The sequence below is a fragment of the Erinaceus europaeus genome, chromosome 2, assembly GCF_950295315.1.
Source record: "Erinaceus europaeus chromosome 2, mEriEur2.1, whole genome shotgun sequence".
Taxonomy (NCBI): domain Eukaryota; kingdom Metazoa; phylum Chordata; class Mammalia; order Eulipotyphla; family Erinaceidae; genus Erinaceus; species Erinaceus europaeus.
In genome coordinates this window covers 134502592-134627077 of record NC_080163.1, presented here as the reverse complement: position 1 = coordinate 134627077, position 124486 = coordinate 134502592, and the positions used below count along the sequence as shown (strand labels likewise).

The 124486-nt window shown below is 40.4% G+C and overlaps 2 protein-coding genes and 1 non-coding gene across 5 annotated transcripts in view; 1 reads left to right on the top strand and 2 right to left on the bottom strand.

The window, feature by feature from the left end:
* Nucleotides 1–4628: 4628 nt before the first annotated feature.
* Nucleotides 4629–109969, top strand: PHLPP2 (PH domain and leucine rich repeat protein phosphatase 2). Of its 2 annotated transcripts, XM_007526654.3 has the most exons (19): nucleotides 4630–4845; nucleotides 22043–22311; nucleotides 40257–40390; nucleotides 59245–59435; nucleotides 61533–61658; nucleotides 63840–63994; nucleotides 70001–70147; nucleotides 71396–71626; nucleotides 73873–74075; nucleotides 81368–81428; nucleotides 89149–89244; nucleotides 91175–91330; nucleotides 94379–94579; nucleotides 96666–96828; nucleotides 97049–97179; nucleotides 98046–98156; nucleotides 98711–98905; nucleotides 102596–102827; nucleotides 105136–109969. In XM_007526654.3, the coding sequence occupies exons 1-19, from the start codon at nucleotides 4747–4749 to the stop codon at nucleotides 106288–106290; spliced, it is 4056 nt and encodes a 1351-aa protein (XP_007526716.2). In that variant the 5' UTR covers nucleotides 4630–4746; the 3' UTR covers nucleotides 106291–109969. The 2 variants fall into 2 exon arrangements, with proteins under 2 accessions (XP_060041197.1, XP_007526716.2); XM_060185214.1 differs by lacking the exon at nucleotides 94379–94579 and having other exon boundaries at nucleotides 4629–4845.
* LOC132537315 (U6 spliceosomal RNA) lies at nucleotides 49587–49694 on the bottom strand. Its single transcript, XR_009548766.1, has one exon. It is a non-coding gene; the product is annotated as a U6 spliceosomal RNA (small nuclear RNA).
* A 3152-nt stretch (nucleotides 109970–113121) lies between the features above and the next one.
* The window catches only part of MARVELD3 (MARVEL domain containing 3), a 16698-nt gene continuing 5333 nt past the window's right edge, over nucleotides 113122–124486 (bottom strand). Inside the window, exon 3 of one of the 2 annotated variants that reach the window (XM_016189797.2) lies at nucleotides 113122–114757. In XM_016189797.2, coding sequence (XP_016045283.1) covers nucleotides 114120–114757 — 638 coding nt within the window. In that variant the 3' untranslated portion in view covers nucleotides 113122–114119. Of the gene's footprint in view, nucleotides 114758–118271; nucleotides 119911–124486 lie in introns of those variants that run through there. The other variant, XM_007526680.3, reaches the window with a different exon arrangement.

Below are 124486 nucleotides of genomic sequence, written 5' to 3'. Positions count from 1 at the left end.
GAGTTAAAATCACCGTAAGAGTCAAATTTGTCTCGAGTTAAAATTATCTCCCAAATTCTTTAATATAAGAATAATTAGTGGTCCGGGAGGTGGCGCAGTGGCTAAGGCACTGGACTTTCAAGCATGAGGTCCTGAGTTCAATCCCCGGCAGCACATGTACCAGAGTGATGGCTGGTTCTTTCCTCCTATCTTTCTTATGAATAAATAAATAAATTCTTAAAAAAAAAAAAAGATTAAGAGCAGGGGAGTGGTCTGGGAGGTGACGTAGTGGGTAAAGCATCGGACTCTCAAGCATGAAGTCCTGAGTTCAATCCCCAGCAGCACATGTACCAGAGTGATGTCTGGTTCTTTCTCTCCTCCTATCTTTCTCATTAATAAATAAAAAAAATATTTTTTAAAAAGAGCAGGGGAAATAACTTAATGGTTATGCAAACAGACTCAACCCTGAGGCTTTGAAGCCCTAGGTTCAATCCCCTCTACCACCATAAGCCAGAGCTGAGCAGTGGTCTGTAAAAAAAATTAAGTAATAGATTTAAATATTTTAGACACATTGTTGATCCGAACTAGCTAAGTGGAAGCACTGATTAACAGGCACCATCTTTACCTCTATTTAAATCTTAGTTTATTTTGCTATTTAAGTCCTTCTAAGTTGCTTAAAGAGTCATCAACACCTATGTTAGAGGGAATACTCTAAAAAATAAAAAAAGTTGGGAGTCGGGCGGTGGCGCAGTGGGTTAAGCGCAGGTGGCACAAAGCGCAAGGACCGGCGTAAGGATCCGGGTTCCAGCCCCCAGCTCCCCACCTGCAGGGGAGTCGCTTCACAGGCGGTGAAGCAGGTCTACAGGTGTCTATCTTTCTCTCCCCCCTCTGTCTTCCCCTCCTCTCTCCATTTCTCTCTGTCCTATCCAATAACAACCACATCAACAACAACAATTACAACAACAATAAAAAAAGACAAGGGCAACAAAAGGGAAAATAAAATTTTTAAAAAATCTTTAAAAAAAAAAGTGTGGTCTGGGAGGTGGCGTAGTGAATAAAGCATAGAACTCTCAAGCATGAAGTCTTGAGTTCAATCCCCGGCAACACATAATACTGGAGTGATGTGTGGTTTGTTCTCTCTCTCTCCTGTCTTTCTCACTAATAAATAAATAAAATCTTTAAAAAAAAATCAAAAAGTTTAAAAGTTTTCCCAGTCAAACTTAGAATGTAATTAAGCAGAGTAGGCTGAGGAATTAAATCAAATTTGGAAATAAAGAATTATAATCATGGTTATTATGAACTGCTGTTATGTGCTAGATACTTTATATTCATGGCAAAGGCACTCTACTAATTGAGCTATTTCATTTGGCCATACTATGTAGGTGTGTGCGTGTGTGTGTGTGTGTGTGTGTGTGTATTTTTTTAATTGAGGTAAAATTGCTTTCCAAGACTGCACATATCTTAGGTAGAAAGCTTCGCTTCTCATTAGCTTGTGTATTATCACACCACATGTTTAACACCAAGGTTGCAATGTTCCTCTCTCACTACTCAAACATAATTATAAAGGGGAGATGTGAGGGCGAGCTGGCTGCGACAGCTGTCACCCCATTGATCGCCAGGGTTGATTCGGCTGATCTGGCTGACTAGGCAGGTGACCCCCCCCTTCCTCCCTCACCGCTTCATGTGCGTTCCTCCCGAAGCTGCGCGCTTGGTCGAAGAGGACGGCCTTCCCCGAATAAGACAGACCGGTCTTTGGTCGAGGGTATATGAGTAGCTGCGCTCCCCTGCTAGAACCTCCAAACAAGCTCTCAAGGTCCATAATTATAAAGGGGGCTGGTTGATGGTGCTCCGGGTTGAGCACACATATTATAATGCGCAAGGAACCTGGTACCCACCTGAAGGGGGAAAACTTCACAAGTGCTGAAGCAGGGCTGCAGGTGTCTCTCCTACTCTTATCTCCCCCAACCCTCTCAATTTCTGGCTGTCTCTATTCAATAAATAAGAGGTAATAAATTTAAAAAACACAGTATTTCAGTGTTTTCTCTTGTGGACTGTCTGTCCATTTTGAGTCATAAATTTTCTCTGCGGTTATAAAGTACAGATCCTTATAAGTAAAAAAGAAAAGAAAATTGTTGCGGAGCTTCACTGTTCCTGTTGAATTTGGGCTTTTTTCCAACAGAGTTAAGAGGGAGTCGGGCAGTAGCGCAGCGGGTTAAGCACACGTGGCGCCAAGCGCAAGGATCGGAATAAGGATCTCGGTTCGAGCCCCTGGCTCCCCACCTGCAGGGGAGTCGCTTCACAGACGATGAAGCAGGTCTGCAGGTGTCTTTCTCTCTTCCTCTCTGTCTTCCCCTCCTGTCTCCATTTCTCTCTGTCCTATCCAACAACGATGATAACAACAACAGCAATAATAACTACAACAATAAAAAACAAGGGCAACAAAAGGAAAAATAAATAAATATAAAAAAAAATTAAAAACCCCAAATAGAGTTAAGAGTGGCCTGATGGTGGCACACCTGGTTGACTGAGTGCACATGTTACAATGCACAAGGACCCAGGTTCAAGCCTCTGGTACCCACCTGGAAGGAGGAAAACTTCACAAGCGGTAAAGCAAGACTGCAGGTGTCTGTTTTTTTCCCTCTCCCCCCACCTCAAATTTTCTCTGTCTGTATTCATTAATAAATTAAATTAAATAAGGGGCTGGGTGTGAACCTGGTTGAGCACACGTTACAGTCAGTGTACAAGGACCCAGGTTCGAGTCCCCGGCCCCCACCTGCAGGGGTAAAGCTTTCACGAGTGATGAAGTAGTGCTGCAGGTGTCTCTCTGTCTTTCTCCCTCTCTGTCATCCCCATTCCTCTCAATTTCTGGCTGTGTCTGTCAATAAATAAATAAATTTTTTTAATGTTTTTTTTATTTTTTTTACATTTTATTTATTTATTTTCTCTTTTGTTGTCCTTGTTTTTCATTGTCGCTGTAGTTATTATTGTTATTGATGTTGTCGTTGTTAGATAGTACAGAGAGAAATGGAGAGAGGAGGGGAAGACAGAGAGGGGGAGAGAAAAGACACCTGCAGACCTGCTTCACCGCTTGTGAAGCAACTCCCCTGCAGGTGGGGAGCCTGGGACTTGGACCAGGATCCATATGCCGACCTTGTGCTTTGCGCCACCTGCGCTTAGCCCGCTGAGCTACAGCCCGACTCCCAAATAAATATTTTTTTTAAAGTAAAATAAAATAGACTTAAGGGAGAATTGATATTGAAGCTTCCTCAACTGCTGTTAGTGTTCCTATATAGTTAGTGAGTTGGAAACTCGAATTTAGGTCACATTCATAGCGAAGCCGTCACCCTCCCAGGTGAGGAAATCACCAGTTTCTCCGAATAGTTATTAGGCAAATGTCAGCTTTGATTTTAGGGTGAGGAAAACAGAATAATCTTTATGCAAAGAGACTCTCTTGCCTGAGGTTCCAAGGTCTCAGATTCAATCCCCCCACACCACCATAAACCAAAGCTGAGCAGTTCACTTATAAAATAAAAGAAAAAAAGCAAAAGAACCAAAGGCTAACTCAAGCAACTTGCACAGGCTATAGATATACTAAGAAGTAGAACTGAAATCTGGAATCATTCTGGCTGACTGGCCTACTGGCTGGTTACAAAACTACCACCCCTGCAGGAACTAAAAATGTTATTAGCTTTTAAAAAGATTTTCCAAATTAGCCTTGCAAATAATAGAATAGCTTGACCACATTACTGCTTTGAAGTCAGAACAATCTTTTGGTAATTCTACTATGTAATGGGGGGATTGGAACTGATATGTGTTCTGAGATTCTGAGAGCTGAGCTCATTTTTTTTTTTTTTTTTTACACGAGGCTGGGTTGTATTTGTTGAACAAGGTTGTGAACACTGTTTATAAGAGAAAAGGGCCTGGGCTGTGAAGATAGCATAGTGGTTATGCAAAAATACTTTCATGCCTGTTCTTAGCACCAACATCAGCCAGAGCTGAGCAATGATCTGGTGGTCTCGCTCGCTCTGTGTCTCTCATTAAATAAGTAAAATATTAAAAAGAGAGGTAGAGAAAAGGGGCTTTGTTAGGGTACTGTTTTTCTGTTTTATTGGTGAGTAGTATTTCAATAGTTCTTTATATATATATATATGTTATTTTATTTTAATGAGTGAGATACCAGAGGGCACTGGTCAGCTCTGGCTTATGGTGGTACCGGGGATTGAACCCGAGGCCTTGGAGTCTTAAGCATGAAAGTCTTTTGCACAAACATTATGCTGTCTTCCCAGCCCTCAACAGTTTTTAAAATGCCCAGTTTTGAAGCAGACAGGAAACATGTCGGAGAGGTTTACCAGAACCTCCTTCTGCAGAGGGCAGCATTCCGTGTGACAGGTGCAGGCCCCACCTGGCCCTTCTCCAGCCCTTGCTAAGGCGGCAAGGGGCGGGCATCACAGTCAATTGCCTCCCTGATCCTCTGTCCTCTAAACCAAGCATGGCCGGCGACGAAGGCCCAACCCTGCGGTGGCGCCAAACTCCGCCTGCGGGATCCGCTACCTCCAGCGGGTAGCGACGCGGCTCAGTGGCGCCGGGCCGTGCCCGGCGAGTCCGCGCACAACCCGCAGCTACGCAGGTCTGGCGGGGCTGCGGAGGGGCGGGGCCCGGGGCGGGGCCGGCGGCCGCGGGGGGCGGGGCCGTAGTTGTTCTCGCGCGCGCCGCCGAGGCTCCGCGCGCCGTCGCGCCGGCCGGTCGTCCTGAGCAGCTCGGCCGCCGATGGGGGAAGTGGAGCAGGGCCCCACGGGCCCGCTCGAGCCCCTCGAGACGCCAGGAGCGCCCTCGAGTCGCCGGCAGGGCGGGATCCGGGTTCTGAAGGTGAGGCGCCCGCGCTGGGGAGGCGGCGAGACCGGGAAGGGGCCGCCCCCAGCTCCGCGCAGTGGCCCAGGCGGTCGGCGACCCCCAGCCCGGAGTCCGTCGGCCCGCGAGTCTGCTCGGCGGCGCCCGGCCGCCCGGGCCTCCGCGCCGGAGCCCCCAGCCTTGGCCGCCTCGGTGCCCACCGCTGCCCATCCCCGGCCGCGCGCCGCCCGCCTCGCAGGCCCGCGCCTTCTGCCCTCCCGGCCGCCGACGCCCACCCTGCTCCGTCGGGACTCCGGGGCCTCCCTCCCGGGCCCGCTCGCTGGCAGCGCGAGCGCGGGGCTGCAAGTCCGCGGGGCTTGCTCCCCGGACACCTGAAGACATCACCGCGGCGGCGGTGGCGGGGATGGGCCGGGCCGGGCGCCGCGGTGCGTGCGGGGCTGTGCCCGGGGGGCGGCGGGGCTGCCCACCCGAGTTAGCGCCGGGCTCGCCGCTCCCGGGAGCCGGCCTGGAAAGACATACAACCTGACGCGTCTGCAGGGAGAATCCCCGGCGGAGCGTAATCGCTGGGAATCGCTGGGCGTGATGCGCAGGGAGGGAGGGGGAGGGGTTGCGCCCAAAGGGGACATTCCTGCTTGCGGGAGCGGGGCTCGCCACCCCGAGAGAGACAGTAATGGGGGAGCAGTTATGCAACAGGCAGCTAGTGGGGCTTTGGGGGCAGGAATTGGGCCGAGGTTGGGGGAGGAAGGAAGTGGGAGTAGGGGGAAATGGAAGCAGATGCTGGCAGAGGAGGGATTGGAGCCTCGGAGGTGATGGCTGGAAGTTTAAATGGATTGAGAATGTTGGGTGGGGAAGAGTTGGTGAAGAGGAAACAGACTGGGTGGTTTTTCGACCAGCCTTTCAAATAGTTGGAGGCAGATTCCCCCCCCCCCCCCTCTGCCGGGGGTCAAATCGGTAAAGCAGTTGTCCTGCTGGAGGTGGAATGGAACGTTTCCTGAAGAGCGATCTATATTTCAGCTTGTCAGGGAGAGGGAAGAAAGAAAATATGATTTAGAGATTTTGGTGTTTCAAAGTATTTTACTAAACAGTGTATATACATTTTATTACAAATACATAAAGAAAAAGTGTGTTGGGAGTTGGGCGGTAGCGCGGCGGGTTAAGCGCACATGGCGCAAAGCACAAGGACTGGCATAAGGATCCCGGTTCGAGCCCCCGGATCCCCACCTGCGGGGGAGTTGCTTCACAAGTGGTGAAGCCAGTCTGCAGGTGTCTGTCTTTCTCTCCCCCTCCTCTCTCCATTTCTCTCTGTTGTATTCAACAACGACGACATCAATAATGACTACAACAATAAAAACTGCAAGGGCAACAAAAGGGAATAAATAAATATTTAAAAACAGAAAAAGTGAAAAAGTGTTAACAATTGTAAATTGGAATTCAGGGTGTGCACTGTATACTTGCACTTATGATTATTCATAGGATATCAGGTAGCTATAGATGGGAACACTATGGGGGAATGATTTGAAGCATTTGATGAATTCGTGAAAAAAAAAAAGTAAAACTAATGCAGTTCAATTACTGTATTTATTTGTCTTTACCAGAGCTCAGCTCTGACTTCTGATGGTGTTGGGGATTGAACCTGGGGCCTCGGAACATCTGGCATGATTGTTTGCATAGCCATTGTGCTATCTTTCTCCACCCCCATCACCTTGTCATTGTTTATATTTTACAAGAGCAACTTAAGGTTCCTAGGTTCAGTGCTGAGCACCACTCAACTATGGCATATGGTGGTACTCGGCACTGAACCTAGGACCTTTAGTGCCTCAGGCATGAAAATCTTTTTACTTAGCAATTATGTTATCTCCCTTGCCTTACACACATACACTCCCCATCTCTTTCTCTCCTCCCTTTAGTACAGTGTTGTGTATTTTATTTTTTTTTTAGTATTATTATTTATTGGACAAAGAAAAATTGACAGGTTAGCGTGAGTGAAGGAGAGACACTTGCAGCATCGTTTCACCAACTGGTGAAATTTTCTCCCTGCAGGTGGGGGAGGGGGGACCCGCCTGGTCCTTGCACATTGTAAGGTGTACTAAACTGGGTGTGCCATCCCTTGGCCCTCCAGCCTTACTCTAGTCTTAATGTAGTGACTAAAAGACTTTTCAGTAGTTTGCCTCCATTTCTGTATAAACCTTGTATATATTTCTTAGAGCTCATGTAAGCATAAATTGCAAATGTAGTTACCATGAAGTTTTTGAATGTTTATTTAAAGTTTAGATGATGGGAGTCGGGTGGTAGCACAGTGGGTTAAGCGCAGATGGCACAAAGCGCAAGAACCAGCGTAAGGATCCCAGTTTGAGCCCCCGGTTCCCCATCTGCAGGGGAGTCGCTTCACAGGCGGTAAAGCAGGTCTGCAGGTATCTATCTTTCTCTCCCCCTCTCTGTCTTCCCCTCCTCTCTCCATTTCTCTCTGTCCTATCCAATAACAATGACAGCAGTAAAAACAATAATAATAACTACAACAACTATAAAAAAAACAACCAGGGCAACAAAAGAGGAAAAAAAGAGCCTCCAGGAGCAGTGGATTCATGCTGCAGGCACTGAGCCCCAGTAATAACCTTAGAGGTAAAAATGAAATAAAAATAAAGTTTAGATGATAAGAAATTGTGAATGAGCTGAAAGAAAAAAAAGTTCCTTGGCTTATCAGAAGGCAGGCCTGAGAGATAGATGATACATCCTTTTAAGAAGTAGACAAATTTGGCTTCACGCCACCACTTCTTTTGATGGGGAAGGAAGGAAGTCATTGAGAAATAAGGGTCCCTTTTTTTAAAAAATTTTTATTGGGTGGGAAAATGTATGGTTTACAGTAAATACAATTATTGATACATGTATACAATTTCTTAGATTTCTGCACAACACAGTCACTCCCAGGCTAGGTCCTCCTCCAAAGGACCTGCCTTCTGACACTTCCAACCTATCACTGGTTCCCTAAGATTTCAGTCTGAAAGATTCCATAAATTGATCTTGAAGCAAGACAGCTCAGCTAGGTAATGTGCCTCTTTTGTCATGTGTGTGATCCAGATTAGAACCTTGTTCCCACTATATTGAAGGAATCTTTGGTGTTGTGGTGTTTTTTTCCTTCTTCTGTCTCATATCTGAAACAGTCCACCCACATTAGTGAAGTCCTGTCAAAAAAAAAAAAAAATTTGATCTTGCTTATAGCATTGAGTTGATGGTGTGGTAGACCGATTATGCCCAAGACACCTTGCATACCTTGCTTTCTTATGTATGATCAACACTTTAAATAAACCTTGCAAATAAATGGGATTGACTTTGGCAAATAGTGTGTTCTATATACAGAAATTCCGTTAAATAACTGAGTTAAATTTTGTACCATATGAAACTGGAAAAGGATATATAAATTGTTCTTAGTTGGGAATAAAGTCATAATCTCCTACATGTTCTTCTCTGAAGACCCTTTGAAAAAAGTCTTTTATAATTTTTATATTTATTACCAAGCCATAAAATTTACCATTTTCAAATAAAAGATCTTTGTAAAAAGGCTAATATAATTGAGCCAATATAATTTGACCAAATTAGATTTCCATTTTATGGACTATTAGAAAATTCAAGATTCAAAATCTGCTGCTAGATTATTTAGTAAGTTGCTATTTAGAATGTGCCCATATTAATAGTTGTAATGTAACTGTGACCTCAACCATATCATATGCACAATTCCAATGCTCCCAGATTGAGTTTTTCATTTAAATTTCATGAATACATACAGATAGGAGGAGAGATACCACAGCTCCAATCACCACGGAGTTTCCCCATTTGTGCTATCCAGGGTCCTCTCATGGTGTAGGGGCTCTAACTCGTGTGGTACAGCATGCACTCCACTGTATGAGCTATCTCCTGGTCATAACTAACATATATATATATATATATTTTTTTTTTTTTTTTTGCCTCCAAGGATAGCGGTGGGGCTCAGTGCCTGCACTGCTAATTCACTGCTCCTGGTGGCCATCTTTTTTCCATTGTTGTTGTTGCTGGATAGAACAGAGAGAAATTGAGAAAGGAGGGGGGGAAGATAGGTGGAGAGAAAGACACCTTCAGACATGCTTCAAGCGACTCCCTTACAGGCGGGCGGGGGGGGGGGGGGCGCTCAAACCTGGATCCTTGTGCTGGTCCTAGCCTTCGCACTATCTGCTCGTAATCCAGCGTGCTACTGCATCCCCCCCTTCCCCCCCCCCCCCCCCGCCCCAGTTTCAAATTTTTATCAACATAATGTGAGGCCTGGAAAACGTGCTTGCTCAGCCAAGTGTACCACTCTGGTTTGAGCCTGGCTGTTACAGTATTGAGGGAAGCTTCAATGCTGTGCTGTCTCCCCCTTACCCCATCTTTGTTTCCATTTTTTTTTTAACCAGAGCACTGCTCAGCTCTGGCTTATGGTGGTATGGGGAATTGAACCTGGGACTATGGAGCTTCAGGCATGAGAGCTATTTGCATAACTATTATGCTACCTACCCTGACCCACTGTCTCCATTTCTATCTGGAAAAAAGTTGACTCAGAGTGGTGAATCTATGGCAATGACCAAAAAGAAAAAAAAAAAGTATATGCTTAAAATAATAACTCCATTCCCAAGGTTGCTAATGAGATAACTACTCACTAGGTAGAGTGATTGCCATGCCATGTTGCCTAGGTATCACCATCTGGGGAATACTACTTTGGTACTAGGGAAAGGTCTGGTACTATGGTATCTTTGCTTGTTTGTCTGTATCTGAAGGAAAAAGTTGCCCCTTAGTGGTGAAATCATGTCTGCATGAGGTCCCTGTAACACCAGTAAGGAATAAATAGTAAATGTTAAAAATATCACTGCCAATTAAAAAAAAGCCAGATTGGGGCCAGGTGGTGGCACACCTGGTTGGGCGCACATATTACAGTGTACAAGGACCCAGGTTCGAGCCCCTGGCCCCCACCTGCAGGAAGAAAGCTTCACGAATGGTGAAGCAGGGCTGCAAGGTTTCTCCTCTATCTCCTCCTTCCCTCTCAATTTTTGACTGCCTCTATCCAATAAATAAATATAATTAAAAAAAAAAAAGCCAAATAACTGCTCAGCTATGGCTGACCTGGGACTATAGTGTCAAGCGTGAGAGTGTTTTTTTGCATGACCATTACGCTATCTCCCTAGCCCAAATTCAAAAAGCATTTTAGTTCATTACCCCCACCTCATCCAGAATGTTCCTTGACATGTATATTCCTAGGGATGAGCTAATATTATTTTAGTTTTGAATATATTACCTACCTTAAAGTATTTCACATTCTTTTTATTATTTATTCCCTTTTGTTGTCCTTTTTTATTGTTGTTATTATTGTTGTTGTTATTGATGTCATTGTTGGATTAGGACAGAGAGAAATGGAGAGAGGAAGGGCAGACGGGGAGAGAAAGACACCTGCAGACCTGCTTCACTGCTTGTGAAGCGATTCCCCTGCAGGTGGGGAGCTGGGAGCCGGGGGTAGGGGGTGTGGGGGGGGTGGAACAGCGATCCTTACTCATGTCCTTGCATTTTGCACCTTGTGCTTAGTCTGCTGCGCTACCGCTACCGCCAGCCTCCCAGTATTTCACATTCTAATAGAGCTCACATTGAGTGTGAAGAGTTACTTGGGGTGGGGCGGTAGTGCAGCAAGTTAAGGGCACATGGTGCGAAGCACTAGGGCCAGCTTAAGAATCTGCTTCTAGGGCAGGGGTAGATAGCATAATGGTTATGCTAACAGACTTTCATGCCTGAGGCTCCCTCAAGTCCCAGGTTCAATCCCCTGCACCACCATAAGCCAGAGCTGAGCAGTGCTCTGGTTAAAAAAAAAATAAAAAAAAATCTGCTTCTAGCCTACAGGTGTCTATCTTTCTTTCCCCCTTTTTGTCTTCCCCTCTCTCGATTTCTCTCTGTCCTATCCAACAGCAACAACAACGATAAACAACAAGGGCAACAAAAGGGAAAAAATGGCTTCCTGGAGCGGTGGATTCACAGTGCAGGCACAGAGCTGCAGCAATAACCCTAGAGACAAAAAAAAAAAAAATTTACTTTACCAGACCTTGTTTTTACTGTGCATACCATTGAGTTAGTTATATATGGTCAGTTAACATCACTTTTGAACTAGTCACAGTCCTCATTTATTGTCTTAAGTTTTACAGAGTTAAAGCGTAAAAAAAAAAAAAAAAAACTTAATTCATCTCTTTCTCTAAAGAATTTAGCTTCCTACATATGTCTTAAAAATCTTAAATGTGTGGTCCTGGAGGTGGCGCAGTGGATAAGGCATTGGACTCTCAAGCAAGAGGTCCTGAGTTCAGTCCCCGGCAGCACATGTACCAGAGTGATGTCTAGTTCTTTCTCCTATCATTCATTTCTCATGAATAAATAAATAAAATCTTTTAAAAAAAATCTTAAATGTTGTGGTCCAGGAGGTGGCACAGTGGATAAAGCAGTGGACTTTCAGGCGTGAGGTCCTGAGTTTAGTCTCCGGAAGTTTAGTCTTCTCTCTCTCCTATCTTTCTCATAAATAAAATCTTTAAAAAAAATCTTGGGAGTCCGGTGGTAGCGCAGTGGATTAAATGCACGTGGCGTAAAGTGCAAGGACCGGCGTTAGGATCCGGGTTTGAGCCCCTGGCTCCCCACCTGCAGGAAAGTCACCACAGGCGGTGAGACAGGTCTGCAGGTATCTATCTTTCTCTACCCCCTCTGTCTTCCCCTTATCTCTCCATTTCTCTCTGTCCTATCCAACAACGATGACATCAATAACTAACTACAGCAATGAAACAACAAGGGCAACAAAAAGGAAAATAAAAAAAAATAACTTAAAAAAAGAATCTTAAGAGAGTCGGGCGGTAGCGCAGCGGGTTAAGCGCACGTAGCGCAAAGCACAAGGACCGGCGTAAGCATCCTGGTTGGAGCCCCCGGCTCCCCACCTGCAGGGGAGTCGCTTCACAAGTGGTGAAGCAGGTCTGCAGGTATCTTTATCTCCCCTCTCTGTCTTCCCCTCCTCTCTCCACTTCTATCCAACAACGATGACATCAATAACAATAATAATAACTACAACAATAAAAAAACAAGGGCAACAAAAGGGAATAAATTAATATAAAAAAGATATAAAAAACTTAAAAAATCTTAAATGTTACTCTTCATATACTTGTTTCATGTTAATGGAGCATGTGTAGCATGAGACACGGAGAAGCCAGGACACTACTCTGGTACATGCAGTGCTGCGGATTGAGAAATGTAAGTCCAATGCTCTCCCAGTTGAGCAATATATTTCCCCAGCTCCCCTGTCTAGTTTTTTTTTTTATCTTTATTTGCTTATTGTATAGAGAGCGCCAGAAATTGAGAGGAAGAGGAAATAGAGTGGGAAGGAGACAGAGACACCTTCAGCCCTGCTTCAGCACTTATGAAGCTTTCCCCCTGCAGGTGAGGCCTGGAGGCTTGAACCTAGGTCCTTGTGCACTCAATGATGTGTGCCACCACATAGCCCCCCGTCTAGTTTTTATGTAAGAGTAAGGGGGGCAATAAAATATTCTGACTCTAGGAACTAATCAGTGGATTAGTGATTCTAAAGACTAAAAAAGCCTGTGGTGACTGCAAAGACAGCAGTTTCCTGATGCTTTAGGCAAAAAAGGGAGCACTAGATAAATAATTCATTTATTTATACCACTGGGATTTTGCACCTGCATTATTCCACTGTTCCTGATAGGTTCTATCTTTTCTTTTTAAAAAAGATTTTATTTATTTATTAATGAGAAAGGTAGGAGGAGAAAGAACCAGCCATCACTCTGGTACATGTGCTGCTAGGGATTGAACTCAGGCCCTCATGCTTGAGAGTCCAGTGCCATATCCACTGCACTACATCTTGGACCACAATTCTATTTTTCTTTCTTTTTTTCAGCTAGAGGGTAAGAGGCAGAGAGGGAACTGAACAATGATGATATGAACTCAAGCTCAGTGCTTAGTCTTCATAGGATGTAACAATTAGAGTGAAATACATTGAGTGGTGGCCAACCTCACATATGTTTGATTCATATAAAGTTCCTTATTTCTTAAGTGTTTAGTTTTTCCCTGATTGGGGTCTTACCCATTCACAAATCCCACTGCTCCCAGCAGAATAATTTCCTTTTTAATTTCAGAGGTGGAGGGAGGGAGGGAAAGGGAGAGAGGGCCTGGACACCACAGCACTGCTCAATCTTTCATGGATCTTTTCCTGATGCCGTACATGGTGCTCACATGTGGCCCTAAGGGCTTGATCCCAGGCCCTTGAGCATAGCAAGGTGTGCATTCTGTTGAGTAAGCTATCTTCTCCATTTTAAAGAGTTGAAGGTATAGTCTTCAGGAAAATACACATATGCATTTTAAAAATCCGTAAGTGAGAAAAATGAACTAATATAATACTTCCCGTGATCTTTCCTCTTCATGATTGTGAGGACCAATGAATCATTATTTGACCTTAAAAGTATTTTTAGATGGGGCCAGACCATAGTGCAGCGGGTTAGGAGCACATGGTGCGGGAGTCGGGCTTAGCGCAGTGGGTTAAGCACATGTGGTGTAAAGTGCAAGGACCAGCTGAAGGATCCTGGTTCGTGCCCCCAGCTCCCCACCTGCAGGGGAGTCGCTTCACAGGCAGTGAAGTATGTCTGCAGGTGTCTGTCTTTCTCTCCCCTCTGTCTTCCCCTCCTCTCTCTATTTCCTATCCAACAACGATGACAACAGTAATAACTACAACAATAAAACAACAAAGGTAACAAAAGATAATAGAAAAATAAATATCAAAGAAGAAAAAAGAGCACATGGCACAAAGCAAAGTACAAGGACTGTCTCACCACCTGCACGGGTGGGGGGGAGGGGTCACTTCACGGTGGTGAAGCAGGTCTGCAGGTGTCTTTCTCTCCCCCCTCTGTCTTCCCCATCTCTCGATTTTTCTCTGTCCTATCCAGCAACAACAGCTATTAACTACAATAACAATAACAGCAACAAGGGCAACAAAATGGGAAAAATGGCCTCCAGGAGCAGTGGATTCATAGTGCAGACACAGAGCCCCAGCGATAACCTTAGAGGCAAAAAAGTATTTTTAAATAAGTTTAAAATTTTCCCCTAGTGCAGTGTCAGGGAATGAACCTAGTAGGGCTTCACATGTGCATGATACTGCTGAGCTGGCTCGTGACCCACCCCTCCCCTCCCCTCTAAAGAGAGACAGAGCCTCCCCTCCCCTCTAAAGAGAGACAGAGAGACAGACAGACCATAGCACTACTCCACTATCCATGGAGTTTTCCTCCTGGTGCTGTCATGTTGTTCCCATGTAGTCATGGGGAAGGAACCTAGATCCTGAGTAAGGTGTGAGCTCTGCCTGCTGAACCACCTTCTGAACTCTAAAGAATCTTTTTAGTGATTGTGTAGATTAGTGTCTGCTTGGTCTTGTAGCAGTGAGTAGAGTTCTCACTGAAGATAGAATGCAGAACTTCTTTGTACCATATATAAGACTGTTTTCATATGGACAAATTGATTTTTTTCCCAGAAATAAAAAAAATACTCATTTAGCTAGTGGTTAATTATTCACTAGCTAAAATTTAATGACACATGTATGGCTCCTCTGTTCATAAAATAAGCATCTGAATACCTTTGTTAATTTTTAGAAAAAATGTTCTTGAATAGTCCAGGAGTAGCACAGTGGATAAATATTGAACTCTTAAGCATGAGGTCTTGAGTTCAGTCTTGTGCAGCACATGTACCAGAGTGATGCCTAGTTCTTTCCCTCTCTATCTTTCTCATAAATAAATAAATAAATAGATAAATAAAATCTTAACAAAAAAGAAAAATGTTCTTGATGAGAAGAAGAGAGCTAGTTGATACATATAGCAGACTTAAAAAAAGATTTATTTGGGCTGGGGAGATAGCATAATAGTTATGTGAAAAGATTTTCATGCTTGAGGTATCAAAGGTTCCACATTCATTCCCTAACACTATCGTAGCCAGAGATGAGCAGTATATCACGTGAACACATGCAGTGATATACATCAAACTCAGGACCTCATATTTGTAAGTCCTTCTCTTTTTTTACTCTGCCACTTCTAGGCTGCATGCAGTCCTATTTATCTAATGGTCAAATAAGTAATAATTCTCATGACTGAATAGATATATTCAAATCCGTACCATCTGTAAAGTGATCCGATTACCTAAATTTGAATTGTGAAGTCTAAATTTAAATTGTGCTATCCTAAATTTAAATAGTGAAGCCATTCTCATTCTTATTTTTCTTCCCTATAGAATAACTTCTATTTTATTGCCACCAGGGTTATTGCTGGGGCTTGGTATAAATGCACTGCTCCCAGCAGCCTTCTTTTTCTTTTCTTTTTTTCCTATACATTTTTTAAAATAATTTTTTATATTTATTTTCCCTTTTGTTGCCCCCCCCCTTTTTTTTTTTTTTTTACCAGAGCACTGCTCAACTCTGGCTTATGGTGGTGCAGGGGATTGAACCTGGGACTTTGGAGCCTCAGGCATGAGAGTCTGTTTGCATAACCATTATGCTATCTACCCTTCGCCCTTGTTGCCCTTTTTTTATTGTTGTAGTTACTGTTGTTATTGATGTCGTTGTTGTTGGATAGGACAGACAGAAATGGAGAGAGGAGGGAAAGACAGAGGGGGAGAGAAAGATAGACACCTGCAGACCTGCTTCACTGTCTGTGAAGCGACTCCCCTGCAGGCGTGGAGCCAGGGACATGAACCGGGATCCTTACCCCTCTCCTTGTGCTTCACACCATATGAGCTTAACCCACTGCGCTACTGCCTGACCCCCTTTCCTGTCTATTTATATTGAATAGAATGATGAGAAATTGAGAGGGGAGAGGGAGTTACAGGGAGAGAGAAAAAGAAAGAGTAAAAAAGAGGACTTGCAAATATTAGGTCCTGAGTTTGATCCCTGGCACTGCATGTGTCCACATGATATACTGCTCAGCTCTGGCTACGATAGTGTTAGGGACTGAATGTGGAACCTTTGATGCCTCAAGTATGAAAATCTTTTCACATAACTATTATGCTATCTCCCCAGACCTGCTTTCACCACTTGTGAAGTGTCCCCCCTGCAAGAGGGTATATTGGATTGAACTCAGGATCTCAGTTTGATGCTCCAGCACTTTATTAACTTCATCACCTCGTGGAGCCACCCCAATTTAAAAAAAATTCTGACCTTAAAAGTGTATAAAGGCAGTGGGGCTGGGTGGTGGTGCCCCTGGTTGAGCCCACATTTTACAGTGTGCAAAGACCAAGGTTCAAGCCCCTGGTCCCCACCTGCAGGGGGAAAGTTTTGTGAGTGGTGAAGCAGTGCTGCGGGTGTCTCTTTCTCTCTTGTCTCCCCCGGCTGTGTCTATCCAATAAATAAAGATAAAAAAAAAAGTGTATAAAGGGAGAGACATCACTTCACAACTCCACCCTCCATAGGATTTCATGGTTACTGTTGGTGCTCACACATGCTGGGAATGAAACTCAAGGTCTCAGGCATGATAGGCATGTATGTTTTATCTGCTGAGTTATATTCTGGTTCCAAATGTACATCTATCTTCCAAATTAATCACGCTTCTTACGAGAGCAAACTGAGTAAAATACAGGGAATAAATTTCTGTGATATCAGCTGAGTTATGGACCCAGGTATTAATATACTTTAAGAGGCTTTCAGTCCTGGGATCAGGTGGTAGCACATCTGGCTGGCCACATATGATACAGTAAGGACCCAGGTTCAAACCCCCAGTCCCTACCTGCAGGGGGAAGCTTCTTGAATGAGGAAGCAGTGCTGCAGCTGCCCCTTTGTCTCTTTCTGCCTCCCTCCCTTTCCTTTCCTTTCTCAATTTTTCTGTCTATCCAAATGAGTAATTATTTTTTTAAAGAGACTTTCAGTACAGAAGGAGTACACATCAAAAAATTAAAACCCATTAATTTATCTGTAGTAATAGAATATGTTCAAGATGGGACTGGTGAAATAGTTCATGTGAGAAGGTGCTGGCTTTGCCAATGCACACGACCCAGCTTTAATCCCCGTGTTACCACAGAGAGTACTGTGGCACTGGGGTGTTGTGGTGTTTCTCCCTTTTTCTCTTTGTTTGAGGTTTCTACTTTTTTCTTTATCTGGATGTTGGCCCAGTATGGTGAATCCCTGCCTATAGTAACAAAAAGTATGCATAAAGTGGAGAAATTCTGTTGAGAGAACAAAGTAATTTTAAATAGGAGAGGAAATGGGGGTCAGAGCCTTGGAAGGCTCCATAGAGCACACAGAAAGGCTTACATCTGAGTAGAGTTTTAAAGAATAAACTAGTGAGCAGGATAAAATGTGAAAGAAGTTATAGAATTGTAGAATATTTGTTGTTTTGGGGGAGCTGTAAGTAGTTGGGTATGACTGAAACAGCTGAATGGCAGTAGGAAATGACAGTGTAGCTGTTAATGGAAGTGTTAATTAAGTACACAATTGGCCCTCATAAAAACAGGCAGGTAAATATTGATCTTTGGGAACTTATCTCACTGTAGCATTTGTTTTTGCTTTGCAATGGTGTGCAATATGTGGATGTCTCATAACTAAGCTATCAAGTGAAACAGTAATTTTCTTGAAACAGAGAATGCAGAGAATTTGTGCAGTATTGTGTTGATACCATACTAGCTCATTTGGAATGTGAGATAAAATCAGGACCCTAGAGAAATTTTAAATTTTCATATAGAGACATATATAAAAATGTTTATTGCTGAATTATTTCCAACAGTGAATAATTAGAGCCCAAGTAAATGCTATCAGGAAGAGAATAGATAAGTTGCAGTGTGTCCATATATTAGAATATTATTCAAATGAGTGGACTGGGTGTCCTATGATGAATATTTCTCTAAACCAGTGTTGAACCAAATATAATATTAGCAGGTTGAAACATGATAGGATTTGAAAATTTATGACATACTTAAAAAAAATAAAAAAACTCATACTTTATGCTGTGTGTGTGTGTATGTACTAAACCTTAAAATCTGTGACATAAAATAAAAAATATATTACAATGTTTCTGTGGAGAGGGAAACAGGACTGGGGTGGGCTGTAAAATGACATTAGCTGTATATGAAAGAATACATTGTGGTTTGGGAGATGACACAGTGGCTAAAGCATTGGACTCTCAAGCAGGAGGCCCTGAGTTCAATCTCGGGCAGCACATGTACCAGAGTGATGTTTGGCTCTTTCTCTCTCTCCTCCTATCTTTCTCATTAATAAATAAACAAAAAATTAAAAATATATATATATAAACAAGAATTAATATATTGAGGCCTGGGAGATAGCATACTGGTTATACAAAAGACTTTCATGCCTGAGGCTCTGAGGTCCCATGTTCAATCCCCAGAATCACTGTAAGCCAGAATTAATAAATATATGTCTCTATCTGAAAAAAGAAACAACCAAAAAATTTACTATATTTTCCTAATTCATTTCTTCCTTTTTTTTTTTTTTTCTACATATGTATTTATTTATTGCTACCAGGGACTTGGTACCAGCACTGTGGATCCACCATTCCTGGTAGTTATTGTTTCCCTTTCTATTTTTATTTGATAGGACATGGAGAAAAGTTGAGGTGTGGGGGGGAGAAGATAGAAATGGAAAGAGAGGGGGCCAGGAGGTAGCGCGGTGGGTTAAGCGCACATGACACGAAGCACAAGGACAGGTGTAAAGATCCTGGTTCGAGCCCCTGACTCCCCACCTGCAGGGGGATCGTTTCACATGCAGTGAAGCAGGTCTGCAAGTATCTCTGTCTCCCCTTCTCTGTCTTCCCCTCCTCTCTCGATTTTTCACTTTCCTATCCAACAACAATGACAGCAGTAACAACAATAATAATAACACTGATAAACAACAAGGTCAATAAAAGGTAAAAAAAAATGGCCTCCTGGAGCAGTGGATTCATAGTGTAGGCACTGAGCCCCAGCGATAACCGTGGAGGCAAAAAAAGAAAAAGAAAGAAAGAAATGGAGAGAGAGAGAGAGACACCTGCAGACCTACTTCACTCCTCGTGATGCACCCCTCTCCCCCATACAGGTGGGGAACTAAGGGCTTGAACCCACCTGCATGGTAACATTTGTTTATCCAAGTACACCACTGCCCAGCTGCTGCTGATATCTCTGTTTTCATGGGATTCTACATGTACACAATTCCACAGCTTCTGTATTTCTATTTCTTTTTCTTTTTCGCCTCCAGGGTTATTGCTGGGGCTTGTTGCCTGCACTATGAATCCACTACTCCTGGAGAACATTTATTCCCTTTTGTTGCCCTTCCTTGTTTTTATTTATTTATTTATTTATTTTTAAAAATTTTTTATTGGGGAATTAATGTTTTACATTCAACAGTAAATACAGTAGTTTGTATATGCATAACATTCCCCAGTTTTCCATATAACAATACAACCCCCACTAGGTCCTCTGTCATCCTTCTTGGATCTGTATTCTCCACACCCACCCACCCTAGAGTCTTTTACTTTGGTGCAATATGCCAATTCCAGTTAAGGTTCTACTTGTGTTTTCTGATCTTGTTTTTCAACTTCTGCCTGAGAGTGAGATCATCCCATACTCATCTGTTGTTAAAATTTCCGGACGGCTCCGGCTGGCCGGGCTGGCTTCACGGTGGTGAACAGAGACGCGGAGACTATGGCTGGGCAGGGAAGCTGTATTTCTTTATTCAGGAACAACGATTCATAAACTAAGACAAACTAATCACCAAACAGAACTCGGCTGTCTCTTTGCGGCGGCACAAGCACTCCCTCTTACTCTCGAACTCAGGAACTCTCCAACTCTGGAACTCTGGAACTCTCTTACTGGGGAACCCTCTGAAACTCTGGCACTCTCGAACTCAGGAACCCTCTCCCAGGGTTCCTTGGGGCGGGGCCAAGCAGGCCCGCGAAATTAACAGGACTCATCCAATTCTCTTGGAGGGGGAGGGCTAGAACAAGCCAATGTAAAGCATACGACACTCATCCTTCTGTTTCTGACTTATTTTACTTAACGTGAATTCTTCAAGGTCCATCCAAGATCGGCTGAAAACGGTGAAGTCACCATTTTTTATAGCTGAGTAGTATTCCATTATATATATATATATATATATATATATATATATATATACCACAACTTGCTCAGCCACTCATCTGTTGTTGGACATCTGGGTTGCTTCCAGGTTTTGGCTATTACAAATTGTACTGCCAAGAACATATGTGTACACAGATCTTTTTGGATGGATGTGTTGGGTTCCTTAGGATATATCCCCAGGAGAGGAATTGCAGGGTTGTAGGGTAGGTTCATTTCTAGCCTTCTGAGAGTTCTTCAGACTGTTCTCCACAGAGGTTGAACCAATTTACATTCCCACCAGCAGTGTAGGAGGGTTCCTTTGACCCCACAACCTCTCCAGCATTTGCTGCTGTTATGACATTCTGATGTGTGACATTCTCACAGGAGTGAAGTGGTATCTCATTGTTGTCTTTATTTGCATTTCTCTGACAATCAGAGACTTGGAGCATTTTTTCATGTGTTTCTCGGCCTTTTGGATCTCTTCTGTGGTGAATATTCTGTCCATGTCCTCTCCCCATTTTTGGATGGAGTTATTTGTTTTGTTGTTGAGTCTGGCAAGCTCTTTATATATGTTGGTTATTAAACTCTTATCTGATGTATGACATATAAAGATCTCCCATTCTGTGAGGGGTCTCTTGGTTTGGGTAGTAGTTTCTTTAGTTGTGCGGAAGCTTTTTAATTTTATGTAGTCCCATAGGTTTATGCTTGTCTTAGTCTTCTTTGTAAATTGGATTTGTTTCATTGAAGATGTCTTTGAAATTTATGCGGAAAAGATTTCTGCCAATATTTTCTTCTAAGTATCTGATAGTTTGTGGTCTAACATCCAAGTTCTTGATCCACTTGGAATTTACTTTTGTATTTGGTGAAATATAGTGGTTCAGTTTCATTCTTCTGCATGTTTCAACCCATTGTTTCCAATACCATTTGTTGAAGAGACTCTGCTTTCCCCATTTAATAGTCTGGGCACCTTTGTCAAAGATTAGATGTCCATGGATGTGGCCCTTCCTTATTGTTTATCGGTGTTACTATTACTATTGTTGTTGTTGGATAGGACAGAGAGAAATGGAGAGAGGAGGGGAAGACAGAGATGGGGAGAGAAAGATAGACACCTGCAGACCTGCTTCACTGCTTGTGAAGTGACTTACCTGCAGGTGGGAAGCTGGGGTCTTGAACCAGGATCTTTATGTGGGTCCTTGTGCTTTGCACCATGGGCGTTTAATCCGCTGCGCTACCACCTGGCCCCCAGCTTCTTTATTTCTAAATAATAAATAAGTCTCCCAGACTTATTAATTAATTAATTAATTTTTAGATAGGTGAGAGAGAGAAGAGACACTATAGCACTGCACCAACACATATAAAGTTTCCCCATTGTGCAGTGTTGCCATGCAGTAACAGGTGGCTTGTACCTAGGTCCTTGTATATGGTAAGGTGTGTGCTTTACCAGGTGGATTATCTCCTGGCCTGTTTTTTTTGTGTGTGTGTGTGTGTATTCATACACAACTTTAATGATCTGAACTAAATGTGGCAAAATATTAAAATTTTGTGAAAGGTGACTAGTAACTAGATGTTTTTCTGTTTGTCTTTCTTTGTTTTATGGTGGTGCAGGGGATTTAACCTGGGACTTGGAACCTCAAGCATGAGAGTTTCTTTGTATAACCAATATGCTATTTCCCTTGCCTTCTTCATGTTTTCCTATAAACATAAGAAAAAGTATGGGTCAGAGAAGATGAATAGAGCTATAAATAACTTCCAGGTTCAGACAGAATGGGTTAGTCATGCTTGTGACCCAGGTTGGTAGTCAGCCTTTACCTTTCTGGGGGAAGCTTCCATGCTGGAGTGTCTGTCCCTCTCTCCCTGTTTGTCTTTGTCTCTCTACCTGAAAAAGCTGGCTCATAATGGTAAAATCATGGTGATGACCAAAAAAAAGTATTGACATAACAGCTGCAGAAGGCTTCTTGGGAGGGAGGTAATGAGACTTAGCAAAGTGTTGGTGAATATAGACTAGAAAGATGGGTTGTGAAGACTGAATCTTATTAAGACTCTCTAGCTAATATATATGTGTGTGTGTATATATATATATATATATATAATTTTTTTTTTTTGCTATTTTCAGAGAAATATGAAACACAATGGGAGTAGAAATTGCTTGAATAGGAGAAGTAAATTTGGTTCTCGAGAAAGAGAATGGCTGAGAGAAGATGTGAAGAGAGGCTGCATTTACCTTTATGGAGCAGAGACAACCACTGCCACTACAACCACCACCTCCTCCACCTCATCTGACTTACATCTTGTCCTCTGCACAGTTGACACACCAGCATTAGAAATATGTGCTGGAGAGGGAAGGGAAAGTCTTTATTTGCAACTTCATGGAGATCTGGTCAGGTAAGATCTGAATATTTTAATTCTACTGTTGTATAGACAGAATTACTACTTACAATTACACTAACTTGGAAGTGGGATTTTTAACTATGTTGGAACTGATATTAATAATGGAATCATTGAATAGAAGTTGAGAAATAAGAACTGAAAGGGAAAACACAAAGCAGAACTTGGACTGGGTTTGGTATACTAAATCAAAATAAAGGAGTCTAGGGAGGCATCTGGGGTAGGGCTTACAGGTCCTGGTGCATGATGGTGGAGGAGGCCTAGGCTGGGGGTGAGAGTGTTTTACAGAAAATAATGGAGGATCTGATTAAGTGCTTGTATCACTGTGCACAAAGACCCAGGTTCAAGCCCTGGTCCCTACCTGTAGAAAGAAAGCTTTATGAATGACGAAGGTGTCTCTCTGTCTCTCTTTCCCTCTGTCTCCCTCTCTCAATTTCTGTTCTATCAAATAAAACAAAGAAAGTTTAAAAAAAACTTAAAAAAAGAAAATTGAGATTTTTATACACATATCAGTAGCTGTACTGTAAACCATTAATCCCCCCAATAAAAAAAAAAAAAAGGAAGTGGGGCGGTAGCACAGTGGGTTATGCACAGGTGGTGCTAAGCACAAGGACCGATGTAAGGATCCCGGTTCAAGCCCCCGGCTCCCCACCTGCAGGGGAGTTGCTTCACAAGCGGTAAAGTAGGCCTGCAGGTGTCTGTCTTTCGCTCTCCCTCTCTGTCTTCCCCTCCTCTCTCCATTTCTCTCTGTCCTATCCAACAACGATGACATCAATAACAATAATAATAATTACAGTAAAACTATAAGGGCAACAAAAGGGAATAAATAAATATTTTTAAAAGATATAATGTTCTGTAAAAAAAAAAAATAAATAAAACAATGGAGTCACTGTCTAGGAAAAAAGGGTGGTTCCTGAATGCAGATTTTATGATTCTTATCTTTAAAAATTGTCTTGGGAAGGAAATTTGATATTTACTTTGGACAATATCAAAATTAATTATTTTTGAAAACATCTTATGTGTAAATAGAATGAAGTGAAAATGTATACAAGTATATAGAGTGAAAAGTATATATACTCATGCCTGAGTATGTGCTTATTGTTGTTGTTATTGTTATTATTTGCTACCAGGATTTTTGCTAGGTCTCTGTCTGCATGACTCCACCATTCCTGGTAGACTCACTTTCTTTCTCTTCCCCCCTCTCTCTTCTCTTCCTTCTTTCCTTTCATTTCTCTTTCTCTCTTTAAATTTTTTAAATTATTATTTTATTTATTGGGTAGAAACAGAGAGAAATCCAAAGAAAGAGGAGATAGAGAGGGAGAGAGGAAGAGAGAGAAAACTGCAGCCCTGCTTTATCACTTGTGAAACTTTCCCCCTGCATGTGGGGACCAGGGGTTTGAACCTGGGTCTTTGTGCACTGTAAAGTGTGTGACACTGCCTGGTCCCCTTAAAAGTAATATACTCTTTTAAAAAAATTACTTAATTAAAAAATATTTTAATTTATTTCTTATTGGGTAGAGACAGAGAAATTAAGGGAGGAGGAGATAGAGGGATAGAGGGCTGGGGTGATAGCATAGTGGTTATGCAAAAAGAATTTCATGCCTGAAGCACCAAAGTCCCAGGTTCAATCCCTAGCACCATAAGCCAGAGCTGAGCACTGCTCTGGTTAAAAAAAAAAAAAAAAAAAAAAAGAAAAGAGAGAGAGAGAGAGACAGACATCTGCAGCCTTGCTTCACCATTTATGAAGCTTTCCCTCTGCAGTTAGGGACCAGGATCTTGAACTTGGGTCCTTCCACATTGTAATGTTAGCACTTAACCAGGTGCACCACTGCCTGGTCCCTATTTTAAACTTTTTTGATAGGATAGAGAGAAATTTAGTTGGAAGAGGGAGATATGAAGGGAGAGAGAGAGACAGAGACACCTGCAGACCTGCTTAACTATTTGTGAGGCTTTCCCCTTGCAAGTGGGGACCAGGGGCTTGAACCCAGGTCCTTGTGCACCGTAATGTGTACACTTAACCAGATGTGCCACCACTTAGCCCCATACTAGACATTTTCCCCCTCCCCACCCCTCCCTTCCCCTCCTGAGAGAAAGAGATAAGGAGAGGCACTGCCTCACCACTTGTTGTGCAGGGGGACACTGGAGACTTGAACCTGTGTCTTCAGGCATGCAGGGTATGCTGTTGCCTGCCCCCTCCCCCTTTAAACAACAATGAGAACAAAACAAACAGACAAACAAACAACAGCTCTGGCTTATGGTATAATGCCCAGAGAATGAACCTGGGACATCACAACTCTGGGCATGAAAGTTGTTTGCATAATCACTGTACTGTCTTTGTTGTTTTCGCTGGGCTGGCTTCACGGGCGGGTAACAGACTACCCGGGACTCATGGCTGGGCTGTACGCAGTATCTCTTTATTCATGCAGGATGCAGCACAATCTATACCAAGCTAAGCTAAACTAAACTACTACAAACAATCTTGTCCTTATAAATATACTAGCCCTGTAGGGTGGGAACAGGATGCGACGCAGAGAGGGTGGAGAGAAAAGTGACTGGTGAAAATCAGGGTATGACAAGGAGAGGGGGCGGAGCAGGCAAGAATTCTACCACTGAACCACCAATGCCCTGGAGGGAGGGTGGTGCTTGTTAACAGAGGTTATGTAAATAGAATACAGTGGTTATGTAAATAGAATGCAGTGTTAAGCAGGGGGGATTAAACTAATGAAACAGAAGGGGTTTTTAGAAGCATACCAACAGTCTTTGAAACTTAATGGGGCTGTATGCAACATATTGATCCAGGTTTCTTAGGGATCTTTCCATCTTAATATTTACATAACTTTTACTTATTATTTACAGATTATTCCATTTTATGAGCCTGTCATAACCAGTGTCATTAACAAAATTCAAATTATTTCTAACTTTTTATTTAGTGCTACAATGAATATCTTGTGTGATATTTCTCCTTAGTGGAACTCATCTGTAGGATAACCTAAAAGTAGAACTTCTGGGCCAAAGGATAAGTATATTTATAATTTTGATAGATATTTGTCAGATTCCTTTCATAGAAGTGATATTTCAGTGAATAACATAATAAACATTTATCTACTTTCCCTTATTTTATTCAGAGCATGTTAGTGTTAAATTACATATATATTTAAATATAGATATATACTCACGCATGAGTACAAACTTGCTTGTGAAAAGAAGTGATTGATATAATAGAGAATCATAAGATCAGCATTCCTTTTTAAAAAATTATTATTTATTTATTATTGGATAGAGACAGAGAGAAATTGAGGCGGGAGAGGGAGATTAAGATGGAGAGAGACAAGAGAGACACCTGCAGCACTCACCACTCATGAAGCTTTCTTCCTCCAGGTAGGGGACCAGGAGCTTGATCCTGTGTCCTCTGCACTGCAGTATGTGCTTTAACCAGGGGCACCACTACCTGACCCCATAAGATCAGCATTCCAGTGGCAAATCTTTGAGGCATTATGACTAGAATTTTTTAAACTGTGCTGGAGTAATACTCTGGTCCTCTCTCTCATTAATAAGTAAATCTTAAAAAATAAAATAAAATTAGTACCTGATCATTGACTTTCTCCTTTTCCCTGTAATGTCTTAAAACAGAGCTGTAGATTCAGTGTTGTTGAAAGCAAGGAAGGAAGCTCTCACACCTAAAAAACGTGGTAATAATAGTAACACCTTTGGCTGAGCTAAAAATTGATGTTATTTAACTGATGTTTATTATGTGTTCCTTTTAGTCTTTGGACTGATTCTTAAAAAGCTAGATTAGCATTTGAATGTATTCTTTGTTCACCAGTTAACTACATTTCCTTAAATTCATTTGTGAAATGAAAGGATCAGCTTGGGTAAGCCTTGGGCTTTCCTGACTTAATTAGGTGGAAATCCTTGACCTATATATTACTGCTGGTAGTGGTTAATAGAATTCACTTATGTAAACAGTACTGCTTACTCATTTGTATACAAATATGTACACAGATATTTGAAATGTGGAGAAACTTCCTCTTGAATTAATTGACTTGGTATACTAGTTTTGTAGTTAAGACTCTAAATGGGATTGAGTGGTAGTGCAGAGATTATGATGTGCAAGGACACTGCTTCAAGCCTATGTCTCCACACACAGGTTGAGAAGCTTCACATGTGGAGAAGTGCTGCAAATGTCTTTTTCTCTCTTCTATCACCTTCTCCCCTCTCAGTCTCTTTGTCTATCTCATTAAGAACTAATTAAATAAATTATAAATGTAATTCACTGCTGTGAATCTAAGCTTAAAACCAAGAGTTTTGTCTCTTTAGCTCTGTGGTCTTGACAGTTTTGTAATGAAGTAGCTCTTTGAAAATGTAATTAATTAGGAAATACTGTGGTCTGGGAGATGGAACAGTGGCTAACGCATCGGACTCTCAAAACATGAGGTCATGAGTTCGATCCCTGGCAGCACATGTATCAGAGTGATGTCTGATTTATCCCCCCCCCCTTTTCCTCTTCTCCTTTCCTCCCTCTCCTACCTTTCTCATTAATAAATACAACATTAAAGAAAAAAACCCAAAATACTGAAAGATTGAATATATTTTTGGTGGTGTAGTAAGAGCTCCAAAAAGTCTCCTCCTGCCAAAGAATGATGATGATACATTTCAGCTGATACTAGTGATTTCTTTTGTTAGTGCAGTTAATGTTTATTTTCTATTTAAATCCTCATACTAATTCCAAGGGAGGAAATTTTGAGTCTTTGTGGTAACCTGTTTAGGCATGTGCTGCAGGCTATTGAAGTGCCTAGACCATTAAGATGGATGGTAGACTTTGGAGTAAAGGTCCTCTGGGAAGGGAACTGACACCACTTCCCTTATTTACTTCACTATGTAATCACACTTAAAGATCTTTTTTAAAAGACTCTAACTCAGCTAGCTGTTAATTGCTTGATTCAGTCTTAAATGATCTTTTCAGAGAATTAGATACTTTGTGATAGTAATTTGCAAGATGGTAGACATTTTAAGGTACTTTCAGTAAACTTTTTTGCTACTTAAAGTAATTAAGTATTCTTTGTGGTAACTTCTGGAAAAAAGTTTAAAGGGAAATATTTTTCACTACTTATGCTTTTTGTAGACTACCTCTTTTAATCATCACAATGCTTTTATAAAGTAAATAGTACAGAGGGTTGTATGGCAGCCCTCCTGGTGAAGTACACACAGTGCAAAGTGGAAAGACCCAGGTAAGGATCCCGGTTCGATCCCTTGTCTCCCCACCTGCAGGAGAATTGCTTCACAAGAGATTAAGCAGGTTTATAGGTGTCTGTCTCTCCCTCTCTATTTCCCTCTCCCCTCTCAATCTCTCTTTGTCCTATAAAATAAAATAGAAAGGAAAAAAATTTGCCATCAGGAGCAGTGGATTTGTAGTGCCAGCCCTGAGCCCCAGCCATAACCCTAGAGGAAAAATAAACAAAAATAAAGTAAGTAGTACCCATTTTATAGATGAGGAAAGTGAGGCTTAAAATAAGATTAAGCGTTCTTTTTTTTTTTCTTTTTTCTTTCTTTTTGTTGCCCTTGTTTTCTTGTTGTAGTTATTATTGATGTTGTTGTTGTTGGATAGGACAGAGAAATGTAGAGAGGAAGGGAAGACAGAGGGGGAGAGAAAGACACCTGCAGACCTGCTTCACCGCTTGTGAAGCGACTGCCCTGCAGGTGGGGAGCTTAACCCACTGCGCTACCAAGATTAAGCATTCTTAAAGTCAAGTGTTAATACTGGAAATTGAACTTTAATCATCAGACACCAAATTACGTGTATTGTTCTCCCCATTGTAACAATTTTTTACCACAACACTGCTCAGGTCTGGCTTAAGGTGGTGCTGGGGATTGAACCTGGGACCTTTGGTGCCTCAGGCATGAAAGTCTTGTGGTATAACCATTATGCTGTGTTCCCACCCTGACATCTTAATTATTAATGAAAATGTTGTTACTGTAGGGATATATATATATAGATATATATGTATTTTGCCTCCAGGGTTATTGCTGGGGCTTGGTGCCTGCACCATGAATCCACTGCTCCTGGAGGCTATTTCTTTCCCTTTTGTTTCCTTTGTTGTTTTATTGTTGTGGTTATTATTATTGCTGTTATTGACATCATTGTTGTTGGATAGGACAGAGAGAAATCGAGAGAGGAGGGGAAGACAGAGAGGGAGAGAGAAAGATAGATAACTGCAGAGTTGCTTCACTACCTGTGAAGCGACCCCCCTGCAGGTAGCTCGAACTGGGATTCTTATACTGGCCCTTGTGCTTGGCGCCATGTGTGCTTAACCCACTGCTCTACCACCCGAACCCCTAGATCATTTTTTTATTGGATGGATTAATGATTTACAGAAGAAACAGTTGCTGGTTATAGTATATTTCAAACTTATTTATAGCGTCCTTTTTTTTTTTTTTTGCCTCCAGGGCCACTTGGGCTCGGTGCCAGCACTACGAATCCACTGCTCCTGGAGGCTATTTTTCCTATTTTGTTGCCCTTGTTGTCGTTTTTTTGTTATTGTTGTGATAGCCATTGTTGCTGTTGGATAGGACAGAGAGAAACGGAGAGCGGAGGGGAAGACAGAGAAGGGAGAGTCACCTGCAGGCCTGTTTCACTGCCTGTGAAGTGATTCCCCTGCAGGTGGGGAGCTGTGGGCTCGAACCAAGATCCTTATGCCTTGCGTCATGTGTGCTTAACCCGCTGCGTTACCACCTAGCACCCTATAGTGTACTTAAAAAAAATTTTATTTATTCCCTTTTGTTGCCCTTGTTGTTTCATTGTTGTAGTTATCATTGTTGTCATCGTTGTTAGGACAGAGAGAAGTGGAGAGAGGAGGGGAAGAAAGAGGGGGAGAGAAAGACAACTGCAGACCTGCTTCACCGCCTGTGAAACGATGCCCCCCTGCAGGTGGGGAGCCGGGGGCTCAAACAGGGATCCTTATGCCGGTCCTTGTGCTTTGTGCCACCTGCATTTAACCTGCTGCGCTACCACTCGACTCCCCTATAGTGTACTTTTAGTTTCTGTGTAACTAAAATTTCCCAGATCCCAGTTTTGTTTTTATTTTTTTAGGCAAAGAGAGGCAGAAAGGCAGAGAGTGAGAATGATAGAGACCACACAGCACCAAAGCTTCCCCTCTGAGAATTTCTGAGACTGTTTCAAAGAGATGAAACGGAGGCCCAGAGAAATCAGGTAAAAAAGCAAACTTGCTGCTGCCTGGTTAGCTGGAGCAATAGTTGAAACATCTAAGAGTCTTGTCTCCTAGTCCACTGCTTTTTACATGATAATATTTGGCCTGTCTTTTTTTTTTTTTCTATTGGACTGTTTAAATGATAACTCACTCGTGAAGCTTAGTATCTGTCATTGTTGCTTGCTATCTAAAGTTATAAGAAAATGAAGTGCCCTTTGTCTCCTGAGCATATGTTTACTTTTACTTTTACACTTAGTCATCAAATTAAGATTGCTATGTTAGGTAGGCTATCTTTTAAGATATAATGAGAAGCAATTTAGAACATGCATTTTGAATGATGCATATTACAGAAAGGAATTATAGCTCCTTTTTTGTCCTTGACATTCAGGATAACCTCTTTTGCAAACCATCAAAACTTTACTTTGATATTATAAAAGTAGAAGGGAAATCCTATTTTAGGGTATCTACTGAACTGATTGCCATGGACAAAGGAGTGGGATTTTTTTTTCTTTCCTTTTTCCCTCCAGAGCTCTGTTCAACTCTGGCTTATGGTAGTACTGGGGGTTTGAACCTGGAACTTTTGGTGCTATAGAAATTAAGGCCTTTCTGCTTAATCATTGTGTTCTTTTTAGTCTTTTTTGTTTTGTTTTGTGTATTGTTTCTGTACTACTTTAGAAATGTTAGGATATATGATGCATTGTATAATTCATTTACTTTTGCTAAATTTCTCTTCCTTTTTAAAAATAGATTTTGTTTATTGTAACAAGAGGGAGACACACACACACCCCAGAGCACTGTTCATCTCTGGCATGTGGTGGTGTGGGAGAACTGGGACTTTGGAGACTCAGGCATGAAATTCCTTTTGCGTAATCATTATGCTGCCTCCCCTACCCACATATTTACTTATTTATTTTGATGCTGGAGAACTCAAGGTGTCACTCTGTATGAAACATCTGCTGTACTATTGAAATGTTGGTAGGGCATAGTTTAATTGTACTGCTTTTCTTTCTTGCGTGTTATTTGGACACCATCTGGTTTACTGTAGTACAGTTCTGACACTGACCACCTGGAGTTTGTACTATCTTTATACGTTTAAGAGCTAGGTCCCCAATAAGACTGGTCTTACTTGAGAATCCTGTTTCACTTCTGACCAACTCTACAAATTTGATGATTCTTGTGATCCCTTTAGTTTAGTGATTGACTAGAGTCACTCATGGAACTCAGGAAAAGTAGTTCACTTAGAGTTTTAGTTTAAAAGCTGACAGACAGAAGTGGTCAAATGGAGGATCCCAAATGTAGAATTTCTACACTCTCTTCCTATGTTATCCTCCCAGCACACTAATATGTTCAGTCATCAGGAAATGTTATGGATCTGTGGTACAGGGTTTTGTTGTTGTTGGGATTTTGAAGCTGAACGAGGAAGTGGTGCCTAGTATCACAGAAAGCCAAAATTGTTCATACTAACTTTTGCTAAGATGGAAAGACTCATTAATTTTATTAATTGCCCTTTGAACATAAAATAAAGGTGGGAGACCCTCCTCAAATCTACCTCCCTGTTTTTTTGTTTCAGGTGTGTGTGTGTGTGTGGGGGGGGTACAGCTGGAGAATGAGAGGCAGGTTCCCAGGCAGATAGGATGGAGATTTGAAGTCACCAGGTCATCCACCCTCTTGGATTAATTACTTAATTAATCAATTAATTAATTTTTGTGGACTTCCTCTCAAAACTAAGCTTGTAACAGGCTTCAACTTGTCTTAGTCTAAAGGGTGAAATCAAGGAAGAGCAGAGCAGAGAATGGATCTCTGATTTTTGTCCCTTTATTTTCCAAATTCAGTTTTATCATATTAACCGGTTCTTGGAAAAACAGTTTCTGTACGTTGAGCACTAAAGTTATGTCTTTTCGTTTTTTTTTAAAAATATTTATTTTATGGCGGTAGGGCGGTGGCGCAGTGGGTTAAGCGCACGTGGCGCAAAGAGCAAGGACCGGCGTAAGAATCCCGGTTCCAGCCCCCGGCAGCGACTCCCCTGCAGGTGGGGAGCCGGGGGCTCCCACCAGGGTCCTTACACCGGTCCATTAACACTTTGCACCACGTGCACTTAACCCGCTGCGCTACCACCCAACTCCCTAAGTTAAGTCTTTTCTAACCCAATTTGTGAGCCTTAGGTTACCTGCCCCTACAAGCAAACTCGGCCCTTTTGCCCTGTGGTTTCAGTTTCAGTGTGCAGCCAAATGGTGATTTCTGAATGAAGAACTTCTCTGTCCTCTTCCCCCATCATCCTCTCAGCACAGTGATTGAATCATTTACTATGTATTTGAAAATAGTTACTTGCCCTCTTTTCTCTTCTAGGTTGGATTTGACTCCAAACCCCAACACTGTAATCATGCAAATGGTCTTTTTCTGATGATCCATCCCTATCCTGAATCATCTTATCTCTTAGCATAAACTCAGGGGTGATCCAGAAGGTTTATGAATAACTGAGTCACTTCTATGACTCAGGAAATTCCAAGGATTAACTGTCTCCTTTCTAGGGAACAGAAATGAAGACTATTAGATCTTTATTATACAGTAGTGACACATAAAAAATAGTGTATTTTTCAAATGGTGATATTAGACACAGTGAAATATAATAATTTAAAGCTTATTTACTTAAACCTTCTAAAATTTCATATATTACATTTGAGAGAGTGAGTCACATAGGAGAGAAAGGGAAGGAAACTAGAGCACTACTCAGGTGTGCAAATGGAATATGCTGCTGTTTGAGCCACTTCCCCAACTGCAAACTTATTTATTTTTTTAATAAAATGCTATTTGCTGGGAGTCAGGCAGTAGTGCAGCAGGTTAAGCACAGGTGCTGCAAAGCGCAAGGACCGGCGTAAGGATCCCGGTTTGAGCCCCCCCCCTCCCCTTCTGCAGGGGAGTCGCTTCACAGGCGCTGAAGCAGGTCTGTAGGTGTCTTTCTCTCCCCCTCTCTATCTTCCCCTCCTCTCTCCATTTCTCTCTGTCCTATCCAACAGTGACATCAATAACAACAACAATAATAACTACAATAAAAACAAGGGCAGCAAAAGGGAATAAATAAATATTTTTAGAAAAATGCTATTTGCCTTGCCATGTTTGTGGCCCAAGTTCAAGCCCAGGCACCGCATGGAAGTTGTCATGACACAGGTGGAAACTCCAGTATTGTATTCTCTCTCTCTCTCTATGGAAAAGTGGTCCTGAGCAATGAAGTTGCACATGCACAACTTAGCTTCATAAAATGAACAAATATATACGTAAGTAAAATAGTTTTATTTATTTTAAAAAATTTTCATATTTTATTCATTTTATCTTAATGAGGAAGAGATAAAAAGAAAAGCTGAGGGTTGGGCAGTAGAGCAGTGGGTTAAGTGCATGTAGCAGACCACTTAAGGGTCGAGTAATGAATGGGGTTGAGCCCTAGGCTCGCCACCTGCAGGGGAGTCACTTGAAAGGTGGTGAAGCAGTTCTGCAAGTGTCTGTCTTTCTCTCCCCATCTTTGTCTTCCCCTCCTCTCTCCATTTCTCTCTGTCCTATCCCAACAATAACATCAATAACAACAAAAATAATAACAACAATAACAACCACAACAACAGTAAAAAAAGAAAAGGGCAACAAAAGGGGGGGGAGCAAATTAAAACAAACAAGCAAACAAAAAAAAGAGCACTGCTCAACTCAGGTTTATGGTTCTGGGGACTGAACCTGGGATCTTGGAACCTCAGGCATGAAAATCATTTGCATGGGAGTTGGGCGGTAGCGCAGTGGGTTAAGTGCACTTGGCACAAAGCGCAAGGATGGGCGTAAGGATCCCAGTTCGAGCCCCCGGCTCCCCACCTGCAGGGGAGTCACTTCACAGGCGGTGAAGCAGGTCTGCAGGTGTCTATCTTTCTCTCCCCCCTCTGTCTTCCTCTCCTCTCTCCATTTCTCTCTGTCTTATCCAACAATGACAATAATAATAACTACAACAATAAAACAACAAGGGCAACAAAAGGGAATAAATAAATATAGAATCATTTGCATAACCATTATGCTATTTACCCAGCCCAATAAAGTAGTTTTGAGCTATTAAGGTTTCTTGGTGTGAATAAATTAATATAAGGAATGCTTCAGATTCTCTGTTAACCATTTAAAATAGTGTAATTTGCCTAAAAGAAACCAGATGTTATACCGAAGTAGATTCAAACCCTAACGACATTCTATACTGATTGTGGACACTCAACTTCTTTTTTTTTTTAAGTTTTTAAAAATTATTTTTATGTATTATCAGATAGAACCAGTCAGATATTGAGGGGGAAGAGGGAGATAGAGAGGAAGAGAGATAGAGAGACACCTACATCACTGCTTCACCACTTGGAAAGCTTGCAGAAGTCCCCTGCAGGTGGGGACTAGGGGCTTGAACCCAGGTCCTTGTACATTGTAATGTGAGTTCAACCAGGTTCGCCACCACCCAGCCCCTCAATTTCATTTTCTTATTTGTAAAATAGATATAGCTTTGCAAGTCCGAGACACTCCTTATTGATTGGCATGAAGTAGGCATTCACTTAAGTATTTTTTTCAAAAGGTTTATTTATTCATGAAGAAGATAAGAGGAGTGAAAGAGAGAGAGAGAGAGAGAGAACGAACCAGACATCATTCTGGTACATGTGCTGCCAAGAATTGAACCCAATGCTTTATCCACTGCACTACCTCCTGGATCACTTATAGAAGTATTTTTACTGTTGCTTTTTGTATTACTGATTTCAACCTTTGCAGATTTTACCATTATTGATGGTGAGGGATTGGGTTTTAATCTGACTTTGAAGTAGAAAATGCTGTGTTCTGTTAGAATAATACAGAAGTGTGTATGTCTAAAACCACTGAAATATCTGAACTTTGCATTTCAGTCCTTTGTGTTAAGGGAAAAAACTTTATTTTATAATGTACAGTGTTCTGATGATGGGCTTTAAAATCCCCAGGGAGAAAGTAGAGCTGGGAGTTTGGAGATCTAGATGTCTTACCTCTGCAGATGTTTTCTCCAGTTCTTCTACCAAAATAGGATAAGCAGTATCAAAGTATAATATCTTATGTATCTCCTCCCTAAAAAATTCATCTGGGGAGTCGGGCTGTAGCGCAGCGGGTTAAGCGCAGGTGGTGCAAAGCACAAGGACCGGCATAAGGAACCAGGTTCGAACCCCGGCTCCCCACCTGCAGGGGAGTCGCTTCACAGGCGGTGAAGCAGGTCTGCAGGTGTCTATCTTTCTCTCCTCCTCTCTGTCTTCCCTTCCTCTCTCCATTTCTCTCTGTCCTATCCAACAACGACAACAACAATAATAACTACAACAATAAAACAACAAGGGCAACAAAAGGGAATAAATAAATAAAATAAATATTTAAAAAAAATTTCATCTGGTTGATACTTTGTCTTACTAGATTCTCTGGTACAGTATATTGTTTCCTGTATTGGATTAATTTGTGGTTTTTCTTTCTACTGTAACTAAACTATTAACTAGAATTATTGTGAAATGATTCCTCTCTTATGAGTATCTTAACTATAAATACAGTTTAGAGTAATTGTTTTTCTGTTACTCTTGACTAAGAGATGTAGGTGGCATTACATATGCACTTAACCTGCTGTGCTACCGCCTGACTCCCTTACTATATTTTTTATTTTTTAAAGTTTTTTAAAAAATATTTATTTATTTTCCTGTTTGTTGCCCTTGTTTTATTGTTGTAGTTATTATGTTGTTTGATAGGACAGAGAGAAATTGAAAGAGGAGGGAAAGACAGGGGGGAGAGAAAGACAGACACCTGCAGACCTGCTTCACCGTCTGTGAAGTGACTCCCCTGCAGGTGGGGAGCCGGGGGCTTGAACCGGGATCCTTACACTTTGTGCCACGTGCGCTTAACCCACTGCACCACCACCGGACTCCCTTACTATCTCTTTTTAAAGCAGCTGTAGAAATATTACAGATGTTGAATGGTACCCATCATTGCCAGCATTACTCTCCTATACTAATTCTGCAGTATATAAATTTCCTCTGATATTTTGATTTTACAAATAGCTGATTACCAGCCTGTTAAACTTTTGGAACTTTGAAACATAAAACTGATCTGTAAGCATGCTATAGGATTTCCTTTACTCAGTCTCTTTAGCAGAGGCATTTAATGAGTAAAAAGGATAAACTTCTCATTTTTGATAAAGGCCAGTAGGTCATTCAGTTTACTGCACACATAATCATGGGCTTGTTCCTTGGTACCACATTGGAACACCATAGTGCCTCACTCATTCCCTCTCTCTCCCATAGTGCCTCACTTATATTCTCTCTCTCTCTCTCTCTCTTTCTCTTTCTCTGAAATAAAAGGAATAAACAAATTGTCATGGGAGCAGTGAAATCATGCATGCATGGGGTTTCAGCACCACAGTAAATCTTTTTAAGTATTGTAAATATGTATGATTGTATTTTATTTTGCCACCAGGGTTATCACCCATTCCAGTGGTTTTTTTAAAAAAAAATTTATTAGTGATTAATGTTGAAATACAAAGTTATAAGATAATGGGTATAATTCTGCACCACCAGAGTTCTGTGTCCCCATTTCCTCCATTGGAAACTACAGTGGTGTTCTCCCAAGACCACATATATGGGTTGAATATTATTTTTTTAAAGATTTTATTTATTTATTAATGAAAAAGATAGGAGGGAGAAAGAACTAGACATTACTCTGGTACATGTGCTGTCAGGGATTGAAATTGGGACCTCATGTTTGAGAGTCCAGTGCCTTATCCACTGTGCCACCTCCCAGACCACAATATTATTTCTGTAACTATATTTATATATATTTGTCCATTTTTTTCCTATGGTCCTCTTCCTTTCTAAGTCACAAATACTACTTCTGAGCACCCTTCCTTTTTTTGTTCCTCTTTTGTCTCTGGGTCCTGATGGGATTATAATTCAGAGCCTTCTGGTCATCTCCCCCTAGCATTTACCCCTCTGGGAGTATGGATCAAAATTCTTTATGAGGCACAGAACGTGGAAGATGATCTGGCTTCTATAATTACTTCTTTGCTGGACATGGACATTAGCAGGTTGATTCATACTTCCAGGCTGTTTCTATCTTTTAGTAGTTGGTTAGAGCTCTGAAGAGGTGCGGTTCTCGGGACACATAGGTGAGGTCATCTGCCCAGGGAGTTCAGGGTGAAATCATAGTAGCATCTTCAGCGTGGTGGTTGAAATGCAGTAAGATAGAAAGCAGGACAAATTTTTTAATAAACAGGATTGAAAAAGTAGTAGTAGAGCAGATGGGAATAAGGATTTTAGGTTGGTGAGAAGCTAGGAAGTCTACTTTAGGTATGTTCCTATGGGCCATCATTAAATAAGCCAGTCTCTTGTCCTTTTCCAGCTTTTATAGTCCCTTCTTTACCTGACAAGCTTAGGCTTTCTCCCAGTTGTTAAAGCACTGAGTGTCATTTGTTGTATCCAAACCAGTATTAGGTTTAAGGGGTCTGGCCTCAACTCAGGGAGGAAAGAGGCCTGAGATTTTAGTGGGATCTAAGTGAAGTTAGAGTTGTACTGCATTTACTTGTTTGGTGATTCTAATAAAAGCTGTTATAGAGACAATGATTGCCATTTAGATGTTAAATAAATACTATTTACCAGTATATCTCTTGGCCAATTGTATACAGTGTTTCTTCTAAAGATTATCAAGGGGTGACAATTCTTGTTCTAGCGTTTGCCCTTCTTCCGTAGCCAGTCAACAGCAAAGCTGTCAGGAGCTGCTTGTTGCTGGCTTTGAAAGTGACTGGGATCCATGTGGATTCAGTTGGCTAGGAAGGATCATCAGTTTCCCCAATGAATGGGTACAATAATGCTGATACTATCAGATGAGATTAGGAGCTATATCTTAAATACTTTTGTATAATTAGTTGAGTACATAGAATGATTGAGGGAAGTGAAGTAGTAGGGGCTAGAAGAGGAGGGTGTTTAAGCCTAGCTAAGAAATGTCACATATATCCCTAGAGCTTAAACTCAGAATTTCATGGTTGAGGGTCCAACACTTCATCCACTGTACCACTTAAAAGGTTGCTCACTCCTGACTTTTATGGAAGGCCTATATGTAAAGCCAAAGGAAGGGACTGGGTGGTTGTGCACTTAGTTGGGCCACATGTTACCATGCATAAGGACCCAGGTTCAAGTCCCTAGTCCCCACCTGCTGGGGGGAAGCTTCACAAGTGCTACAGATATCTCTCTTTAACTTTCCCTCTCTGTCTTCTCCCCTCTCAATTTCTTTGTCCTATCAAATATAAGAAAAATAAAATAAGAAGTTGAAGGGAGGGGGTGTGGAACTCTGGTTGGTGGGAATTGCTTGGAATTATACCCCTTTTATGCCACAATAATTAAATTGCTAATAAAAAAACAAAACAAAACAAAAAAGTAAAAATAAATATGTAAGTTCAATGAAAATATATAGTACCTGGAACATAATTTGCAATCCAACCTCTATATTTCTTGTTGTTTGACTTGTACCTAAAATCAGTTATGACCAGATGTAATTTATTGTATTTTATCATACTTCTGTCTTTACATTTGAACCAGAGATTCTGAAAAGGATACTTGAGGTAGTCCTGAAAGTTGATTTAAAATAAAAAATATTGTGGTCTGGGAAGTGGTGCAGTGGATAAAGTATCGGATTCTCAGGCATGAGGTCCTGAGTTCAGTCCTCGGTAGCACATGTACCAGAGTGATGTCTGGCTCTTTCTCTCTCCTCCTATGTTTCTCATTAATAAATAAATAAAATATTATAAAAATAATATTTGGGTGGGGGTAGATAGCATAAATGCTATGCAAAGAGACTCTCATGATTGGGGGTAGATAGCATAATGGTTATACAAAGAGACTGTCATGCCTGAGGCTCCAAAGTCCTAGGTTCAATCCCCCAGCACCACCATAAGCCAGAGCTGAGCAGTGCTCTGATAAACAAAATAAAATAAATAAAATACATTTAAAAGAAAGATGACCTCCAGGAGTGGTGGATTCATGGTACAGGCATCAAACCCCAGTGATGGCCCTGGAGGCAAAAAAAAAAAAAAAAAAGACTCTCATGCTTGAGGCTCCAAAATTTGAGGTTCAGTCCCCTGCAACACCATAAGCCAGAGCTGAGCATTGCTCTGGTAAAAAAATAAATTATAATAAAAAAGTGATTTCAGGTTACTAAGGATCTTAGGCCTCAGGTTCAGTCATAACACTGTCATTAGCTAGAGCTGAGCAGTGCTTTGGTCTCTTTCTCTGGATCATTTCATCTGTATCTCTCTCATTTGAATAAAATAGTACAGTCTTTAAAATAATATTTCATAATGATAAGTCAATTTCTTTTTCACTCTCAGTCTATCTTATTTTATTTTGCCTTCAGGGGGTAGGGCTTGGTGCTAGCACTACAAATGCACTGCTCCTGGTGGCCACTTTTTTCCATTGTATTGGATAGGACACAGAAATTGAGGGGGAGGGGAGGGAGAGAGAAATATAGACACCAGCACATCTGCTTCACTGTTTGTGAAGCATCCCTCCCTGCAGGCGAGGAGTTGGGGGCTTGAACTTGGATCCTTACATGGGTCCTTGCGCTTTGTACTATTTGCACTTACCTGGGCGCACCATTGCCAGGACCCCCCACTGGAAATATCTTAGGAATATACAATGGAATTTTTAATTATTTTTTAATTTTTGCCTCCAGGGTTATCGCTGGGGCTCATTGCCTGCACTATGAATTCTGTGGCCATTTTTTTTTCCAATAGGACAGAGAAATTGAAAGAGGAGCGGTAGATAGTGAGGGAAAGAGAAAAACACCTACAGACCTGCTTTATGACTTGTGAATTGACCCCCCCTCCCCCCCCCTGCTGCAGTTGGAGAGCTTGGGGCTTGAATCAGGATCCTTGTGCATCATACTATGTGTGCCATTGCCAGGTCCCTACAATGGAATTTTCTAGAGGTCAAATTGAATGTAAAAGTAGTGCTTGAGAATCTAGCTGTCTTGAATAAACTTTGTCATATTTACAAAAGTGTAAAGCAGTATCATTTTCTCAATTATTTCATTTCATTTCATAAAACATGTTTTTTAAAAAAACTATTTGCACTATTATATAATGGAAGTACTGTTATTACTGACATGGATTTATTTGCAGGGGGTTGGGGTGCTAGGTTGGAGGTGAGAGTAAATTGCTGACACCCATGATGCAGAGCTGGGAAATGAAGCCCATGTGTAGACAATTGAGCTGTAAACCATTAACCTCCAAATAAAATGGGGGGAGGGGAACGGATAAATATTTGAATTAAAAAAATATTTGAAATTTTAAGTTTCCTTTCTTACCCAGAAGATCACAATAGTGATATCCTATGTAAACAAAAGCTTGCCTGGGGTCCTTAAAGACTGCAAGCGGTTCCTAAGAACAAATAATTTGGAGAACCACTATCTTGCCTTTTTTTTTTTTTTTTTTTTTTACCAGGGCACTGCTCAGCTCTGGCTTATGGTAATGTGGGGGATTGAACCTGGAACCTGGTAGCTTCAGGCAAGAGAGTCTGTTTGCATAATTGTTATGCTATCTCCCCTGCCCCCCACTATCTTGTTTAGATTAGTTGTAATAAGTAATATTAATATGATATAGAGGTAAAATTGAGACTGTACTAAGAGATTAAAAAAATTAAATGAAGTATTTTTATTATTTATCAATATTTTTCTTTTGACTTGTTTAAGCAGGAGACTGGAACCTACTGAACGGCCTCTTCAGATTATTTATGATTATTTATCCAGGCTGGGTTTTGATGATCCTCTGCGCATACAAGAGGAAGCCACTAATCCTGACCTCAGCTGTATGCTTCGGTTTTATGGTGGTAAGAATTTCTCAGTGGCTTTGTGACTGTGTTATTAACTGCTTTTAGTTGACCATTTGTATCTCTGCCTTCAAAAGTATCACATTGACATTTTTTAAATTAAAAAAATTACAGAGAACAGAATATGTAGTGTCAAGTATCAAACCTGGGGTTTCACACATGCAAATTCTGCACTGTCCTGGGAATTCCTTCCCTGGCTATCAGATCTTATTTATTTATTTGCCACCTGGGGCTGGGTGCTGGTGCTACAAATCCATTGTTCCCAGTGGCTCCCCCCCCCCTATTTTATTTGATAGGTCAGAGAGAAATTGAGAGAGAAAGATAAACACCTGCAAGGAGATAGAAAGATAAACACCTGCAAACCTGGTTCACTGCTCATGAAGCATCCCCCTGTAGGTGGGGAGTGAAGGCTTGAACTCAGGTCCTTGTTTATGGTAATATGTGCACTTAATGGAGGGTGCACAACCACCATCACTCGACCCCATTTTTTAATATTTATTTATTTTCCCTTTTGTTGCCCTTTTGTTGTTGTTGTTGTAGTTATTGTTATTGTTGTTACTGATGTCGTCATTGTTGGATAGGACAGAGAGAAATAGGGAGAGGAGGAGAGGAGGGGAAGACAGAGAGGGGGAGAGAAAGATTGACACCTACAGACTGACTTAGCTCCCTGTGAAGCAACCCCCTGCAGGTGGCGAGCCAGGGGCTTGAACTGGGATCCTTATGCTGGTCCTTGCACTTTGAGCCACCTGCTGCACTACTGCCCGACTCCCTCATTTTTTTTTTTTTTTTTTTTTTACATCAGAGCACTGCTCAGCTCTGATCTGACTCATGGCTGTGTGGGAAATTGAACCTGGGATGTGAGAGCCTCAGGCATGGAAGTCTCTTTGCATAACCATTATGATATGCCCCACCCCCTTTTTTTTCTTTGAAGGAGGGAGAGACAAAGAACCAGAACATCATTCTGGCACACATGATGCTAGGGGTCAAATTAAGGACCTCATACTTGAGAGTTCAACACTCAAGCCACCACAGCCTTCCTGGAGTACTAGCAAACTTTTATTTAAAGCTAATTTAACTGATGTAGTTTAAAAAAAAAGGGGGGGAGGGAGGCTGGGCAGTATCGCAGCGGGTTAAGCGCACATGGTGCAAAGTGCAAGGATGGGCTTAAGGATCCTGGTTCAAGCCCCCAGCTCTCCACCTGCAGGGGGTTGCCTTGCAAGCAGTGAAGCGGTCTGCAGGTATTTGTCTTTCTCTCCTCCTCTCTGTCTTCCCCTCCTCTCTCGATTTCTCTCTGTCCTATCTAACAACAATAACAACCACAACAAAGGCAATAAAATGGGAAAAATAGCCTTCTGGAGCGGTGGATTCATGGATTTGTAGTGATGGCACTGAGCCCCAGTGATAACCCTAGAAGCAAAACAAACAAACAAACAAACAAAAAACCCCACAAGGCCGAGGCCAGAGTGTGGCACAGCCTGTAAAGTGCACTAATTACCATGCATGAGGATCCAGATTTAAACTCTTGGTCCCCACCTGCAGGGGCTAAGTTTCAAAAGAAGTGGAGTTGGCTGCAGGTATCTCTCTCTTCTCCCTCTTCCCTTTTATTGCTGTATTTTTGTCTCTACCATAATAAAGGGGGAAAAAAAAAAGGAAGAAATGACCAAAGGGAGCAGAGGATTCATGCAGGCATTGAACTCCAGAGATAACCCTGCTGGAAAAAAAACAGACAAAAACAAACAAACAAACAAACACGGACAAAACCAATAGGGGGATAGTTAAGGGAAGTTATGGAAGTATTAGCCTAAAGTGCCTTTCTTTTTATTTTTGCTCTTTTTGTCTTAGTGCTTTGCTCATCTGCTGGAATTATTTTATAATACCTTTGTTAGATTCTTTATTAAATCAGTTATATTTGCAAGTTTCTTATAAAGTCTATGAACATCTGAATAGCTTAATAATGTTGATAAGTATATATAACCTAGCAACTTGATGATTTTATCTGTCAAACAGTGGATTTTCACTTTAAAAAAATATTTTTATTTATTTATTATTGGGTAGAAACAGAGAAATTCAGAGGGAAAGGGAAGATAAAGAGAGACAGAGACTCCTGCAGCCCTGCTTCACCACTTGTGAAGCTTTCCCCCTTCAGGTGGGGGCCAGGGACTTGAACCCGGGTCCTTGTGTACTACAATATGATCGCTTAACCAGATGCACCACCACCCTGGTTCCTGATTTGCACTTTTTAATAAAAAAAAAAATTCTTATTTATGGTAGTTGGGCGCTAGCGCAGTGGGTTAATAAGTGCAGGTGGCGCCAAGTGCAAGGACCAGAGTAAGGATCCCAGTTCGAGCCCCCTGGCTCCCCACCTGCAAGGGAGTCACTTCACAGGCAGTGAAGCAGGTCTGTAGGTGTCTATCTTTCTGTCCCCCTCTGTCTTTCCTTCCTCTTTTCATTTCTCTCTGTCCTATCTAACAACGATGACAACAGTAATAACTTTAACAATAAAAAGAACAAGCAACAAAAGGGAATAAATAAATATTTTAAAAAATTCTTATTTATTTGTAAGAGAATGAGAAGCAGGAGAGAGAATTGGAGTCTGACACATGCAGTGCTGGGAACTAATCTTGGGACCTCATGCTTGAGAGTCAGTATTTCATCTACTGTGTCACCCTGAGGTACCAAATTTTTATTATAAAACACTTGGGGGGGAGTCGGGCGTAGCTCAGCGGGTTAAGCGCAGGTGGCGCAAAGCACAACGATTGGCATAAGGATCCCGGTTCGAGCCCCCAGCTCCCCACCTGCAGGGGAGTCGCTTCACAGGCGGTGAAGCAGGTCTGCAGGTATCTATCTTTCTCTCCCCCTCTCTGTCTTCCCCTCCTCTCTCCATTTCTCTCTGTCCTATCCAACAACGATGACAGCAATAATAACAACAACGATAAACAACAAGGGCAACGAAAGGGAGAATAAATAAATAAATAAATGAGAAAATAATAATAATAAAAAAAAAAAAAAAAAAAAAAACACTTGGGCTGGGGAGACAGCATAACAGTTATTCAAAGACTTTCATGCCCAGAGCTCTAAGGTCCCAGTTCAATCCTCACCACCAACATAACCCAGAGCTGAGGAGTACTCTGATGTCTGTCTCTCACTTTTTCTGTGCACCTTTCTCTCTGTATGTTTCTCATTAAAGCCACAGCTCATAGCTGGCTTACTGTGGCGTGTGGATTAAACCTGAGACTTTTAGTGCCTCAGAGATGAATGTCTTTTTGCATAACAGGTATGCTATCTCCCCAGCCCTGGGGGGAGAGCTTTAAAGGATATTTCAAAAAGTGTGCTTTATTAATTTAGAGATATTAGGATAATTTGAGTAAAATATAAATGTTTAGGAAAGAGGTTTTTAAAGTTAATTATTTTGATGAAAGAGAGATCACAGCCAGAACAAAAGGTGAAACTATATAGCTAATATATAGATACAGTGATAAAGTTTATTAGTTATGTGTTGTTTATGCAACAGATTGCCTCAGAGCTTAGTGACTTAAAATGATAATAAATATTTAACTCATTTTGTTTCTCTGGGTCTGAAATCAGGAGTAATTTAGCTGGATAGTTCTAGCCTGTAACTATAACTGTAGTTACTCTTCTTGTCCGATGCTGTTTTCATCCAAATACTTAATTGGGTCTCGTAGATATAGTTCTTTTTGTCTTTCCCCTCCCTTCCCCTCCCCTCCCTTCCCTGCTCTTCCCTTCCCCTCCCCTCTCTTCCCTGCTCCTTCCCTCCCCTCCCTGCTCCTCCTCTCCCCTTTCCTTTTGTTTTCTCTTTCCTTTCTTTCTCATTTGATGGGACAGAAAGAAGTTGAGAGAGGAAGGGGAGGTAGAGAGGGAGAAAGATAAGACACCTGCAGACTTGCATCACTACTTGTGAAGCTTCCCCCCTGAAGCTGGGGTGGGGGGCCGGGATATCAAACCCAGACCCCTGTGCATGGTAACGCGTGTACTTACCTGGGTGTGCCACTGTCTGGCCTCTGAGAGATTTGCTTCTAATATGGTTCACTCATATATCTATGTTAGTAGAGAGAGACTTTACTGCTTCATCAGAGAAACAAATCACTAAATATAGCCCACTCTATCAAGAGGAGAATTAGAATTCACTTTCAAAAAGAGTTTCAGAGAATTTATGGACTTAATTTAAAGCCATTATTAAAAGTATGCTTTCTTTTTGCTTTTTCTTTCCATCAATCCACTTTCCAGATCGATAGACAACTATAGTGTTACCAGGAGGAAAGTTGTTTTTTTTAATTATTCCCTTTTGTTGCCCTTGTTGTTTTATTGTTGTAGTTATTATTGTTGTAGTTATTATTGTTGTTGTTATTGATGTCGTTGTTGGCTAGAACATAGAGAAATGGAGAGAGGAGGGGAAGACAGAGAGGGGGAGAGAAAGATAGATACCTGCAGACTTGCTTCACCTCTTGTGAAGTGACTCCCCTGCAGGTGGGGTGCAGGGGCCTCAAAGTGGGATCCTTACGCTGGCCCTTGTGCTTTGCGCCACTTGCGCTTAACCCGCTGTGCAACTGCCCGACTCCCCCCCCCCTTTTTTAATCATTACTGGGGATTCACCACTCTGAGCCAGTTTCCCCCCCCGACCCCAGATAGATAGGAGAGACAGGAATAGAAGGAACGGTACCACAGCATCTAAACTTCCTCCAGTATGATGAGGACCTGACTTGAACCTGCATTGTGTACATGACAGAGTAGGCAGGCACACTATCTGGGTGAATTCTCTTGCTGGTTCCAAAAAAGTAAAGAGTTATTTTGTTTGTTTAAGAAGGGGGGAAAGAACATGAACATCACTCTGGCATTATCTGATGCTGTGGATTGAACTTGGAGCTTTGTACTTGCAAGTCTGGTGTTCTACCTTTTGTACAACTTCCTGAGCTGCAAGAAAGATAACTTCAAGTATTCTCTTTAAAGCAAATAACTTAATAATCAACTCTAAATATTTTATATGTGGACTTTTTGATGAGTTAGCTTAGTGCTAATGAGGCCAGGGTCAAAAGTCTTAAGTTCAAACTGGTTAATACTTTTTTGCTGAATATAAAAGGCATCCAGTATTCCAAGCAATCATCATGCAAATATTGACTATCAAATTTTCCTGAGAAAGAAGTGTTGGGAGGAAAAGTGGATGGGATTTCTGTGGAAATTCCTGATATAAAAGCAATGGAAATAAAATATTTGCAACAGATGAGTGGTTAATTACAGAGATTAATAGGAGACATTAATGCCCTTATTTGAGTATGAGAAAATAGAGTTGGAGGTTATAATTTATTAGTGAAGTTGAAGTTCTCAGACAATATAGCTCAGGTAACACAACTCCTAGCCTATACAATTCTTTCTAAATCCTATTCTCTGTACTTATTGTTTATGGCATTTTTTGTTCAAAGATCATAAATGCAAACAGAAAAAGCCAGATGTACCACATAGTATTTTTCCATTCATTTAAAGTCCAAAACTAGGCAAATCTCAGCCATATTATCTGGAAATGTGTGATAAAACTACTGTGTATTGGGGAGTCGGGCTGTAGCGCAGCGGGTTAAGCGCAGGTGGCGCAAAGCACAAGGACCGGCATAAGGATCCCGGTTCGAACCCCAGCTCCCCACCTGCAGGGGAGTCGCTTCACAGGCGGTGAAGCAGGTCTGCAGGTGTCTATCTTTCTCTCCTCCTTTCTGTCTTCCCCATCTCTCTCCATTTCTCTCTGTCCTATCCAACAACGACAACAACAATAATAACTACAACAATAAAACAACAAGGGCAACAAAAGGGAATAAATAAATAAAATAAATATTAAAAAAAAACCAAAAACTACTGTCTATCAAGATTTGTTCTCAGGAATTGGGCGGTAGCTCAGTGGGTTAAGTGCATGCGGCACAAAGTGCAAGGACTGGTGTAAGGATCCCGGTTCAAGCCCCCGGCTCTCCACCTGCAGGGGAGTTGCTTCACAAGTGGTGAAGCAGGTCTGCAGGTGTCTATCTTTCTCTCCCCCTCTCTGTCTTCCCTTCCTCTCTCCATTTCTCTCTGTCCTATCCAACAACGAACAACGTCAACAATGGCAATAATAATAACCACAACGAGGCTACAACAACAAGGGCAACAAAAGGGAGAAAAAAATGGCCTTCAGGAGCAGTGGATTCATGGTGCAGGCACCGAGCCCAGCAATAACCCTGGAGGAAAAAAAAAACAAAACACGTATCTCTCTAATAGTTATCTTTGTGATTGCATATTTTATTTTAATGAGTACAGATAGTACAGATAGTGGGAGCAGGGGAGACTAGAGCACTATTCAGCTCTGGCTTATGGTGGTGTTTTTTTCTTAGCCTTATATTTCATATGTGTAATTATTGTATCTATATGTATTTCCTTAATTTATTTTTTTTAGTTTTAACTGCACAAGTAAAATATGAACATAGTCTTATTATCTATAATTTTTAAAATAATTTTTAAAAATTATTTATTAATGAGAGTGATAGGAGAAGAGAGAAAGAACCTGACATCACTCTGGTGCATGACCTGCGTGGGATCGAATTCAGAACCCCATATACTTGAGAATCCTATACTTTAACCTCTGTGTCACCACTCTGAGCTCTGTCTTTTAAGTTCTATATAATCAACCCCCAAGCCCATTTACAGCTTGCTAGATCATCACTATCATCAATTTGGGATATACTTGCTCAGAATATATACATATATTTTTTGCCTCCAGGGTTATTGCTGGGGCTCAGTGCCTGCACCATGAATCCACTGCTCCTGGAGGCCATTTCCCCCCCTTTTGTTGTTGTAGCCTTGTTGTGGTTATTATTGTTATTGTTGATGTTGTTCGTTGTTGGATAGGACAGAGAGAAATGGAGAGAGGAGGGGAAGACAGAGGGGGAGAGAAAGACAGACACCTGCAGACCTGCTTCACCGCCTGTGAAGCGACTCCTGTGCAGGTGGGGAGCCAGGGGCTCGAACTGGGATCTTTACCCTGGTTCTTGTGCTTTGTGCCATCTATGCTTAACCCGCTGCACTACTGCCTGACTCCCTAGAGTTTTTAAACTTTCATTTGTAAGAGTATGAAGATTTTGTTTAATAAATGATATTATCGTGGCTGAGGAGCTAGCTCAATTGGTAGAGCACTGGAACTAAAGCTTTAGACTCCCAGTATGATCCCCAGCACCACATGTACTGGAGTGATGCTCTGGTTTTCCTCTCTCTGTGTCTCGTGAAATTCTCATATGTGATAAGTAAAGTACATTTTTAAATAAATGATAGCTGTGTTTTTAACTCAACTAATGTTTTGGAGATTTTAACTGTTCTTTTAATGTGCATTTCTTTAAGTTGAATAGCGTTGAATATCCTCTCTGTTATAGTTTATGTAACTATTTCTCTAGGATCTGGAAGACAGCTTACCCAGTAGATCATACATTTTAACATATATGAAGCCTTGGATTCTTCTAGTCCAGGCATCACATTGCAATACCAGAATACGTTCCATAAATGGTATAGTACTACTCTGATGCTTCTCTCTTTCTCTATCTGGAAAAAGAAATCATACCAGGGGTGGTAGAAGCATACGTGTACAAGGTTATGGCACCAAAAGAAGAAAACAAAACAAAACCCCAAAAGTGCTACTATTTCACTAATGATGGACATTATTGCTGAGTTTTGACTACTAAAACAACACTTTAGTGAGATTACCTGTTTGTTTGCCTGTGTTACTTCAGAGTCAATGTTTAGATATGAAATTATTGGATCATAAGATACTTGTATTTAAAAGAAGGGGGATAGAGAGGAAGATAGAAACAGAAAGACATCTGCAGCACTGCTTCACCACTTGTGCACCATTTTTCTTGCAGGTGGGGACCAAGGGCTTGAACCTGGGTCCTTGTGCATTGTAACATGTGAACTCAACCAGGTGCGCCACCACACACCCCACCCCCCATTTTTTTTATTAGTGATTTATAATGTTATAAGTTAATAGGAATATATGTTCACACCGTTACTGCCACCAGAGTCCTGTGTCCCCATACCCCTTCATTGGAAACTGCACTAGTTCTCCCCAAGTCACAGATATGAATTGACTATTTAGCTATTATTATTTTTTTACTAGAGCAGTTTTTAGCTCTGACTTACAGTAGTGTGAGGGATTGAACCTGGAACTTCGGAGCCTTTAACATGGAAGTTTTTTTTACATAACCATTATGCTATCTCTTACACTATGGTGTCATTTATTATTATTATTTTTTGTTTCCCTGTTGCTAGTGTGGTTGAATATTGTTTCATATTTTCACTGGATTTTGAGATTTTCATTAAATTAATATTCCTGTGTAATCTTTGTTTATCTTTTTCTATATTTATCTAAAGTACTTCTATATATATTCTAAATGCATAATCTTTACTATATTTATGGCAAAATATATTTTGAGCCTGTGACTTATCTTTTCATTTTTTTAACTGTTGTGCAGAACTTTTATTTAATTGGATTTAGCTAATATTTCAATGAATTTATGTTTCTTTTTTTTAAAATATTTATTTTATTTATTCCCTTTTGTTGCCCTTGTTGTTTTATTGTTGTAGTTATTATTGTTGTTGTCGTTGTTGGATAGGACAGAGAGAAATGGAGAGAGGAGGGGAAGACAGAGAGAAGGAGAGAAAGATAGACACCTGCAGACCTGCTTCACCGCCTGTGAAGCGACTCCCCTGCAGGTGGGGAGCTGGGGTTCGAACCGGGATCCTTATGCCGGTCCTTGTGCTTTGCGCCACCTGCGCTTAACCCGCTGCGCTACAGCCCGACTCCCTGAATTTATGTTTCTTCCCTATTCTAGACCATAAATACATTCTACTTTTTTAGTACTTTTATTAAAGTATTTTAAGAAGTAAGAATCTAGCCTTAATTTTTTTTTCTCTGTGAATTGCTAGTTATCCCAACAACATTGGAATAGCTCATACTTTTTCTACTAATTTGACTCATCATCTTTGTTAAGTACTCATACAGGCAGGGTTCTATTTTTGTATTCTGTCCTTTTACATCTGCTGTGTTGTACTAATATCAAAGGTATTTAAATTAATATGCCTGGATGATACATCTTGGTAGATTATAGAAAAGTTCTCTGTTACTGACTTCTAGAATCAGAATAGTCTTTATGAAGTAATCTGCATTAATTCTTTTTTTTTAATGGAATGCTTCACAAATTTGCATGTCATCCTTGCACAGGTACCATGTTAATAGTTTCTCTATCAGTTCAATTTTTAGAATATATGCAGCTGAAGTGAGCACTCTGAGTTAATTCTTTAAGAATCATAGAATTTCGGGAGTTGGGCCGTAGCGCAACAGGTTAAGCGCACGTGGTGCAAAGCACAAGGACCGGGGTAAGGATCCCAGTTTGAGCCCCTGGCTCCCCGCCTGTAGGTGGTTCACTTCACAAGCGGTGATGCAGGTCTACAGGCGCCTATCTTTCTCTCCCCCTCTCTGTCTTCCCCTCCTCTCTCCATTTCTCTCTGTCCTATCCAACAATGACAACATCAATAACAACAATAACTACAACAACAATAAAAGACAACAAGGCCAACAAAAGGGAAAATAAATAAATATTAAAATTTTTTTAAAATTATAGAATTTCAACAAGGGCAACAAAAGGGAAAAATAATAAAATAAAAATAAAAAAATTATAGAATTTCAGTAAATAGAAGAGAAAAAATGAGGATTTTCTTTTTAAAGAAATTTGTGATTTACAAGTTTGTATGAGTCACCAATAATTTGAGTCCAGTTCTGGGCCTTGAGTGCACTATTGGGAGGGTAGCTTTCATTTGCAGATGATGAGATTAAAGTGAGCTAGAGAAGATGAATCTGGATCCAGCACGGAGTGAATTTATAGGGAGTCTGAATTAGGGAACAAGAAGGAATTGTTCATATGAGAGACTTTTTTTGGAGGAATAGTCAGTAAGAGTCAGAGCTTAGGAATTAAGGAAGAGACCCAATTATTGAAAACGACTGTGATTTTGAACCTGGGCAACTTCAGAATAATGATAGGACTTGAATAATGAAAAGCAGACATGTTACACATGTTTGATTTTTAAAATGTGGTAGACATCCAGTTGCTGATGTGTTGCAAGAGAGTTGGAAATGTGTAACTAGAGCTTAAAAATACAAATCTGGAGCTCAAAGTCATGGGCAGGGGAGTGTTAAAGCTGTCTGTAGAAGTTAAGATTTTGAAAATAAGGACTGCGTGCCTGGTAGAGTGTATACATTACCATGAGCAAAGACTCTGGTTCAAGACGCCAGTTCCCAACTGCAGGGAGGAAGTTTTAGTAGTGGGGAAGCAGTATTGCAGGTGTCTGTCTTCCTCACTCTCTTCTCTCCCCCTACCTTTTCAATTTCTTTCTGTCTGTAACCAAAATAAAATATTTCAGAAAGAATGTCTATATATGGGGAGAGAAGGAAGCTTAGGGCAGACCTTTTACTATAATAACACTTGTTTCATATACTTGTTATATGATGACTCCTTACTAGATTGATACATTACACACCTTTTCTCATTTAACCCCTACAGCACTATAGGTAGATATTATTCCAAAGCGATTTTAATGGGGTTGGGTGGAGCACACCTGGTTAAGTGCACAAGTTACCATGCACAGGACCGTGGTTCAAGCCCCTGATATCCAACTGCAGGGGGATAACTTCAAGTACTGAAGCAGTTTTGCAGGTGTCTTTCTGTCTCTCTCTCCTCCCCCCTCGCTCTCAATTTCTCTCTGTAAAGAGAAAAGAAAAGAAAAACTTACCTAAGCGACCATAACTTGCCCATGTCAAATAGCAGCACTAGGAAGCAGAAAAGCCTATGTGGTTCTGGATTTCTTCTCTCTAAGGAACTCTACCATTGAAGAAAAATTTGAAGAATATAAAGAATCTATAAGATGTGACAACTGGGAAAGACTAGGAATCATTGAACCCATCTCCTTAATCTAAAACTTGGCAAACTAAGGTCTAAAGATACTGGAAGACTTGTTTGAGGTCTTAAAACCAGATGGTAGAATTTATTTAGCCACCACTTCTCTTAATGTTTTCAACTGAAATGCTTCAAGTAGCAGAATTTTGTGTGTTGTCTACAAGCTGCCTATTTCACATTTTGTTTTGAAGTTTTTTATTTAAATGCAAGTGAGTTTTCCATGTTTATATCACTATATCATCTAGCATTTTAGCTTTTTAATTTGAATTAACTAGATTTCCAGGCAGTTGGAAATATATTATAGAGCTACACCCTTCATACAGTCATTTTAGTTGTTCTGATATAAATAGTGCTTCATTTTTCTCTGCCTTATTTCAAAAAATGTTTTTTGTCTTAAATTTTCAGCAGTTTCATATCAAGTGTGTTGCTCTGAATTTCTTCGAATTTATCCTGTTGGGGCTCCATTGAGTTTCATGTTTATTTTTCATGTAGGAATTTGTCACCTGTTATTTATTTTTTAAAGAGTTATTTCTTCAAATAATTTTCAGCTTTATATTCTTTCATCTCTAATTCTATAAATCTTTATTTTATTTTAGAAGTTTTGGCATGCTATTTGGAACCATATTTATACTTTTTTTTTTTTTTTTTCCTGTAGGGTTATTGCTGGGAATCAGTGCTTGCATCACAAATTCACTGCTCTTGGAGGCTATTTTTTTCCCTTTTTGTTGCCCTTGTTGTTTTATCATTGTTGTGGTTATTGTTATTGATGTCATCATTCCTGGATAGGACAGAAAGAAATGGAGAGAAGAGGGGAAGACAAAGAAGGGGAGAGAAAGATAGACACCTGCAGACCTGCTTCACTGCTTGTGCAGAGACCCCCTGCAGGTGGGGAGCTGGGGGCTCGAACCAGGATCCTTAAGTTGGTCCTTGCGCTTTGCGCCATGTGTGCTTAACCTGCGCTACAGCCCGACCCCCTGTATCTATACTTTTAAAAGATATTTTAAGGGTATAGGTGGTGATGCATCTGGTTAAGCACACACATTACAGTGTGCAAGGACCCTGGTTCAAGGACGCAGGTCCCATCTGCAGGGACCCTTTCCCTGTCTCTCCCTTCTCAATTTCTTTCTTACTATCCAGTAATAAATAAATAGGTTATTTATTTTATTTGATAGGACAGAGAAATTGACGGGTGGGGGAGTTTAGAGATAAAATGAAGCCCTCCCCCACAGGGGGAACTTAGCTGCTTGAGGATTGTGACAGGCAGCTTTTCCAAATGCGCCACTACCTGGTGCCCTCATCTCTATACTTTACCTAAAGAATGCTGTGTTCTTAGGGAGCCGGGTGGTAGTGCAGCGGGTTAAGCATAGGTGGCGCAAAGCACAAGCACCTGAGTAAGGATCCCGGTTCAAGCCCCCGGCTCCCCACCTGCAGGGGAGTCGCTTCACAGGCGGTGAAGCAGGTCTGCAGGCATCTATCTTTCTCTCCCCCTCTCTGTCATCCCCTCCTCTCTCCATTTCTCTCTGTCTTATCCAACAATGACAACATCAATAACAACAACAATAAAAAAAAAAAAGAATGTTATCTTCAAGAAGTTCATAGATAATTTCATGAATTGTTTTCCTGAGTTTCTTTCTCTTCATAGTATTGTGGGGTCTTAACCTATCCTGAGGGTACTTACTGAAGCTGTGCCCTAAGACTAGGACTCAGCAGCTGGAAAAGATAAGATTCAACAGCTTTTTATTTTTTATTTTTAAGGAAAAAATTGACAAAACCAAAAAAGGAAACATTGACAAAACCATAGGATAAGAGGGGTACATTTGTCTCTAGGGTTATTGCTGGGGCTGGTGCCTGCACCACGGATCCACTGCTCCTGGGGCCTCCCTTTTGTTGCACTTAAGATTCAACAGTTTTTTTACCCTATTCTCTTGGGACTATAGATTTTCCAGAGAGGAAAGTTGATCCATAGAGGAGTTTTAGGTGTCATTGTCTCTTGCTTTTAAGGCTATTTGTGGAGACTGGGACTTAGGAAAAGGAAAAAGAATAAATAAAAGTTTAAAAATTACTCTCAGTCTCTGAGCATTAGAAGACCATTTAGGGGGGTTGGGTGGTAGAGCAGCATGTTAAGCACACATGGCAGGAAGCGCAAGGACTGGCGTAAGGATACCAGTTTGAGCCCCCAGCTCCCCACCTGCAGGGCCTTAGCTTCACAGGTGGTGAAGCAGGTGTCTATCTTTCTCTCCCCCTTTATATCTTCCTCTCTCCATTTCTCTCTGTCCTATCCAACAACAATGATATCAGTAACAACAATAATAGTAACCCCATCAATGATAAAACAACAAGGGCAACAAAAGGGAAAAAATGGCCTCCAGGAGCAGTGGATTCGTGGTGCAGGCACGCTCCCAGCAAAACAAACAAACAAAAAAAAAAACAACATATGTCATTCTAAATGAATGTACACATATATCAGAGACTTAGGATACTCTGAGTGTCTATCAAATCCTCTGAACTGTTATTTCATATTAAGATAACTTACGTAAAACAAAATAAAATATTCCTTTCTTAGACTGATGGTCAGTAGCTAGTTTTCTCTAATAAAATATAAGACAAGAAAAGAGACAAAAAGTTACATAGGATTTTTGAGGTAATGTTGGTTTAGAAGGCTATATCTCAGAAGTATAGTTCCATATCTATTCAGAATGTGTTACCATGCCCCATAAACTACCAAATACAATATCCCTTTACCATAATCTATTGGACCCTTTCCACATTGCAACCTTCTAATCCCCACTCTAGTCCTGTTTAACTCAGTTCTGAAGCCCAAGTCTGAAGGTTTATTTTTATTTGACTTTACTTTCTTGCTTCGTTTGCTTATATATACCCCATATGAGTGAAATAATTAATATTTTTCTTTTATAAAAATCCCTGTCATTATTTCTTATAAGGCCAATTTGGTGGTAATGATTTCCTTTAACTATGTATCTAAGAAATCCTTTATCACACCTTAAATCTGAGTGATAACTCTGTACAGTATTCTTGGTTGGAGGTATTTTTCACTCACACTTTGAATTTATCATGCCAGTCCTTTTTGGCCTTCAGAGTTTCTGTTGAGAAATAAACTGGCAAGTTTGTAGAATTTTTCTCTTATATGTGACTCTACTCTTTTTTCTTTCCTTCCTTCCTTTCCTCCTCCCTTCCATCTTATACCCCTCACCCCCTTCTCTCAATAGAGAACCAGAGAATCATTTTGGTATATGTGATCAGGTAATTCTGGAGGGTGGACTTGGGACCTCATTCAACACTATCCACTGTGTCACCTCCTGTGCTGGGTGACTCTGCTTTTTTCTTACTGCTTTTGTAATTCTCTTTATCTTTATTTATTTATTTATTTTTTAGGATTTTGAAAAAAAAATTTAATCTGATAGGACAGAGAAGAATTTAGAGGGGAAGGGGCTAGATACAGAGAGAGAGAGAGAGAGAGACACCTGCAGTAGTGCTTCAGCACTTGTAAAGCTTTCCCCCTGCAGGTGGAGACGTAGGGCTTGAACCTGGGCCCTTGTACATGCTACCATGTGCACTTAACCTGATGAGTCACTGCCTGGCCCCCTCTTTATTTTTTTATCTTTGATATTTTAATTATGGTGTGTACTAGTGTACATTGACTTGGACTTATTTTGTTTGGAATTCTTTGAGCTTCTTGAATCTGCACATCTGTTTCCTTCAGATTGGGGAAAAGTTCTCAGCTATTCTTCAAGTGGGAATTTTGTCTATTTCTCCTGGTCGTGTTGTGATGTGAATGTTGTTGTTCTTTTTTTATTTTAATTTTTTAATATTTATTTATTTTCCCTTTTGTTGCCCTTGGTTTTTTTTTATTATTGTTGTTATTGATATCATCATTGTTAGATAGGACAGAGAGAAATGGAGAGGGGAGGGGAAGACAGGAGGAGAGAAAGACACCTGTAGACCTGCTTCACCGCCTGTGAAGCGACTCCCCTGCAGGTGGGGAGCCGGGTACTCGAACTGGGATCCTTACACCGGTCCTTGCACTTGGTGCCTCCTGTGTTTTACCCGTTGTGCTACCGCCTGACTCCCATGTTGTTGTTGTTCTTAACGCTGTCCCATAAGCAAATTATCTTCATTTGTATTATTTCTTTTCTTTTTCTTTTTTTTTTTTTTGCTGTTCTTTTCATGATTTACCCTAGCCTCAAGCTTACTATATCAACTTTTTTTTGATTTCTGCCTTTGTGCTTTTGATCTTCTCACTTGTAACATTTTTTTCAGTTCAGCAACCAGGGATTTGAAATTTCAAGTACTCAGCAGTCATTGAATTGCTTTGGATAGATGTTTATGTCTAGGAGACTGGTTCTGGTCCTCAGTCCCAGGTGATGATAGCATGTATACTCTGAGACTAGCAAGAAACTGAGTTTGGTGGGATGTGTGCTGTCAAGGGAGCTGAGTAGACAGTGAGGGCCCCATGCTAACTGGTTATGTTTTGGGAGGTCTTCAGTGCATTTGCTGACTATAAGGGTGCACTATGTTTGCTAGCAGTCTGAAAGGATTGGGCCTGCTTGTGGAATTAACTCTCATGATAAATGTCTCTTGAGTCCCTTGCTAAACCACTTACTACTTAGGGATGGGTGGTACTTTGTTCCGGGAACCACCCTAGTCTGTTACTATGGAGACTGAATTTCAGTATAGTTTCTCTCAGGACTATTTTCTGCAAGACTGCGTAAGTTCTCATTATGTTGACTGCTGTAATTCGTACCCTGTTTGTAACCTATAGCTTCTTGCCTCTGATTAAAATGTTTTAAGAATTGTAGTGGGATTGGGTTAGTGAGAGTTCATTGTGCCAACTGAAAATAGTCACCACTTAGAGTTACTTTCCTGATTGTAGCATTTTGTCATAGTAGAGTTTCTTTCTTGGGAGAGGGCATGAAGAGGTTAACCTTTTGGCCTTTGTTATAGAAGCTTGTTTTTCAGAGTTTCATGTCTGGTTCTGTGCAGATTGTTCGACGTATTGCTAAAGCTTTGCTATTCTAGTAGGTGGAGATGACACAGGTCCTCTTTAATCAACCATCTTGGCCCTGCTCCAACTTTATTTTTCACATGTGATATTCATTGTCCTAGAACCATTTGTTGACAAGACTGTCCTTTTTCCCACTTAGTTGTGGGGACCCATGTAAGAAACCCATGGGACAACCCATGTTGTCCAAAGATAAACATGTTCATTTGTGAATTCTTTATTCTGTTTCATAGTTCTATTCTGCCAGGACAATACTGTACTTTATATGCTATTATCTTTGTACTAAGTCTTGAAATTGGAAAATGTGAGTTCTCTAATTTTATTCTTTTTTAAAAAATTATTTATTTATAAAATGGAAATAGTGACAAGACCATAAAAAAGAGAGATACAGTTCCCATCACCAGAACTCTGTGTCTCATCCCCTCCCCGATAGCTTTCCTATTCTTTAACCCTCTGGGAGTATGGACCCAGGGTCATTATGGGGTGCAGAAGGTGGAAGGTCTGGCTTCTATAATTGCTTCCCCGCTGAACATGGGTGTTCAAATCCATACTCTTAGCCTGTGTCTCTCAATCCATACTCTTAGCCTGTGTCTCTCTTTCCCTAGTGGGGCAGAGCTCTGGGGAAGCGGGGCTCCAGGACACATTGGTGGGGTCGTCTGCCCAGGGAAGTCCGGTTGGCATCATGGTAGCTTCTGGAACCTGGTAGCTAAAAAAGAGTTAACATAAAAAGTCATATAAATTGTTGACTAATCATGAACCTAAAGGCTGGAATATTGCAGATGACTACTTGGGGTCTCTGTTTTAGACATAGCTTGTAGGTCTATTTTAGATATATTCCAAAGGGCCTTTCTTTTATTCTTATGGTGGTGTGGGGGATTGAACCTGGGATGTTGGAGTCTCAGGCATGAGAGTCTCTCGCTCTCTCTTTTGTTTTTTTGTTATTATCTTTATTTATTGGATAGAGACAGCCAGAAATTGAGAGGAGGGGGGAGGTAGATAGATAGAGAGAGACAGAGACAGAGACATTGCAACACAGCTTCACCACTCCTGAGGCTTTCCCCCTGCAGGTGGGGACCAGGGGCTTGAACCCGGGACCTTGCACATTGTAACATGTGCGCTGAACCAGGTGCACCACCACTGGTCCCTGAGAGTCTCTTTGCATAACCATATGTTACCTACCTCTGGGCTCAAGATTGTTTTTTTTTTTTTTTAATATTTATTTAATTTATTTATTCCCTTTGTTGCCCTTGTTGTTTTATTGTTGTAGTTATTATTTTTGTTGTCATTGTTGGATAGGACAGAGAGAAATGGAGAGAGATGGGGAAGACAGAGAGGAGGAGAGAAAGATAGACACCTGCAGACCTGCTTCACCGCCTGTGAAGCGACTCCCCTGCAGGTGGGGAGCCTGGGCTCGAACCAGGATTCTTAGGTCCTTGTGCTTTGCGCCACCTACGCTTAACCCGCTGTGCTACAGCCTGACTCCCAAGATTGTTTTTTTTTAACTATCCTAAGTTTATTGTATTTCTATTTGAATTTTAGGACCAGCTTTTCAATTTATGCTATGAAAACAACTGGATTTTTTTATAGGAATTTATTGAATCTGTAAATGCATTTGAAAAGTATTGTCATCTTGACAATGTTAAGACTGCAGATCTTATAATACTGGATGACTGTCCATTTATTTTTATTTATTTTAAATATTTATTTATTTCCTTTTGTTGCCCTTATTTTTTATTGTTGTAGTTATTGTTGTTGTTATTGATGATGTTGTTAGGACAGAGAAATGGAGAGAGGAGGGGAAGACAGAAAGGAGGAGAGAAAGATAGACACCTACAGACCTGCTTCACCGCCTGTGGAGCGGCTCCCCTGCAGGTGGGGAGCCGGGGACTTGAACCGGGATCCTTACACCAGTCCTTGTGCTTTGTGCCACGTGCGCTTAACCCGCTGCTACTGCCCGACTCTTGACTGTCCATTTATTAAGGTCTTTTTTCTTTCTCCCTTTCTCCTTTCTCTCTTATCTCCTTTCTTTTCTCTTCATTTCTTTCCTTTCTATTGAGTTATTGGCAAAGTCTTGACACATTTTTCTGTGATTTTTCAATGCAAAAATGCATGACTTTTCTAACAACCCAGTAATTGCTACTAGGGCTACCTGGTGCATGCTGGATGAGTCCACTGCTGTGGTAGTGATGCCATTTATCCAAGAGTGGTGATGTCTTTCATTCCGTACTCCCATTGCATCTTAAAACATGTTTAATATTTTAAATTCACTGATTTTTTAATTTTTAAAATTTTTTTACCAGAGCACTATTCAGCTCTGGGTTATGGTGGTTCTGGGACCTGTGGTGCCTTAGGCCTGAAAGTCTTTTTGCATATCCATTATGCTGTCTCCCCAGCCCTTAAATTCACAATTTTAATCTTTGGCAAGACTCTCCTAGAGGTAGATACTATGTTGATCCAAACTGTTTATATAAGGAAAGCTAAGGCCAGTGAGATTAAGTTGTTCAAAGTAACAAAATAAGTAGGAAGCCCAGGATTAAAACTCAATTGGAATGTCTTAATTTCCCTCTGCCATACTCCCTTTTCCTATATATAATGAAGATGTGAGTGTTAAAAGAGAATTGAAAATGTTTATCCAAAAAAAATAAAATGTTGCTCTTTACATAAAAATTTGGGACCAAAATTTATAACACTGTAACTTCTGTGATTGGTAACATTTTAGGACAGAGAACTTATTTTATCATATTTAGATTGGTTATTTAAGTCTGTACACAAAATTGCTGAATGTCAGCCATACTTTCTTTTTCTCTTTGGCATTTTCATACTACTTTAATTTGGTGGCTTCTGAAGTACTGTTTTCTTTTCAGAAAAACCATGCCATATGGATCATCTGGATCGAATCCTTCTTTCTGGCATCTATAATGTAAGAAAAGGAAAGACTCAGCTCCATAAGTGGGCTGAACGCCTAGTTGTTCTTTGTGGTACCTGCCTTATCGTTTCTTCAGTGAAGGATTATCAAACTGGAAAGATGCACATTTTGCCTCTAGTTGGGGGAAAGGTAAGACTCATAAAGATGAATCTCAGGAAAATATTGCATATGATTTTCATAGCTTTAGTCACATCTTTTCAGAGAAGCCAATATGGACATTATTAAAGACTACACCAACACAGAGTTTGTTAGCTGCTGCTGCTGCTGCTGCTACTCTTCCTGTAAAACTTTTCTTTACTATTGAGAGAGAGAGAGAGAAAGAATCAGCATTCACTAGGGGATCAAACTTGGGACCTCATTTTTAAGAGTCAAACACTTTGTATGCACTGCATCACCTCCTGGGCAGTCAACATTTGTTTCTTTGGTTTAAACAAAGAAAACTGATTTAAGCTAGGTTAAGCATAAACTAGGATAATTTATATTACAGACTCTCTGGGAGGTCCAGAACTATTCATGCCCCAGATTCTGTTACAGAATCCTGCCTGTATTTTAAGTCACTAATAGTTGTCATGGGTACCATGGAAATGCTAGTAGTTGTCACCATCTAACACCAAGTCAGATTTTTTTTCTGTCATAAAAAAATAAGCAAAAAATAAAATTAGGAATCAGGTGTGACCATTTTCAAACCACATCCAAGCAACCAAGGTGGTATGCTAATTCTTGTGCTAGTGAATGCATTTGCAAAGTCAGTCAAATAGAATGATAAAGGACTGGGAGTTGGGCGGTAGCGCAACGGGTTAAGCGCAGGTGGTGCAAAGTGCAAGGACCTGCGTAAGGATCCTGGTTCGAGGCCCCGGCTCCCCACCTGCAGGGGAATCGCTTCACAGGCGGTGAAGCAGGTCTGCAGGTGTCTCTCTTTCTCTCCCCCTCTGTCTTCCCCTCCCCTCTCCATTTCTCTCTGTCCTGTCCAACAATGACAACATCAATAACAACAACAATAATAACTATAACAATATAACAAGAGCAACAAAAGGGAATAAATAAATAAATATTTAAAGAAAAGAATGATGAAGGACTGTGCGTACATGTGCACACATTCATGTTAGCATACACACATGCAGTTTTGTTGTTCTCAGACAGAGTGAAAGAGACCACAGTATCAAAGCTTCATTCAGTATGGTGGGGACTGGACTTGAGGCTGAGTGACTCAGATGGCAAAGCATCTTATTCTTTTTTTTTTATTTTTTATTTCTTTATTGGGGAATTAATGTTTTACATTCAACAGTAAATACAGTAGTTTGTACATGCGTAACATTTCCCAGTTTTGCACATAACAGTACAACCCCGACTAAAATCCTCTGCCATCATGTTCCAGGACCTGAACTCTCCCTCCTCCCCCGAATCTTTTACTTTGGTGCAAGACATCAACTCAAATCCAACTTCTGCTTAGTGTTTTCTCTTCTGATCTTGTTTTTCAGCTTCTGCCTGTGAGTGAGATCATCCCATATTCATCCTTCTGTTTCTGACTTATCTCACTTTACATGATAGCATCATATTCTTCTAGTGAGATATTTCACTGGTCCCACACAGACGCAGCAATATTTATTTGAAGTAAAGTAATACATAATTTTATTTCTCTTATTTTGTATCACATCTACCAGTAATCACTGTGAAACTCTGCATACCTCTAGAAAGATAAAATATATTAACCAGTTCATTGCTCACCTCTGTTTTATGGAGGTGTGGGGGATTGAACCTGGGATCTTGGAACCTCAGGCATGAGAGTCTTGTTTGCATAACCATTATATTTTATCTCCCTTGCCCTAGAATGATAATAACTAAAAGACTGGTGAATATCAGTTTGGAAAATATGTGGAATATATTTTTGATATTTATGGAAGGGTCTTAAAAAATGTTTCTGGGGAGTTGGGCAGTAGCACAGTGGGATAAGCAAATGTGGAGCAAAGCGCATGGACCGGCATAAGGATCCCGCTTTGAGCCCTTGGCTCCCCACCTGCAGGGGAGTCACTTCACAGGCATTGAAGCAGGACTGCAGGTGTCTGTCTTTTTTTCCCCTCTCTGTCTTCCTTTCCTCTCTCCATTTCTCTCTGTCCTATCCAACAACAACGACATCAACAATAATTGCAACAACAATAAGAAAACAACTAGGGCAGCAAAAGGGAAAATAAAATATAAAAAAAATGTTTCTGATTTTCTCTTCTTTAGGTAGAAGAAGTGAAGCGAAGGCAGTACTCTCTTGCATTCAGCTCAGCAGGAGCACAAGCTCAGACCTATCATGTCAGCTTTGAGACTTTGACTGAATACCAGAGGTGGCAACGGCAGGCATCCAAGGTGATAAGCTATCAGATACTCTGATGTACAGAGTAGAAATCCAGTTGAAATGTATTTTCAAATTAAGTCCCCAAAGAGCACATTATCGTTTTTATGCATGTGAATCTATGCTTTTCTCTATTCATAGAATGAATATATAATAATTAAGTATATAATTAGCTAAATAATTTAACCAAGTCCTTATTTTATTGTTTATATTTATGTAGTATTAAATTCTTTCAAAGATATTTTTAGGTACATTTATCTTTGTTCAACCTCTACGAGGAATATAAAGCTCTTGAAAGAATTAATACATAATTAAATTTCACCCTTAAAGGAATTGAGACACTAACTAATTCAGATACCTCAAAGGGAACTCCACTATAGTAGTCACTGACATATGTGACAAATGGAGTTGTTGCCTGAATTGTAGCTTAAAACTTGATATCTATCTATCTATCTATCTATCTATCTATCTATCTATCTATCTATATCACAGCCTTGGTGAACCACTTCAAATTTGAATTTGTTGGTAGAACAAGACCTGTAATCCTGTCACAAATCATTATTCCCATATGCTGAAGATAACTTTTCAGCATAATTTTTGCATAGTCTTTAAAGATGAAGACGAAGTACTCTAAAATTTTATTGCAGTCTCCAATTGCTCTTGTTCTTCTAGTCATCTTTGTAGAATTTTAACATACACACACACACATACACACACACACACATTTTTTGCAGAGCTAAATAATCTACATAAGGGATTGCTTCAGTGAATAATGGTCTATCTAAATATGAATCACTTTTCCAGTTATATTTTGTTTGGCTCTCAGATCCATTTTTTTTTTCTTTTTTAAAATTTTCCTTTTTTTTTCCTTTTTCTTTTTTTAATTTTTTTTTAATCTTTATTTATTGGATTGAGACAGCCAGAAATCGAGAAGGATAGGGGTTATAGAGAAGGAGAGATAGAGAGACACCTGTAGTCCTGCTTTGCCACTCGCAAAGCTTTCCCCATGCAGGTGGGGACCGGGGGCTCGAACCCGGGTCCTTGCGCATTACAACATGTGCGCTCAACCAGGTGCGCCACTGCCCGGCCCCCAGTTCCATTTTTACAACCATGTTTTATTAGCATAGTAGTATAGAAATATAAGCTATCTATTGACTTACTGGATTTTTTCTTTTAGTTATATTGTGATGGTAATAAAATCTGCTTCAGTAGAACTATTGATAATTTCAATTTTAAGTAGTTTATTTTTTTTATTTATAAAATTTAAATATTGACAAGATATAGGATAAGAAGGGTACATTTCCACATAATGCCCACCCCCCTCCCCAGAGCTCCATATTCAGTTCCATCTCTTGATATCTTCCCTACTTTCTATTTCTCTTGGAGCGTGGACACAGGATCATTGTGAGGTGCAGAAGGTTGAAGGTCCCTGGCTTCTGTAATTGCTTCCCTGCTGAACATGGGTGTTGACAGGTTGATCCATACTCCCAGCCTGTCTCTCTCTTTCCCTACTGGGGCAGGGATCTGGGGAGGTGGGCCTCCAAGACACATAGTGGGGTCCTGTGCCCAAGGAGGTCGGGTTGGCATCATGGTATCATCTGATAGCTGGTGGCTGAGATTCCCAGGTTGAAAGCAACTTACTTGCAGACCTCATACCAGGTATTGTCTCCAAGCTGCCATCTTGGCTCCCAGTCTATTCTTCTGACCTTAAACAAAGTTATTATTTCCAGAATACTCTTTTGCATACTAAGTGTGCTATGTGTTTGGTTATTTAATTTTATCCTAACAGCATGAAAGGAAATACTGGTAAGTAGCAGAGTCCACTTGGCTTACAAAAGGCCTTATATTTTAACGTCACACAACCTCCCAAAGTTTTAGTACATTTATTTTAAATCGTCTTAACATTATTTCTTGCACAAAATGTTAACTTTTCATCTTTATGACTTGTGTGTGTGAGCTTTTTATCCTTTTACTTAACAGACTCTACAGCTTATACCTTTGTATTTTTGAAGTAACATTTAGCTTTAGGAAACAGTAAATTAACTGGTTTTTATAAATGAAGAGTAGTATCTTACTACCTTTTCCTTCTGTCTTATCTTGTGAATCAGTGCTTTTCTGTATAAACTCATTCTGTCCTGTGCAAGGAGAGAGATGTGAAGCAGAGCTCAATGTCACTTCTCTTTGACCTTATTCAGGTGGTGTCCCAGCGAATCAGTACTGTTGATCTCTCCTGTTACAGCCTTGAGGAGGTTCCTGAGCATCTCTTTTATAGTCAAGATATCACCTACCTCAACTTGAGACACAACTTCATGCAATTGGAAAGACCAGGGGGCCTTGATACTCTATATAAGTATGTGTAGAATAGCTTTCCAGACTAACTTAATAAAACTAAATTGTAATCTATGTCCTATTGGTTTGTACCTGTAAGCAAGCATGTTTGCCATCATTTATGTACATGCACACACTCAAATATACATATATATATATATATATCAGTTTTCCCTCTATTTTGAAAAGTAAAATTAGTTTTCCTTTCTATTTTGTTTGATAGGACATAGGAAAATTTAGAGGGGTGGGGGAGATAGAGAGGGAGAGAGAAAGATAGACACTGGCAGCCCTGCTTCACTACTAATGAAGCATCCTCTTTGCAGGTGGGTAATGGGGGCTTGAACTCGGGTCCTTGCGTATGATAATATATGTGCTCATCCAGGTGCACCACTGCTTGGCCCCCATAAAATTCTTTACTCACATAATTTCTCACTCTTCCTTTCTTACCATAAAACAGAATATAGAAGCAAATGTTCTATTATGAGCTGCCATTGATCTGAACTATTTATTTATTTATTGCAACCAGAGTTATTGCTAGGGCTTGGTACCTGTATGATTCCACTGCTCCTGGTGGAAACTTTCCCCCTTATTCTTCTTTTTGCTAGAAGGTGATAGAGAGTGAGAAATACACAGAGAATGAGAGAGATCTGCAGTACTATTCATAAAGCTCCCCCCCCTCCAATTCATCCCCCTCACATGAGGGGACTGGAGGCTTGAAACTGAGTCCTTGATCATGGTCATTTATGCAAGACTTAAATGGTTCCTTGGAACCTCAGGCATGATGTCTTTTGCATAACCATCATGTTGTGTCTGTGCCCTAGATAATTTTTTCTTAATGAAGACTACCTTGAGAATATGAATGAATTAGTATGTGGAAATGTTTATTAAAAATGCCAAATGATTTATAGAAAATAAGCTTAATTCTAAGGATTCCAACTCCAGCTTAAGGATTTTTATCTTTTGTGCCTGCTACTGTCACCTCTTAAACTTTTTGTCTGCTATGAGACCTGTTTCCTAATAAAGGAGCCATTTTACTAAGGAACAGTAGCACATATATCTTTCCAGCTTCTTTATTTAAACTTGATCCCCCCTTCCCACCCTTTGCCCATCTCCCCTTTAAAAATGAATGGATATGTGGAGACAGCATAATGGTTATGCAAACAACTTTCACACATGAGGCTCTGACCTCTTGGGTTCAATCTCAGCAACATGTAAACCAGGGCCATGCTCTGATAAATAGTAAAATAAATAGAAGCTAAAAAAACAACAAAACACACACACACACACACACGAGAAAATAAAAATGGAAATGAGTAAGTATATGATGACAATTATTTAGTCTTTTGGTGGGGAAGGGAGAAATGAAAACTAAAGCATCTAAATTGCAGGATGATTAAAAGAATAATAATCAGAAAGGTACATTTTACATCATTAATAACCAATATCCCTAGAATAGTTTCTAAGAAGTACTGTGATTTTTTCTTATCTTACATATTTTAAAAAGTTTTTAGGACTGAGTAGATAGTTGAGCCTGTTGAGCACATAATTTATATGTCTGATGCCCTAAACACTACAGGTTCAACTCCTGGAATCATCTCTGTCAGAGCTGAGCATTCCTCTGTTTTCAGGGTGTTTGTGTGTGTTATCTTTTTCATAAGAAAGAATGATTTAAAATGATGTGGCTTGGGAGACAGCATAGTGAATAAGTTGTTAGATTCTCATATATGAGGTTCTGAATTCATTGTTTAGCATTGCATGTGCCAGAATGCTCTGTTGCTCTCTCACTCTCCTTTAGTTCTCATTAATAAATAATTCTGTTGTGATACACACACGCACACGCACACACGCACACACACATACAATGGAATACCACTCAGATATTTAAAATGGTGAATTCACCTTCTTTACCACCACTTGGATAAAACTTGAAAGAATCATGTTAAGTTAGATAAGCCAGAAAGAGAAGAATGAATATGGGATAATCCCACTCATAGAAGTAAAAAATAGGGGGTCGGGCGGTGGTGCAGTGGGTTAAGCGCATGTGGCGCAAAGCGCAGGAACCGGCATAAGGATCCTGGTTCGAGCCCCCGGCTCCCCACCTGCAGGGGAGTCGCTTCACAGGCGGTGAAGCAGGTCTGCAGGTGTCTATCTTTCTCTCCCCTTCTCTGTCTTCCCCTCCTCTCTCCATTTCTCTCTGTCCTATCCAACAACGAATTGCGACAACAAGGGCAATAATAATAACCACAATGAAGCTACAACAAGGGCAACAAAAGGGGGAAAAAAAATGGCCTCCAGGAGCGGTGGATTCATGGTGCAGGCACCGAGCCCAGCAATAACCCTGGAGGAGGAAAAAAAAAAAAAAAGAACAGAAGGGAAAACACAAAGCAGAACTTGCACTAGAAATGGTGTATTGCACCAAAGTAAAGGACTCTGGGGTGGAGGGGTTAGAATGTTTTGTGGTAAACTGAGAATGTTACTCATGTACAAACTACTATATTTTTTGTTAAATCATTAATCCCCCATAAAGGAAAAAAATCTGAAGAAAAAAAGATTTCAGGATAGGGGAGATGGCATAATGGTTATGCAAAAAAGTCTTTAATGCCTGAGGTAGCAAAGGTCCCAAGATTCAGTCTCTTAAGCCTCTTCTATAAGCCAGAGTTGAGCAATACTCAGGGTAAAAGAAAAAAAAAAGACTGAATAGTGTTAATCCAGTTTGAGTGCTTGATTAGGACTCCTAAAATCGAAGCACCAAGCCATTGGAACAACTGATAATGAAGATCAGGACAGTTGAAAATCAAAAGTTGAGAATTTGGGATTGGATTACTAGGTACTAAGAATTCAAATCTAGAAGCAGGTAATACAGGCCATCAATGGAGAAACACCAGTTTGGGGTGGGGGGCAGGTGGTGGCACACCTGGTTAAGTGCTCACATTACAGTGTGCAAGGACCCATGTTCAAGCCCTTGGTCTTCACTTGCAGGGGGAAAGCTTCACAAGTGGTGAAGCAGGGCTGCGGGTGTCTCTCTGTCTTTCTCCCTCTATCTTTCCCCTCCCCTCTTAATTTCTCTGGCTCTATCTGATAATAGATAAAATATTTTTTTTTAAAAAGAGTGAAACACTAGTTTAGTGTTGTCTTGCATACTATGGTACAATAAAAAAAGTACAATACTTAGAAGTAGTTTTACTAGAGTGACTTTAGTAGATATAATTTACATGCTTTCTGAGGTAGAAAGTACAGATAATTTTATTTCTAGGAACAAAAAGAAACACTAAAGTTACTATTTTGTACTATATTAGATAGCACTGAAGTGAAATCTCATGTCACATAATTTTTTTTAATGTTCATTCCCTTTTGTTGCCCTTGTTTTATTGTTGTAGTTATTGTTGTTGATGTCATCGTTGTTGGATAGGAACAGAGAAAAATGGAGAAAGGAGGGGAAGACAGAGGGAGAGAGAAAGACAGACACCTGCAGACCTGCTTCACCGCATGTGAAGTGACTCCCCTACAGGTGGGGAGCCAGGGGCTCAAATTGGGATCCTTACATTGGTCCTTGCCCTTAGCACTACCTGCGCTTAACCCGCTGTGCTACCGCCAAACTCCCTCCTATCACATATTTTAAAGCTCTTACCTGGTATCCCGTCTTTAAGTCTGTTTTATTTATTCATTTATTAGAGAAATTGAGTTTATGTCTGGGTTATGGTGATGCTGAGGGTTGAACCTGGGGTATTATTAGAACTTTAAGCATAGGAAAGGCTTTTTGCATAATCATTATGCTATCTCCCCACCCCTGCCTGGCCCCTTCATTAAACTAACACAATTTCAATATGGAAATGAAAATTCCTTAAGGTGGAGCTTAATCTGCATCTATGTCCACATGTTAATTAATTACAAGATTTTTGTATAGTATATTTAGAAATATAATAAAAGAAAATATCTTAAGCTGATTAACTATGACTTAATGTGAAAGGATTGTACCATCATGAGCTTTCCTTTTAAGCATTTCTGCTGTTAGGGGCCAGACAGTAGTGCACCTGGTTAAGTGCACGTACTACAGTGTGCACGGACTAGGGTTCAAGCTCCTGGTCCCTACCTGTAGGGGGACAGCTTCACAAATGGTGAAGCAGGGCTACAGGTGTCTTTCTGTCTCTCTCCCTCTCTGTCTCCCCCTCCCCTCTCAATTTCTTTGTCTGTATCCAATAAGAAATACATAAAATAAATCTAAAAAAATAGAATTATAAAAAAGTAATTTCTTTTGTTTTCATCATTTATTTATTTATAGAGGGTAGGGGAGAGACCACAGTGCTGAAGCTTCCTTCAGTGCAGTGGGGGTTGAACTCCAAACGTGGCAAAGCGGCACACTATCCAAGTGATCTATTTCACAGCCCTGTTTATTTATTTATTTATTTATTTATTAAAGATTTTATTTATTCATGAGAAAATGATAGAGAGAGAAAGAACCAGACATCACTCTGGTACATGTGCTGCCGAGGATTGAACTTGGGATCTCATGCTTGAGAGTCCAATGCCTTATCCACTGTGCCACCTCCCTGACCACTCTATTTATTTATTTATATTTAAGATTGCTTTTATTTTTCACCAAGTTGCTGAACCACAGCTTCACTAGACCCTTCCACCCTGAAAGTATAACCCAGACCCAGTTACTTGCTTTCCCAACCAACTCTTCTTAATTTTATTTCTTTTCTTCCTCCCCTACCTTAGCCAAGACACCAGATTTCTCATTGGGGCTCTGGGCTTGCACTACAACTCTGGTATCCCTAAGGAGCATGTTTTTTCTTTTATGGTAGAGGCTGAAAATAGAGGGAGAGAGACACCTGCAGCATTGCTTTACTGCTCATGAAGTTCCTCCCTGCAAGTGGGGACCAGAGCTTTGAACATTTATTTATTTATTTATTTACTTTTATTTATTTTTAAATTTTATTTATTTTCCCTTTTGTTGCCCTTGTTTTTGTTGTTGTTGTTGTTGTTGTAGTTATTGTTGTTATTGATGTTATTGTTGTTAGGACAGAGAAATGGAGAGGGGAGGGGAAGACAGAGGGTGACAGAAAGATAGACACCTGCAGACCTGCTTCACCACCTGTGAAGTGACTCCCCTGCAGGTGGGGAGCCAGGAATGGAGCAGGGATCCTTACGCTGGTCCTTGCACTTAATACCATGTGCGCTTAACCCACTGCACTACTACCTGACTCCCTATTTATTTATTTATTCATTTATTTAAAATATTTATTTATCCCCTTTCGTTGCCCTTGTTGTTTTATTGTTGCAGTTATTATTGTTGTTGTTATTGATGTCGTCATCGTTGGATAGGACAGAGAGAAATGGAGGAGGGGAAGACAGAGCGGGGGAGAGAAAGACAGACACCTGCAGACCTGCTTCACTGCTTGTGAAGCGACTCCCCTGCAGGTGGGGAACCTGGGGCTCGAACTGGGATCCTTACTCCAGTCCTTGTGCTTTGCGCCACGTGCACTTAACCCATTGCACTACCGCCCGACTCCCTCCATTTATTTATTTTTTATTGATTGATTTATTTGTTGGGTAAAGAGAAGAAAACTGAGATGCAAGAGGGAGGGAGATAGGAAAAGAGACACCTGTAGCATTGCTTTGCCACTTGTGAAGTTTCCCTTCACCGTTAGGGACTGGAGGTTTAAACCCAGGTCCTTGTGCATTGTAGCATCTGTACTCAACCAGGTGTGCCTCCACCTGGGTCCTATTTATTTTCTTAAGATGCTAGGGATCAAACCTAGGGCCTTAAGCATGCAAAGCATATGTTTTACCACTGAGCTTCATCCCTAGAAGACTTTTCTGCCTTTAAAAAAAAAAAAAGAATTCCCACTGCACTAGACCTTGTTTTCTTGATATGAACTAAGTGTTTGCCATTTTTATATCTGTACAAAACACAGTATTTGACATATAATAAGTGCTTAATATTTGTGGAACACATTTTACAATGGACATTTAAAATAAAAATGCATTTTCACTTAGAAGTATAATTTGTGCCTTTACTTTCTAGGTTTTCTCAGCTGAAGGGCCTGAATTTGTCCCATAATAAACTTGGATTGTTTCCTGTATTGTTATGTGAAATTCCTACCTTGACTGAGCTCAACCTTTCCTGTAATGGCTTCCATGACCTGCCAAAACAGATTGGCAGTCTACTGAAGTAAGTATCTGACTTCTACTATGTGTTTCTATCCTCCTTACAGAATAGCTTGTCTGCCATTTACAATGAAGGTAGGACCATGAGCTGTGAAATAAATCATGTAATTATGAGAATTGAAGTTGACAGCAGTTATTTGCTTATAGTAATGACTAGTGCTTATTTTAATAGCAAAGACTATTTTTGTTGTTGGAGGGACCATCCACATACTTTATGAATGAATTATTTCTTTAAAATTAAAAAAAAGTATTTATTTTGTTGCCCTTGTTTTATTGTTGTAGTTATTATTGTTGTTCTTGATGTCATCATTGTTGGATACGACAGAGAGAAATGGAGAGAGGAGGGGAAGACAGAGGGGGACAGAAAGATAGACACCTGCAGACCTGCTTCACTGCTTCTGAAGCGACTCCCCCTGCAGCTGGGGAGCCGGGGGCTTCAATTGGTATCCTTACTCAGGTCCTCGTGCTTTGTGCCATGTGCACTTAATCCACTGCGCTACTGACCTACTCCCAAATGAATCATTTTTTTATTATCTTTATTTATTTATTTATTGGATAGAAAAAGTTAGAAATCAAGAGGGAAGGGAGGGATAGAGAGGATGAGAGACAGAGAGACACCTACAGCACTCACTGCTTCACCACTTGTGAAGCTTTCCCCCTGCAAGTGGGGACTGGGGGCTCAAACCTGGGTCCTTGCGCATTGTAATGTGTGCACTCAATCAGGTGCAGCACCACCTGGCCCCCTGAATGAATCATTTCTTATCTCTATGGATAGACAGGATATTTTATCATTATTGGAATTCTTTTTTTTGTTTGTTTTTTCGCCTCCAGGGTTATCGCTGGGGTTTGTTGCTTGCACCATGAATCCACTGCTCCTGGAGGCTTTCTCCCCCACTTTTGTTGCCCTTGTTTTATCGTTGTTGTGATTATTATTATTGTTGTCATTGATGATGTTGTTGTTGGATCGGACAGAGAGATATGGAGAGGGGATGGGAAGACAGAGAGGGTGAGAGAAAGACACCTGCAGACCTGCTTTACCACCTCTGAAGTGACTCCCCTGCAGGTGGGGAACTGGGGGCTCGAACCGGGATCCTTATGCCAGTCCTTGCTCTTTGTGCCAATTGTGCTTAACTCACTGTGCACCCCCTGAGCCCCCATTATTGAATTCTAAATAGTGATGTAAATCAGAACTTAGATGCTTCTTTGTTTTAAATAAAGCCTTTTGTAAAGTACTTATGTTATCTTCTTACAGTCTTCAAACTCTCTGTCTTGATGGCAACTTTCTGACTACTTTACCAGAAGAACTGGGAAATCTACAGCAGCTTTCCTCTTTGGGAATTTCCTTCAATAACTTTAATCAAATACCTGAGGTTTATGAGAAACTCACAATGTTAGATAAAGTGGTTATGGCAGGAAATCGACTGGAGATCCTAAACCTGGGGTTGCTGAACAGGATGAGTCATATCAAACATGTTGATTTAAGGTAAAACTATTCTTACTTTTTAAAAATATATATATTAACATGAGAGAGGAGAGAGAAAAACCTGCAGAGCATCACTCTGACATTTGCAGTGCCTAGGATTGAACTTGTGCACTCAAGTCCAGTTCTCTATCCAGTATGCCATCTCCTGGGCCACAACAAGGCCATTCTTTATCATGCCTTCCTGTATATTTTTAAAAAGATTTATTGATGTAATGAAGAGAGAGTGAACCAAGCATCACTCTGGCAGATACATCTTGATGCCAGAGATCCAACCAGGAACTCATGCTTCTAAGTTCAGCACTCTGTAGACACTTAGCTACCTCCTGGACCACGATTGTGCCTTCCTTTGGATTCTCTCTCATGAACCTTAAGACTTCGTTAAAACAATTTTAGAACACTGTATTTTCTAAAGTTCTGTTTTTCACTTAACAGCATTGAAATTTTTGAAGTAGTTGTACCATATGTTAGAGACATCCAGCTGTCTCTGATAAAAGTTGTTCTGTCTTGCCCTCCTAGTAGTGTTTGAAAGAACTTCCATTTACTCACATTTTTGTAATTGCAGAACGTTCAAGCATTCTTCCTCCCTTTCTTGTCAGTATAGTAGGTAGAAAATAACATTTCATTATTTTAGTCAACATTTCTTCATTTATGAGTAAAATTGTCCATTTACTTGTGAGCTTTCATGATTATTGGCATTTTGTATTTTCCCATAAACTTGAGTTTTCCTACTGTATCTTTGAGTTTCTTCTTCATATTCATTATAATGAAAAATTTACTATGAATTTTTAAAAAGGTTATTATTGAGGAAATGTTGATCTATAGGATTTTACTATCATTGCCCTCAGTTCCTTATCTTCCCCCCAAGACAGTTTTCAGTATACCTCATCCTCCACCAAACACTATAATTTTTTAATGGAATTTTACCTGTTATCCTATAATCTTGTCAATCATTATTAAATCACTAATAAAGGACTCCTTAGGTCTTTTCTATGTAAGTATATGACTTAATATATGCAGGTCTGTCCCTCCCCCCCCCATGTTTCAGTCTACAGCTGTTTTTACAAAAGACTTTAATGACTTAGTATAAAAGAGAGAACCTCCAGTATGTCTTTTACCAATTTTATTTCTACCAATTTTGATCCATACCCCCCAGCCTGTTTGAGTCTTACCCTAGTGGGGTAGGGCTCTGGAGAGATGAGGTTCTGGGACACATTGGGGAGGTTGTCTGCCCAGGGAAGTCAGGATGGAATCATGGTAGCATCTGCAACTTGGGAACTAAAAGAGTAAGATATAAATCAGTACAAATTGTTTAATAAACAGGAACCCAAAGGTAGGAATAGAACAGATGAAATTAGAGAAGAAGTCATTTTTTATGTCCTTGACCTGTTCCGTATGCATAAAAGATAAATTTCCTCCCCATCATAGATGTAATAAGGAACTTAGCACTAGAGATAGAGTAGGCAGAACCAAAGGAATATATATGGTTTCTTCCTCTTGTTTTGGGGCATGGTACTCTGTGACTGCTATTCACTAACACAAAAGAACTGGGTTAATTTCCTTATTCGTGTTATACTCTGCCTATCCTTATTGGGTATTTGTATAATGTTTTAGCTATGTGGATGTGATTCAGGTTTTTTTTTTCCTCTTCATTTAAATTTATTTGTATTTTCCACTTATTTTTTTAATTTTAATTTTTATTAGTGATGTACATGATTATAGGGCTATAACTCCATACCACAGTCATCACTAAAGGTCTCTGTGTTGTCTTTTCCCCAAATGATTACCATTATAGTTCTCACAAAGTCTTAGAGACAGTTTGCAGTTTGACTACTTTATTTATTTATTGTGAGTTCATGTATTTCAGTTCTCTATATTCTATATGAACGAAATCATCTGGTAGTTGTCTTTCACCTCCTTACATCACTAAGCATAATCACTTCCAGTTCCATCCATTTTGTCCCAAAGGACACAATGGCATCTTTTTAAATTGTATAGTAATATACCATTAAGTATATATCCCATAATTTCTTTATCCAGTTATCCATCAATGGACAATTAGGTTGACTTCATTCTTTGGCTGTTCTAACTAACTTTATAAACAGCTCAAAGTACAATCATCTGTGATTTACTTAGTATCTTGCAGATTGGAGTTACAACCTTTCGTAAAGGAAATAATTATTTTTATTTTGTTAAGCATATAATAGAATTTATATCTAATGATTTTTTTCTTGTTTCTGAATATTAAGGATGAACCATTTGAAAACTACAGTTGCTGAAAATCTAGAAGGAAATAAATACATCACCCACATGGATTTGCGAGATAATCATCTAACTGACTTAGATCTTAGCTCCCTGTGTAGTTTGGAGCAGCTGCATTGTGAGCGTAATCAGCTGAGGGAGCTGACACTCAGTGGCTTCTCCCTTCGAACTCTGTATGCCAATTCAAATAGTAAGTTCTTTATTTAGCCTCTTTTATTTTTCTCTCCCGGTTTCTTGTCAGAATTTTTGAAGGACATTGGCATCCATGGTGTCTCTCAGCTAGACTGTGAAGTGGACCTTGACATTGATTAAGATACAGCTTTCTCAGGGCTGAGTGGTAGCACACTGGGTTAAGTGCACATGGGACAAAGCACAAGGACTGGTGTAGGATCCCAGTTTGAGCCCCGGCTCCCCACCTGCAGGGGGGTTGCTTCACAGGTGCTGAAGCAGGTCTTCAGGTGTCTGTCTTTCTCTCCCTCTCTCTGTCTTCTCCTTCTGTCTGATTTCTCTCTGTCCTGTCCAACAATAACAGCAATGGCAACAGTAACAACAAAAACAAGGGCTACAAAATGGGAAAAATGGCCTCCAGGAGCAGTGGATTTGTAATGCAGGCACTGAGCCCCAGCAATAACCCTGGAGGAAAGAAAAAAAAAAAGGATATAGCTTTCTCTGTTAAGTTTGTTGACATTTAAGTTACTAAGATGCACATTAAAAAGGTACTGCAGGGGTCGGGCAGTAGCGCAGCAGGTTAAGTGCACGTGGCTTGAAGCGCAAGGACCGGCGTAAGGACCCCGGTTCAAGCCCCCAGCTCCCCACCTGCAGGGGAGTCACCTCACAGGTGGTGAAGCAGATCTGCAGGTGTCTATCTTTCTCTGCCCCTCTCTGTCTTCCCCACCTCTCTCCATTTCTCTGTGTCCTATCCAACAACAATGACATCAATAACAACAACAATAACTACAACAATGATAAGAAACAACAACAAGGGCAATAAAAGGGGAAAAAATAGCCTCCAGAAGTAGTGGATTTGTGGTGCAGGCACTGAGCCCCAGCAATAACCCTGGAGGAAAAAAAAAAGATACTGCAGAGTATTCTGAGATTCATTAAGTGACTATAAGATGAAGAAGAAATGAAAAGATAGTCGATTTCACTCAGTGTCAGATAAATATAAATTCCATTTTATATTCATCAGATGAATAAAGGGATACTGAGTATAACCAGAGTTATGGTGACACTGTAGCTTTCATGCAGCTTTCATGCACTACCAGTGAGTGTTGGTAAAACCACCCAGATGATCAAAATGACAGTGTTAGAATAAAAGATACATACAGCCCATAGTCTGTAGTTCTCTTTCTGGGTCTCTTTCCTAGAGGTACATGTGAATAGGAATGTTTTTTTAAATTAATTAACTTAATTAATTTATAAAATGGAAACTGACAAGACTATAGGATAAGAGAGATACAGTTCCCACCAGCAGAGCTCTGTATCCCATTCCCTCCCCTGATAGCTTTCCTATTCTTTATCCCTCTGGGAGTATGGACCCAAGGTCATTATAGGGTGCAGAAGGTGGAAGGTCTGGCTTCTGTAATTGCTTCCCCGCTCAACATGGGCATTGACAGGTCGATCCATACTCCCAGCCTGTCTCTCTCTTTCCCTAGTGGGGCAGGGCTCTGGGGAAGTGGGGCTCCAGGACACATTGGTGGGGTCATCTGCCCAGGGAAGTCTGGTTGGTATCATGGTAGCATCTGGAACCTGGGGCTGAAAAAAAAGTTAACATATAAAACCATATAAATTGTTGACTAATCATGAACCTAAAGGCTGGAATATTGCAGATGACTATTTGGGGTCTCCATTTTAGAAATAGCTAGTAGGTCTATTTTAGGTATATGCCAAAGGGTCCATGACTTTATTAGTTTTTTCCTGAGCCTGACATCTGATATGCAGGTGAATCCAAGTTATTGTCTGGGGAGATGATGTCATGGCTGGAAAAAGGGCTAGAAAGCTGGATCAGGGAAGAGAGTAGCTCCCAAATACAGGAAAGGTGTATAAGTATTGTTGACTGTAAACCCCATCGATTTGATCTGGGGCCCATATTCAGCTTAAGAGCCTATGTGACCTCTACATCCCTGTAGGTCTGAACTCACATCCTGTGGCCATGGGTAGGAACATTCCAAGTTGCACCAATTTCAGGACCCATCTTCTTCAGGTGGTAGATGGAGTATGTTATCCAACCTCCCTTCAGAGGATGGAACATTCTCTACCATTGTTAATCCACATTGAGGACAAGGTCCTATGGGGGCCCCCAGATGGGTTCATTATGTTGTTCCTGATGGAGATGACCAGTGATAATGGAGAGAGAGATCTATTTAAGGTCTAGGCTCATCATGTCTGTGTGGGAATACCACGACTCCACAGGTTGGCTTTTTTTTTTATTAAAAATTTTTTTTAATATTTATTTTTTTATTCCCTTTTGTTGCCCTTGTTGTTTTATTGTTGTAGTTATTATTGTTGTTGTCGTTGTTGGATAGGACAGAGAGAAATGGAGAGAGGAGGGGAAGACAGAGAGGAGGAGAGAAAGACAGACACCTGCAGACCTGCTTCACCGCCTGTGAAGCGACTCCCCTGCAGGTGGGGAGCCGGGGTTCGAACCGGGATCCTTATGCCGGTCCTTGTGCTTTCCGCCACCTGCGCTTAACCCACTGCACTACAGCCCGACTCCCCAAGTTGGCTTTTAAAATTATATTTTATTAATTTATTGGGTAGAGACAGAGGGAAACTGAGATGGAAGGGGAGATAGGGAGGGAGACAGATATCTGCAGTACTTATTTATAACTGGTAAAGTACTTATTTATAACTCTCTTCAGGTGGAGACTGGGGGCTTAAACCTGGGTCCTTGCACATGGTAATATGTACATTTAACTGAGTATACCACTTTCCAGCCAACCCCTTAGCATTGTTTTTTTATAGTGGGGACAAATAAGAACATGACTTAATAAGAAACTGGGTAAACTAAATAATGATCTAGACTAGAATATTTCAAGATAGCAGAAATGAATGTACTAATGCTTTGTATATTAGTATGGATAAATCTCAAACATTTTTTTGAGCAAAAAGAGTACACAGTTATTTGTACACTGTGATGGTTTTTAAAAAAGAGTTTTATTTATTTCATCTGAGACAGAGTTTCACACGAGGGAGAAGGAAAATCCAGACCACTCCTGGTACATGCCACATAGGTGATCAAACCCAGAGCCTCAGAAAGAAGGGGAAGACAGAGAGGGGGAGAGAAAGATAGACACCTGCAGACCTGCTTCACTGCTTGTGAAGCGACTCCCCTGCAGGTGGGGAGCCGGGGGCTCGAACCGGGATCCTTACGCCAGTCCTTGTGCTTTGCGCCACATGTTCTTAACCTGCTGTGCTACCGCCCCACTCCCAGGATGTGAAAATTTTTTAACTAGATGGATAAGAATGTGTTCATTAGTTTATTCTCTTTATTTTTCTGTATCAAACATTATCTTTAGGATAGTAGAACGCTATATATTGTGGCTGGGTGGTGGTGCGCCTGGTTGAGCACACATGTTAACAATGCTCAAGGACCCAGGTTCAAGCCCCCTGTCCCCACCTGCAGGGGGAAAGCCTTACAAATGGTGAAGCAGGACTGCACGTGTTTGTCTCTCTCCCTCTTGATCTCCCCCTTCCTCTCAATTTCTGGCTATCTCTATCCAATAAATAAATAAAGATAATAAAAAAATAAAGTTATATATTTTTCTTTGGTGCCTCTTGTATGGAAGCTTCAAAGACTCTAGATCAGAATAGCATTAAAGCTGATGAATATTTATTTGTGACTGTTTATATATATTTTGAGATTACACTAGGTCCTTTGTCATTGAAATATTTGTTGTCAGTATCATTTACTACTTTTAACATATGTTGAGAATCTGGATAATTGACCTTACTGGAAAAGTTCACAATAACGTAAAGTTGTCCTGTTTAGTTACGAGATTCTGTCACAGTGTTGTATTAAATGGCACTTGCTTTACGTTGGATACCCTGTTTACAGAAGTCTTAAATTCTGGAATTTGGAAAATTTTACACCAGCTATTGTAGTTTTGATGGTTCAGAAGTAGAAAAATGAGCTTCACAAAACTGATGAGTTGATGTGGAAAAAATTCAACTTCACTGGTCATCAGAAATATGTATTTTGAAACCTCATTGTCACACTGTTATTTACCTACCAGAATGACTAGATGAAGAAGACTGCAAAAACCAAAACTGAAATACTGAAAATGTCAACTGTTTGGGTCAGTGGTATAAGTAACGACTTGCAAAACTGGTAGTATCTGTTAAAAGTGAACATATGCATCAGCTGTACTCAGCAGTTCCTCTCCTTCACTTAGGCCTCAACATACATGTTTTTTAAAATTGTATTTTATTAAAGTTTTTAAAAACTATATATATATATATATATTCAGTGATTTAATATTGATTTACAAAATTATAACATAATGGTGTATAATTCCAGACTGTTCCCACTACTATTCCCAAGTCCTTCCATTGGAAACTGCAGTAGTTCTCCCAAGATCACAGATATACATTGACTATTATTTCTATTTCTATCTATATATCCTTTTTGCCCATTTTTTATACGGTCCTGCCTTCTTTTCTAAGTCACATCTACACCTATTACTTCTTCCAGATAGCCTTCCTTTTGTCCTCTTTTCTCTCTAGGTCCTAGTGGAATTGGGATTTAGAGCTCTCTAAGTCATCTTCACCTAACATTTCTCTCCCTTTGGGAATATGGACCAAAATTCTTTTAGGGGTGAAGAAGATGGAAGGTCTGGCTTCTGTAATTGCTTCTCCACTGGATGTGGGTATTGGCAGGTTGATCCATACTCCCAGCCTGTTTATCTTTCCCTAGTGGGGTAGGGCTCTGTAGAGGTGAGGTTCTGGGACACACTGGTGAGATTGTCTGCTCAGGGAGTTCAGAATGGAATCATAGTAGCATCTGCAACTTGGTGGCTGAAAGGTGATATGAAGCAGGATAAAATATGTAATAATAGAAATCAGAAAGTAGGAATAAAACAGGTGAGAATAGGGAATTTAAGGTGGAAATAAACTAGGAAGTCTATTTTAGGTATGTTCCTAGGGGCCCATGACATTGGTAGTTTTTGCTTGAGCTTGATAGCTAACATGGAGGTGGACTAAAAATAGTCTGAGGAAGGTGTCAGAGTTGAGAGTAGGACTAGAAAGCTGGCTGGGCAGAGAGTAGCTCCTGAACTTGAAGAAAATATTTACATACAATTAACTGTTTACCATGTCAATCTGATCAAGGGCCCATGTATATTCATATTTAGCAGAGAAGCCTATCTAAGTTCTGAATTCCTGTTAGTCTGAGTTGGCAGTCCATGGTCACAGCTAGGAACAGTGTAGGCTGTACTCATTAGTATTGGCAGAGTAGGCTGACCCAGCCTCCCTCTGGAAAGTGGGGCAGTTTATACCATTGCTACTTTATAGTGAGGGCAAGATCCTGGAGAACCTCTCAAAAAAGGGCTTACCATGATGTTCCTGATGGAAGTGACCAGTGATAGTGACAACAGGGGTCTACTAGTGCTCTCTGCCCATTGTATCTATGAGGGAATCCAAGGATTTTCTGACTATGGCCCCAGGTGATGGGATGGCCCAGTAGTGACCAAAAAATCCATCTTGATGTGAGCCAGTCTCTTGCCCCTTTTCTGCTTTTGTAGTCCCTTCTTTATCTGATGAGCTTAGACTTTCTCCTGGCTGTTAAAGTGTCGAGTGTCATTTTTTGTATTTATTGAACTTTTAAAAATACTTTATTTATGTTAATGAGAGAGAGAGTTGATGGCCATACTACCCTGAACACACCCAATCTCGTCTGATCTCGGAAGCTAAGCAGGGCCAGGCCTGATTAGTAGTTGGATGGGAGAGAGAAAGAGAAAGACCAGCTGTTCAGCTCTGGCTTATGGTGGTGCTGGGGACTGAACCCAGGACCTCAGAGCCTCATTCATGAAAGTCTTGCATACCCAGTATTGTTTCCCCAGACTTTGTTAAGGTTTTATTTATTTTCAGCTCTGCTGAACTTTGGCTTATGGTTGTGCTGGGGGTTGAATCTGAGACCTAGTGTTTCATTCATGAAAGTCTGCTACTCTTCTGCTTGGTTCTCTGTGGCCCTTAAACGCTTATTTAATTCACAAAAAGACATGGATAAAATGTTTATAGAAACATTCCATTTTAAAAATATTTTGTGAGTTAAACAGCATGCTTATAGATAATGTGTGTTTTATACATACTACTTTATACATATATTTTATAAAATTAGGAACAATTATTTATCATACTTGGAGTCAGGCAGTAACAAGAAGGAGCGATGAGGAGAAACTTCTGGAGACCAGGTGATCTTGATTTGGGCACCGGTTATACTGGTGTAGTCAGTTTGTAAATCTCTACACTTTAGATTACAGATTTTTTTTTTCTTAAAAGTTAAAAATAATTACCATAAATTCAGTGTGTTTTCTTTGCAGGGTTTCACTGCTCCAAAATGATTTTTTTTGGATAGAGACAAAGATATAAACGGAAAGAGCATAGCATGGAAATGGAAACTTTCTCTAGTATGGTGGGAACTGGGCTCAAACTTAAATTTATATACTTGTCACAACAGGCATGCGATCCAAGTGAATTGTCATGTCAGTTCTAAAAGTCCCCCCCCCTTTAATCACTAGAGCTTTCCTGCTCACTGACACTTCACTTTCCCACATAGAAATAGAGAGAGGAAGAGATGCCATATCACTGAAGCTCCCTGTAGCTCAATGGGAGCCAGGCCCAAACCTGGGGAAATCCAATTTTTCAAAGTTAAATATCTAAGTAATTATTCTTTTAAAAAATATTTATTTATTCCCTTTTATTGCCCTTGCTGTTTTTTTTTTGTTGTGGTTGTTATTGATGTCGTTGTTGGATAGGACAGAGAAATGGAGAGAGAAGGGGAAGACAGAGAGAGGGAGAGAAAGATAGACACCTGCAGACCTGCTTCACCACTTCTGAAGCGACTCTCCTGCTGGTGGGAAGCTGGGGGCTCGAACCAGGATCCTTACCCTGGTCCTTGTGCTTTGCGCCACCTGTGCTTAACCCACTATGCTACCGCCCGACTCCCTAAGTAGTTATTCTTAACATTTAATGACTTCAGTGTTAAACATTCACATTTAACAGCTGCGGTGAACTGCAGATCATCTAGCTGACTAAGGCAATACTATACAAAACTTTTTAATTAGTTGTATATTTGGTTTTCATTTTGAGATGAAGCAGTCAAGTTAGTTTACATGAGTTACCCTGTGGTTTTTACCTTTAATGCATTGCAGTTAACCACATGAATTTTTATCTCTGTTGACTTCACCAAGTCACCTTTCCTTTGTTTTCTCTTTTACTTGATTCTTTAAAGACTATCACTAAAATCTATTTGTATTTGACTAGGACTGACAGCAGTGAATGTCTACCCAGTCCCCAGTCTGCTCTCTTCTCTAGAACTCTCCAGGTAAGTGTATTATGAGGATGGGCCTTGTTTATTTCCTAACATTTTAAGAGAGGTACTTTGGTAATTTTGAGGTACAAGAAATCTAAAAAGTATTGATGTTTGAATAAACTGGAGAAGGACAGAAAACTCAGTATAGGGATAAGGTTAGTAACCATGCTAACTAGTTAAAGGAAAGGAAAGGGGAAACAAAAATGGGCAATGAAGTACTTGTTCTTTTTTTTTTTTTCTTTCCCCTTTCTTTTGTGTTGTTTGGGCCTCTTAAATGAGCAGTTTCACTGCTCTTGGACTGACTTTTATATTCTTTTCTTTTTATCTGAGAGAGAGAGAGAGCACAAACATGCCAAAGCACATACTGGGTGAACCATCTTCTGACCCTGAATTACTCATTAAGGTATGTGGATTTAGGATGAGATGCAAATAAATCTGTTTATGCTTTCATGTGTATAATTTTCCTTTTGCTAATTGGTCTTACATATCTAGTTTTTTAGTGACTTAAAACTATTGATTGATTTTATTACCGCCAGGATTATCACTGGGGCTTGGTGCTAACACTTTGAATTCATTGCTCCTGGTGGCTACCCCTCCTGCTTTTTTTACCTTTATATTTTATTTGATAGGACACAAAGAAATTGAGAGGGGAGGGGAAGATAGAGAGGGAAAGATAAGATAGACACCTGCAGGCCTGCTTCACCTCTTGTGAAGCATCTCCCCCTAGATGTGGGAAGTGGGGGCTGAAGCCTGGATCCTTGTGCATGGTAATGTGTGCACTTAACCAAGGGTGCCACCACCTGGCAGCATTCCCCCCCCCAATTTTTTTACTACAGTAAATTGACATAAAATTATGTTACTTTTAGGTGCACAACAATGAGTTGATACTTGTGTGCTAATGTATATCATAACAAGATCAGTTTGCACAATGCACCTGGTGTGGCTCACCTGGTTGGGCACACATGTTACAAGATTAGTTTGCAGTGATTTATGTAAAAAAAAATGAAGATCTATATTTGTCTGGTTTTCAGAGAGATTAATTATATTTGGGATTTTATTCTGTTGGTGGTCAAGAATAAGCATCAAAGTATGTCTACTTCTTCCTTTCATTAAAAATTATTTAATTTATGTATTTATTTATTACACAGAGACAGAAATTGAGATGGAAGGGGAAATAGAGAGACAGAGGCATCTGTAGCACTGCATTACCACTTGTGACACTTCCCCACTGCAGGTGCTGACGGGAGACTTGAAACCAGGTCTTTGCGTGTGGTAACGTGTGTGCTCAACCAGTTGCACCACTACCAACCACCTGCCTCCCTTCATTTTTAAAGTATTTTAGGCATTGAGATCTTAGTGGTTAAGGTTTACATTCTAGTGAGGAGTTTTAACAGTCAAAATGCAGTTCCAGGGCAGCATCATCTAAGTATTACCAGTATAACATGCTAAAAGCAGGTTGCTGGGCCAGTGGACAGAGTCCTATTTGACCAGAGTTGTGAAAATTAAATGAGATGGGGCCAAATGATGGTATACCTGGTTGAGCGCACATATCATGTGCAAGGACCCAGGTTTAAGCCCCTGGTCTCCACCTTTAGAAATTTCACAAGTGGTGAAGTAGTGCTGCAGTTCTTTCTCTCTCTCTCTCTCTTTGCCCTCTCATTTTCTCTCTGTCCTATCAAATTAAAAAAATAATAAATAAGAAAAAAAGAAATTCAAACCAGATAATAAATGCAAAATATATAACATAGTGCCTGACATTGAGTAATTCCTCCAGAAATACTGTTATGACTAGGCTTCATTTTGTTCCTGATAAAAACTATTTTTCTAGTTTCCCTTTTATTCCTTTCTTGCTATATCTTTCTAGCAAAATTTCAGCACAGATTAATGGTAGAATTTTCTTTTTCCGCTAAGCAGCTTGATTGATTATTGTTGAGTAAAGGGGTAAGTTCAGTGAGCCCACCATTTAACTAAAGAAGGAGCCTTCATGAGACAAAAAGGTGACTCATCCTTTCAGGCTTCTCCTCCCCCTTACCATTTAGGTTAGAAGCCTGTGGGTTTTGGCTAAAATAGGAAGGAATATCCTCCTTATCAATCATACCCACATGGATACCACTATAAACTTATAATTTCCAGCTTCATTTCACCACTCTTTTTTCCTGTCATCTCCTCCCAGTGTCCAGAGAATCTACGTCACACATTGTCCTCAATTATACTATTACCTCTCATGCTTTCCACACTAGAGATTTACTTCCTATTTGATAGATGGTAATATCCTTCATCTTAACCAACTTTGCTAAATTAAATTCATTCTCAGATTGTTTCCTCTATTCAACATCTGTCCAACAATCTATGCTTTAATCCCAGCTACCCAATCCCACTCTGGATCCTGTTCCTCCCTCTCTTAATATATTCAGTGTCTTCCTGCTCCTTGAACTAAGTTTTTTTCTGTCTTATGCCTCTTCTTTTACAGCCCCTCAATTTTCTGATACTTTTCCACCCCCCACTTTGTCCATCTTTCTCAAGAATTATTTTTATATGATGTGTCACTTTCCTTAGTTCCTTTTTACATATTCCACCACAGCTTGTTTTAGACTTTTGCTTAGGAAATTTACTGTTTTGTCAGTATTAATCTTTGTTTTTATATACAAATCATTTTAAATATATTTTATTTATTTATTAATTAATGAGAGGGATAGGAGGAGAGAGAAAGAACCAAATATCACTTGTACATATGCTGCTAGGGATTGAACTCAGGACCTCATGCTTGAGAATCCAGCACCTTATCCACTATACCACCTCCTGGACTATGGCACTATTAATCTTGATCTTAGTCCTTCACATCTGCATTTTGTTTTGCTGACTAATAGTCTTGATTTTTTTTTTTTTTGTGCCACTTTGATCTTTCCTCCTTTCTTTTTGCCTATTCCTCTTCCTCTGATGGCCCTTTAAAAGTTGATTAATCCAGGGTCTGTCTGTAGTCCTTATTCCACTAAAATTTTCATTCAACATGATCTCATTTATTCCAATGATTTCAACTATACTTCTGTGTCAGCATCACCCTAATGACCTCAGATATTTCAGCCTTTTCATCTCCGGTTGTTTCAAGTATATACAAAATCATTCACTTCTTTACTTTGTTTATCCAATGTGTAGTTTAGCTTTTGACATTGTTATAAGAAATAATCTAGTTAAACAAGAATATATATATATATATATATATATATATATATATATATATATATATAATGATTTCCAGTTTTATTGGGAACTTAATTTTTTTTCCATCAGATCTGAGACATATCTAATATATATAATATGAATCTAATATATATACATATAAATTCTATATATTAGATATAAATTATATATTATATGTATAAACTATATATATACCACATATGTGATTTATATACTACTGAGAAAGATAGGAGGAAAGAAAAAAAAGCTGATACCGCTTTTGTACTTTTGCTACTGGGGATTGAACTCAGGGACCACCTGGACTTGCTTTTTTTCCCTCTCCCGCCCTTACCATTTAGGCTAGAAGCCTGAAAGACTTTTTTGTTACTATTATTACTTTACTATTCCGGGCCTTTTTTTTTCCCAGATACAGGGAAAAATCAGCTAAATAGAGGTAGAGAAGAAAAGAAACCATAGCACTAAAGCTTCCCTCAGTACAGTGGGGGCTAGACTTTAACCTCAGTCATGAACTTATGAAAGTAATTATTATTCTTCCCTCTGATCTATTCCCATGTCTAATCCACTTCCAGGTCACTTTGATAATTACAACCAAAAATATTTGTGAATGCATTCTTTCCCATCCATATTCATTGTCACTCATTTAGGTCTATGTTAATTGTTTGTGATTCCATAATACTTTCCTGATTATTCTTCCTTTTATTGATATAACCACCTCTTCCAGACCACTGTGTATCCAGAGTTATCTGTTTAAAGTACAGAAGTGACAATGTTTCTTTCTTCTCTGAATACAGATCCGTCAAATGAGCCTCACATACCTGCAGAAGTCACATACAGACATGATATAGGATTGGCTCTAGTCCAACATTGTTTCTTATGCTCTGCTGTATGCATGCATCACTAAACTGCTTGTTTCTCTCTCTCTCTCTCTCTCTCTCTCTCCTCTCCTCTCCTCTCCTCTCCTCTCCTCTCCTCTCCTCTCCTCTCCTCTCCTCACCTCTCCTTTCCTCTCCTCTCTTCTCCTATTCTCTTCTCTTTCTCTCTCTCTCTCTTTTCTTGCCTCCACAGCTATCACTGGGGTTTGATGCTGGCACTATGAATCCACTGTTCCTGGTGGCCATTTTTTCCTTTCCATCCTCCCTTTTTTCTTTTTTCCTGTTCGATGGACGAAAGAGAATTTGAGAAGGGAGGGGTAGAGAAAGATAAACCCCTGCAGATCTGCTTCACCACTTTTTTCCCCTTAAAACTTCTTCTTTTTTTAATATATTACTTATTTATTTTCCCTTTTGTTGCCCTTGTTGTTTAACATTGTTGTGGTTATTGATGTCGTTGTTGTTGGATAGGACAGAGAGAAGTAGAGAGAGATGGGGAAGACAGAGAGAGGGAGAGAAAGATAGACACCTGCAGACCTGCTTCACCACTTGTGAAACGACTCCCCTGCAGGTGGGGAGCCGGGGGCTCAAACCAGGATTTCTACCCCGTCCTTGCGCTTTGTGCCACATGCACTTAACCCGCTGTGCCACTGCCCGACTCCCTCTGCTTCACCACTTAGGAAGCATCCCTGCTGCAGGTGGGGAGCAGGATCCTTGCATATAGTTTTTTTTTTTTCACATTTTCTCCTGTATTTTATTTTTATTTACACATACAAATGAATTCTCTGTATTATTACAGTTAGAAATCGTATCGTCCCAAAGACGTCTTTATGACTCTCCTATCTGGAAGCATTTATAGGCAGTATCTATGTTAAATTGCTTCAAGAAGACTCCATATTTCTTTTTTTTTTAATTTTTTTTATTTAAGAAAGGATTAATTAACAAAACCATAGGGTAGGAGGGGTACAACTCCACACAATTCCCACCACCCAATCTCCATATCCCACCCCCTCCCCCGATAGCTTTCCCATTCTCTATCCATCTGGGAGCATGGACCCAGGTTCATTGAGGGTTGCAGAAGGTAGAAGGTCTGGCTTCTGTAATTGCTTCCCCGCTGAACATGGACGTTGACTGGTCGGTCCATACTCCCAGTCTGCCTCTCTCTTTCCCTAGTAGGGTGGGTCTCTGGGGAAGCTGAGCTCCAGGACACATTGGTGGGGTCTTCAATCCAGGGAAGCCTGGCCAGCATCCTGGTGGCATCTGGAACCTGGTGATTGAAAAGACAGTTAACATACGAAGCCAAACAAATTGTTGAGCGATCATGAACCCAAAGCTTGGAATAGTGGAGAGGAAGTGTTAGGGAGGTACTCACTGCAAACTCTAGTGTACTTCTGCTTTCAGGTATATATTTTGCAGTAGTTTATGGATACGTGTGAACATATGCTCTCTCTCACAGAAACTGGTGTATATCTAGGTTATGGGACTTTGTTAGAAAGTGAACCACCTGAGATGAAATTAGAGTGTACTATAAAAGGAAAGGTCTCACCTGAGTAATGAAGCTTGTCATTCCACACGTGAAGTCTTGGGACACAGTCTGAGGTGAAGCATGTTGAGGTGGCAATCTTTGCGTTGGTTAGGTTGTGATCGGCGGATGCAATATTATTTGGTATGGATTGGGAGAGGCATACGGGAAAGTGGGCCCTATCCAAGGGTTCCAGGACTGGGGGAAGTAGGGGCTCTAGTGGAGATGTGAGGTTCCTGCTGTCTTAGGGTTCAAAAAGACAATTGATAGTTAATGTCATCATCACATTATTTGCTAATTGGGTTAACTTTGAAAAGTCCTTTTGTTATGGTTTGCTGTACAGTCCTTGCGTATAGTTCTATGTGCATTTAATCAGGTGCGTCACTGCCCAGTGCCCCTGGGCAGTATTATTCTCGACATATGCTGTGTCATTCCTTTCCCTGCCTCTTGATCTGCTTGTGTTGTCACATCTTGCTTGGAATATCCTCCTTACCCCAGGTCATTGAATAATATTCTTCAAATTGTGACTCAGATACCAGATTTCTTAGGAAGCTTTCTTTGCTCTAGTTTACGAAAGATGCTTCCTTTGCTAAATTGTCACGGGAGCATCTGTATTTTTCTGGCAACACTTCATTCTGCCTTATTATATCAATCCATTGATTAGTAGATACTTGGAGCCCTGAAGAATCTCAGTAACATCTGAAAATAAAGTTTATTTTATCTATCTGCCCCTACACTAGTACGTGTTTGAGTTCACATTCTGAATGGTGTAGACCCCCCCCTTCACCCCTCCCCCATTAATCTTTTGCCTCTATTTCATTTTGACTTATTCTGTTCATTTTCCTCCAAATTTGCTTCTCCAGTTATTACTTGTGGAAAATTTCATTTTAAGTCTTTGGTCACCTCTCCTTCACCTTATCCCACCACATGTGTGCTCAAAACTTTTGTATCTTTTTCAAGCAAGCTGTAAAATGATACAGAATTCCATGTCTGTGTCTTTGTCTCCACCCTTCTTTTTTTTTTATTTTATTTTTATTTTTTATTAAAGAAAGGATTAATTAACAAAACCATAGGGTAGGAGGGGTACAACTCTACACAATTCCCACCGCCCAATCTCCATATCCCACCCCCTCCCCCGATAGCTTTCCCATTCTCTATCCCTCTGGGAGCATGGACCCAGGGTCATTGAGGGTTGCAGAAGGTAGAAGGTCTGGCTTCTGTAATTGCTTCCTCGCTGAACATGGGCGTTGACTGGTCGGTCCATACTCCCAGTCTGCCTCTCTCTTTCCCTAGTAGGATGGGTCTCTGGGGAAGCTGAGCTCCAGGACACATTGGTGGTGTCTTCAATCCAGGGAAGTCTGGCCGGCATCCTGATGACACCTGGAACCTGGTGACTGAAAAGAGAGTTAACATACAAAGCCAAACAAATTGTTGAGCAATCATGGACCCAAAGCTTGGAAAAGTGGAGAGGAAGTATTAGGGAGGTACTCACTGCAAACTCTAGTATACTTCTGCTTTCTTACTTTGGTGCCATACTCCAAACTCAGTCAATTTCTGCTTTGCGTTTCTACTTCTTTTTTTTTTTTTTTACATGCATAACATTCCCCAGATTCCCATTTAGCAATACAACCCCCACTATTTCATTCATCATTTTTCATGGACCTGTATTCTCCCCACCCACCCACCCACCCCAGAGGCTTTTACTTTGGTGTAATACTCCAATTCCATTTCAGGTTCGACTTGTGTTTTCTTTTCTAATCTTGTTTTTCAACTTCGGCCTGAGAGTGTCTCCACCCTTCTAATTATACTTTTGTTGAGCACCACTGTATCCCCAGGGATGCCTTGGGACCAGTGTTTCTGCATTTAAGGAGATTATTGTTCAGATATAAATTATCAAAATGAATTCCATTCATCATCTTGAATGATGCTTTTGTCTGTCTATCATCAGTGTACTCACTTACTTTTATCAAAACTGGGGTGAGTTTTTCAGATAGTGAGAGATACCATAGCACTGAAACTTCTACCATTGTAGGTGCAAGGCTTAAACCCTGGGTCATCTACATGTCAGAGTGGGTACATACGGGTCAGCTGAGCTATTTTGCTGGCTTTAAGTGATACAGTTTAATGATTTGTTTTCTTGCAGAAATCTGCTAGAATGTGTTCCTGACTGGGCTTGTGAAGCAAAGAAGATAGAAATATTGGACATGAGCTACAATCTTCTGACAGAGGTTCCTATGAGGTACATTGTGTTAATTGACATAATATACATACATTAATATGTATGTATGTACCTATTCATTTAATTATTTTCCTTTCTTTGGGTTCTTTGTCAAAGATACTTTGAGAGGCAGGCAGGTAGCTCAACCTCTTAGAGCACAGAACTTGAATGCCTAAGGCCCAGAAATCACAGATTTGATTCTGGTGGCACCATGTGCCATGGCTGAACAGTGCTTTAGTCTTGTTCTCATAAATAAATCTTAAATAAACAAAATTTCATTTATCTGTCCATTTAATGCTGATGAGTACCTGCTGCATAAAGGGCAGAGTGAGGTACTATAAGGAATATAGTGGTAGCTAACTCATAGTCTTGATGTACAAGGAATTTATAGTTGATGTGTGAGTAAATAGCTGATAAAACATAATGAGAGTTGCTGATTTAGGTTGGTGACATGTTAGTAATAATAGTTACTTTTTATTCGATGAGTTGTCACGAACTGGGCAATGTTCTGTGAGTGTCAATTTTATTATCTTACTAATCCTTTAGCAACCTTTTTATATAGGTGAGGTCATCTTATCTTACAACTGAGTAATTTGGTTCCATAATTTGTCCAAAAGTTGCAAGTAAGTAGGAAGTGGTGGGAGGTGACCATCTGAATATTGTCATTCTTACTCCCAAGCCTTCACTTCTTGTCACTAAACTATATAAATATGTTTTAGGAATTCAAGATTTTGACAACTTGGGAGGTGGTGCAGTGGATAAAAGCATTGGACTCTCAAGTATGAGGTTCAAAGGTTTTTTTTTTTTTTTTTTTTTGCCTCCAGGGTTATTTCTGGGGCTCGGTGCCTGCACCATATATCCACTGCTCATGAAGGCTATTTTTTCCTTCCTCTTTTGTTGCTCTTGTTGTTTTATCATTGTTGTAGTTATTATTGTTAATGATGTCATTGTTGTTGGATAGGACAGAGAGAAATGGAGAGAGGAGGGTAAGACAGAGGGGGAGAGAAAGATAGACACCTGCAAACCTGCTTTACCGCTTGTGAAGCGACCCCCCTGCAGGTGGGGAGCCAGGGGATATAACTGGGTTCTTTACACTGGTCCTTGTGCTTCATTCCATGTGTGCTTAACCCGCTGCGCTACCACCTGGCCCCGAGGTTCAAAGTTTGATCCCCAGCATCATATGTGTCTAAGTGATGATGTGGTTCTCTCATAAATAAATACAAATAAAACTTTTGTTTAAAAGAAAGAAATTGATGACTTTGAATAAATAGCGAATACTTCATAGAAAATGCATGTTGTTCACCCTTATAGAATGTTAGGATTTCTATATATGGAGAGGGGAAGAGAAGCTGTTTGAAGGTAAAGGGAATAATATATTCAGAACAATGAATGTAATGTGTGGTTATCACTTAGTGGAGTTTTAAAAATTAAGCCATAGATTTTACAGAATAGTAGTTTTGACTATAACCTTTGGTGTTAGACTTTATTTCAGATCGTGACTTTAGCATTTACTCAGTGTGAAATCTTTGTTAAATCAGTTGCATAGCCCTTCTGAATTTCAGAGCTGAATAGCCTAGCACATTTTAAGCACTCAGTAAATGATAACTTAGCTATAATATTTTTTATTAATTTACTAAAATTATTTTAGTACTAATACACTGAAATTTTTGGTGCCATTAAGACTTAAAATCTAAATGAATTCTAGAAATTGTTTTTTGTTGTTTGGAAATGTTCTGAACTATTTCACTTTCATTGATTAATCTTTACCCAGAATGACCTTATGATTTCTTGGCAGGTGGTAAACACATGATTGTGCCTGCTTTCTAGGTGAAGGCACTTGTCAGTGATTATATTGTCTATGTATTAGTTTGCTGATTTTAGTTAACTAGCCAAAGGGAGACTCAGAAAATTTTAAAGTATGTTTTTGTCTCATTGCAATATTTCCCCATAGAATTCTTAGTAGTCTGAGTCTTCGAAAGCTGATGCTGGGACACAATCATGTGCAAAATCTTCCAATGCTGGTGGAGCATATCCCCCTTGAGGTATTGGATATTCAGCATAACTTACTTACCAGGTTGCCAGATACCCTCTTCTCCAAGGCCTTAAAGTAAGTACTAGAGATTTTATTTAGAAAGGTAGATTTCGGGGGCTGGGTGGTAGCACAGTGGGTTAAGTGCACATGGAATGAAACGCAAAGATCCTGTTTCAAGGTGCCAGGTGGTGACACATCTGGTAGAGTGCATACACTACAGTGTGCAAGGACCAGGGTTTGAACCTCCCACCCCTATCTGCAGGGGGAAAGCTTCATGAGTGGTGAAGCAGGGCTACAGGTGTCTCTCTGTCTCTCTCCCTGTCTGTAACCCCCTATCCTCTCAATTTCTGGCTGCCTGTGTCCAATAAATAAATAATGATAATTAAAAAGAAAAAGATCTCGGTTCAAGCCCCCTGCTCCCCACCTGCAGGGGGATTGCTTCATAAGTGGTGAAGCAGGTCTGCAGGTGTCTGTTTTTCACCCCCTTTGTTTTCCCTTCCTCTCTCAATTTCTCACTGTGCTATCTAGTCACAACGACAGCAATAACAACAATAACAATGATAAACAACAAGGGCAACAAAAGGGAAAAAATAGCCTCCAGGAGCAGTGGATTTGTAGTGCAGGCACCGAGCCCCAGTGATAACCCTGGAAGCAAAAAAAAAAAAAAAAAGAAAGAAAGAAAAGTAGAATCCTTGGCTGAATACACAACACTGATTTTGCCCTTGGAGTAACCTTTGGAACTGTATTTACAGTGTTTATCTGATAATCAGCTGTGGGTGAGGACTATCTGAATGTCATAAAATATGACAGTTTTATGGTATAGTAATCTTCAACTCAAAAGTCAAATACTTATGAAGTCTTATAGTGTTGTAGACAACTTCAAATATTGATAGGTTAGGAAGGTTTAGGATTTCATCTCAGAAAATAAATAATTTTATAACCTTAAGGATAAGTCATAGCTTTCTATTATGACTTCATGGGGCAATTTTCAGCTTTTGCATTAGGGAGAAAAGGAGATATATCTTTAAAGCTAATTGACTTTTGTATCTAGTTTTACCAAACTGTCATTAAATTATGATTTCAATTAGCAATGATATTCCCCCACTTTGAAAACTTCATTTAAAGGTAGATTGTTTCAAAAATGTTATTTGCTTCCTTATCATAAATTAGTGGTTAGCAAAATTTTCTATTGTAATACCTGTATTTGAGTTTATATGTATATGTTACCACCTAATGAGAACCAGTTTTTCTTTTTTTTTTTAAATTTTTTTTTATTATCTTTATTTATTGGATAGCGACAACCAGAAATCAAGAGGGTAGGGGAGATAAAAAGGGAGAGAGAAAAAGAGACACCTGCAGCCCTGCTTCACCACTTGCAAAGCTTTCCCTCTGCAGGTAGGGACCAGGGGCTCGAATCCGAGTCCATGAGCACTGTAACGTGTGCTCAACCAGGTGTGCCACCACTTGGTTCCAAGAACCAGTTTTTCATTGAAAACTAGTTTAAGTTGGTACCACCTTTCAGGAACTCACTTTCAGGATATAAATGGAAACTCTAAAAATATATGTCTCCTTTGACTCTACAAATTCTGCTTCTAGGAATGTAGCCTAGAGAAATAAAGGGGCCTCAGAAGTGACCAGCAGTAGAGCACATACCTTGTTAGAGACTAGGCTTGATCTCTGGCATGACATCAAAGACAGCACCAAGGGAACCCTATGGATGTTGTAATTCTCTTCTTTGTTTTTTCAATTAATTGTTTTCAAACTATCTTTATTTGTTAGATAGAGACCGTCAGAAATCAAGAGGAGAGGGGATGATAGGGAGAGAGCTAGAGAGACATCAGCACCACTGTTTCACCACTCATAAAACTTCCCCCCTGGGAGTCGGCTGTAGCGCAACGGGTTAAGCGCAGGTGGCGCAAAGCACAAGGACCGGCATAAGGATCCCGGTTCGAACCCCGCTCCCCACCTGCAGGGGAGTCGCTTCACAGGCGGTGAAGCAGGTCTACAGGTGTCTGTCTTTCTCTCCTCCTTTCTGTCTTTCCCATCTCTCTCCATTTCTCTCTGTCCTATCCAACAACAACAACAACAATAATAACTACAACAATAAAACAACAAGGGCAACAAAAGGGAATAAATAAAATAAATATTTAAAAAAAAAGAATTTACTTAAAAAAAAAAAACTTCCCCCCTACAAATAGGGACTAGGAGCTCAAACCTGTGTCCTTGTGCATTGTAATATGTGCATTCAACCAGCTGCACCCCCACCTGGCCCCTGATGTTGTAATTCTCTTCCTGCTTCTAATAATATAGAATAAAAGTTAAAGCCAGGAGGCTCAGCAGTATCTTACATGCATGAGGTCCTGAGTTCGCCCCCCAGTGCCACATTAAAGAGACAGAGAAGGAAATAATTGGGAAAAGATACAGAAGTGTTCATTACATTGTTTATAACAGTAAACTATTAGAGATAGCTTATGTTCCTATTACTACGAGATTGACTAAATACGTTTGCTGATAAACCAGTAAAATTTTTTCCTAAAGAGTATCTTTTCACAGTTCAGATATTTGTGAACAGTGGGCTCAATAATACAGTTGCAGTGGCCACACAAAGTAAAGGATGACACTAGATTGAATCAGACTACCATAGAAGTCCAAAAACACAACCAAGCGTATGTTCTGTTTAGCTTACAGGAGTTGAGTCAAGGAAACTTTGAGTAGAAGCAGTTAGAGAAAACTACTTGGAGGCTGTGCCGTGGCACACCCAGTTAAGTGCATGTAATACTATGCACAAGAACCCATGCAAGGATCCAGATTTGAGCCCTGAAGCAGGTCTGCAGGTGTCTTTCACTCTCCTCTATCTCCCCCTCCCCTCTCAATTTTTGTGTCCTATTGAATAAAATGGAAAAAAATGTCCACCAGGAGTGGTGGATTCATACTGCTGGCACTAAGGCCCAGTAATAAACCTGAAGGAAAACAAACAAAAAAAACTACCTGGAGGAAGTTTCTTTTGTCACAAGTTTGGGAGTATGGAATAGTTCTGTTCATACTGCTATTATATGATGTTTTCTACACAAGAAGATAGCAAATAACCTTGAAGGAAATGTACAATTATATGTGCTCTGTCAGTCTCAGATACTTGAATGCATCTGCAAATAGTCTGGAGTCTTTGCCATCTGCTTCTGCTGGGGAGGAGAGTCTGAGTGCACTGCAGCTGCTCTACCTGACCAACAACCTCCTAACAGATCAGTGTGTACCCGTCCTTGTGGGGCACCCACACCTTCGAGTTTTACATCTTGCAAACAACCAGCTACAGACTTTTCCTGCAAGGTAAATCCAAACTTTGGTCATTTCAGACAAGGCAAGAATCCTGCCTTATGTTAAGTTCTAAAACAATATAGGGGCAGGAAGCTGTCTCAGTTGTAGAACACAGGACTGACATACATTAAGCCCTAAGTTCAATCCTCAGCACCATATATGCTGGAGTTGAGTGGTGCTTTGGTGTCTCTTTCTCTCTCTTCTCTCATAAAACAGAATCTGAATCTTTTTTAAAAAACCATTTATTCCCTTTTGTTGCCCTTGTTGTTTTATTATAGTTATTAATGTTGTCGTTGTTGGATAGGACAGAGAGGGGGGGGAGAGGAGGGGAAGACGGGGAGAGAAAGATAGACACCTGCAGACCTGCTTCACTGCCTGTGAAGCAACTCCCCTGTAGGTGGGGAGCCGGGGACTTGAACTGGGATCCTTACACCGGTTCTTGCGCTTCGTGCCATGTGCGGTTAATCCGCTGCGCTACCGCCCAACTCCCACGAAACCTAAATATTAAATCAATGTGTTACAGGCATAGTTTTTTAATTTGAAGATTAAAGTCTATGTAAAGAATGGGAATGTGGGGAGTCCAGTGGTAGCGCAGCTGGTCAAGCTCACGTGGTACAAAGAACAAGGACTGGAATAAGGATCCCGGTTCAAGCCCACCTGCAGTGGAGTCGCTTCACAGGCAGTGAAGCAGGTCTGCAGGTGTCTATCTTTCTCTCCCCTTCTCTGTCTTCCCCTCCTCTCTCCATTTCTCTCTATCTTATCCAATGACAACAGCATCAATAACAACAACAATAATAATTACAACAATAAAATGGGCAACAGAAGGGAATAAATAAATATTTAAAAAAAAGAATGAGAATGTGGGACTGAAAGTTTTTGTTTCTGTTTTTCAAATTTCATAGTGAATATAATTATATAATAAAATTTTAATTCCCTAAACTTAGCTATTCAAAAAGTATGTGAATTTTCTAGAAACATTCATTATATGTTATGAAAAGTGCATAGCAAATTTTATATGAAACATGCATTTTGGTAAGCAGTTCAGCAAAATGAACTCATTGTTTTAGATTGGTTTAGTTGTAGATGATTTATTTATTTTCCAAACTTCTTGGCTGTGTTACAGGTATTTATAATTTTTTAAGTCAATATTTTTAAAGATCAGAAATTTATAATAATTAAATACTCTGAGTAAATTTGCTTACTGTATAGTAAGCTTTTCTCAGTTCAGTAGAACAATGTGAGCCACTAGTGATATGGTTCCTAGCACAGTCGTTTGTGTATGTGTGTGTACAGGGGCGGGGGGGGGCAGTTGAACTTTGGATATTTAGTGAAGATGTATTATGAATAATAGCTATAGAAATTTAAAACTGGGGGCCAGGAGGTAGTGCACCAGGGTAAGTGCATAGTACAAAGTGCAAGGACCTTGTGCAAGGATCCTGGTTCAAGCCCCTGACTCTCCACTTGTGTGTGTGGGGGGGTCGCTTCCCAAGGGCTGCAGATATCTGTCTTTCTCTCCCCCTCTCTGTCTTTCCCTCCTCTCTCATTTTTTCTCTGTCCTATCTGATAACATATAGAAGAAAAATGGCTGTCAGCAGCAGTAGATCCATAGTGCTGGTATCGAGCCCCAGCAATAACCCTGCAGGCAAAAAGAAAAAGAAATTTAAAACTGAATGAAATCTCATTGATGATTTAGTATGACTTTTTACCTTTACAGCTTAGCATATTGAAACACACTGACATTAACTTACCCAGGTTTTGCAGCTAGTTAATGGCATAAAACATGTACCATGATTAAAATCTACCAACTCTTGGGAGATACTGATTCAGCTGTGTGTTATAAGTCAGGTAATAGGAAGGTGTTCATATCCATGAGATCTAGCAGCTGTAAGAGGAGCCTCAGCCCATATAACATGCTGAGACGCAGAGTAAACTGGGACTCAGCAGGAGCGGCCACCTGAGCTCTGGGGTCTGATGAGTCATTCTGAACAGTCACCTGGCAGTGGACCAAGACCAGGTTGTCTCTCTGTACTGTGGCTTCTATACAACTGGTGTGATAGTTCAGTTTGAGTGTACAATGATATTTTTGTTTCTCTTTCAGCAAATTAAATAAATTGGAGCAATTGGAAGAACTGAATCTAAGTGGCAATAAGCTTAAAACCATTCCCACGACTATAGCAAACTGCAAGAGACTGCACACCCTTGTTGCACACTCCAACAACATTAGCATTTTCCCAGAAATTCTACAGTTGCCTCAAATCCAGGTACCTTTATACTCTGAGATGAATGTCTTTCTAGGTAGAGATGGCAAGGGTATGAATAAAAGAAAGTGGTTAAAACATTAAGAAAAAAAGTGGCAGTTTGGGATCACAGTATATTTAATAGATTATTGAGAAGAAATTAAGTTCCCTTTGAGAGTACTGTAGGGCATTTAGAGTTATGAATTCTTATGGTGTATATTTCTTTCGATCTTTATATTTTCAGTTTGTAGACCTAAGTTGCAATGATTTGACAGAAATCCTGATTCCAGAGGCTTTACCTGCAACATTACAGGACCTTGACCTGACTGGAAATACAAATCTAGTTCTGGAACACAAGACACTGGACACATTTAGGTAGGAAATTGAATTCACATGTGCTTCCACTCACAGCAGCCAAACATGGGTCTTCTTAACTACTTCTTAACTTCCTGTTAAAGGGATAGAATGAGTTGGCCCATAAGATTCCTTGGTTCTCTTTTTTGCTTTATTTATTAACAAGTGTTCTATCCAGTATCAACCCATTTATATTAGAATATAGCATTATGGCTACTGCACAGCCACATACTGATTATTTTCACATGGCAGGCATAGGTATTTTACATAGCACACATTATATTATCACATTTGAATGAATGCAGATTCATTCCATCTGTACAAATACTTAATAATAAGGGATTTTTCACAGTAGTAGAGTGCTAGACTTGAGTCGTGAGGTCTTAGATTTGACCCGGCACACCATATGCTAGAGCAACACTCTGGTCTCTGCGCTCTCTCTCTCTCTTTCTCTCTAAACAAATAAACTTAACCTTTGAAAATATTTATGCAAGGGAAACAGCATAATGGTTATGTAAAAAGACTTTCATACCTGAGGTTCAATCTCCCATACACTGTAAGCCAGCTGAGCAGTATTTTGGTATAAAAATAAATAAATAAGTAAATTAAATTTAAAATATTTTATTTATTGGAAATGGCATTAATTGTAAAATAAATAAATTTTGTAAAAAAAAGGAAAAAAGTAGGCAAGAAAAAGAAAGAAGTCAGCCTCTTATTTTTTCCTTTCACCCCCTTCCTTCTTTCTGTCTTTGGCCAGTGATTTAACACACTACAGCTTCTTAGTCTTTCATCTAATTCTTTTGTGAAAACATATATTATTGTTGGGATAGTTTGTATAAAATGCCAAATTGTATACTATTTAATCTTTCCTTCCTCACATCCTACAGCCATATCACAACCCTGAAAATTGATCAGAAACCTTTGCCAACCACTGATTCTACAGTTACATCAACCTTTTGGAGCCATGGGCTGGCTGAGATGGCAGGGCAGAGAAATAAGTGAGTATCTTGGTCATGGACACACAGGCCACAAAGTCACTTAACACTTACCTCATAACAAAAATGAGTGAATGCTACTTTTTTTTTTATAATCACAGTGTTGTTCTTGTGCTAATGTTCTTCCCCTAGATTAAATCCATTGAGGTCCCAACCATAGATGACCCTGCTTTCTGACAGCAACAAGTTTTGGGTAATCTCCCACTTTGTTAGAGCTACACCAAAATGACCCAACTAACTCTACCAAAGCTTAAATCTTCTGTTAACATCTTTCCATAGTACTCTTCCCTTTATGGCCTGAAATTACATGGTGTGTACTTTTCCCTCACTGCAAGCCTTATAATAAACTCAACTTGTTAAACCACAGTTGTGCTCTTAGAACCTTTGGCTAAAGGGTTTTACCAGTACTAGTTTTCAGTCATTTTTAAGATAAAACACTGAGTCTTTCAAACCTTTAACAACATTGAAAAGCTAATATGTAGCTTCCTAGAAAACAGTCTTTTACCAGTACTTTTTAAATTTATTTAATGTTTGCTCTTATCATGTTTCTATAATAGACTCTGTATATCTGCCTTAGCTGTGGATAATTTTGCGGAAGGGGTAGGCGCTGTGTATGGCATGTTTGATGGAGACCGAAATGAGGAGCTCCCTCGATTGCTTCAGTGTACGATGGCAGATGTGCTTTTAGAAGAGGTGCAGCAGTCAACAAATGATACAGTTTTCATGGTTAATACCTTCTTAGTATCTCACAGGTAAGCAGGTGGGCTGAATAATTCCTAACCCAGGCCCGCGTTTGGAAAATAAATCTTACCAAACTAGAAGGTTGGGGTCTAAATTGTAAATATAAAACCAAGGTGAACTAGTGGTTCATCTTCATTGGTGTTTCTATATCAGCATAGGATATGGCTCTTTGATTCTTTTTTTTTTTTTTTTTTAAAGATTTTATTTATTTATTTATTTATTTATGAGAAACATAGGAGGAGAGAGAAAGAGCCAGACATCACTCTGGTACATGTGCTTCTGTGGATTGAACATTAGGACCTCATGCTTGAGAGTCCGGTGCTGGACCTCCCCAATCATAGCATTTTGATTCTTTTTTTTTCATTTTAATATTTATTTTTTTCTCTTAAAATAGAAATTCATTTTTTTACTTATTTATAAAAAGGAAACTTTAACAAAACCATAGGGGTACACTATGGTTTTAAGAGGGGTACACTCCACACAATTCCCACCACCAGAACTCCGTATCTCATCACCTCCCCTGATAGCTTTACTATTCTTTAACTTCTGGGAGTATGGACCCAAGGTCATTGTGGGATGCAGAAGGTGGAAGGTCTGGCTTCTGTAATTGCTTCCCCGATGAACATGGGTGTTGACAGGTCGATCCATACTCCCAGCCTGCCTCTCTCTTTCCCTAGTAGGGTGGGGCTCTGGGGAGGCTGAGCTCCAGGACACATTGGTGGGGTCCTCTGTCCAGGGAAGTCTGGTCGGCATCATGCTAGCATCTGCAACCTGGTGACTGAAAAGAGAGTTAACATACAAAGCCAAACAAATTGTTGAACAATCATGGACCTAAAGGCTGGAATAGTGCAGATGAAGTGTTGGGGGGGGGGGTCCTCCATTTTGTAGATAGCTAGTAGGCATATTTTAGTTATATTACAAAGGGCCTGTGGCTATACTAGTTTTTTTCCCCGTGAACCTGAAATCTGATATGCAGGTGAATCCAAGTTATTGTCTGGGGAGATGATGTCATGGCTGGAAAAGGGACAGAAAGCTGGATCAGGGAAGAGAGTAGCTCCCTAATATGGGAAGGGGGTATAAATATTGTTGACTGCAAACCCCATCGATATGATTTGGTCTGGGGCCCATATTCAGCTTAGGAGCCTGTGTGACCTCTTCATCCCTCTAGATCTGAGCTCACATTCTGTGGTCATGAGTAGAAACATTCCAAGCTGCCCTAATATCGACCCATCTTCCTCAGGTGTAGCATAGAGTATGTTGTCCAGCCTCTCTCTGGAGGATGGAACATTCTCTACCATTGTTGATCCAAGTTGAGGGCACGGTCCTATGGGGGGGGGGCCCACAAAGGGGTCTATTTTGTTGATCCTGATAGAGATGACCGGTAACAATGGGGAGAGGGATTTATTTGAGGTTTAGGCCCATCATGTCTGTTTGGGACTCCCCGAATAGGGCCCCAGCTGATGGGTTGGCCTGATAGTGACTATCATCATCATCACCATCATTAAAGTATGCCTGTCTCTTGCCCTTATTCAGCTTTTGCAGTCCTTGCTTTGCTAAGGTTAGCTTTGGAGTGAGTGAGAGAACTGTATAGGAAGTAGGTGAGGATATCTAAGTCTAATTAGATACAATTTCATTAGGAACTTTATACTGACTCACTGCAGACTATTGTGTGCTTTTGCTTTCAGGTATATATTTTGCCCTAGTTTATGGATACATGTGGACATATGCTCTATCTCACGGGACCTGGTCTTTATCTAGGTTTTGGGACTTTGTTAGGAAGTGAACTGCCTGGAATGGAATTAGAGAATACTATGAAAGGAAAGGTCTCACCTGGGTAATGAAGCTGAAGGGTTGACATTCCCCACCTGAAGTCTCTGGATACAGTCTGAAGTGAAGCATGCTGAGGTGGTACTCATTGTGTTGATTAGGTTGGGATCAGCGGATGCAATATTATTTGGTATGACTTGAGAGAAGCATTCAGGAAGGGTGGCATAATGGTCACGTAAAAGACTTTCATTCCTGAGGCTTCAAGATTACAGGTTCAGTCCTCTGTACCACCATATGCCAGAGGGAATGCTTATTATTTAGTCTTCTCATTGAAGTTTAAGCCACATACGGAGGGACCTATATAGTGTCCCCCTCTCATCTGCTATTTTGCATTCATAGTTTCAGTTACCTGAAAACTGAAAGTGTCATCTATAAGGGACTTGCAAACTAGCTCATTTGGATAGTGTATTGCTTTGTCATGTGTATGGCCCAGGTTTGAGACTAGTCCCCACCACATAGAAGGAAGTTTCCATACTATTCTTTCTTTCTCTCTATTGCTGGGGGCTTGGTGCTGGCACTATGAGTCTTATGCTCCCAGTGGCCATTTTTTCCCTCCGTCCCTTCCTGCTTTCTTTCCTCCCTTTCTCTCTCTCCTCCCTCTTTTTCTTCCTATTTTTAGTATATAGGACAGATAGAAGTTGAGAGGGAAGGAGAGTTAGGGAGAGAGAAAGATACCTACAGACCTGCCTCACTGTTCATGAACTATCTCCTGCAGGTGGGCAGTGGGAACTCAAACCCAGGTCCTTGCACATGGTAATGTGTGTACTCTATCAGGTGCTCCACTGCCTACCCTCCCACCCCACTTTTTTTTTTCTTTAAATGTTTTGAGAGCTAGACACCCATACTTGTGTCAAAGTTGTGCTCAGGCTTCTTTCTCTTACTCACTCCCTCTCTGTTTCATGTGAAACTCTCATTATATAAATAAAATGAATCTTAGAAAAAGAAGGCACTCTTGGTGGTTCTAATATGGTAGGTTGAAACTCACTACATGAGGCCATTATTGTATGTGATTATTGTATTGTATCAGACTATGATCACATAGAGAAAAAGGCACTTTAACTGGCATCCCATCTTAATCTTTTTAAAAAATCTCTCTTCTCATCAGCTAAAAATAGAAGGCAAGACTTTCTCTCTTTTTTTTTTTTTTTTTCCTCCAGAGTTATTGCTGGGGCTCAGTGCCTGCACCATGAATCCACTGCTCCTGGAGGCCATTTTTTCCTCCTTTTGTTGCCCTTGTTGTTGTAGCCTTGTTGTGGTTATTATTGTTATTGTTGATGTCGTTCATTGTTGGATATGACAGAGAGAAATGGAGAGAGGAGGGGAAGACAGAGAGGAGGAGAGAAAGATAAGACACCTGCAGACCTGCTTCACCGCCTGTGAAGCGACTTCTGACTCCGCTGCAGGTGGGTAGCTGGGGGCTTGAACCCGGATCCTTACTTGGGTCCTTGCGCCTTGCACCATGTGCGCTTAACCCATTGTGCCACTACCATGCCACCAAGGCAAGACTTTCTTTGCCATCATCATTTATCATAAGATACTGCCCTCTGGTGAATCATCTTGGTGAGATGGGGATAGGTGAAGTCATGCCTGGTTAAGTGCACACATCACAGTACGTAAGGACTTGAGTTCAAGCTCCTGGCCCCCACCTGCAGGGAGAAAGCTTCAAAAGTAGCGAAGCAGTGCTACAGGTGTCCCTATCCCTCTTTTCTCTCTAAATTTCTCTCTGTCCTATCAAATAAAATAATTAAAAATAATAATAATCTAGGTGAGACTGGTTCAGTCACATGAACGAAAAACAAGGAAATCACAAGCATGGACACTGCCACTTTTCTACTTAAACTACTGTGTCTTCATTTTATTTTCTTTGTAAACAGGAAATTAGGAATGGCTGGCCAAAAGTTGGGCTCCTCTGCTCTTCTTTGTTATATCCGTCCTGATGCTGCTGACCCCAAAAGTAGTTTCAGCTTGACTGTGGCTAATGTTGGCACATGTCAAGCAGTGCTGTGCCGAAGTGGGAAACCAGTGCCCCTCTCTAAAGTCTTCAGCCTAGAACAGGACTCAGAAGAATCTCAAAGGGTGAAGGACCAAAAAGCCATCATAACAGAGGTGAATCTCAACTTTCACCAGTCACTTCTATTTCCCAAATTAGGGAATGTTACTCTGCATAGAGGAATTGAATGTATATTTTGTTCCTGTCAAGCCTTGTAAATTCTGAGAAGATGATTGTACCAGAAGAAAATATAATAAGCATCTAGTAAAATTAAGCTGATTATAAATAAAAACCTTCATTTTCAATCTATCAGACATATTAGTGGATAACAAATGCAGATATATGTATTTGCTTTTACTTCGTTGATTTTATTTTTTCATTTTAATTGGAGGGGGTTTAATGACTTACAGTGCAATTGTTGACACATGGGTACAACTTCTCATTACTCCATGCTTCCTGCAGTAGGATCTCAAGGTTCCCTCCCTTTTCCAGAGTCCCCTTTGCTTTGGTGCAGTACACTACACCTGGTCTAAGTTTCACTTTGTGGTTTCCCTCTCTGTCTTTATTTCCTAAGTTCCACCTATCAGATCATTTGACATTTGTCCTTCCCTTTTTGACTATCTTATTTAACATGATGTCTTCCAAGTTCCATCCAACAAATGTAGGTTTCTTTCTTGATTTATTTCCTATTGAGCTGATTTGTTATACCAAATAGAAGTTCTTTTTTTTATATATTTATTTATTCCCTTTGTTGCTTTTGTTGTTATATTGTTGTAGTTATTGTTGTTAATTGTTGTCGTCATTGTTGGATAGGACAGAGAGAAATGGAGAGAGGAGGGGAAGACAGAGAGGGGGAAAGACAGAAAGATAGACACCTGAAGACCTGCTTCACCACTTGTGAAGCGACTCCCCTGCAGGTGGGGAGCTGGGGGCTTGAACCAGGTCCTTACGCTGGACCTTGCACTTTGCGCCACGTGTGCTTAACCCGCTGCGCTACCGCCCGACTCCCCAAATACAAGTTCTATAATTTGACATCCTGTTGTAAAATTCAAAGTTTCAAAATAGTCTGGCCTAATATGCTCTGTTGTTCTTTTATTTTATTTTATTTTTTTGCTTTTTTATAGCTTTTCTTCTTTTTTTAGGGATTAGCATAACATACTTGCTTTCAAAGAGCCCTTAACAACTACATGTGAACCTTGTTTACCACAAAGTGGAATTATGTTCACGTGTTGCCCACTTAAAATGGATTGTTTATCATTGGGTTTTTTTTTTTTAATTAAAAAAAATTTTTTTTTGTTTCCATATGTTAAATAATGGTTGTTTTTTTTTAACTTTATTTATTTGTTATTGGGTAGAGACAGAGAAATTGAGAGAAAAGGGGGAGGTAGAGAGGAAGAGAGACAGAGAGACACCTGCAGACCTGCTTCACCACCTGTGAAGTGATTCCCCTACAGGTGGGGAGCCGGGGGCTTGAACCAGGATCCTGACCGGTCCTTGTGCTTTGTGCCACATGCGCTTAATGGCCACTAAATTTTAAATAGTTTTTGTGGCCTGGTAGTAGTGCACTTAGTAAGTAGAACACACATATTACAATGCATGAGGACCCTGGTTCTCTCCCCCTCCCCTTCTCCCCCCCCCCAGCTCTCTTTTCCCTCTCAATTTCTCTATCTATCCAAAATAAATAAATTAAAAATAAAAAAATTAAAAGTTTTAACTTAAGTTTTCTGAATTATCTGATATAATAATCATATGATACTTTGTTCTTTCACAATCAGATAACATTTATTTTGGCAAATCCAGTTAAAATAACAGATCTTAAGAAGTCATGTAACATCTTAATTCTGTTTTATTGTAGATTCCTAAGCTTTTGTGATCCAGAAAGATATAAAATCACCTGTCATTGTTGCTTATTTTTTATAGCTTACATTCTTTTTTATATATTTTTTATATTTATTTATTTTCCCTTTTGTTGCCCTTGTTTTATTGTTGTAGTTATTATTATTGTTCTTGATGTCATCATTGTTGGATAGGACAGAGAGAAATGGAGAGAGGAAGGGAGGACAGAGAGGGGGAGAGAAAGATAGACACCTGCAAACCTGCTTCACTGCTTGCGAAGCAACTCCCCTGCAGGTGGGGAGCCAGGGGCTCGAACCGGGATCCTTACGCTGGTCCTTGCACTTTGCGTCATGTGTGCTTTACCCACTGCGTCACCACCCGACTCCCTTTACTTTATTTTTTTGCTGTTGTTTTAACCTACTACTTGTGGTAGTTTTTTGTTTTTTTTTAATTGTTATTTATAAAAAGGAAACACAAAACCATAGGATAAGAGGGGTACAACACCACACAACTCCTACTACCAGAACTCCACATTCCATCCCCTCCCCTGATATATTTCTATTCTTTAACCCTCATTCTTATCTCTAGGATAACAAAGTGAATGGAGTTACCTGCTGTACCCGGATGCTGGGCTGTACATACCTCTACCCGTGGATCCTTCCCAGGCCCCACATATCTTCCACTCCGCTTACCATTCAAGATGAATTGCTAATTCTGGGAAACAAATCATTGTGGGAACATTTGTCATATATAGAAGCTATTAATGCAGTACGCCATGTACAGGACCCATTAGCAGCTGCCAAGAAACTGTGCACATTAGCTCAGAGTTATGGCTGTCAGGACAATGTAGGAGCAATGGTGGTTTATTTGAACATTGGTGAGGAAGGCTGCACTTGTGAAATGAATGGACTTACCCTCCTAGGTCCTGTGGGATTTGCTTCATCTACCATCATCAAAGACCCCCCAAAGCCAACCACTCCTTCCTCCAGCAGTGGTATTGCTTCTGAGTTCAGCAGTGAAATGTCCACCTCAGAGGTGAGCAGTGAGGTGGGTTCCACGGCTTCTGATGAACATAACACCGGTGGCCTGGATGCTGGCTTACTTCCAAGGTCAGATAGGCGCTGCAGCCTTCATCCGACACCCACCTCTGGGATTTTTCAACGCCAGCCTTCTTGTGCAACTTTCTCAAGTAACCAGTCTGACAATGGCCTGGATAGTGATGATGATCAGCCTGTGGAGGGAGTGATAACAAATGGCAGCAAGGTAGAAGTAGAAGTTGATATCCACTGCTGCAGGGGAAGAGATCTTGAGAACTCTCCTATTCTTACAAAGAAAAGTCTTACTCCATGTCCTGTGGAACGGGGCAGAGGATTGCTTCTTGGGATCCGAAGACAGAACAGTGTAAATAGTGGCATACTTCTTCCAGTGAGCAAGGACAGAATGGAGTTACAGAAGTCTCCCTCTACTTCCTGTCTCTATGGGAAGAAACTTTCAAATGGCTCTGTTGTGCCCCTAGAAGATAGTCTGAACCTTATTGAAGTGGCAACAGAAGTTCCCAAGAAGAAAACTGGCTATTTTGCTGCCCCTACTCAACTGGAACCAGAGGATCAGTTTGTTGTACCTCGTGACCTGGAAGAGGAAGTGAAGGAGCAAATGAAACAACACCATGAAAGCAGGCCTGAATCTGAGCCTAGTGAAGAGGACAGGACCGAGCTCCCAGAGGAGTTTGACACAGCACTATAATTCTCCCCAGGAGCCAGTATTAGAGGTGGCTGTGTAATGTTGGGGTAGTGGACCCTTCACAGGCATTTTGCCTCTGCATTTATAAATTGCAGATTCATGGGGTAGAACTTGGGGCCAAAAAAGGGTGAGAGCTATCAGGGTCTTGCCCTGGTTAAGCTAGGAAACACCATCAGTGTTAAGTTTCAGAAATAACTTGCATTGGAATTCCCAGAGTTACTGGGAAGAAAGCAGATGATATTCTGTCAGTCCTACCACCTGCCATTAACCCTTTCTCTCCTAGGATAATTTTGAGAATTTGCCTGCCTGGGCAGGAAAGGGACTATCTCTGTGGAGGAAATAACTGAAGATTGATTCCCTTTACTAATTGCTGCTGATGGATCTTTGTGACAGAGAAATCACCTTATATCTCAACCTAACTGATGGGATGTAATGTGACTAGTCACATGACTTTTCATTCTTCTCTACGAGAATACAGCCTATCAAAATGACATTTATTGGAAATGTAGAACCAATCAAACAGATAATTTATGTATGTAATGTGATGTAATGAGAGCACTTTTCATTGACTGTGAACTTTTTATTTTTGAATCTGCACTCGAGCCAATCTTTTAGAGGCAGCCCAGCACCTTTATCCACAGGCAGAATGAGGTGTTGGAGCCTTTTATGAGGGTACTAGAAAAAGTTCTGGGAATGTGATTAACTGTTGGGTGTCAGACTGTGAAAACTCCTGAGAAACTTTGGCGGTAGGGGTCATCTTTTTTTTGGGGGGGTGGGGAGTGAAGATAGAGGAGGGACTAAAATTGCTTCACCCTAGATAAGAATAAGAGTATAACTCCTTGATAAATGTGAAACCTGCTAGGAAGTTCCCAGCAGATCATCAGAGAGGCATTTGGGGATTGGCTTCTTAATATAATGTGATAGAGTTAGCAGTCTCATATGTAGGACTACAGCTGATGCTGCTCATATCCAAGTAACTTTGAGTTATATCAGATGACTCTAAACAGGCTAAGGCTGAATGAGAATGGATGGCTGGTGCTCACTGGTTAGATATGTTCCATCTCTTACTCTAGAGCAGAGGACTGGTTTTCTGAAATGTTGGAATCTAGTTGAGAGTTTACTTCTTTAATGTTTAACAGAGTACTCTTATGAAAACTGCTTATCCACCTCACATGGTTTCAGAGTACTGCCTAAGTTAAATTTCCAAATTTACAGAAACCTGGTTTATTGGTTTTTTTGCACATTCCACATACTCCTAGCAAAAAGCAGTTCCTTCTAGATTTCTACTCTGTTACCTTCTCCATTAGAAGGTTTACTTAGGACATAAATTTCTGTTTTACAAAATGTTGATATTGCTTGATTTTGCCCAGTGGGGAATGTGCTTTGAATTTTTAGAATACTTTGACAGTTCAAAAGAAAATAAGAGTGGAACCATTTTTATTTGTTTCACAAAAAAAATGTTAAGAATAGGATTGATTTTACATATGTAAATTTGGAAGGTGGGTTCTTTATTTAGTTTTTGCTAAAGCAATAGTAGAAAACTAGATGACCTGTTCACAAATGGTTCTGTACCTTCATCATCTCATAGGTTGTGTATGTGTGTGTGTGTGTGTGTGTGTGAGAGAGAGAGAGAGAGAGAGAGAGATGAGAGAATAACTTCTTGACAGATATGACACTTGCTAGGAATTTACCAGCAGATTAGAAGAGAATTGGCCTCTTGACCTTGAGGGAAGTACTCTTGGGGGTAGGGGGTGGGGGACACATACTTCATTGGTTGCCAAATATTCAGTTTCTCAAAATCTTGATTTGAATCCCCAAACACCTAAATTTCCTGTGTTAAACTACTGGTCAGTTACCGAAAATTTCTAGAACTCAGGTCTTTGTTTGATGTAGGGAGCACAGTACAAAGGTACTATAAGAAGGATGAGTATAATAGTGTGTTGCTGCCTTATTTTTATATGGAAGTATGAAGGAAAAACCCAAGATAATAGTTATGGATGATGTAAAACATCTTTCTACCTAGATAACAGAACCTTTGAATTATAGAATAGTGATGTCTAGAAAGTTATTTTGGGAATATACCACTTTCATAGTATAGTCTCTTAAAAATCACCCTTTATCTGTGAACTTTTGTCTTCTCTTTGTTTCCCATCCTACTTACTGGAATCAATATTAAACCTAGACCCAAGATAAAATCTATTAAAATTAATTGCATTTAGTTTTTAGTCAGAAAGACTCTAAAATTCCAGATGTTACTTTATGTGGTAGCTTTTTTCAGGAAACATTTCGGTTATATTGAAAACCTTTAGGCTATACCAAAAACTGATTTTTTTTATAATTTCTTTTATTTTTTTCTCTGTAATTGCTCTATATTAACAGTCAGTAAAAAGGCTATAGCCCATTGCCAAAAATATACAGACTCTTTTGACCTATGAAATAATTAACTGCCATTATATGACCAGATTAGACTGCCAGGCAGTAAGAGAAAGCCAGTTACTTGTCTCCACGTGAATGTAGTTTACTTCCTAGAACTTTACCCAGAGGATGTGTTCCCCAGTTGGAGAGAGCATGGTTGATCTCTCACCTAGAGATTCTGGTCTCTGCATACTTCTCAGGTCTGTGTGTACCTCCCATTTGATAGAAAAAAAAATGTAAGAGATTACCTGAGTAATTATCAGTACTCTTTATCAAAGCTGTTTAGTAGGAGTCCCATGGAAGAAAGAAAACAAATAAGTCTACAGACCTATGCTGTTCTTAATTTTATCTAGGATTGGAGATGTATCTGAAAATTTGAATGCTAGTATGTCACAAAACAACAGTGCTACCATAGAGTCATTGAATTACCACTCCTAATATAAGTGAGGGCTTTATTATACTACTGTGGAGTATGTGTGTGCAATAAGTGGATGGATTCACTTTCCTGTCATATAGAAGAGCCAGCATAAGCAGCTTGGTAACCATTGGGTGCTATTATAATTGTTTGTAGTGAGTGCTATTTTCTAGGAGATGGAGCCAGTTATGTTTGGCTAATCAGCCGAATATCAAAATGATGCTCTTCTTTCCATGTAGACCTTCAGCAAAAGCAGGTATTTGGAAGCCACAAGCTCACCTCTATCTACTCAATAATTGTTAATGAAGAGACCTCCGTAAGGGAGCACTTGGCTGTTATCGATAAATGTACCAATTATTAATTAGTTTCCAAGCCATTCAGTGATGTCTGCAACATCACTATAGAACTGTTGTGTGTTGCTTTTTACTTCCTCTAGGTGGGGCCTTTCATACTCCCACAATCACGGAGGCAAGTTAAATCTTTCTCTCCAGTTAGTGACTTTTCCACCATAGGTGGGCAAGCACTTTCTAGATTGAGAAAAGCAGTTACAATAAATCCTGCTGTTCCCCTCATTTGGTGATCAATCACACATATGCTCCGTGTATTCTAAATGTCATGCACTTCTCCCAGATGCTATAGGGTTTTTGCTCACTGTTGCCAATGGATAACATCCAGACAGTGAGTTCATATCTTATGGTTTTGTGCAATCATTGTTGTAGTCCCAAGACACACTATAGTGTATTTTTGATATTTTTGAAATGTGTTAAATTTTTTAATTGAATAATACGAGCCAGAGCATGTTGCAGCAAATCTATTGTTTGTAAAAAATAACAATAAATTAAATAAATGGAATACTTTTTCATGGCTTTGTTTTAAAATGAAATACCTGTCATCATAAATATTTTAGCACAAAACTTTTATTTATCTAATTTGCATGTAGAATTGGTTTCCTAACCAAAAGCACTGTTAGGATTCTTCTGCTTTTTCTTGCTTTAGGAGAAGATAAATGAAACATATTCCATGACACTCTGAAAGTATGAGCTAAGGTAAGATAAGTATTTCTGAACACCTTCTAAGATGACATAACAGTAATTTTTTTAAAATTAAGAAACATTATATTCTGGCTTGATTTATGATTTAGTTAATTCCAAACAGGAGACAGTCATCTTATTGATTGAAAATGCATCAATCAACTTATTAACTGTTTAGAGAAACTCACTTGTAAACAACCTGCTATTCCTATCAAGCAAGTCAGAGTTAATGTCATGTCGTTACTAAGTGGATAATCTGGCCATTGTATCTGTCATACATAATAGCTTTGGTGTTAGAACTTCAGACATAGTGGTGGGTATTAAAACCTCTAAATTGTTCCTTCCCTTTGTCCACTTTGGTTGTCTCCTATAACCTCTGATCTTTGAAACAAGATTAGCTAGTTCTCATTCCAAATAAAAGCCAACTTAAAATAATTTTACAGTTTCCTCATTTGGCAAAATCAACATTTTAAACCTCTAGCAACTATTATATGAGCACCTTCAGTGTGCTAGGCCCATTGCCACCATCTACTTCAGTACCCCAGTCCTGAGAGACACACCTCCCTGCTCCAGCGTGGTAAGGGGGAAGGAGAGTTCAGAGTGTGTTCTCTGCTTCATGTGATAAAATTGATTCTCTGGTAATACCAAATGGCATGAGTCTTACCAGTCACTCAGTGTACAACCCAGTGAATGATTCTTTGGATCTGGATTTTGCCTCTGATACTTAAAAGATTTGACTAGAGGCAAGTTATGTAGCCTCTCCAAGGTTCATTTTCTCTCAGGTGTTAGTAGAAATAATAGTCTTGGTCACTGTGAGCAATGAAAAACAGTTCTTAGATAAACTAGTTCGGGTATTTGAACCTTCACCTCCTCATCTGTAAAACATGAATAATAAATCTGGGCCTGCCCACTTGACAAGTGATAGTAAATGAAATTTTTGAAGCACTTGAATATTAGAAAACTATGAAGTGTTGTAATAACAATGATTAGAGGGCTGCACTCAGGGAGGGTTCCATTAAAGGAAGGCTTGGGTGTGACACAGGCCAGATAGGCCAACATCTCATCTCATCAAACACAAGATGCAGATATGGGCAATGACCAAATAAGATATATTTTAGGGGAAAAGTGCTAGGTGAGAATAGTGGCAGTGTATGGTTTTGGGGGAAAGCTGATGTGGAATGGGTTGCTTAATTTTTACTGCTGTTAAATAGCATGCCTGCCTACCACTTGGTGAAAATCATGTGGGACTGTAGTCATTGCTTCCAACTAAGACAGTAGAATCATCTTTCTGTGTTACAAGTGTTTGTATTTTAACCCAGTAGTATAGATTTCCAGTTTATTTTCCTCTAAACTTAACTTTTCTTAAAAATATAATCTATTGGGAGTCGGGCTGTAGTGCAGCGGGTTAAGCGCAGGTGGCACAAAGCACAAGGACCAGCATAAGGATCCCGGTTCGAACCCCGGCTCCCCACCTGCAGGGGAGTCGCTTCACAGGCGGTGAAGCAGGTCTGCAGGTGTCTCGTCTTTCCTCCTCTCTGTCTTCCCCTCCTCTCTCCATTTCTCTCTGTCCTATCCAACAACGACAACAACAATAATAACTACAACAATAAAACAAGGGCAACAAAAGGGAATAAATAAAATATTAAAAAAAAATATATATAATCTATTTTCCTTACTGTGTATGCTTAACCCAGTGCACCAAAGCCCACCCCCCACTTTCTCGTTTCTGTATGGGGTTTAGTTTTGGTCTTTCACCTTGGATGTGATTTAGCTAATGAGGAAGGGGACATGTCTCAGTAGTATAGGACTTGCTTTCCATCTGTGAGACCCTAGGTTCTGTGTCCTGGCACAGGTGAAAAAAGGAGAAAAACAAACAAAACAAATCAAAACAAAACAAAACAAATACCTCTCTTGAGCCAGAGAGAACTTATGGACTTGTATACTTGGGGCTTTGTGTTTGATCCTGGCACTAATTATGCCAGAGCTGAAAAGTGCCTTGGTCAAAGTCTCTCAAAATAAATAAATTAATTAAATAAGAAATAATTTTTTTTATTAAGAAAAATATTTGGGATCAGGAGATAGCTTATACTTTACCATGCTCAAGGGCCCAGCTTCAAACTCCAGCACTACAGGGAGCACTATGCATGATCTGTGTGGTGGTGCCTCTCCTCCCCCCTCCCCTCTCCATATATTAGTCTGCTGGGAGTGGTGGTGGAATTGTGCAGGAACAAAACTCTGACACACTAAAACAAACGAACTAACACAGAATTAGCTAATGAAAGGAACTGAGAGAGGAAAGGTAACATATGCAGGAAGGAAAGAAGTTTGGAGGGATGTGAAATGGAGAAGGGAAAGAATCAGCAAAAATGTATTGGCAAAAATTAACACATGAGAAGAAAATGACTTTTTTAAACAGTCCTCTAGGCATATTTTGAATAGGCTTATGTTTTTTGATTTCTTAATAACTACAGGCATAGAAAGTCTAAGGTTTATGTCAAAACTATGTTGTGGAAATCTATCTCACGCATAATATGAAAGTGAAAGGTGCTACAAGAAAAGGAGTTGCTGAAAAGCAATAGGACAACTAAGAAGACATAGAAGAATGTATATAGTGTGAGTCGGGTGGTAGTGCAGTGGTTAAGCGCAGGTGGTGCAAAGTGCAAGGACTGGCATAAGGTTCCCAGTCTGAGCCCCCAGCTCCCCACCTGCAGGGGAGTCGCTTTGCAAGCGGTGAAGCAGGTCTGCAGGTGTCTTTCTCTCCCCTTCTCTGTCTTCCCCATCTCTCCATTTCTCTGTCCTATCCAACAATGATGACATCAATAACAACAACTACTACAACAATAAAACAAAGGCAACAAAAAAGTAAAATGAATATTTTTAAAAATTAAAAAAAAAAGAATGTATATAGTACATATTTCTAGTGTAACTGATAGGAAAATCTGAGACTATAAAGAAAACCTATAAAACTTTGGATTAAAATTATCAAAATAACTTTATTTTTAAAATTCAGTGTTGATGACACACATAATAATTCTAGGTGCTAAGACATTATGATCTAGTTCTAGGGTATTTCCATTGTGGAAGAGAATACAGAAATGAGAAATTCTCCAGTAGGCATTTTATGGTCTGGTAAATTGCTTTATCTCTGAAATCAGTTGCAGACATTGTGAATTTTGTATAATTTAGAACCCTCTTTAAGAAAAATGGGTTGTTGGAAAAGTCATCATGTATTTTTCTATTTTTCAAAGCAAAGATGTATCATGACTTTTCTGACAACCCAGTATATCAGAAAAGTGGATTCTGACTGAATTGGCACAAAAAACTAACTAGAAATGTTTTCAGAAAACATATCTTGCTTCTAATGCAGGAATCCTGAGGCTTATGTATGTTGAAAACATCTCTACATGTGTCAGAAACCAGCCTTTCATCTCTAAAACAAAACTCTTTGGGACTGTGTCCTGGTCATAGTACTCAGCTATCTGAGCAGAAGACTTTCCCCTCAAGGAGAAAATCAGAATGCAATTACTCATTTAGAATTTCATCACACAGCTGCTTTAAAATCATTCATCAGAGATAAAATACAGGGGAAAATGGTATATTTCTTCTAGTGACTTTTACTTTGGGCTTGTTAACCCAAATGTAGTTCTCATCTTTCAGAATGTCTCTTGGTATTACTACTATTATTATTAAAGTATTATTATTAGTAGTACCCTATTTTGGTAAAAGGCTCCATTTGAGTATAAATACCAGTGTCTGATGTTGCTCTTTGTAGCAAACATGGAGATATTTTTCCAAATTCTCAACCAACAAAGACTGATAGAAAAATCATCAATCATCTGGCTCCAAAGAGTGTTTATAAAAAATATGTGAAGCCCACAGTTATCTGTGATTTTAAAGGCCCCATCTTTTTTTTTTTTTTTTTTGAGGTAAACAAGGGAGATGTGTTGCTACTTAGGTTCCAGAAGATGATCTCAGAGTGTTCCAGACCACAGGTATTCTGGCACATCGCTGTAATTTCTGTGTTGCTCTCTGCTCTCTTTGTAGTGCTTCTGTTCCCGGTAGCTCCTGAGGGCCAGCACCACACTGGCACCATACATAACCACCAGAAGACAAGCAAAGGTGGCTGCTGCCCCATCTGTGCCTGCCAGCTGGCAGTTCATCCAGGTGAGACCCTTGCGGGCATAGAGCCTCTCTCTCATTTTGCAAGTATCTGTGGCATTGATCCGCAAGGCTATATGAAGGAAAAAGCCAATGCTTATGCAGTAGCCGACTGCCGCTAGTAGGCTGAAGACTGCTTCCAGGAGCAGCCACTTCTCTGGTAGTCTGGCTAGACTCTTGGCTCCTTGGAGTAAAACTCCCATGGTAAGGACACCCAGCCCCAGAGAAACAGCCACACCGCCGTATATCAGGGGTGCCCGGAGGACTGTGTACTGCTGGTCCAGTTGCCGAACCTGTTCCAGCTCGGTGCCCTCGAATGGTGAGTAATAGTTGTTCCCAAAGCCGCCACCGCTGGCAAAACTGGCACTGAATCCAGCAAGGACAAAGTAGGAGGCCACGACACACATGAGAACCATGCCATTCAATATCACCTCCACTATCTGTACCACACCTAGGAGGAGAGAGATTCAGATTTAACAGACACTACTCAGCCAGGAAAACTCCAGGTCAGATTAGAGAAAATACCCTGATGACCTGACTTGGGGGACAGGGTCAGATCCAACATAACTCTTTCGTCTGTCTGTCTCTTTCTCTCTCTGTCTGTCTTTATTTTTAACCAGAGCACTGCTCAACTAGTGTTGCTGGGGACTGAATCTGGGTGCTCGGAGTCAGTTTTAGGCATGAAACTCATTTTGCGTAACCATTATGCTGTCTCCCCAGCCCCCAGACACTTTTTTTTTAATTTAGTTCAGTATTTATGTGTTTGAGATATCAAAATGCCACTCTAGAAAATAGTTTGGCAGTTAAAAAAAAACAAGGAACTAGGCATATACTTACCATGTAACTGTATTCCTGTGCATTTATTCTCATTTCAGGAAATGAAAACTTAGGTCTAAACAATATCATGTACATGAATGTTCTCAGCAGTTGTATTAGTCAGAGTCAAGTATTGGAAATAATGTCTTGATGAATGAATAGTTAAACAGTGATATTATCCATATCATGGAATACTCTATCCAATATAAAATGCAAAAAAAAACAAAAACAAAAAACCTTGATACAAGCATGAACTTGAAAGGATTTCTAAGGAACTGTGGTGGTGGGGCACCTTAAGAAATTATATACTATATGATTCCACTTATGCAACAGTATCAGAAGGACAAAATTGTAGAGATGGAGAACAAATCTGTGATTGTGGGCATGAAGGGAGGAGGAGATGAGGGGAGTTGGAGCAGGGAAGACTATAAATAGGGGAGCAGCAGGGACCTTGATGATGGAACCACTCTGGTTGTTTGTGGAGGTGAGTGCATGCAGAACTGTAGATCATCACTTTCCAAGTTGGAATAGGGTACTACAGTTTTGCAAGATGTTACCATTGGAGTAAACTGGGTTAAAGGTACACATAATCTCTACTATTTCTGCAACTTATTGTGAGTCTATGGTTATTTGAAAATTTAACATTTAAAGAATCAAAATGACTTAAAAATATGTAAACTGAGAAATTTCATTCATGTCTCCACCCACCCTGTTCTTTACTCTCAAACTATTTTTTTTTTTCCTCCACGGTTTTTGCTGGGCTCGGTGCCTGCACCATGAATCCACCGCTCCTGGAGGCCATTTTTTCTCCCTTTTGTTGCCCATGTTGTTGTAGCCTCGTTGTGGTTATTATTATTACCATTGTTGATGTAGTTCATTGTTGGATAGGACAGAGAGAAATGGAGAGAGGAGGGGAAGACAGAGAGGGGGAGAGAAAGACACCTGCAGACCTACTTCACTGCCTGTGAAGTGACTCCCCTGCAGGTGGGGAGCCGGGGGCTCCAACCAGGATCCTTACACCAGTCCTTGCGCTTTGCGCCACGTGCACTTAACCCACTGCGCCACCACCCGACCCCCTCAAACTATTTTCTAACATAACTTTCCAATGTCCCTTTATGCCAACAAAGGCATACTCAAAGCTACATTTCACCATATTTGCTATTCTGTGTCTTGCTGTTTTTATTTACTATTCCTAGAGATGTTTCCATTCAGATCAGCTCCCACAGTGGCCACATTATTTGTTACGAGGCCTCCAACGCCACTGTGAGACAGGCTAGTCTATTTGACTAGGATCCTACAGTCGCATATTTGTGCTGCTCACTGGGGTATGAGTGGGGGGTACTTACAGTCCACAATACCATTTGGCAGTGGCAGTCAACAGATGAATGAAGATAAATCACTGGTCCAAGGCCAGCTTTTGCCACTGATAGAGGCCCCAGCCTCTTCTAAGACATATTTCTCTTGTTTGCTCAGGGTCCCAAGAAGGGAAATAAGAGAAAAGTATATGAACCCAAACTGGTTAAGTCAGGGTCATGTCCCTGCCCATAGCAGCCTTATAACCTTGTCCATCACAGACTCTTTAATTCCTAAGACAAGGCCCATCTGTTTTCTACCCTAGGGCTGCAGTGAGACCCAAACACAAACAATATAGGAAAACCAAAAATGTACAAGGGGATGGTGATGCTACTCTGTAATGTTTATAATATGAAAAGGGATGAGTTTATGAAAAGTGGGGTTTTCCAGAAATCAAAAAACACTGTAAATCTCTTAAGAGGAGCCAGGGTATTTATAAAGCAGCAAAAGGCCAGTATCTCAGTCATCTTGAGCAACAGCACTCGGTTTGCTGATTTCAAGCCCTGCTAGGTGCACACGGAGCATCCTTATGATCAAAGAGTTGCATTCTTCTCATTTAAATTTGAGAATAACATCAGACCAGAACTGACCACTCCCCTCCACCCAGCCCCTGCAAGCTACCCACCTCCTCTCTTTATATCAGTGAGTGAACTGACCCAGCCAGTTCCCTTAGTCAACACTTTTCTGTTTTCCTTTTGCACACATAGTAACATTTCACCCCTGAAGGGAAGCAAATTCTGTACCACAAGATGTGCACATGAACATTTCCTTCTGGGACATGTCTGACCAAAAGAGTGGAGTCCAAGTCCATAAAGCACCCATTTGCCAAGCTGAAATGGAATCAGGCTGCAACAATCAAAAGGAATAATGACTTTTTGCTGGTTCTAATGTTACTGCATTGTCATCACAGGACTAGCCTGGCTTGACCTGACTTAGTTCTCAGGATCAAACAAGCTCAAGTATTTTCAAGTTTACAGAAAGACAGAAGGAGAAAAGAAAAAGGGTAACTACTAGAATAACAGTTTATTCTATGGTGTGATGGAACAAGTCTCTGCAGAGACAACAGAGGGGCTGTACAGAGGGAAGTGAATACTGAAACAGTGGGAGTTTTTTTTTTTTTTGTAAAAAGTATCTTTAGGCTACTTTTGTGATTAATCACTTAATATTTACTTAACTATATATGTAGACATACATGTACATATATTTCTGGCTTTGTACTGTGTGAAAAACTAGGGGGATAGGTCAATTTTTTTTTTCTAAAATAAAACTAATGCAAGCACAGTCGGTCAAACCAGGCATAAGTCAAATCATCAAAAAATATCTCTAGAAGCAAATACTGTTAATACTTTCTTTTAAAAATTTTTTCATATTTAATTTCCCTTTTGTTGTCCTTTTTTGTTGTTATAGTTATTGTTGTTATTGATGTCATCATTGTTAGATAGGACAGAGAGAAATGGAGAGAGGAGGGGAAGACAAGAGAGAGGGAGAGAAAGATAGACACCTGCAGACCTGCTTCACCGCCTGTGAAGCGACTCCCCTGCAGGTGGGGATCTGGGGGCTCGAACCAGGATCCTTATGCCGGTCCTTGCGCTTGGTGCCAGGTGTGCTTAATCCACTGTGCTACCACCTGACTCCCTGTTAATACTTTATGTATCCTTTAAGAAATGTTCTAATCCACATACAAGTATTTATCAGTATTTTTCTCAAACTCAAATGGAAAACCACTCTTTAAATTCAATAAATTGCCCATATTTAAGAGATACTATTAAAAAGGTAAAGAGAACATCACCTCCAAATTAAAGTTTTTCTTTGGACTTTTATTGGATTTACATAAAGCAAACAACACATTCACTTGCACCAAAAATCTACTGTAATGTGCCATCAGCTGTAGTTTAATATGCAATAATTATGAACCCATGAAGTTGTTTGGCTCAGTCTCAGTCTTCTGTTGAGAAAGATGTTTTTTTTTTTTTTTCCTACCCACATTGGGTCCTAAATTCCAGATTTAATTCTTCATACAATGGTACATTTACAAAAAAACACAAAACACTTATTGAGTGAGCTTTCAAGGTCATTGTAGAGTAGCTTCTTTACAACCCAGTAAAATAATCTGATCTCTCTTTACTCAGCCCACGCCTATCTAACTTCAGTCTTCCAGACCTGGTCTCCCTAGCTTCTTCCCCACTCCACCCACCCCTACCCTCCTCCTATCCAGAGCATCAAGGAAGTGAAGAACCAGAATCCCATGTGGAGAAAAACTGAGTCCTAATCTGCTTAAGACAGCAATGTTTAGAACAGTTCAGGCTGATAAGTTATCTCATGCCCATGTGGTGTTTCATGAACTTTGAAATCAAGGTTCTTCAAATTGTCGTGGTTATTTCCCTTTATTTAAGCAAGAAATACACCATGTGCCTTTTCCTTGTGGGTCTTGATTTGTAGTTTGGGAGTATAAACAAAACAACAAAACTTTTGTTTCACCAACACAGACCCCAGAACTAGGGCTCATGACAGCAGAGAGTGCAGCTCCTGAAACTCAAGTCACATACATCCAGCATGCAAAGTTGGCCTGTTATCTTTTCCAAAGCTGACAAGTTCCACAACAAATGGAAGATAGTGGTTCAGGGCTACTGCCATCACTTATATCTGGCAGCATATTTTAATTAATTGACTACCTTACTAATTAGGTTGTTAGTATTAGTCAATCAGTTAATTAGTTTTTGACCATAGCACTGCTCAGCTCTGGCTGGTGGTGCTGGCGATTGAACCTGCAGTCCTGTGTACGATGGCTGTGTTATCTTGCTGGTCTGACAACATTTTTAAAAGCTTAAAACACCAACGTTTCTACAGGCTTCTCTTTCAGCTTCCTGACCTTTCGGTAACCCTGGACAGTCAGCACAGCCCCTGTGGCAAAGACCCCAATGCCTAGGGTGGCAAAGATTCCAGCTCCTATGTCTCCTGCATGGAAAGTGCAGCTGAAGCCTCTGTACCCCTTGCTCTGGTACAGAGCCTCCCTTTCTTGACACACGGGGGAGGTGTAGGCTTCAGAGAGATGGTGGAAGTAGAAGTACAAGGCTGGGATATAAGCCCCTGTGATGAGCATGTCCAGCAGGCCTTCCACCACCAGCCAAAGGGGGCAGTGCCATGGGACACGCATGATGCCTGAGACAATGAGGAGGCAGCAGAAGGCCATTAGGGCTCCGCTATAGGCCATGGCTGCGGTGACTGTGGGCAGCTTTAGCTGGTAGAACTGGACATCCAGCTGCTGTGCCTTCTCCCCATCAACACCGTCAAACCCACTGTATGCTCCTCCATACTGGTAGTAGTAAATACCCCCCAGGCTAGTGATGCCTGTGTAGCCCCCTGTGGAACTGTAAGACACAGAGCTGCAGACCAGGATCAGCAAGTTCAGGAGAACCTCCAGCATTTGGCAGCAGGCTGCAAAAGAAGGATGTGTTACTGAAAGACTCCCACCTCGAGGTTCAGTTTCCTGGTGGCCTCCTGTACCACAGCAGTCTGTGTTCTGCCCCCTGGGAGGTCTGGGCAGTGGAGCAGCATGATCAGCAATTAGATGGTATCAGGAGCTGTGGTTTCCAAAAGTGATGTCAGAAATACTTGGCTCTAAGCAAAGCAACTTTCAAAAGAACAGGGCAGTCTGCTGGTGGCAGTGGGAGAAATCAGGACAGAAAGCAGAAAGACAGACCTGGTCACCTCTTTGGGAAGTGAGAATGGTCTCTGCCGCAGTCCTTCAGTGCCAGAAAAGCTTTCTCTTCTTAGACATGTTCTGAAACTATCTTCAAATTTGTAAGAGGTGATGTCTCCAAATACAAGAGTTTAATATATAATGAAGTTATACATCAAAATGTGGTTCACATATATTATATAGACATAGGAAAGCATAAGTTCATCAAACCAAATTCCTTACTAAAATTTAAGAAAAATAACGGGCTTACTGTTTTCACACTTTAACTCACTAAGTAAGTTTCACAGTTACATTTTGTTTCCCTAAAAATCACATCTGTGTATTGATATTTCCCAGAACCAGTTTCTTTTAGGCCCCTTGGCTTCTTCATCTTGTACAAGGAAAAAGCTCTAGATCTACCACCAATTTTAGCAGGCCAAGAAGAAAGCTCAACTGGATAGTGTGCCTGCTTTGTCATGCAGGTGACTCCCCACACCCTGGAGAAGTGTCAGTGCTGTGGTATTTTCCCTCTAGCCATTGCTCTGTTTTTCTTTGAAAAAAAGTACTTTAAGATTTACATCTATCCGTCAAGAGACAGACAGACACACACAAGAGTATGACTCTGGCACATGAGATGCTAAGGATGGAACTCAGGACCTAAAGCTTGAGAAAGGCCAATGCTTTATCCAAATTCTACCTCCTAGGCTGCCTGCCTTGCCTCTCTCTGAAAAAGTCAGCTCCGAGCAGGGAAGTCCCAAGTGACAACACCACCAATTAAACTTTGCTGAGATGTAACAGAATGATGTATGTCAAATGTACACCTAAGTTTTTTGGGTCAGCACTGGGGCTTTACTATTATGGGTCAACTTCTTCAGAACAGGAAAGGGAAAGATACCATAACAGCAACACCAAAGCTTCTCCCAGTGCAGTGGGAGATAGATTTGAACCTGGGTCACATGATTAGTAAAACAGGTGTGATCCCAGGTTAATTTTTGGCAAATGTATGTGTCCTGTAATCAAAATAAAAACACAGAACACTTTTACCTGTCCCGAAAGTTTCTCGTAACTCTGTGGTCAAGCTTCACCTTTCTTTCAGGCAACCACAGATGAGCTTTCTGCCTTTAAAGATTAGGTTTGCCTTTCTAGAACTGTATGTAAATAGAACCAGGCAGTGAATGTATGGCTTATTTTTCTCAGCACAATAAAAGCTGGGTGCTTTTGAACTGAATGGAAATTGTATGTGCTGGAAGGATTCTAGTAGGTTAGATGGCTCAGGGATCAGACTATCTGTATCTCCCCAGTCCTAGAGAAGCAGACTTTTTATCTGTATGCAGTTAGTCTAGAGCATGCTACAGCTACCCATTCTCTATCTGAAATGGCACTCTTAAGTATTATCTTAACACTACAATTTATCTCCCAAACATAAACAGCACTACAGTTTTAATTATGAAGGCAGTACACAAACCTATTGTAAAAAAAAAAAAAATCGAATGTAGATAAAATAGAAAATATAATGTAAAATTATCTAAAATCCCCCCCATGTAGGGTTGGGGAGATAACACAGTGGTTATACAAGTCCCTTTTGGGGGCCAGGCAGTAGCACAGTGGTTTAAGTGCACGTGGCGCGAAGCGCAAGGACTGGTGTAAGGATCCCGGTTCGAGCCCCTGGTTCCCACCTGCAGGGGGGCAGCTTCACAAGCGGTGAAGCAGGTCTGCAGGTGTCTTTTTCTCCCCGTCTTCCCCTCCTCTCTCCATTTCTCTCTGTCCTATCCAACAACAATAACAGCAATAGCAATAATAATGATAAAACACGGGCAACAAAAGGGAGAAAAAAAAAAGTCCCTCATGCCTGAAGCATGGAGACCTCAGGTTCACCCATAACATAACATTCACCATAACAGAGCTACCCAGTGCTCTGGTCTATCTCATTAAAATAAATGAATTATAATAAATTCCCATTAATTAAAAAATAACCCCTGTATTGCACCAAAGTAAGACTCTGGGCTGGGGGTGGGGGCAATATTCAGGTCCTGGAACATGATGGCAGAGAAGGACCTAAGTTAGTCATGTGGAAAACTGAGAAATGTTACACATGTACAAACTACTGTATTTTATTCACTATAAGGCATTATTCCCCTCAATAACAAAGGGGGGGGGAGAATAACTCCTATTAATGTTATTGTCATACATGATGCATAAATTTTTTTGTTTATTTCCTTTTATGCAAAAATAGTCCCATCTACTTATTATTACAAAACCTATTTTTATCACTTAAGAATATAGTGTGAACGTTTTTTGTATCTTAGCAAATATAAGTCTAATATTTATAAATGTATAGACGTCCACAATTCCACTGTAGGCTTTCCCCAACTTTTTGCTGTATATGAACAAGTATACACTATTTATTTAATTTTATTTCCCCTTCAGGGTTTTTTTGTTTGTTTGTTTTACCAGAGCACTGTTCAGCTCTGGCTTATGATGATGTGAGGGATTAAACCTGGGACATTGGAGACTCAGGCATGAAGGTCTCTTTGCATATTCATTATGTTGTCTCCCCCACCCTTAAATAAACATGATTAATACAGTGTGGAGACGACAGAATCTTCACAAGTCTTTTATTCCCATTTTAGCTTTAATGGAACCAGAAAGAATCATTAGTGCGGTGTGTGTGTGTGGGGGGGGAGCAAGGGTATCATTTGAGCCCCAGCACACTAAATGGTAGATTAATTTTACTAACTATGGGAAAGAGGGAGGGGAGAGCGGGGGGGGGGGGGGAGGGAGAGAAGCATACCAATCTGGTACATGCTGCACTAGGGATGGAACCAGGAGTCTTAGGCATGCATGCTCTGAAGACTATGAGCTAAGCTATTTCCCCATCTGTTGCCTGCTTTTATTTTTATTTTACTTTGGATAGAGACAGAAAAATTGAGGGGAAAGGGGGAGATAGAGAAGAAGAGCTTCCTCTTGCAGGAAGAGCTTCCACTTGGGGTCTTGAACCCAGGCCCTTGTGCATGGTAACGTGCGCTCTACAGAGTGTGCCAATACTCAACTCCTTGTCTGCTACTAAAACTAAAGGCTCAGAGCTCCTCTAAGTCCTTCCCACCTTTTGAATAGATCTGGCTTTGTAAGTCAACACTTCTTTCTTCTCTCTTTCCCAAGAAGTGGTAGGTCATTTTAGGTCATTCCTTCCTGACTCTGGCTGTGTCCTTCAGATCTGTTAATGAGTTAACACTACTACTAAAGTTAACCATGGTTAAAACTCTTGATATAAGTCCAGTCCAAGTAAGTGCTGGGTTAGAATACTAAATAAGTATATGCCAGGAGGGTATTGAGAATATAAAGTGGGGAGAAAAAAAGAAGAAAGAACACTACTCTCCCTCCAGGAGCTTTTTCAGCATGATCACAAGTCTGTGCCACCGGCAGTGGGAATTCATCTCAAGACTAAACTTCTAAGTTCTGTGTGAGAGACAAGTCCCACTGCCACATCAATTGCAAGTTTACTAGGAGAAAATGAAATCAAACTCTTAAGGGTATGTTGCAATGAAGGCTATAAACTGCAAATGACATCATGATTTAAACATGTGGGGTCTGTTGGGAAGGGGAAACTCACAGAAAGGGGGAAATTGTTCCAAATGTAAACTGGGGGGAGTAGAAAATGCACCTTCTTTCCAAGGAACCTTCAGTAATACATGAGCACAACCTAGACCTGCACAGGACTTGCTAGTGATCTGACAGGCACATGTGCTATTTGGACTTGTTTTGATCTTTATCCTCAGCCCTAGAGATTTAGACACCTGGGGCTGGCCAAAGAGCTCACTTGGATAGTCTACTGCTTTGTCAGATGCACGACTCAAGTCTGAGTCTGCGCCCCGGTGCACTGAAGGAAGAAGCTTCAGTACTGTGGTCTCTCTTCCTCTCTCTGATTTTTCTGTCTCTAACAACTTTTTTTTTTTTTTTTTTTTTTTAATCAGAGCACTGCTCAGCTCTGGCTTACGTTGGTGCTGGGGACTGAACCTGGGACCTTTGGTGCCTCAGGCATCAAAAACTGCTTAACCTCCCAGCCATGATTTTTGCTTGTTGCTTTTTACAATAATTCTGATAGCTAAGAAGAGTTGTCTGTAAAAGTACATTTTAAGGACCCATCACTTTCCATCCTCACTCAGTATTAAGTGGGAGTTTCTAGGAGTGGCTCAAAGCCCAAACATCAGTATCCCCAAAGAAAGGTAGAATTAATCTGTCTCTTACTTTTTGTTGTTGTTGTTGTTATTTTAATGTTGAGCATCCTGGCACAACTGTGACACCACTGCTCAGCAGTCTTTGTATGGCCAATTC

Bases quoted from the DNA above. Each gene is read 5' to 3' on its own strand.
- PHLPP2 (XM_007526654.3), top strand. From the start codon at position 4,747: ATGGGGGAAGTGGAGCAGGGCCCCACGGGCCCGCTCGAGCCCCTCGAG. The intron at 40,391-59,244 runs GTAAGAATTTCT...TTTTCTTTTCAG, and splicing joins TATGCTTCGGTTTTATGGTG to AAAAACCATGCCATATGGAT. The intron at 91,331-94,378 runs GTAAGTACTAGA...GTGCTCTGTCAG, and splicing joins CTCTTCTCCAAGGCCTTAAA to TCTCAGATACTTGAATGCAT.